Genomic DNA, 123783 nt, shown 5'->3' with positions numbered 1-123783 from the left:
CAGAAAGGGGCGGTTTAGACCATGTCATTTCTGAGCTTGGAGCCAAACCCCACGGTCAGCTCTTGGCAGCCACTACCCTGGTGGGGAGAGCTGTAGGCAAGGGCAGGGTGTGTGCAGGCTGCTGCAGGAGGACACAGACAGGGCCTGGCGGGCTTGAGAGAGGGAGAGGCGGGGGCTCCAAGGGTGTTTGTGTGTGTGCTGGGGAGGAGAGGCGAGGGCGGAGGGAGAACGCAGAGGAGCTGCTGGACTAGAACAGAAGAACCCCTTAGCCTGTATATTTAGCTCATCGAGGTATATAAACAGAAACCTGGAGCGGACTCAATGCTCCCCCCCAAGCGTGAGTCATCAGTGCTGCTGCAGCTAAAGTTAGGCTCTCCAATCACAGGCTCCCTCCCCTCTCCCCTCTCCCCCTTCCCCTCTTCTCTCCCACTCCCCTCTCCCTCCCCCTCCTCACACCATCCCCTTAATGCCTCCTTATCTCCTAATCTCTCCTCCCCATCTCTTCCCTCCCACCCTTCTCCCTAAATCTCTCCTGGCTGATGCTTTAAACTCCCTCCCTCCCAGATCTGCCCTTCCCCTTGCATGCTCTCGATCTTTTCCTTGATACTCCCTCCCCATTTTTATTCTTCTCTTTTTCTTTTTCCTCTCTCTCTCACACGTTTCAATACATCTTTCCCTCTCTCCAAGTGCATTTGGGAAAGGGTATTTTTACACTTGCATTTGTATTTGTTTGAACCTAGTAATAATAACATGCATGTGTCTGTGTGTACTTGAGAGGGGGTGTGCATGTGTCTGTGTGAATTTGTCTCTTGGTGTGAGGGTGTATTTAACGAAAATGATATCTGTTTGGGTGTACGTGTGAGGGTGTCTGCGGTGTTTGTGAGCCTGTGTGAATGTGTCAATGTGTGTGTCTGTGTGAGTGCACACATGGGAGTATGAGGATTGTGTGTGTGTCAGTGTCTCTGTGTGTTTCATCCCGTTTGGGGGAAGGGTAGCTCTGTGCCCCCAGAAGTAAATGTTCAGGGTTTAGTAGTAGAGAACTCCTTCCCCAGTTTCCAGTGGGGGTTTGCGGTGCAGAAGAATCTCTGGCCCTAATAGATTGCGGGCAAGGCAGCTATGGGTTCCAGGCTGTCTAGAGAATGGACCCAGGCATGACTTTTGGGCCCTGCCACTTGTTGCTGTGTGACCTTGGGCCAGTCTCTTGGCCTCTCTGGGTCTTGCTGAGGTGATGAACCTGATGACCCTGCTCACCTTGCCAGGCTGGGGGAAAGGTAGCAAGGGAATTCATGGGTGCAGAGGTGCAGGAGGAGGGTGATGAGGACAGGCTGGGCACTGGGATATCCAAGGCCTCTGTGTTAGGTGTATGCTTTTCTGCCTCAGTGGGGCTCTTGCTGCTTCCCCCACTGTGTATTTATAATATTTGCCAATGTTCACAATATTTGTCCAGTTCCACAGAACTGGAGGCTGGATACCCTCACTGGAGGTGTGCCCCCTCTCTTCATCAGTGGATTCCACTCCCACCTTTGAGATACATCTTGAAAGCTGCTCTCTGCAGGAAACCTCCCAAATATCTGTCAAGGTGCACCCCTTCCTCCTCCATTGCTCCACAGGCCTCTCTAATACCTTCACCACGGTCCATGTCTCTGCCTTCAATATGGGGGAATCCTGGAAAGGATTTACCAAAGGGAATAGTGGGCATCTGTGTGAGTGGGTGTGCCCCGGGGACGGTGTAGGAGAGGAAAGGGGAGAGACTGACAGCAGGGGTGAGCCAGGCCGAGGGGCTGGGCATGCCATTTTAGCTCAGGCTCTGCTCACCCAGAATGGAGAAGTGTCTGGGCCTTCAGCTGGGTGGCTTCGCTCAGACTTTACATCAGGGACTAAGGAATTGCCTGAGAAAGCATTACTCCTCTGGCCCCTGGGTGGGTGGTGACTGATGAACAGGGCGCCTTCTCTACCAGGCAGCCCGGGAGATCTGTTACCACTTCAAATGACCCCACCATCCTTATTCTCCACCAGTTTCCCTTGTTTTATTTTTCTTAACAGGTTGATCATCATCTGATGTCCTATATATTTCATGTATTTATCTTAAAAAAAAAACTCTGGTTTTTTTCTTTCTTTTTTTTCAGGCTTTATTTATTTATTTGAGAGAGAGAGAGAGAGAGAAAGCACCAGCAGAGGGAGGGGCAGAGGGAGAGGGAGAATTGAGCAGGGAGCCTGATTTGGGGCTTGAACCCAGAACCCAGGGATCATGACCTGAGCCCAAGGTAGATGCTTAACTGACGGAGCCACACAGGTGCCTCTCATGTATTTATCTCACGTATTTTCTGACTCACCTACTCCAATATAAGCTCCATGCAGGCAAGGACTTCATTTTATTCACTGCTGTACCCCTAGGGCCTGAAACTGTGTCTGACACACACAGTTGGGGCTCAGAATGAGTTGCTGAAAGAGTGCCTGGCTGGCTCAGTTGGTTAAGTGTCTGACTCTTGATTTTGGCTCAGGTCATGATCTCCGGGTCATGAAATTGAACCCTGTGTTGGGCTCCCCGCACTCAGAGCAGAGTCTGCTTGAGATTCTCTCTCCCCCTGCTTGTGCACATACTCTGTCTCAATAAATAAATACTCAAAAAAAAAAAAAAAGGAGCTGCTAAAGAGACAAAGATGCCCTGCCATATCCTCCTGTGTGATCATCATTCATTCACTTGACCTCTGGTACCTGCACTATGCCCATTCTTTGCAAGTCTCCCAGCCTAGCAAGAGCAGAGCAGAGAGGTAGGCCATCAAGACTAGACGGGGCGGGGGAGTGGAGTGAGGAACCCCTGACTTGGCCTGGTGTGATCCCAGAGGAGGAGATGTCTGAGCTGGGCTTGAGGATTCCAAGGCACTCTCTAGGTGGAGACATTTGATTATGGCTTTTTCTTTCTTTCTTTTTTTTTTTTTTAAATATTTTTTTATTTATTTATCCATAAAGACACACACACACACAGAATGAGAGAGAGAGAGAGAGAGAGAGAGAGAGAGAGAGAGAGAGAGAAGGCAGAGACACAGGCAGAGGGAGAAGCAGGTCCCATGCAGGGAGCCCGATGTGGTACTCCATCCTGGGTCTCTAGGACCACACCCTGGGCTGCAGGCGGCGCTAAACCACTGCACCACCACCGGGGATGCCCCGATTATGGCTTTTTCTATCCACCCCCCCCACCCCAAGACATCACCAAAGAGAGGTCAGGGCTGGGGATTATTCTCTAAAACTCAGAGTTGGCATGGACACAGAGCAGGCCCTCTCAGCTGGGGAACTATCTCCGCGATCCTTAGCTCTGTGATCCTTCCTGGGGGGTACAGTGGGGTGGGGTTTTCCAGTTTTAAAAAAGATCAAAACCTTAAAAGGACCACAGCCCTGATGGTGGAATTTCAGGCCCTCTAGGAGGCTGAGGAGGTGCCCACCCTGCCTCTGGGCAAAGCCAGCCTGCTCCCTAAAATGCCCATCCTGAGCCATCCGGAGTCAGAAGGTTGCAGGGCAGGGGCCAAGGCCAACCTGGGCCAGCCTCTCCAGCCCCGAGCCAGCTCGCACCCGCACAAACCCACACTCATCTCTCCTTGATGGTGACATTGAAGGTGGCTTCCTGAGGCTGGACTGCCAGGGTGCCGGCCTTTGTCCAGCCAAGGATAAAAGGAAGAGTTGCCTGCTCTATAATTCTTTCTCCAAGCAGCAGGAGGAGCAGAGAGAGAGAGGGCGTGAGAGCACGCGCACATGCGTGAGAGACACATGCATGCACAGAGCATGGGGACAGGGAGCGGGATAGACAGACAGGGAGCTATAGACGCCCAGGAGACAGGGTTGCAGAGAAGGAGAAGTGAGAGAGAGAAGGGAGATGGAGGAAGAAAGACAGAGTCAGAGGAAGAGGAAGGCAGAGAAACAGCCCAGAAGGAAGGGAGTGGCCTGGAGGAACAGAAGAAGGAGAAAGACACCCCCTGGGGCAGAGGGAATAAAGCTGAGGTCGGGCGGGGGTGCCCACAACTGTGCTGAATTCTCTCCCTCCTTCCCTCCCTCTCACCCCTTGGGCTCCACCGTGCCTGAGCTCGGCTCCTTTCACCTCTCTCGTCCCCTGAAACCAGGGTCCTCCTTGAGTTTCCGAGTCCTGTTCCTCTGCCCTCTGAAACTTCCCTCCAATCTGCCTCAGCCATCCTGCCAGCAGTGCAGCCCAGGCTAGTGCGGCCTCTCACCTGGCCTCTGCAATAAGCTCACTCAGCACCGGGGCAGGGCCCCTCCCCACTCACACTTCCCTCAGCCTGGCATTCAGACACTTGGCCTGACCACAGCAGGACTTCCTCTTGTTCCCACAGCAAGCCTTGCTCCTTCCTACCCCTGGGCCTTTGCACCTGCTGTAATGACTGCCCAGAACCACCCTCCTCCAATGCTTTGGGGTAAAACTCTTATCTGCGCAGCCCCTGCCCTCCCTCCAAGCCTTTATGTGGTCACTGGTCACACTACTGTGGGAAGCCTTCTCCGACTCTCCCACACCAGAAACAATGGTTTTCTCTTCTACTCCACTTACCCTGGGTTGTCTAAACATGGCTGTTCCCCACTGGGCTGGGTTTTGTCATCACTGTATGTCCAACACCTTGCACATAGTAGGTGGTCAATAAATGTCACTGAGCACTCATCGGGCGTGACTGATGGATAGCATGCTGCATTACCTTGCATGACCTCAAGTTCTGCATCAGTAAAATAGACCTGGAAATGACTGCTCAGAGTACTGGCACTCAAGAAATGCACTCAGCAAATATTGAGCACTTATTGCATGCCAGGTAGTGCATGGTGGATATGGTGAGGCACCTAGGAGATGATGTGCCACTGGTCAAACAGCAGTCATATGTGCAGGGGGCAGTGGTGGAGGGTGGGGGGCTTCTGGTGTCTCTGCCTGGGGTGGGGGTTTGGACAGTCCCCTGCTGCAGTTCCTCTGTCTGACATTCACACTGGAATAAACCCACTGTTGCTCCGTCCCCACCCTTGCTGGTGGTAGACTGCTGGGGTACTGGCAGCCCTTTCCAGATGTGCCCAGACTGGATTCTTCAAGCTCCATCCAGAAGCTTCTAGGTCAGGGATGCCTGGGTGGCTCAGAGGTTAAGCGTCTACCTTCAGCTCAGGATGTGATCCTGAAGTCCCGGGATTAAGTCCCACATCGGGCTCCCTGCATGGAGCCTGCTTCTCCCTCTGCCTGTGTCTCTGCCGCCCTCTCTGTGTCTCTCATGAATAAATACATAAAATCTTAAAAAAAAAAACAACAACAAACCAGAAGCTTCTAGGGCATCAATGGCCTTCTCTGGATGAGAGTCAGGGACCTCCCGCCTGGCAACAACCTGAGGATCCTGTGATCTGTCCCCTTTCCCTCTCTCTGACTCCAGCTTCCTTCCTGGGCAGGTGGGAGAAGGATAGAAGGATCTGTCTCCGTCTCTCTCTCTCTCTCTCTCTCTCTCTCTCTCTCTCACACACACACACACACACACACACACGCTGGCATGGCATTCTGCCTCTGCTCATTAGCTGAGTGACCCTGGATAATTTACTTAATTTCTCTGGATGCTGGTTCTCCCGTCTATAAAATGAGCTTCATGGTACCTCTCACCCAGAACTGCTGCCAGGATCAAATGGGCTAACGGTGTAAATTAGGTACCTGTGGGTGGGGAAGGAGGGTGCCCTTGCTCCTTACTTGGGTAAGACATCACCTGTCCTGACTGGTTAGGATTTCTGTGGCCACAGCGCCCCTGGGGGGATGCTAACGTCCTCCTGGGCCTCTCTGACTTTGACCTTTGCTCCTGCCAGCTTAGTCCAGTTGGGGGGATGGATTGGCTGGTCCCAGGGCTGGTTGTCCCTGTCAGCAACTTTCTTGACATCCACACACAGGACACTCACTTGCGCCAGGCACATGTGTGTGTGTGTGTGTGTGTGTGTGTGTGTATGTGTGTGTGTGGTATATGTGTCTAGTTGACTTTCCAGGGGCTTCCAGGGAGAGGGGAACCAGTGGTACAGCCATGCAAGCTACTCCAGAGTCCTTCACCCCTCTCTGGGGTGCTCCCCCAGGACTCCCCCTTCGTGTGACCCCCGCCTCCATCCATTTTGCAGTCTCTCCTCCCCTCTCCCTTCACTGTCCACACTTCCCCTCTGAAACTCCCATTCTTCTTCCTCGGCCCATCCAGCCACGACCCCTAGATTGGGCTCTTGGGCTCTTAGAACCCAATCCCCTCTGCAACCCCTCGGCCCACCCTCCAAGTCCCCTCCCTGTTTCACCCATAGTCAGCATTTCCAAAGCTTTCATCTCATAACATCCTCCAGCCCTGGCACAGGCCCAGTACCCAGTGGGTGCTTAATAAAGGCTTTCGGGATGTTGAGGCTCATTTTCTGCCATTGGTTTTCTCCTATCACGGTGGGCTGCTCCTGGCGCCTGGTCCTTAGGTGTCCAGGTTGCTGCTTGGCCTCTGAGAGCGGTCCCTTCCATGCCCTAGGGGTCGAACCATGCTCTAAAGGGGTACAGGGTGGCCTATGTGAGGGTACCACTGGTCGGATCCCTTTCTACTCTGATAGGTGAGGCCACTCTACTGGTTTGGAATCCTGGACACTTCCACTCTTAGAATTTTTGAATCTTAGAATTCAGAATCCTAGTTAAGAGCACAGATTCTGGAGGCAGATGCCCTGATTTCAAATACCAGCTCTCCTGTGTATCAGCTGTGTGATCTTGAGCAAGTTACCTGACTTCTCTGTGCTGATGCTCCTCATCTGTAAAACAGCAGTGACGATTAAAAAGATTGTGGAAAGGATTAAATTCGTCAAAATTTGTCAAGGCCTTAAACCAGGACCTGGTGCAGATCAATGCTTTGTGTTTGGGAAACAAATCAGTGTGGATTTTGAGGATTGGCATCTTTGTGTGTTTAGGATCTTTATCCTGGAAGGGACCTCATCTCGTGTCCTGCAGCAGGAATTCTGCACCAGTTTTCTTCTGCCCCAGCTTGCTTATCCCCCTTAATAGATTCGTCCTACCCTTCTAGCCACTCCAATTGCTGGAAAGTTCTCCCAGGGACGGAAGGGAGCCCGGGCTGCTCTGGGAGTAGCGAGTGAGGGCCTGGTTGTGTTTGGGTGCTTGCGAGAGGGGACAGGGAGCCTGGCCCAGCTGTCAGCTCAGGTGGGTGCACTAAGGACTCCAGGCCAGGGTCCAGCCCACTGTCCTCCTGGCAGGCCGCTGCTCCCAGGGCACAGCGGGACCTAATGAGTGAGTGAGGCTGCTGCAGCCTTCTGCAAATACCAGACACAATATAAATAGCAATAATGAATAAATGAAGCTCTTGCCGCCAGCGAGGGCCTCTGGGATGGACTGCCACAGCCTGGCCTTTGGCCCGGGCCTGGAGTTGCAAGCCTATCTGCCAACAGGATTGAGGGTCGCCTCTTTGTCCCCACTTCTTCTATGACCTTTAATCTGTCTGCAGCCTCCCATGCATGGAACCCACCACCATGCTGAGGGCAGAAGGATGAAGGAATGGACAATGAAGGCAGAAAGTATTTAGGGTAGACATTAAGCAGAACTTCTCGCCAGTGTGTGGATGCTTGAGGGTGGCTGGGGAGGGGGTGTGAGTCCTCCAAGGACGAGCAGCGCACTAGAATCATGGAGGGAGTCAGTTTCTCCTTAAATATGAAAAAGAACTTTGAAGGATCAGAGGTGCTCGGAGAGCAAAGCAGCTGCCCAGGGAAGTGGTGAGATCAGTGTCACCCCAGGCATGCGAGCAGGGGCTGGGCGGCCGCTTTGGTAGGTGGAGCTGAAAAGACTCAGTCCTGGGAATTCACTATCTGGCGCCTTACTCAAGGTCCTGTCCAGTCTTTTGAACTTTAGGAAAATGCTGCCAGAGGACAATGGAGAGAAAGCGAGCACTGTTCGGGAGCTTCTCCCTGACCTGCTGTCTGACTGCTGTCACTGTCCCGGGCCTAGGACTTTCCAGCTGAGCACTCGGTGGGTCAGGGCCAGAGTGCCTGCCCCGGCCACCTGATTTCTCACCTCTGTGCCTTTGCTTGTGTCCTTTCCTCCTCCTTGAAGCCGTTTCTCTGCCCATCACCTCTCTTATCTCAGTCCCATGTGAGCACTCGAGGCACAGTGTGAGCCTCCTGCCTTTGGTGAGGTTGTTGCTTGAAGACTCCTGATCTGAAGGCCACTCCGTTCTGACATAAATCCACCTCACAAGGGGCCACCCTCTGGCCCGCTTACTCCATGCCTACAACACCTTTCATTGTGGTCTGGTGACAAAGTTTTGTCTTGTCTCCCTGGATGGATGAAAGGGTAGGAAGGGATGAATGTTTGTGAAGCACCTACTAGATGCCAGGGATGGTGCTAAGCCCTTTAGGGACTGTTCACATTCTGCTAAGTGTGAACTTTTAGCTCCATTTCACAGATGAGGAACCTGAGGCTCAGAGATTTTAAGGGGCTTTCTCAGTCAGGAAGCCACAGAGCTGGGATCAAACCTGAGTGCCTCTTCGTCCACAGCTCTGCCCACCTGCCAGGCCAGGTGGCCCCAAGGCAGGCCTCAATATCCTCAGGATTAGCTTCCCCCAACCGCAGCCACCCCCCCCCCCCCAATTTTTGAAGGAGATGAGGTTGGGATGGAGAGGGCTGAGCTGAGTGCGTCTTATCCATCAGGCTCCTGTGGCCCAGGCTGCCCAGGGGAAGTGGAGAGGCTAGGGGCATTTGAAGCTGGAGAAAGAAGCATCAGTTTTACTTGGGAGGCCTCCTGGAAGCCTTCCTGGAGGAGGTGGCCTTTCAGTCAAGCCCTAAAGGTTGGGAAGCAGCACAGATGCGGGGCGGGGGTGGGGGGGTGGGGGGGAGAAGCGAGAGGAGAGGCGAGAAGCTGCCCGAAGCTGCCCGGGCCCAAGAGCCGCCTCTGGAGCCCAGTGGCAGCCTGCTCCACCATTTCCGAGCTGTGGCCTCAGCTGGGCAGCGCCTCTCCTGGGCAGTGGAGCCCCCCGCCCCCATCTCACAGTACCTGGGTGAGAATCCAAAGTGTTCCGTGCCGAGCAGGCACCTGGGACCCGAGGGTGGTCGGTCATGGGGTCCCTCCCCCCCTCCCTGCGCATGACGCAGCCCCTGGAGAGGACCCTCCCCCGGCGCGCCCCTGGACTGCGCGGGGAGGCGGCGGGGCCGGGGCTTCCTGCCCTCGGGGGCGGCGTGGGGGCTCGGCCGCCGCCGAGCCTGTCTGTCGCCTCCCGCCTCCCCCCGGCGTCCCGCGCCTGCAGCTTTCCCCGAAGACATTTGGTGTCAGTATAAGGACGGCTTTGCCTCGCACGCGGCGCGGCTCGGTCTCGCCGCCGCCGCACGTCCCCGCACCGCCGGGCGCTCGGGCTCCTCCGCAGCCCCCGCCGCGCGCAGACCCCGCGCCTCGAGCCCGCGGCCGGAGGCGCGAGCCCAGCCGAGCCGGGACCGGCCGCGACCCCGCCCCGCCCCGCCCGCCCCGCCCCGCCCCGCGGGGTCCCGGCGCCCCCCCCGCCCCCCCCGGCCCGGCCCCGGCCCCCGAGCGCCGCGCTCCCGCCGCCCGCCGCCCGCCGCCCGCCGCCCGCCGCCCGCCGCCCGCCGCGCTCCAACTCCCGCGCCGGCCGCCGCTCGTCCGCGCCGCCGGCTCCTCGCCGCTGCCCCAGGCTCGCCGCCCTCCCGCCATGGCCCGGGCCCCGGGGCCCGCCGCCCCCCGCCCGCCGCCCCGCGCGCCCCAGGGGCTCAGCTGATCCTGAACCGGCGGGGGGCGGCGGCTGGCGGGCCCGGGGTCCCCCGATCTCCGGCTGCGGGGCACGCGGCGACCCGCGCCTCCACCCGGACGACCCCTGCTGCGCTGCCGGGTCCATGCGCAGGTAGGTGGGGGCGGGGGCTCCGCTCCGAGGCCAATTTCCTAGCGCGTCGGGTCTGTGGTTCTGAGGCGTTTGTTTGCGTGTTTCTGGGGCCGATTCCCCACCCCCGCCCCCCGCGGCCCCGACACACGCGAGCCCAGCGGGTCGGCCCATCCCGCGCGGTCGGGCAGGTGCCTGGGGAGGAAGGACGGGAAACTTTGACCGGTCCCTCTCCAAGGCCACGAAAGTTCTCTCGGTGCCAACGCTGAAGCCGCGAGCCGGCGCCGCAGAAATTCATTCAACAAGTCAGGCTGGCGGCCGGGGGCCCGGGCTGGGTCCGGCCGTCCCGCTCCCGCGCCCGCGCCCCGCGCCCCGCGCCCCGCGCCCCGCGCCCCGCGCCCGCGCCCCGCGCCCCGCGCCCGCGCCCCGCCGCTGCTGCGGCTCTGCGGCCACCGGCCCAGGGCTGGTGTCAGCGTCCAGAGGGCTGAGCCGGGCGGACTGGCGGAGGGACAGTAGCCGCAGGGGGATTGGACGGGGGAACCCCGGCGGCTCAACTTTCCTGGAGGCAGAGGTGGTGGTGGGCCGCGGTCAGCCCCTGGGGGGACTCAAGGCTTCGCGGCGTGAAGCCAGGCCGGGGCTGGAGCGGGACTCTAGGGGGTAAAAGAAATCCTCGGCAGGTTGGGGCTGGTTATATAATGAGTGTCTGTGATGATTGGGTTTTAATTGTCTGCTGGGTGGTGTGCAGGGGGATGTGGGGGGCAAGAGGCTTTGGCAGGGGGTGGGCAGGCCTCTTGGGGGGGAGCATATGCCTGGGGGAGGGGGCTTTTGGATGGGCCCAGGCTGAGGTATCAGTGAGCCGCTCTGCTTGTGTCTTTCTCCTCCTTTCGGGGTCCTGGGGGGCTCTAAGCCGGGCATGAGGCTGGCATGTGGGGAGACCTCTGAGCTATATCCTGGCTGAGTGAGTCTGTGTTCTGGGTCCAGGTGTGTGTGTGTGTGTGTGTGTGTGTGTGTGAGAGAGAGAGAGAGAGAGAGAGAGAGAGAGAGGATGAGAGGGACAGAGAGAAAGCTTGCTTGCGTCTGTGCCTGTATGGTGTGATGGGGTCTGACATGCCATGTGAGGAATGTCCTAGGGCTGGAGTGCTCAGGTTGGCCTGAGCAGGGAGCGGGGCTGTCCTGTCTGTCTGTCAGTCTCTCACCGTCCTGAGGATTCACCCAGCAGATACTGGCACCACCTGGGAGCCGGGATGCTGTGCAGATAGGGATGTGGGGCCATGGGCTGGGCCTGCGGGAAAGGGTCTGGCCCAGGAGTTCAGGCCTGCTTCCCGAGGCTGCAATCCTCAGGCCCTGCCCACACTGTCAAGTCACCTCTTGGATCAATATTTCCCCTCAGCCCCAAGGACTGGCTTTGGAAATTCATCCACCCTTCAGGATAAACTTTTTGTTCAGACTACAGGACCTGGGCTGGGCTGGGGACAGGGTGGGGAGTCCGGCTACCTTCCTGTCCCCTTCCTGCCTCCACCATCCAGGCTGAGCCAGAGGGAGGGGATGCCAGTGGGTGACAGGGTAGGGCGACACAGAGTAGGGACCAATTCTGAGGCTGCAGTCGGGGGAGGAAGAGGAAGAGGGAGGATCACATCCTGGGGGGGTGGCGCTGAGCCGTCTGGCACCAAATTCATGAGGACCCGGGCACACATGCCCCAGAGAGCCTGAGCCCCACACTGAGTCCCTGCACTCTCTTCCTGGCTGCTCAGCGCCTGCCCCTGGGCACCCCAAGGGGCAGCTTTGGGGAGGGGCTAGAGGGTTGGCAGGAGGCCCCTCCTGGGTCCTTCCCACCCATTCTAGGTGCTTCTGAGAGGGCATCTTCTAGGCCCACCAGGGCGCACCAGGCAGCAGTTCCCCAGTCCCGGTGCCCTGACTCCCCTTGACCTTGGGTGGGGATGTGGGGGCAGAGGTGGCTGTGAGAACTGCTCCTCTCTCAGCCTCCATCATGGGCTCCAGACGGACTCCTCCAGGGAGCCCACAGCCAAGCGGGGAGCAGTTTGGGGACAGCTGTGACTGCAGCTCCTCTGCCTCCTGTACCGGATCCACACCCTGAGTGCAGGGCGTCACCACCTGTGACTCCCCCAGGCCCCTTCATCATGCCGCCTCCACTGCCATCTCTGCCACCCTCACCCCGTGCCCTGCACCCCAAGTGGGACTCCCCTGGGGCTCAGCTCTCCCGGGAAAGTCTGTTTCTGGACACCACTTGGGTTCTCCCCCACCCTGGAAGAGCTCCCGCCCCCAGGCAGCTTCTGAGTGCTTGCCAAGGTGACAAAGCAGGCTCTCGTGGGGCTCCTGGATTCCCGGCCGCCTCCCCCTCTGCCCGCTTGTTCTCCGAGTGCCCAGCCCCCAGCTCAGGGTGCTCAGACACTACGATGGCATCTGGAAGGAGGGGATGCCAGGCTGGGTGTGGGGGTCCAGGGAGCCGCCGGCAGGCTGTAGGGAGAGCAGGGTCCTCCTGCCCTCTTCTCCATCTCCTTTCCTCCTCCCTGCTTCCTTTCTTGTCCTTCCTTTGCCGCTGCTCCTTTCTGATCCCTCTCCTCCCTCCAGTTCTTTTCTGCAGAATGTTTTCTTCAAGCACATTCCCAGGATCTGCTCCTGCCTTGTTCCCTCAACCCTGTGTCCATCTTCCAGGGCGCCCTGGGTGTGCGGTCGGTGTGTTCATGTCCCGGGATCCACCGTCTGTGGCTCTCGGTAGAGAGTGTGTGTGGGGGGGGGTGTGTGTGCATCTGTAGGTCCGTGGGTCCGAAGATCTGCGGATCTGTGGGTGTACATGTCTGTGCATCTGTGATGTGTGGAGCCTTGGATCCATGGGTCTGTAGGTCCGTGGGCCTGTGGATGCTGATATCCAGGAAGATGTGGGCTCAGTCTCTCCCCCTCATGGCTGCCAGTCTGAGGAAGGAAGAAAACAAAGCCGATTCCCTTTTCTCTCTCTCCTGTGTTTATGAAGCACCTACTATGTGCTGAGCCCTGTTCTGGTTGCTGGGGGACACAGCGGCAAACAACAGGGGGCAGATAACATCTGCCCCAGTGCCCCTAGGGTGGGGGGCCCAGGGCCTCCTCTGGGCCAGGTGCTGTGTGGGCACATGGCTGCAGGGCCTGGTTTTCTCTTGTGCCCTTGGCCGGGAGACTGGGACTCTGCTTGGTGTGTAGGCGGCGCAGCCTGGGGAGGGCTTGAAGGCACAAGGTGTTTGGATGTCCTTGAACGGGAGTGAGGGGCTTTGGGGGCTCGTTGAGCAGGACCGGATAACAGGGGGGTGGTTTCTCCAGGATGGAGGCCAGGGTCTTTCGGGGCTGGAAGTCAGCGCCGACCTAGCCCTGCCTCACAGACCTCTCCCTTCATGTCAGAGCCCTACCTCTGCCAGTTGCCCCCTTTTCTGTACTCTGGCCATGGTGGTCTCACCGGTGATGCATTTTGAGAAGAGTGTCAGGCTTTCCTCTCTCCTCATCATTGACTGCTGGTCCTGATGAGCAGGGCGGGCCACAGGCAGCTGTCGGTCCAGGGACGGAGGCCTTCTCCCCAGATCCCTCAGCTCTTGTCCTAGTGGGGAGGAGAGACAAGAGCAAGTTCACGATCATGGGCATGGCCCAGAGGGGCAAGGCCTGGGGGAGAGTCAGCTTCTTGTACAAGTGGGACCGTTCCTTTCACCTTAAAGGATTTCTGTGAGGCTTAGAAGCGTCTCTGAAGAGCCTAGCATGGGGCCTGGTACAGAGAACTGAAACTGTTTTGCCTTCATGAAGGTACTTTCCAGTTCTCTCCCCCCATTTGCTATCCCGTTAGTGAGGTAGACAAGGAATCCTCTTCTGCATTTTATACACGAGGATGTGAAACTTGGTGAGGCGGTGTGGTGCAGCGAGAGTGGCGCTGGGCCCCGAGCCCGGGCACTGAGACTCCTGATCCAGTGCTCTTCCTTCTAGAACGACCTCCCTCCCTCCAGGGACCCCATTCACTCTCATTTTTTAGCTGAAGTAAGACCCAAGGCCCTCATTACTGCAGAATGAGTAAAAATGATCAGCAGAGTCACCTGCTGGGAAATGTTCAAACACACTGATGGAGACTCTAATACAGTCTCGCTGGCTGGCACTAGTCATAAGGCTGAGAGCTGACAGTGACAATGTCTAGTGACAGACATGTGGACAGGTGCTGGGAGTGGGTGTGCTGCGGTGGCCTGTCTACCGCCCGGTCTAGATGACCCTTTAACTGGCAACAAGGATGTGGGTCTTCCAGATCCAACGCTTAGCTCTTTCACTAAGTAGCTCTTGACCCTGGGAAAATCCCTTAACCTTTCTGGGCCTCAGTTTACCTACCTATAAAGTGGAGAGAGCAAAAACACTTTGCTGGATTGTTTTTTTTTTTTTTTTTTTTTAAAGATTTTATTTATTAATTCATGAGAGGCACACAGAGAGGCAGAGATGCAGGCAGAGGGAGAAGCAGGCTCCCTGCGGGGAGCCCGATGTGGGACCCCAGGATCACGCCCTGAGCCAAATGCAGACACGCTTAACCGCTAGGCCACCCGGGCATCCCTGCTTCGCTGGATTGTAAAGAGCTGCCTGGCACGTAGTAAGTGCTCAACTAATAATAATGTTGTCTCTGACTCTTGTTACCCACCACGGGAGGGGGTTCCGAGCCAATTCATTGAACACTGTGAAGCTGGGAGGGGGGGGTTGGCTGTTGATTTTGGTGACAGGCCTAAGATGACTGCAGTGTGTGCAGGCAGAGAGGGCAAGTTCTGTGTCAGGTCATGCATCCAGGGCCATCTTTGAGCCATTCATCTTTAGGCTACAGGAGCCTTTGAAGAGGATCTGAGGGGGCCAGTAGACCACATGCACTGTAGATGCTGCAGTCTGACTGGGTTGGCAGCCAGGCTCTGGGGCTCCCCGGCTGCAACAAAAGACGACTCCATTGCAGAATCAGGCAGGTGACCTCTCTGCTCTTCTCTGGGCTATTTGGTGCCAATCTGGTCCTGCCCTTGTGCAGGAAAGTAAGCAAACTTGAGTGTGACTGGGGACAGGTCCCAAGGAGTAGATGATCTGGAAATGTCGCCCAAGGAGTGGTTGAGGGAGCTGGTGACAAGAGGCCCTGGGGCAGATGAGGCTCCGGGGTGGGCGGGCTGTCGTCATGCATCTGCAGGGCTGTCATGCAGAAGAGGGAGCAGACAGAGGGTTCCAGGGGCTCTGGGATGCCGGCTGAAAGATTCTGGGAGGCGCATTTCCCACAGCCCCACAAAGACCTTTCTACAGGCCGCCAGATGCCGGCTCTGCACTGGCGAGCATGAGTGTGTGTGAGGTGCATGTTTGGGTCTGTGTGAGTACACGCGGTGTGTGTGAGTGTGAGAATACATGCCTGGTTGTGTACATCTGTGAGTGCACGAGTGGATGTGTGTGTGTGAGTACGCGTGTGTGTGTGTGTGTGTGTGTGATCTTTGTGCTGATGAGCATGTGGTGACCAACTACGCCCCTTTGGGGATCCCATTCTTTTCAGAGACTCCTATGTGGAGCTCTGGGGTCGTAGGAGTCTAAAACCAGCCGCTGTGTTTCTGGGGCTTCTGAGTTCCGGGATTCTGGAATTCCACGGCTGACCCACTGACAAGCACAGGAGACCGTCACAGGGCCCACCGCGTGCTGGCTCGGTGTCTGGTGGTGCAGCCAGGTGCTCACAGTGTCACCCCAGCTCATCCTCCCAGTGGTCCCGCCGTGGAAGAGTTGTCACCATCACTTTGTAATCAGGATCACTGAGGGCCACTGCCGGGCTGAGTGGTGTGCCAAGGTGGATTGGTGTCAGAGCTGGGACTCTGGCACAGTCTTGGCTTCTGGCGTGTGCTCTGAAATACCATGCTATAGAATCTGAGGTTATTGTAGCTAATATTGTGAGCTTCTAAGGTTCTGGATGATTCTAAGATACTCTGATTCTGAGATTCCTAGAATCTGGTATTCCCAGAATGAATTTGTTGCTTATTGTCCTAGCTACGACATTAGCTGATGTGTTGATGTGTGGTCATTGATAAAGGAATAAACAAGTTGTCTGCCTGTGTGTGCCCGTGAACACACAAACACACACGCACACAAGTGCATGCATATGCGTGTATACACACGTGCGCACACGTGTGCACGTGCACACATCACCTGGGGTGACCAGGCTAAGCCTCCTGTCTTTCTCCACCAGCGCTCTGAGCTCTGCAGACAAAAGGCCTCTCCTCACCATACTCCAAGGGCTCTGGAAGATACTGGGAGGCAGATTTCCCCACAGACTTGGGAAGACTTGCAGGGTCTTCGTCCACACTGGGGCTCTTGGCTGCACAACAGCCACATGGGTACTGTCTGCCGACTTAGCTTGGGAAGGAAGGCCTGGTTCCAGGACACCTTTTCCTGTCCCAGAGTGGTGTCTGTTAACGTTCAGTGCTTAGGTTCGGGAGTGGGAGTTGACTCTGCTCTATACCAGCTGAGTGAGAATGGGCCTTGCTGAACTTCTCTGGGTCCCAGTTTCTTTCTTCATAAAGTAGAAATAAGGATGGTTTGTACCTTAGGGTTCTGGGGTAGAAATGGACATAAATGATGCATGGTGGTGAGGGTGGTGATGGTGGTGATGATGGTGATAAAGGTGATGGTAGTCATGATGGTGATGGTGGTGGTGATGGTGATGATGATGATGATGATGATGGTGGTGGTGGTGGTGATGATGGTGATACGGGTGATGGTGATGGTGGTGATGATGGTGGTGGTGATGGTGGTGGTGGTGGTGATGATGGTGATAAGGGTGATGGTGGTGATGGTGGTGAGGGTGGTGAGGGTGGTGGTGGTGATGGTGATGGTGATGATGATGATGGTGGTGATGGTGGTGGTGTTGATGGTGATAATGGTGATAGTTATGATGATGAGGGTGATGGTGGTGATGATGGTGATAGTGGTGATGGTGGTGATGGTGATGATGGTGATAATGGTGATGGTGATAATGGAGATGGTGATGGTGGTAGTTGTGATGGTAGTGATGGTAGTTATGGCAGAGAGAGGTCTGGGATGGCAGCCCCTGGGGATGTCACAGCTGGCCTCATGTATGCTTGGACATCTACCTTCGTGGGTCTTAGAGAGCCTTCCCATCCACATCATGTGGGACCTGCTGATACAGCAGGAAGAGGGCTGAACTTTATGAAGAGAAAGGCTGAGGCTCCAAGAGGCTGGTGGAGTCAGGGGTGCAGAGTGTGTGTTCCAGTCACAGTGGGGTTCTGCTCCTGCCTCTGCACTTGCTCATGGAGACCAGTCCAGTTACCACACCGTAGCCTGGTGACCCCACTCTTGGAATACTTACAAGGAGGAGGCTCAGGATGTGGAGGCTGCTCAGACTCTGGGGCCAGAGGGACCTGAGTTTGAGTCCATCAATGCTGTCACCTAAAGCCAGTCTTCTCATCCCCATGAGGCTCCATTTTCAGACAGGTTGGAGCCCCGGGGAGCCCAGCTGCCAACCTCTCAAGAGCTTCCTGCCATAGGCAACTGGGCAGCTGGGGACCGGAACAGGGCTTCAGGGCACAGGCCGGAGGGAATTGGGACTAAAGGAAGCAGAGAGAGTGGCACCCTGAGTGGGCCCTGGGGAGCAGGTCAGAGGGTGGAGGTTGGGTGGGCACTGGGGAACAGGTCAGAGAGTGGAGGCTGGGTGGGCACTGGGGGTCAGGTCAGAGGGTGGAGGTTGGGTGGGCATTGGGGAGCTGGTCAGAGGGTGGAGGCTGAGTGGGCACTGGGAGCAGGTCAGAGGGTGAAGGCTGGTGGGCACTGGGAGCAGGTCAGAGGGTGGAGGCTGAGTGAGAACTGGGAGCAGGTTGGAAGGTGAAGGCTGGTGGGCACTGGGAAGCAGGTCAGAGGGTGGAGGCTGAGTGGGCACTGGGAAGCAGGTCAGAGGGTGGAGGCTGGTGGGCACTGGGAAGCAGGTCAGAGGGTGGAGGCTGGTGGGCACTGGGGAATGGGTTGGGGTGGTGGCCTGGGCAGTAGTGGCCTCTAGGAGTCCTGCAGTGAGGCAGGAGAGGTGTGAGGACAGAAGACCACACAGTGTGACAGCCTTCCACAAGGCCAAGTGAGGCAAAAAGCAAGTTAGGACTGAGTGGACATGGCTGAGAGCAAGGGGGGGGGGGCATGTGCGGTTCTAGAGGCCGCGGTGCTCCTTGAACTGATGTGGCTGTGGAAAGGGGTTTGGAGGTGCCAGGTGGGGTGGCATCGGGACCAACCCAGGGCCAGGCTTTTTTCCTCTAAAATATGTCTCCAATCCACCCCATTCTTCCCACCTCCTTTTGGCCCTCCCTGCCCTACCCCTGCCCCTCCACTCACTCTCCCTTCCACCCCCACAGGAGGGATGGCTTAAAGGCACAGACCAGAGCACACCCCTCCCTGCCTAAAACCCTCCTGTGGCTTCCCGTTGCTCTTGGGGAATACACTGCGAGCTCCTTCCGTGCACTCACCGCGGGCCCTGCCAAACACTCATTTCATCCCCTCCCAGGCTCTGGGCTTGGCACACTGGCCTCATTCCTCTTCCCTAAACGCACCGAGCTCATTCCAGCCTCCATCTCTGCACATGCTGTTCCTTCTACCTGGAGTGCTCGTCCTACAGATCACACGTGGCCGGTGCCTTCTGGTTCCTGTTTTGATCTTCGGTGTCTCTCTCCTTCCACGAGATGCTTTCCCCACTCCCACCTTTCTCCCTTGTTTGTTTACTTCCCAGCACGTTTTATTAACTTATTCAGTGAATATTGGTTGAGCACCTAGTGTGTTCCAGGCACTGTTCTAGGCACTGGGGGGGCTGCAACGGTGAACGAGGTGGCCCGCAGTCCCCCGGCTCTCTTACAGCCTTCTTTCAGATTGGGCAGGCAGCCACTAAGTCATAAAGATATAAATACATAAATTAAACGGCATGTTTGGTGGTGATAAGGGCTCTGGAACCCAGAGGGAGAGAAATTAATTGACTCGTGTGTCTCTCTCCCTTGCTGGGACGTCAGCTGAATGGGGGCTGCTGCCAAGCTGCTGTCTTATTCACTGGCGTAGCTGCAGAGCCAGTGCAGCGCCTGCACGTAGTAGGTGCTCAGGAAATATTTCCTGGACAAATGAATCGTCAGGGCCTGGGGGAGCAGGGCGTGGGAGCTGGAGGAGAGAGTGTCCCAGGGAACGGGGTGAGCGGAGGTGGAGGAAGTGGCTGGTCCTCTGGGGCCCCAGGACATCCAGCGCTGCCGAAGCAAGGGCCCGGCAGAGGGACAGTGGGCTCCGAGGAGGGCACGGCGGTGGGCAGACCCAGAGCCACCCCGGGGAGGAGGTTTTGCATCCCAGGGGTTGACACATGGCAGGCTGAGTCGCCTGAAAGCTTATGTAAGGCCCATGGCCATTTTTCTGGAACTGGATGGAGCTTGGGAGGAAAACTCTGCGTCCCTGACCAGCCGGGTAAAGTGGCAGGAGGTGCCAACTCCCGCCTGTCGCCCCCGGGAGCCAGAGAAATGTCCAAACGCATCAGCTCTGGGCAGCTCAGCAGCCGCGGGCGGCAGCCCTCCGGATGAGCACCAGGAGTGTAGTTTCCATCTCTAGCTCCCATCGCCCAGCCTGGCACGGTCGGGGTCCCAGGGCCCGGGCACCCTGGCACGTGACGATTCAGGGACCGGTGGCCTCTCGGATGAGGTGGTGAGGGGGCAGGCCCTGAGGAGCGGCTGTCTCCCTACCTGTCCGTGGGCCAGCTGTGTCGGGGCGCCAGGCTAGGGCATGGTCAGCTGTCGGTGAATCGGGGGTGCCAGCGCCGGGACTGTGGCATCTAAGCGTGCCCTAGTTCTACGCTTGGGGCAGTGTGAGGCCACGAGGTGCCACTTCCTTCTCTGGGTCTGTTTCTCCATCTGCGCAGCAGCGTTCCTGGGGTTGTTGGAAGGCTCAGGCAAGACCAGGATGCGCAAGTAACCTCTGAGCTGAAGTCGGGAGCAGCTACGTGGTTTGCAGGGCTCACTGCCCAGTGAAACGGGGCGGGGGGGTGGGGCTGATCAAACAGTTATTAAGAATTTCAGGTTGGTGACAACAGGGCATTAAACCCAGAGCGGGGCCCTTCTGAGCATGGAGTCCTGGGTGGCCGCCCAAGTCACATCCCAGGAAGCCAGCCCTGGGGGCGCTGTTGTCCCTCTGCTGTGACCCGGCTGTGTGTCTGTGCCGTCCCTTCTCTGGGCCTCAGTTTCTCCAGCTGTAAGGCAAAGAGCTTGGTGCGCAAGGTCTCTGCGTTGTCACTTTTGTGAGGTGGTGGGTGGGATCCTTGGGCTCCACTGTAGGTCCCAGCTCAGGTGTCACTGCCTCAGGGAAGCCTGCCTTGGTTCCCTCCAGGCTTGCCCAGCTGCCTTGGTGTCTGGCTCTGCAGCATGCCAACCTCTCGGTTGTTAACGCGTGTCATCCTGGCAGTGACGTCTGATGTACAATAACTTCTCCTTTCTTCCTACAAATTTTCTTGCCTTCGGTGATGCAGTAAATTTACAACCGTAGCCTCATTTAAAACAACAACAACAACTCAACTAATGTCACAACTCCATTCTAAGCGGGTCTTATTCTCACTCTTCATCTCTGCAAACTGTGGCTGAGCAGAGTTGACCAGACTTGCCCCAGGACCACTCTCTGGAAGTGGATTCTGACCCAGGTGCATCCGGGCCCTCAGCTGTTTCCTAATCCTCTTGGCAGAGTGACCCTGGGACCTGAGGCCACACTGTCTGGGCTGCGTTCCCTTGTGGGAGAAGGCGGGTTGCCAAGCCCCCCCTGCCATGCGCCCCCATCTTCCCCCCCAGGGCTCCCTGCTCAGCGCCGACATGGCTGAGAGCTCCCCGCCGCCCTCCTCCTCGTCTGCCACCGCCCCAGCAGCTGAGCCCGGAGTCACGGAGCAGCCGGGGCCCCAGAGCCCCCCTCCCTCCCCTCCAGGCCCGGAGGAGCCCCTGGATGGAGCCGATCCTGAAGTCCCTCACCCGGACCTGGCACCGGTTGCCTTCTTCTGTCTGCGACAGACCACCAGCCCCCGGAACTGGTGCATCAAGATGGTGTGTAACCCATATCCTTTGTGTGGCGGGGCCAAGCTCTTCCCTGTTGGAGACCTGCTTGTCACACCTGCCTTTGGTTGGGAGCGAGCTCAGGTTGGTGGGTCTCGGGGGACATCAGGGCATGGAGGGCGTCCTGCCGATGTGAACATTCTGGAAGTCTTGATGACTGCAGGGCTTGGTCCAGTGCCCGGCTGGCTCAGAAAGTCCTTGTGTGTGAGCCCCAGGTCTCTTCCCCAGGGACCGGCAATGCAGAGTGAAGTCAGACCCTGGCCCATGACTCAGCTCCCAGCTCCCGTTTGACTGACGGTGGCCTCTGGGTTGATGAGAGCCTGATGGGTCCCCGTGAGCGTGGTCCCAGAGGCAGCGGCAAGCAGCCTCCTCACAGATCTTCCAGCCTCCACTTGCTGCTCCTGGACAGCTCGTGCTGGCTCCTGCTAAAGTCCCTTTGCTGTTTCCCACTGTCCTGGAGGAGCAGAGCCAAGTCCTAACCCAGCCCCTCAGGCCACCTTACTTCTTACCCCTCTGCTTCCCCTGCCTTCTCCCGGGCCTCAGGGCCTTCTCACAGACTCTTCCTTTTGAAATGCTTTTCCTTTCCCTCTCCACCTGGCAAAATTCTTCACTACAACCTTCAGGTCACAGCGTATCACCTCCTCAGGGCTGCCTGCCGTGATTTCCCCCTCGGCCTCCCCACTTGTCACTCCCTAGCTGTGCCATTCTGAAGGTAACATTTGCCTCCTCCAGGGTCCTGTCAGGGGAGCAGGATGAGGACTGAGCCTGTCTCGTTCCCTGCTGGACCCCAGCACCCCAGCATGGTGCCTCGCACACCGCGGGTGCTCCTTCTGGGTCGCTGGGTGCACATTGGCGAGGTCCGGGCCGAGTCTCCAGGAGTAAGCGGTGTTAGGTAGAGAGGGCGGTGGGGAGGAGGCTACATCGGGACCGAAGGCCTGGAGATGAGGGGAACCAGGGCGGTTTGTTGTGCTCGGAGTGGAGGACTGAGGGACAGTGTGGAGGGAGGAGGGGCGAGGGGAAAGGGCTGCTTGCAGGGCTGAGTGAGGAGCTGGCCTGAGTTCTCCGGGCAGCGGGAGCAGGCGAAGGTCACAGCACAGTTGTATGTGGAGCCATCAGTGTTGTAGAAGGACTGACTCCTCCGTGCAGTGTAGAAATAGATTGAGGGGTGAGCTGGGGGTTGGGGGCGGGGAGGAGGAGGTTCTGGGACCCGGACATGGTGGCCTCTGGGTTTTGGGCTCCCTCCAAGCAGAACAGAGGCTCTACTGGTGCTTGAGGCCACGCAGGGTGGCGTCTGAGTCCAACTCTGGCCACCCGGGCCACCCGGGATGCAGGCCGGGGTAGGGAGGTGGCCCCCCAGGAAGGCTGCTGACCTTCCTGCTGTGGAGGGGGCTGGGTGATGACCTTGGAAACCGGAGGGTATCTGCTGGAGCAGGTGGAGTGTGGGTCCCGGTGCCCCTAGGTGGGTGGAGGGCCACAAGCCAGATGTTCCTTCTGTAGGATGGCTCAGGTGGTTTCAGGTATGTTAGAGGGTCCGCTCAATAACTCTGCTCCCCCAGTGCTCACTGACGTCAGCCCTGGGATCATAGCTGACAGCTAGCTGGTCTCCCCTGGGGAGCTCCCAGGAGTGGGGGATGCAGGCACCATCCATGGGGATAGTTTTAGTACAGTATGTTGGGGAAACCTTAGGGGCCTGTAGCATGGGGGCTGGGGGGTGGTCAGGCCAGGAAAAGAGAGACCACAGGAGCTTTGGGCCTCTGAGGGAGAGAAAGGCTTACTGGAGGACCAGGGAGATGATAGGACCATGTCACAGACACCTTGCCTGGGTGGTACAAGGGCTGATTCTGGCTCTGCCATTTGGGTGCTGTGTGACCTTGGGAAAGTTACTTTACCTCTCTGAGCCGCATATGGATTTAGACAGTCAAGACTGGGACTGGGCTGGAGGTAGAGGCATGGCTCAGATGACCTTGATCCAGGAGTGTGACCCATCTCACCGTCTGACACATCTGGCACATCTGGCTGGGCCAAAGCAGCACAAAGCTGGCCCAAATATCTTAGAAGCCCCTGGATGGAAAACACATCTGAGTCCTGTCTGCCATAAACTAGGTGTGTGACTTTGGGCAGTTCCTTCTCTCTGAGCCTCCGTGTCTCTACTGAAAAAGAAGGGTGTGGGTGAGATGGCCTCTTCTAACCTTGGGAGCCTGGGGTGCCAGCCACACTTGCCCTCACCCATGACCTCAGGCACTCTGGGCCCTGGGCACCGAGCAGCCCACGGAGACCCTTCCAGGTTGCCACATTTCTGGTGTGTTGGGTAAACAGAGTCCCCGGGGCCCTCTGGCATCTGTGTCCTCACCATCCCTCTGGGCTCCACCCTCAGCGCAGGTGGGAGCCTGGGCTTGGGAGCCGCAGTGAGGCTGGCCCCAGGAGGGGAGGGGAGGAGTCCTGCTCCTGGGCAGAGCTGGACTTGGTCCTGTGTCTCGGGGAGAGCCCTGGGTCCAAGTGTGTGGGAGCCGCCTGGGGGAGGAGTGCTGCCTCCTTCAGGAGGGACTCCCCAACACTGGGAGCCGCTCAGAGCATATTGGGCTCCCCAGGCCCTGTGGCAGAGGCTGCCAAGGCTGGGGTGAAGGACGCAGGTGGTTCAGGTCTCTGCCTCCTGGACCAAAGCTCTGATGACTCCAGAGTGGAGCAGCTTCAGAAGTGTCAACTTCTGGGAGCCTCAGACTTGAAGCTTCTGTGATTGAGTCGAAGGGTTTGGAGTGAGATTGAAGGCTCATTGACAATGAAATTCCAAGCCTCTGTGATTCAAAGCTTGTAAAGTTCTGTGTCTTTTTAATTTTTTTTTAGTTCTGTGTTTTAAAGAGGGCGTGAGTCTAAGATTTGGTGGCCGTGGTGGTATGTGTTTGGAAGTCCAAGGACCTGAGATTCTAGGCTTTGTGAATAGGATTGTTCAGCTGAGTCGGCTGATGGGAGAGAGGCCAAGGCAGGTTTCTGCAAATGCAGGCCCAGGAGACCTTGGCAACAGCAGGGAGGGGCCCTGGAACACAGACTTGACCGTGGGTATGTTCAGGATGGGCTTTAGGGTCTTGGTGTGTGTGTTGGGGAAGGCGTCTTTTTTTTTTTAATATTTTATTTATTTATTCATCACACACACACACACACACACACACACACACACACACACACAGAGGGTGGAGACACAGGCAGAGGGAGAAGCAGGTTCCCTGCAAGGAGCCTGATGGGGACTCGATCCCAGGACTTCAGGATCATGGCCTCAGCCAAAAGCATATGCTCAACTGCTAAGACACCCAGGTGCCCCTGGGGGTGTCTTTGATCAGGCACTGAGGGCTCTAGGACTCGCTCCTGGCTGGAATCCTCCCTTCCTCCCCTCTTTCTTGGGGAGGAGCTCTGGGAAGGGGCCGTGCTTAACCAGGTGCTCCTTGGTGGGGGGCACTATTGGCATATTGGCTGTGACAGTATTTTGTGATCCAGACTGTCTTGCATATTATAGGGTATTTGGTGTTCTTGGTCCCTAAATATTAGTAGGTAGTGGCCCCTAATCATTGTGACAACCACAAATGACCTTTCACATCTCCAGACTCTGCACCATTCTGCTTCCCAACAAGAACCCAAAGGAATGATGGACATGTAGGCGTCAGGGTCAGGCTAGCAGGAACAGCTATCAGGACCGGCAGGCCTGGGACTGGGGCAGGGCAGGGTGGCAGGGTCTGCTCAGAAAGACTGTCCAGAGCATTAGTGTTCCTGGTGCTTGAGGGGCGCTGGCTCAGAGCCACCGTCCTTTGAAACCTGGTGTTCCCTGACTCAGCTCCTCACCCAGCCCAGAGCCCGACCCTGAGTCGCCTCCTGACTCACTGGAGAGCCAGAAGAGGCCGCTCGGTCTGAGCCCGGCGGGAAGGGGCGCTCACCCACATGTCAGCACCGCTCCCTGCCAGGCTGGGCCTTGAGCATGCATCGTAGGCCAGGGTTTCAGCTGGGAAGTCTCCGCATCTGAAATGTCAAGGGGTTGGCTGTGCTGTTCAACTCATGGGTAGGTGGCATGTGGCGTGTGGAAACTGCTGGGGACCTGAGTCAGACAGACCCAGGAGCTCATTCTGCCTTTTATTTGCTCTGTGAAGATGGGCCAGCTTTTTTTTTTTTTTTTTTTTTAAGATTTTATTTGTCTGTTTATTTGAGAGAGTGAGAGAGAGCTGGTGAGCACAAGCAGGGCCAAAGGGCAGAGGGAGAGGGAGAGGGAGAAGCAGACTCCCCGTTGAGCGTGACACAGGGCTCATGCTTGATCCCAGGACTCCGGGATCATGGCCTGAGCTGAAGGCAAATACCCGGGTGCCCCCATGGGCCAGTTTTTTAAACCTTTCTAAGCTCCATTTTCCCTGCTGTCAAATGGGGGTGGTCGCACCTCCTTCCTAGAAGTGTGCTGAAGACCAAAGGAGTCCACAAGGCGTATGTGAAAATGGAGTTCTGGGGACTCCTGGGTGGCTCAGAGGTTGAGCATCTGCCTTCAGCTCAGGGCATGATCCCAGGGTCCTGTGATCGAGTCCTGCATCGGGCTCCCAACACAGGGAGCCTGCTTCTCCCTCCGCCTCTGCCTCTGCTTCTGGGTGTGTGTCTCTCATGAATAAATAAATAAAATCTTAGAAAAAAAAAAAGAAAAAGAAAATAGAGTTCCGAAGACTAAGAACACCGCCGTGCATGTGGTCATCACTCCTGTTAACTGTGCTCAAAGGTGACCGGGGCCCTCACGTAGAAGGGAGCAAAGCCTTCGCTCTGGATAGAGCCAGTGAGACGTCAGGCATCAAGCCTTTAGATAGAACGTCACGCCTTCAGAGGATATTGTTTTTAGGGAAAATCAGACTCGATCTGTGTTACTTTGGGAAATCTGTGCCGGTTCCGCCGCTAGTACTCCCGGCCCCATCCGTGCAGGCACCGGTCACCGGTGGGCCACGCGGACTGCAGCCCGGCACCCCTGGTGGCGTGACCCACCAGCCGGACACCTCCCTATTTAGGAGGCTGCCCGGCTGCATGTGGGAGGAGGGCCAGTGGTGGGTGTCCTGCTCTAGTTTGCCCTCCCAGCTCTGGGTTTCCCAGCCCTATCATGGATGGTTACAGATGATTCGAGAAGACCCTTTTTTTTTTTTTTTTTTTTTTTGAGAAGACTCCTTTGAAGCACCCAGTACTGTGCCCAGCACAGAGGAGGTGCTTGGGGTGAGGGTAAGGACTGGTGCTCCCGGTGCTCAACTGCATTCGCTTTGCTGCATTGACACCTGTGGCCGCCCCCAGACGTGCCGTCACGGCCCCATTTCGCACACGGGGAAGGCGAGGCTCAGAGAGGTCGAGAAACTTATTGGGAGTCGCACAGCCAGGAGGTAGTAGAGCTGGGAGGAAAACCTCGATTTCTCTGAATCCCCAGCCTCAGCTTTTATCCAGGACACCGCGGCCACCTGCCGAGTCTGGAGGAGCGCCCCAGCTCTCCATGCTCCACCCAGGGCTCAGGGCGGGGAGATTTGCTATCGCAGTTGCAGGTGGCAGCGGGGAGGGTCTCCCCCGGTTTGGGCAGCCGCCTCTGTGGTGCCCTGGGGCCGTCCCCTGAGGGGTGTGCAGCCCCCCCCCCAGAGCTGCCTCCCCCGCACCTGCCAGCGCTGAGCCAGCGCCTGTGCTGCGCAGAGCAGCCATGCGTGGTGGGAAGCCAGTGGGCTGTGGAGGCGCCTGTGCTGGGCGGCGGGCCTGGGCGGGAGGAGGGGCCGCCCGACCTTGGATGCGTCACTGTCCCCGCCCTGCCCGGACCCTCAGTCTCCCTGTCTGCAGGATGGGAGAGCTGGACAGTGAGGCTGGGAAAGGGCTGGTGGGGGACCCGCCTCCTCGGGAAGCATCTCGGTGTCTGCAGGGAGCCCCTGGGCGCTGCGTTCCTTGTGGGTGGGCTCCCTCCCTCTGTGCTTGTGGCCGTGGTCCTGGCTCTCACCTGTCCCCCGGGGCCCCCTTCTGTCTGCTTCTGGTCCCCTGCCTGGCTCCCGCCCTCTGCTTGCTCTTGCTAAGTCCACCTGGCGGAGACCCTCGCTGTGCAGACTCTCACCCTTGCCTGTCACTGGGCGAGAGGAGGGCAGGGCCCGTAGTCTCATCATAGCTCAGGCCTTGTGCTGTGCATTCTGGGGGTTCAGCATGTTTGTTGGAGGAACCCCTTCATGAGATCACTCGACAAGCCTCTACTGAGACGGTGCCACGCACCAGCCATGCACCGAGGACAGCTGTGACCATTTTGTGCAAGGGAAGGTGACTCTGGCTCCCTGGGACAGGCGTCAATCGGAAGCCCATCCAGAGAAGGCACCTGTGGGGTGGTGATGAGGAATGATGGTGACCCAGGGTGCTGGCGGAGCTTGAAGAGGGGGAGTCCAGGTGCCAGTGTCTCTGCCTTGGGGTTGGTGTTGGGAGAGGGCTCAGATGACCCCAGGGACTGTGGCTTGCGTGAGTGTGGATGAAGACCTGCTCTTGGCTTCTTGGCCAAGAGGCCTTTGCCTTTGCCAGGCCTCTGTTTGCTCATCTGTGAGGTGGGGCCACAGCAACTCCGGGTTGGGAATGTCAGGGAGTCAAGTGACAATTCCAGGGCAAGTGCTGGCTGGTCTCCTACGGTGGTTAGGAGCAGCAGCTGTGGGCACACTGGGGCCAGTTGGGGAGCTGTGGGGACCTTCCTGGGGTGGCTCAGGACAAGGGTCCTGAAGGTGGCGGCACCTGGACCCCAAGTCTTTGATGATGGTCTGAGAAGCTTGTGGGCCTGGCTGCCAGGCAGAGAGGCTGTCGATGGCCGGTGAGGGCTGGCTTCTGGGAGGGGGAGGGCAGGAAGGATGGGCAGTGGGAGGAGGAGAAAACCTGGGGAGCCCCAAATGTGAAGGAGAGAAGGGGGTGTCACCTGCAGGAAGACCCCCTCTCATCACCCTGCTACGCCCAATCCAATAATCTGGGCCACCCTCCTGTCTCTGGGCATGCTCCCTCTCAGTCTTGTGGCACCAGACGGGGCCTCTGGCCCCCCAGATAAAGGCCTCTAGGACCCTTCTGTGGGTTTTTAACTATCAGGAAGTTCTGCTTTAATCTAACCTCCATCCTCCTGCCCTGAGCCCTTTCCCTGTGGCTGGGCTGTTGGGAATGTGTGAGTTTTTCTGTCTCCTTCTATCTAAACAGACGGCTCCTGGGATCGCACCCCAAATGCCCACTGACAAGGCGGCATGCCCTCCCTCCCCTCCCCTGCCCAGCGAAGAGAGCACCAGCCGGGAGCCCGGAGTTGTGCGACGTGGGCAGTCACCTGTGCCCTGGACCCAGTCTCTCCTCCCCACCTGGCCTTCCTCCTCAGGGGCTCCTGGGGCTCCCTGTGTGGAAGGGGTCCGCCACCCACAGAGTGCCTCGTGCCCAGGAGGGGCTGTTGTCTCCCTCCTTGCCTCCTTTCATTTGTTTACTCATTCTTTCCTCATTCAGAAACCTTCTGGCTCCCTGTGGTCCCCAGAATAGTCTCACTTAGCCTGGTTGTGGGTCCTTCCACGGTCTGCCCGGCTGTCCTCCAGCCACTGTCCCGTTCTTTCTCTTCATGCTCTCTGTTCTTTTTTTTTTTTTCCCTAAAGATCTTATTTATTTATTCATAAGACACACTGAGAGAGGCAGAGACACAGGCAGAGGGAGAAGCAGGCGCCATGCAGGGAGCCTGATGCGGGACTCCATCCCAGGACCCTGGGATCACGCCCTGAGCGGAAGGCAGGCGCTCAACCACTGAGCCACCCAGGGCCCCCTGGGGAAGGGGTTCTTTAGGGGAGGGTGCCCCCCTCCTCAGCCCTGGGCTAATGAGAATGCCCAGATGGGTGGCCAGTGTTGCTGGAAGAAACAACACATGTCTTGGAAATTGTCCGCTTCCCTCCATCTGGTGTAGAGAAGGTTTGTTTTTCTCAGAAGTAAGGTCAGCATCGAGCTGTGCCCTCCGGGTGCTTCTGGTGGCCGGAGTGGATGTCGCAGTGTCCGTTGGTCAGCAGGGTGGGTTGGACAGCCAGGACTCTGGCTGGGCCAATGGGAGCCTGAACCCCAGGCAACCTCTGGCACCATCGCTTGGAGATTTCTGTGCAAAGAGAGCTATAGGTGGAGACGCTGCCCATGACCCAACCTGAGGGCATTGGTGAGGCCTGCTGGGAGGGGGGCATTTGGCCTGGGTCTTGCTGCATGAGGAGGAGTTTTCCAAAAGCACAGTTGAAGGACAGGGTTCCAGGCAGAGAGACTAGTAGGGAGAGCAGTGAGGAGTGTAGTGCGGCTGGCACAGGGTGAGGCGTGTGCTGGGTAGCAGGTGTCACGTGCCAGTCTAGAGCTTGTTCTTGATCTTGGGGGACACTGGGGAACCATTGATGGGTGTCCAGCAGGGATGGGATATGGTTAAATTCGTTTGGTAGAATCGTCACTCCCGGAGCTGAATGGAGGATGCTTGAGGGAAAGAGAGACCTGGAGACCAAACCGTAGACTCCTGAAACAAATATTGATTGATGGTTGATTGATTGAGCGAGCGTTTCCTGAAGCCCAGCTCTGTGTTGGCCCCTCTTCTACACTTGAGTGGAGGTGCCCTCGGGCTGTTTAGCCATGTTGGGTGGAGCCTCGGAATTCCAGGCTGGGATCCTCTGTGGTGACCCTGAGGAGTCCCTAGCCTGATGGGCGAGGCAGAGCCAGCCCCACATCATACTCCTGTGAAGCCAAGAGGGGTGAAGGCTGGGCAGAGGGACCTGCAGGGTGGCTGTGACCACCAGGAGGATGGAGTGGTCCATCTTTTCTGACTGGGGATGCTTCTGGAACCTTCTGATGAAGAAGGAGGCCTCAAAGCCAGAGCAGGAGAGTCTCTGATCCGGGAGAGGTGGAGGGAGGTGGGGATGGCATGCCACTGAGGAAAATGCCTCGTCAAGGGCTCTGGGGTCACCCAGGATGCTGGTAACATCTGGTGTGTGGGCTGGGAGAGGAATGGGGTGGATGCTGAGCAGGGAAGGACATTTGGGGTCCAGATTTGGGGGACAAACGGGGAGGTTGCACCAGGAGGCCCACCTGCGTGGGGTAAGTGTCTCATCTTCTCAGCAGCTCAGGTGGCTCTCGAGGGGCCCAGAGTCTTGTTCAGGGCCGAGGTGGCCCGTGGAGGGGGAGGCTGGGGCAGGAGCCCAGGGCATGTGCCACCCCAGAGACCTGACCGCAAGGCTAGTTGTAATTGATAGTGAGCAGGAGAATTACAAAGAGTCCTGGCTGGCTAATGAAGTGTCAGCCCCCTCCTGGGGCATTTAAAACATGATTGGATTTTCATTCATTCATCCTGCCCGGGCTTCGGAGTCTGTGTCAGAAGCCAGCTTTGACCTGTCACCTCCCTCAGACCGCCTCGCCATCCTGTTGGGAGACAAACGGCCCCATTGGTTTCTCTACCAGAGAAATCGATCCGTCTTTTTAATCAGCCGGAATGTCTCCCTGCTAATCTCGCCCCAGCTCTCCTGTGGGGCTGCCTTCCGCATTTCTGGCATTTCTGGCCCCGTCTGCCCTGTGGAACTGTGCTCTGGTCTCCCTCTTGTCTCCCCAAGTTCAAATCCCGATGCTGGCGCTTCCTGCTGTGTGATACTGCACAGACAGCTCGACCTCTCTGGGTGACAGTTTCTATCTGAGAAAGCAGGAGGAGGCGGCTTGGCTGACCGTGAGGTGCTGTGGGTGCTGGCGGGGAAAGGGCCAGGGTGGAGGGGGGAAGAACAGGGTGCCCAAGGTCTGCACCTGGCTTCCCCTAGACAGTGGTGGGGGCGACTGTCAGCTGCACCTCCACATCGAGTGAGGAGATGCTTGGGGATCGACTGTCCCCCAAGGTCTAGTCTGGGCTCCACCAATTGCAAGCTCTGTGACCTCAGGCAGGTCACTTCTCCCCTCTGTCAGTTTCTTCATCCATAAAATTGTGGGGTGGGGAGGTGAGGCTACATCAGTGATGTTCAGTCGGGGATCATTTTGCCCCCAGGGGACATCTGGTAATGTCTGGAGGCATTCTTGGTTGTCACAACTTGGGGAGGGTGTGCTGTTGGTTTCTAGCGGATAAAGACCAAATATTCTACAAGGCACAGGACAGCTTCTCATGGCAAAGAATTATCAGGTCCTAAATGTCTATGGTGCCAAGGCCAAGAAACCCTGGGATCTCCTGAAGCTCTGAAGGTATGGGCACAGTATGGAGCCTGGGGCTTTGGGTGAGGAGGGTGGAAACTGAGATGGGGAATCTCTGAAGGAGGAAGAGAGGACAGTGCGGAGTCCCAACCTGAAAGTTTCCTGTGATCGTATACACCTGGGTTTGGATCCTAGAGCTGCCATTTACTAGAGTGTCACATTTCCAACCGCCTTCCCGTACACCCACCCGTCCATCCCCCCACTCACCTGTCCATCTCCCTAATCCATCCATGCATCCATCCCTCTTTCCATCTCTCCATCCATCCATCTTTCCATCTCTCTCTCTCTCTCTGTGTTTTTAAAGATTTTAATTTGTTTATTCATGAGAGACACAGAGAGAAAGAGAGGCAGAGACACAAGCAGAGGGAGTAGCAGGCTCCCTGCAGGGAGCCCGACGTGGGACTCGATCCTGGGTCTCCAGGGTCACACCCTGGGCAGAAGGCAGCACTAAACCGCTGAGCCACCCGGGCTGCCCCTTTCCATCTCTTCATCCATTCATCTGCTCATTGACCCATCTACCTGACTGTTGCATTCAAGCATTCATTCCCCTGCTTCTTGACCATTCACCCATTCAATCATCCATAGACCCAAGGCCCCATCCCCATGCTCCTATCTATCCATCTATCAACCGATCCGCTCATCCATCCTTTTGCTTGTTTGGCAGATACTTGTTGGTCAACACACCTGCCCCAATCTCTCATCCACCCTGCTGCATGTTCAATGCCCAGTTAAGCCCTCTTCTTGTACTATCTACAGGGCTTTTTGTACTTTACTTATTCTCCTCACCTAGACTGTGAGATCCTTGAGGACAGGCTCCATGTTCCATTAATGGAAACTCTTCCAGGCCTTGGCCATCATCCCCGCACGTAGTAGGTGTGCAGCAAAACTTTCAATGACATGCATCCTAGCAAGCAAGGTCGGAAGTGGAGGTTGTGTGGACAGAGATGAGGCTGACCAAGAGCGCTTACACAAAGGACCTTCAATATCAAGCTGAGGAGTTTGGAAACTCTCTGGAAGGTAGTGAGGGGCCATGGAAGACTTTTGGTTCTGGAGGAACCCTCTGGCTGTGTGTGGAGAATTTATCAGAGTAAGCAAGGCTGGAGGAGGAGGCTGTTCAGAGTCAGGAGTGAGGGAGTGCAGACTGCCTGGGGCAGTGGAGGTGCAGATTTGTTGATGGAGGGGAGAGATTGAGGTTGTGAAAAGGATAGGTCTCTGCAAGGGACAGGGGGATGAAGGGGGAGGGAACCTCTGGAGGGTTCTCATCTGGACAACTTCCAGCATTGGTGGTGTATGGGGGACATCATTCACTGGGGATGGAAAATACAGAGAACTTGGTGGTCTGGGGAGAATATGACCTACCCCATTATGATGAATTTGAGATTCCCAGAGACATCCTAGGGAGTGTCTGTGTTGCTCGGCAGTGAGTGGGCCTGGGGCTGGGATGGATTCTGGACCTGTTCAGCCTGGCAGAGCTGGGGCCGTGGGAGTGGGTACAGGGTCAAGGAGAAGAGAGGGGAGACCAGAGGGTTGCGAGCCTGAGAAAGGCCAACATTTGAGGGACAGAGCCCAAGAAGGAGGAGGAGGAGGACCAGCCAGGGCCTGTGGTGTCCCTGGGACCCTGGGGGAAAGAGTTTCTAGAATAACGATCTTCATCTGGGGTTCTTGAACTTGGATGGGGACAAGTTGCGCATTTATTTTAACTAATGTCTGAGTGAAATTGAGCATTTCTCTCTATTGTGAACGGAGGGAACAAATCACGGTGTGATTATTGGCAGTGCCTGTGACTAGTAGCAATCACCTGTCACACCGTGGTGGTTGTGGACCTCATCACTGCTTTCCAGTTGCACAGTATCAGACCTGCTACTGGCTCTGGCTCTTCATCATGTTGATAATGAATCTCGTGTGGTTCTCTACCCCAAGTATGTTTTTTAAAAAAACGTTTTGGCAACTATTTTAATCTAACTGGCTTCTTTCCTTTCTAATTCTAAGCATTAAAAAAATGTATGCATTAAAAACATTATTCTGAGAAGGGGCTTATGAGCTTCCCCAGGGGGTCCAGAGATGCCTTAGAAACTGCTTTTGTAGGAGAGTGGCTGGCCGTGCCCAGGGCTGCTGGCCAGATGGGTGAGGAGGAGGGTGTGCATGCATGTTAGGGGGTGCAGGAGCCCGAAGGGCTGTGGAGCTCCATGGGAGTGCAGACATGGACGTGTCTGCGGGTTTGTGGTGGAGGACAGGCCTCCAGGAGGCCTAGGGACAATGTCATCACCCTCTGTCCGTGTCTCCACCAAGTGTCTGCTTGTGAGTTCTGGAGGGCAGAGCCTGTAGCCTCTTCATGCGGGGTTTCTAGAGCCACCGTGGGCCAGACAGAGGGAGTCTCAGCAAAAGGGTGCTGAATAAGAGGGTTCAGGGTGGGAAGAGAGGCTGCATATCCCTCCAGCACAGAAATCCCTTCTTAGGCTATTTGATGCCTCCAGGTGATGGGGACCTCGTTCTTTTCTGAGGCTGCTGTGCCTCTGAGCAGATGCTCTAGGTGGGGCTCCGGGCACAGAGAGGGATGGATACCCTGGTTGGTGGTGAGAAGCCAGGATAGACCACGTTCAGTTAGACAGCTGATATAAGCGGGGGGACATTAAGATATTGTGAGGGCTTGGGGGAGGCATCTGTATCCCCTGCCCAGGAGTCCAGGAGGCTTCCCTGCAGGTACACCTTCATAGTGGGTGGGCTCTGGAGGCTGGTCATCCCAGAGATAGTGGGACCCTGGTCCCCAGCAGCCCTGTCCTCCCCTTTTCTTCGGCAGGGGCTGAAGCCTCCTTGGCTGGTGTTCCTATCCCATGGACCATCCGCCCTGGGTTTTCTTCCAAGCTGGCAGCCCCTGTTCCCTCACCTCCCCCACTCCGGCTGTCTGTACTGGGCACCGAGGCCTGCTGGGCATCTGGGAATCAGAGACTTTGGCCAAATTCAATGAGTTCTCAAATTATGGGGCAACTAAGAGGTGGCACTGGGGGCAGGGACAAGGAAAGAAGGGGGCGCTCACTCCCTCATCTCATCCTTGTAAGGGTTCTCAGCCCCCCAAGACTCTGTAACATATAAGGAGAATCAGTCCAGCCCCGGCAGGGCTGCGTGTCATGTGGGGAGCTCCTCACTGCTTGAGGCATGTAAGCAGAGAGGTCTAGAACCATCTGCCCAGCAGCTCTGACCACTTTAGGGAGCCGCTTTCTATCCCAGGTCAGCCACCGTGTGATCTTGGGTAAGTATCTGGACCTTCATTTTTGTATCTGAAAAGTGGGTGTAATAACATCTGCTGTGTCTATCTCCCGAGGCTGCTGTGGGCATGGGAGGAACGGATCCTTTTTTTTTTAGAGATGGGGAAAGAGAGGTGAGGGGAGGGGCAAAGGGAGAGAGAGAATCTTAAGCAAGCTCCATGCCCAGTGTGGAGCCCAATGCGGGGCTCCATCTCACGGCCCTGAGATCACGACCTGAGCTGACATCGAGTTGGATGCTTAACTTCCAGAGCCCCCCCAGGCGCCCTGGGAGGAATGACTCCTTAAACAAACAGGAGACAGGTTGGTGTGAGGTTCAAATCCCTCACTAGCTGTGGCCTCAGCAAATCAGTGACATCCTCCCTTGCAGGGCTGTGGTGAAGGTTGACAGGGGGTGGGAGGGTGGGGATCTATGACAGTGGCTATCCCAGCAGTTGCTTGTGTGGGTTTAACTGTTGCATTTTATTTTTCTTTATAGTAGTTTCCCTTTACCATTTTTTGTTGCCCCTCCCTTTTATAAAGTAGGCCCCACTCCAGCGTGGAGCCCAGTGTGAGCCTTGAACTCACGACCCTGAGATCAAGACCTGAGATGAGATCAAGAGTTGGGCGCTTAACTGACTGAGCCACCCAGGGCCCCTTTGTATTGAGGTAAGAGGTACATGGAGTAGAGCTCACAAATCTTTTTGTCTGGCTCAAGGCATTTTTCCATATAAATATACAACAGTGACCTTACGCAGGCCAACAAGAACATCTCCAAAAGATGGAGAGAGTCCCAGAAACTCCCTCATCCCCCACCCCCAATGGGTGCTCACCCAGTCACTGCTGTTCTGAGCTCCTTCCCTGTAGGGTTAGCTTTGCCTGATTTTTCACTTTATAAAATTGGATTCATGTGCTCTTTTGCTCTTAGGATGTCCAGCCTCTGTTACCTAGCGTTATGCCTGTGAGCTCTGTCTCTTTTGCTGTGTGCATCAGTAGTTTGCTCTTTTTCATTGCTGCGGAGTATTCCATTGAATGGATGTGCCACCGGGTTTCTCAGCCTTGAGACATGTGGGGTGACATGTCATGTCATGTGTGCTGACATGTGGGGCCAGATAATTCTTCACAGTGGGGCCGTCCTGTGCATTGTAGGATGTTTAGCGGCATCCCTGGTCTCTATATTAGATGCCAGTGCCCTGCCTCGCCATATTGTGGCAATCAAAAATGTCTCTAGACATGGCCACATGTCCCTTGGAGGTCAAAATCATCCTAGTTGAAATCTGCTGCCTGACTCATTCTCCCGATGCTGCACACTTGAGTTGTTCCCAGGTTGGGGCCGTTATGAATAACACGGCTCTGAACGTTCTGGCACATGCCCTTTTGTGGACTTCTATCTGACTTTCTCTGGGATATGCACCCGGGGGTGTCCCTTCCCGATCCTAACAGGGGTCTCTGTTTCACTTTAATAGATGCCAAGCCGCTTTCCAGAGTGCGTTTTGCTCATAAAGAGAAGTCAAATGAATACATTGATGAATTAGTGGATGGGTGTCTTTTTGAAGCCCGAGTCTAGAGCATAGTTGATGTTTGAAATGGTAGCCACGCATCACAGCTGGGTCCTAGAACAAGGACGTGCTCTAGGTAGCTCCAGGGCAGGAGTAAGTCTGGTTCATCTCAGAGCACTGATGCACAGGCCAGGTATTCAGTAGGTGCTTCATAGATGCCTGTGGACCTGGCCTTGGAGAAGCCGTCCTAAGAACTGGGATGTGGAACATCAGGCCCCATCCAGCCTTTGGAGACTGGAGGCCTGAGCCTCCAGTCCTATCTTGGGACTCACTGAGGACCAGTAGGGGTTGGACCCCCACACAGGGCCTGGGTCACCCTCCCTGCCTCTCTGGTCCAGGAGGGCACAGCTGCCAGCCCTTTCCTCCTCTTGATTTATTCAGACAACTGAGGTGCACCCTGGGAGACGGATCAGATTTCAGATTTGACAAAAATAAAAACAAATGTGGCTGCCTCAGCCAAACCCAGCACTCCTGCACACACACCCCTACCCCCCAGAGCCCTCCGAATTACAGAAACTGTGACTGTCATCTGGGCCTACAGGATGGAGGGTGGTGGTCACCATGGTAACCATGCTGGCCTCTGGCTCCTGGAGAGGAGGCTGCCCCAAGGGGCCTGCTGGGGCGTCAGGCACTGTCCCTCCACCCGGTCACTCTTCTCTCTGGAAGTGGCAGGTTTGAGGAGGCCCTCGGCCTGGTGGCTTCCCCAGTGACCCTGTCCCTCCAGTTTTCAAGACAGCAGCTGGGATGTGGGATGGAGTTACAACTCTGGTTCAGCTTGACTTCTTACTGACTGAGGGCCTTGAGACCAGCACCCTCCCCTTGATGGCTTTCCTTCCCTTCCCAGGGCCCAGTGTCGGAATGTTGTCCTTCCTGACTTCATGGCCGGCTGTAACCCAGGCCCAATTGGGAGGAGACAATGTGGGTGAGAAGGAAAAAGCAAATATTCCAGTGAGCACATGCCAGCGGAGGGCCTCTGGTGTTCCAGGCCCTGTGCCTGGGGTGGTGGAGCACGTGGCTGGGAACATGGGCTTGGGAGGCAGCAGGGGGCTGATTCAAATCCTGCTGCTGTCACATAACAGCTGTGTGACCTCGATGGCTGGGGCTGGAGCCCGTGCAGCCAAGTACCCCATGCTTCAGTGTCCTTATCTGTAAGATGGTGAGAACAACAGTACCTGCCAGTTTTAGGGAACTTTGCTATAGTTCTGGGGCAGCCCTACATTGCCAGGCCTGAACTGCTTGATTGTTTTTACAAAGGTTATTTCAGGGCACCTGGGTGGGTCAATGGTTGACCATCTGCCTTCAGCTCAGGTCGTGATCCTGGGGTCCTGAGATCGAGTCCCCCATCAGGCTCCCCACAAGGAGCCTGCTTCTCTATATATATCTCTGCCTCTCTCTGTGTGTCTCTCATGAATAAATAAATAAATAAAATGTTAAAAAAATTTTTTTTCTAAGTAAAAAGGCTTTTAGTGAAGATGCAGACATGGGTCCGAAAGGCTGTGTGATAGCATCCCTTCTTCTCTACTCGAGGTAATACTAGGTAGTCAGCAGGTAAAGCGAGCAGGGGGCTTCAGTCCTCTGCTGGTGAGGTGGCTTTTTGCCCCCCCAAAGCCAAAGAACGGGAGACCCTGGACCCAGTTACATGACCGGCTGTCAAAGAGAGGGCTTTCCCTGCTGCACACCACCGACGGACCCTGGTCTCGAGTCGACAGCCCCACAGGCTCTGTGTTCTGCGGCTCTGGGCTCCCTGCCCTGTGTGCTTGCTGGAGGGTTTCAATGAGATTGTATGTGCCGTTTGGTTGGAAAGCTCCTTGGCAAACAGACATTCAGGAGCACTTGAGAAATGTTTGCCAGTGTTACCATTGTCACTGCAGCTTACTCGGGGCCCGGCACACAGCAGACACTCAGTATGTGCTCATGAATTTGCTGCTGGGCTGTGAGGTCCCAGTTCTGAGGACCGTGGGAGGCCCCGCCAGCAGAGCAGGGGAAGCAGGGTGGGGGCCGGCTGTAGGTGGGGCCGAGTCTCCACAGGGGCCGGGGGTGGGCTGATGGGATGGTGGTGGGGGGCTCTTCTTTCTCCCCCAGCTGAGTGTGTGTCTGGGAAAGTTTTGTCTGCCAAGGAGGCTCTCTTGGGTCACCACTGATCTCTATCCCCATTCCTGTCCTCAGAGATACCTCAGAGACTGCCCATCTTGGGTCTAATCAGGTGCTACACATGCAGAGCCTGGACCTTTGGGGAAAATGAGTGTTTTTGTTTTTAAGATTTTAAATTATTTGAGAGAGAGCGAGAGAGAAAGAGAGCAGGGGGAGAGGGAGAAGCAGCCTCCCCTCTGGACGCAGGGCTCCATCCCAGGACGCTGGGATCATGACCTGAGCTGAAGGCAGATGCTTAACCGGCTGAGTCACCCAGGTGGCCCGAAACACGGGGTTTTGGTGTTTGTCTGAAATCCAGCCATGGCTCAGGGACCCCGTGGGTGGGGAGTCTCTTGTCAGAGGGTCCCTTCTGTCCCAGGCTGGCTGTGTGGCAAGGATGACTCTGTCCCTGTTTCCCATCTGTGCAGTGGGGGATTGGATAAGTTGCTCCGGGGGACCTCGGTGGGATTTCTCTGTGTCAGAGATCACTCTGACAGGAGTGAGGGTCTGGGCAATGAAGCAGGCAAGATGACAGGGTCCCCACGGCAGTCTCAGGTGCCAGGCAGGTGGCTTTGAGCCACCTTCTGTGAAAGGCAGTGGGAACCACTGAAGACTCTTTGCCTTTGTCAAGCCAGCACTCAAATCTCTGCCTGCCCCATTACCTAGAAATCCTTACCATCCCCTTGGGGCTCCGTCCTCCCTCAAACTGTCCCAGAACCCTGGAGTTACGCCTGACTGTGCTCTCAGAGTTCCTCACTGCTTATGACTAATGGTGGAAGCATTAGGCCTTGGGCCAGGCATGGGCTCGCACAGCCTGGAGACCTTGACTCCCTCTGACGATCTCCTTCCCCACGTTGCGTGTCTGGTTCAGCTTCAAGGAGGGCTGGTGCCTTTGATCCCTGAGCCAGTGGGGAGCATGTCAGGAGCTGTGGGCAGCAATGCCAGCTCTGGCCTGACTTCTGAGCCTCACGGGCTCCTCCTGGAAAGGGCCCAGGCTCTGCCATCTGGGATTTCCCTGAGTGCCTCGGGGCAGGGCTGAGACTGTCCACCTCTGAATGTCTGAAGCTGAGCGATCTAAAGGTGAAAGCCACTCCATCTGCCTCCTTGAGCGACTCAATGCAGCCAGTGACATCAGAAGCACCACCACACAGTGGCTCTGGGTACCACTGAGTCAGGTCTTTTGGGTTGCTTAACTGGCTGTGTGACCTTGGGGAAGTCACTCCAGCTCTCCAGGCCTGTTTCCGCATCTGTCCCCAGTGAGCTGTGTTGAGAGCCAGGGCTGTGTCCCCAGGGACTTGGCACACAGTAGTCATGGCTCCTGCCAAGTTCATTACTGTGGTAGCTAGACCAAGTGGATAGGGAGCCCTTCCAGAGAGGAGGCTGAGCCACCACCTTGTGAATGGGGAAAGGTGCTTCAAGGGAAGTTTCAAGAAGGGACAAATGAACTGAGCTGTGGAGGATGAGTTGGAGTTTGCCTGGTAGAGACAGCAGAAGGAAGTGCATGCAGCGGGTATGCTTGGGGCCAGCAAGAAATTCAGTGCATGCTGAGGCCGATGGGTGGGAGATAAGGCCAGAAGAATTCAATGAATTCAGAGAGTGTAGGCAGCCTTGGATGTCAGGCTAAGGAGGGTGATGGAGCCAAGGAAGGTTTCTGAACAGGAGAAAAGCCTCAGCAGAGCTGCGCTTCCGGCAGATTAATCTGGTGGTGGCCAAATGGCTGGAGGTGGGGGGCAAGCAGAGCAGGCTCTGGTTTTGTATCTCAGCTCTGTCCTTTTCCAGCTGGTGACCTTGGGCAAATCATGTTCCTCTTTGTGTCTCAGTCTCCTCATTGCTCAGTGGGCTCTGAGAATTAACTGAGGTGATGCTTGCAAAGTGCTTGGATAGTACTGGGCACACAGCACTTGTCTGGTGATTGTGGGGGCAGAGACCAGTGCCAGAGCCTGGGGGTGCTGTGCAGAGTCCAGGTGAGAGACACTAGGGATGGTCGGAGGCCCCAGGGGAGGGGGAGGAGGTCACAGGCAGAGACAGGCCATGCATCACAGAGGAGAGCACTGGCTTTGGAGTCCAGCAGGCCTGCTGTGGATCTCAGCTCTGGTACTTCCCAGCTGTGTGACTTGGGTGAGGCCCCTAGTTTCTCTGAGCCTCATTTTCCTCATCTGTACAATGGGCCTGCTGGCCTCCATTACTCAGGGAAGGAAGAAGTGGGGGTTCTGGGCTCCTGGGAGATGGCTGCTTGAGTGCCCTTTGAATTTCATGTGGGCAGAGAGGGCAGAGGGAGCAGAGGAGGCTGCTGGGAGGAGAGAAGTGTGGCAGGCAAGGGGAAAGGCGAGTGGGGGGGGGGGGAGTTCACTGGTAATTAGAACGTTTGAACTTCAAAAAAGTTAATTAATGACGAAGCTGCTGCTTGGAGCAGTGCTCAGGCTAGAAGGGGGCCCTGGCAGGGACTGCAGGTAATTACAGGCTGTGGCGGGAGAGTGGTGGCGGGGTAGGAGGGATAGGAAGGAGCAGGGCTGGGCGAGGAGGGTCTGAAGGAGAGGGAGGAAGGAAGGCAGCATCCCAAGGTGAGCAAGGGGACCAGGGATGGGAGGGAGGCCATGGCCAGGAAAGCCAGGTCCGTCTCCCATCTGGCGAGAAGAGGTGTTCACCCCCACTGGGTAGGGTCTGGCTAGCGTGGCTGCGTCCCAGCTTAGCGCAAGGGGCCAGGGTTTACCATTGGAGACACTCAGGCATCACTGGATGTCAGAATGGGCAGGCCCATAGAGCTTTACTGATTCCTGCAGCAGACCGAGCTCCTACGAGATGCCCATCACTGTTAGAGGTGTGAATGCAGAAGCCCTGTCCCCTTAGAAAGAAGGTTCTAGCTGTGGATAAAGGCAATGAGCATGCCAACAAGGCTTGAGGACATGAAAGTGCCTCAGAGGCCCTCCTTGCCTACAGCTGGTGGCTGCAGCAGACTTTCTACCTGGGCAGGCCTGTGGAGGCTGGATCACATCCCTCTTGTTGCAGAGGCTGGGGAGGGCCTAGGCTCAGATAGTCTGCAACCCGGTGATGAGTTCTAACCCCTGTCATGGGAGAGGAGGGAAGGACAGGGGTGTCCAGCGCACTTCAGCCACACCAGATGGACCCTCTGCAGGCTCCAGCTCCAGGCCCGGGGCAGATATGGAGGGGCAGAGGTCAGGGGATGGGAGAGGTGGTCAGAGAAGCGAGGCAATGACAGTCAGAGGGAGGTGGTCCGAGGTGGACAGGAAGGGATGATCCAGAGATGGCCTGCCAGCTGGGCCTCTGTGGGCTTCTCCCTTCCTGGCACTGAAGAAAACACTCAGGCCGGGCAAGGAAATGGGGAGGAGTTCTCCCAAGCAGTGGCTTGTAGGGTTTGGGTTCTCTGGTGGGTTTGGCACCTACAGCCATGTCTATTGTGAGGTGGGTGGTAGGCTAGCTTTTGGTCTCCAAGGTCTTTGAAAACTTGGGCATTGGCCCACTCAGTGGGGCGTCTGGAGGGGAATGGGGTGTATGCCTGTGTCTGTGGAGGGTGGGGTGTTCTTATTCCAGCTGCATTCATCTCTCCCATGGCTACAGTCTTCCTGACTGTTTTGTCCTTGACTCTGTGTGTACATGGTTTGAATGTGTCAGCATGCTGGTGATCCTGCTGAACTGCGTGACACTTGGCATGTACCAGCCCTGCGACGACATGGACTGCCTCTCCGACCGCTGCAAGATCCTGCAGGTGAGGCGGCCAGCCCGGCCTGGCTTATAGGCCCCGCCCACCAGCCCCGCCCCCACACGCCCCGCCCACCAGCACGCCCCGCCCATCCGCCCAGCCTTCGCTGCTCATGCCCGCCGCTTGGCCTGTCCTGGTTCCACTGGCTATCCTCTTCATCAGTCCTAGCTGGTCTTCCCCATTCGCTCCCCGCCCTCGCTCCCCGCCCCTGCCCCCCGCGCCCCCCGCTTTTTTTTTTTTTTTTTTTAAGATTTTGTTTATTTATTCATGAGAGGCACAGAGAAAGAGAGAGAGAGAGAGAGAGAGAGAGAGGCAGAGGCACAGGCAGAGGGAGAAGCAGGCCCCATGCAGGGAGCCCGATGCCGGACTCTATCCTGGGTCTCCAGGATCACACCCTGGGCTGAAGGCAGCGCTAACCCGCTGAGCCAGCCGGGCTGCCCCCCATTCTCTTTCTTGATCCTCTCCCCCCTCCATCCTCTCTGTATTTTGGAGCCTCTGTCCTGGTCTAGGCCCCGTTTTTCCCTCACCAATTGCCTCCCCAAACCTTCTGCTCTCCCCAGCCCCAGACTAACCATACTGCCCCATGTCAGCAGACTGTAAGTGACCCTGACACTCATCTGCCCAAAGCCTGCCCTTAGCTCCGGGTGCTCCTGGAATAAAGGCCAAGCTTGCTGACTTACTCTCAGTTCCCATCAGGAGCTGGCCTCCTGTATCTCTCCTGTTTTCATCTTGGAGGTCCAGATGGGGGCCTAACCTTGGGTACCTGCCATGACCCCATGCAGCACTTGTCTACCTGTAGTGCAGGCTGCTAGGGTTATACCCATTTCACAGATGTCTATAAACATCATGTCATGTCCTCTCCCTGGGAAAGCCAGGGAGGAGTTGCCTTCTGCCTTCTGTATTTCCACAGGACTCAGCAGTTCTGAGCAGCCCCTGAGCAGCCCAGGGTCTCAGAATCCCCTGAGGCACTTGTTAAAGACCCAGACCTGGCCCATCTCAAACCTGTAGAATCAGAATCTCCGGGGTGGTGGGTCTTGGGTTCAGGAGGGTGAAAAGCTCCCCATCCAGCCTCAGGCCCCTGGGTGGAGTTAGCCTCAGTGGGTACCAGGCTGGCTTCCCATCCAGATGGTGGGTTCATCAAGGACTCCTTTCTATGTTGATGACACCCAGCTTCTGTCCCCAAACACAGGAAGTGGGTCTGTTTCTTGAACTAAATTGACTACAGCCCTCATTGATCCTGGAAAGAGGAATTCACCCAGGCCCTGTCCTCAGGAGCTATCTACTCGCCTGAGCCCATGCTTAGGGACACATTTGGGGCCTCCTTTCTGAACAGAGGAAGGCAGGGATGAAACCTGTGTGGTGAGGTTGCGGGGGGAGTATCAGGTCTGTTTTGAGAAAGATCCTTCCATGTGGGCTTTGGAATCAGATAGACCTGAATGTCAGTCCTGGTTCTGCCACTTACCTTCTGTGTGACCTGGGGCAAGTCACTTGACTTCTCTGAATCTGTTTCCTCACCTAAAATGGGGCTATCCAGGGGATTGTGGGGACAATTAGAAAAGAGAATGCAGGTCAAATATCTTGCCTAGTGCTTGGCACTTGTTATTAGTGAGAGCCCTTAGCCCTGCCCCCATCTGGGTCCCTTGTCAGTACGCCTGACTTTTGGGAACAAAAGCATGGGCTGTATGACCTTGGGCAGGTTCATTCTCTCTCTGGGCCTCTGTCTCCTCATTTGTGAAATGACTTCATTGGACCAGGATCTCAGAGGTTGTCTTCCTGACCAAGAGGAGACATTTCCAGGTCTTTCCCAGGCCATTTGTGTCCTTACCTGTGTCCCTATCTCACACTACAGCTCCAACCTGGTGGTCCTGTCCCCGAGCCTCATACTGTCCTTGCTTCTTGCCTTCTTCCTGCCCCTGCAGGTATTTGATGACTTCATCTTTGTCTTCTTTGCCATGGAGATGGTGCTCAAGATGGTGGCCCTGGGCATTTTTGGCAAGAAATGCTACCTTGGGGACACATGGAACCGACTGGATTTCTTCATCGTCATGGCAGGGTAGGTATTGTACACCTGACAGTGTACATCTGGTGCACACCAGACGTAATTTAAATAATCTGTGGGGCTTCTGGGTGATAATGATGAGGCTGCATTGCATAGGACCTCCCTGGGCCCCTGGGGTGGGAGGAATGATGGCCCTTTGCTAAATGACCCGGACAGACAGATACTCCTTCCTCCCTTCTCTGGTAAGACATGTGTCCTTCTGTGCTGTAGCTGATACTGGGCCTGTTTCACACTAACTGTATAACCTTGAGAAAGCTACTTAACCGAAGCCTCAGTTTCTTCATCTGTAAAATGGGGATAAGTATGACTTTGTCAAAACAAGCACCCAATCAATATTAGCTATCATTTTATTATCCTAGATTGCTCAGCAAGTCAGAGCTAGAGCACAGACTCAGGCACTCTGTGACTCCAAACTGGTTATTTCTTTCAAAACACAAGCTATGGCCAGAGAAGAGCCAAGTTACAACTTAGCCCATTTGGAGCATCTGGGGCCCTGCTTGGTGCCTTGTTCTTGCTTTTCTGGGTCAGACCGGGCTGGTGGCTATTCATGCATTCATCTAACAGCCAGGGGTTGAATGGGTTCCTACTAAGTGTCAGCTGTGTATTAGGTATGGGGGACGAAGGACAGCAAACACAGAGCAGGCTTTGTCTTTCCCAACTACTGCGTGGGGAGAGGCATCCAACAGCTGTGGAGGTGAAATGTGTGCCCCACACAGAGACAGGGACTCTGGGAAAAGCACTGTGGTTTTCTGAGAGCATCTCTGAGCCGGGGTGGTGGCTTGGAGGCTTGAGGATGTTCCCGAGGAGGTGACACACACAAGAGCTGAAGGACAAGCAGGTGCTAAGTGTGCCCACTAATGGGTCAATAGAGCAGAACTGACAACAGGGAGAGATGGAGGGAGAGAGGTAAAGGCTGGAGGCCTGCAGGTGCACGTGTCTGTGACAGGATGTGTCGTCATGTATGTGCGTGTGTCAGCATGCACGCATGTGTGCAAGATGCCACCGAGAAGGGGCAACGAGGGAGGACAGGCACATGGCCAAGATGGGGAGTCGGTACCACCAAGTATACACTGACCTCCGCAGGGATGTTCTAAAATGAAATGATTTGTCCACCAGTGTTTTTTTTTTTAAAAGATTTTATTTATTTTTTTAAAAAATATTTTATTTATTTATTTCTACCAGTGTTTTAAAAAGATGTTACACTTCCTCTGAGCACCCTTCCCTAAGAGCAGGGTTCAATTTCACAGCCACCCTGTCTGTTATGTAGAGCTTGCTGGAAGTTATGCTGGGTGCGTAGGGTGTCTTATGCACCGTGCCATTCCCTTTGTCAAAGCCCTTCATTCTCCTTCTCATTTTGGTTTGGCTGGAGGCCATCCTTAAGTCATTTTTTCTTTTTTTTTAGAGACAAGGTGTTTGGATAGTGTCATTTCCAGTCTTGCCCGTCCAAACCTGTGTTCCTTTGATCTCCTTGTGTGAAGGACAGTTTTTGTCTGCAGCGCTCTGGAGTCATAATTTCCCTCCTCAGGGCCCTGCATGTGGTCCCATTCAGATCCACAAGCTAGAATTACGGGTGAGTCCAGGATAGGGCCGATGACTCTTCTTGGCTTTTTCCCTGTCAGAGGCTTCTAGGGTTTTCTCCTTACCTTCAGAATTCAAACAGTTCACTAGGGCAAATCTAGGTATAGGATTGCTCCCTGTGGGGCCTTTCAGAACTGGTATTTTCCTTACAGTCAGAAAAAAAAAAGTCTTTTATTGCTTTTTTGGTGATTGCCCATTCTTCTCTGCTCCCTTTTGGTAGTCCCGTGAAGTGGATATTTCCCTCCTGTATCTATTCTCTGCATTTCACATCTTTTCCCTCAAACGTTTCATCTGTACTAACAGAGAATTCTTTGACTTGTTTTGTGAATCACCAAATGATGTCCTTTCCTCCAATTACTGCCCCTTCTGGAATCATTCGTCTCCTCTGCGTCTTTTTAATTCCCAAGATCGTTTGCTGTTCCTGGGTTTCTTATTTTTCAGAGCCGCTTGGACCCGTTCTTGTTTTATGGATGCAATATTCACTCGACCCTCCTTATGGATACTAAGTAGGCTTCTTCACAGTCCTTTCCCGACCTTGACATCAAAGTATAATTGCCAAAAAACAAAAACAAAAACAAAAACAAAAAACAAAGTATAATTGCCAAAGAGTTAAAAAAAAAAAATGACCCTCTCGCAAATCTTAAAAGGCACGTGATTTATTCACCTCATTAATGAGGACCCAGCAGGATGGTAATCAGGAGAATTAGGAAAATAGGCACTGGAGAGAAAATGTGGGGATGAGAGAGTTAGGTGGGAATCAAAGCTGGTTAACGACCCACAGGGTCATAAAATCATAACTTTGGGGGTTATTTCTGTTGCGTAGAAATCACTTACAAAACTCTGCAGGTTAACATGTGATTTCACAGCAGCTAGACCTTTAATTAACAGTAAACAGTGAATGAAACAAAGGTATATTTCCCTAGATAGTGAAATGATCCTTGGCTGGGTCTGTTAAGTAATGCTCCACACTGACATTGTGAGGAAACCTGCTCTCTGCCTTAATCTCACGTTTTTAGGAGAATTTTTCTTGACTCCTGGTTGGAGGTCAGCGTTTGTTTTGCTGGTTTCACTCACTGCCTCCTATGAGCACCTCCGCCTTGCCCTTTGGACTTGAAGAGTCTCTGCTGCTTACTGGATTCCCCTGTCTGCTCATATTTAGAAATTAAGACAATGGAGGGACGCCTGGGTGGCTCAGTGGTTGAGTGTCCACCTTCAGCTCAGGGTGTGATCCCGGGGTCCTGGGTTCGAGTCTCACATCGGGCTCCCTGCATGGAGCCTGCTTCTCCCTCTGCCTGTGTCTCTCCTCTCTCTCTCTGTGTGTCTCATGATAAATAAATAAAATCTTAAAAAAAAAAAAAGAAATTAAGACAATGAAGATTCAAGCTGAGCAGAGTAAGCAGTGAGTGGTGAGGTCTCTGGTATCTTCTATTGGTCCTTGGTGGGGTCCACCGGCCAGCATCCCCCTGGGGGTGAGGAAGGGCCGTGCGCATGTGCAGCCACAAAGGGCCCCTGTGCCTGGTTTAATGCTCGGTTATCACCATTTTGAAATTTTAATAGGGGATCCCTGGGTGGCTTAGTGGTTTGGCGCCTGCCTTTGGCCCAGGGCATGATCCTGGAGTCCCAGCATCGAGTCCCGCGTCGGGCTCCCGGCGTGGAGCCTGCTTCTCCCTCCTCCTGTGTCTCTGCCTCTCTCTCTCTCTATGTCTATTATAAATAAATAAATAAATCTTATATAAAAAAAAGAAATTCTTAATAAATTTTGAGGGAAGGCCGTGCATTTACATTTAGCACTGAGACCCACAAATGATGTAGCTGATTGTGGGGGCGAGTTCAATGGAGATTTTTTTGCTGGAGGGACTCAGACCTGTCTTATTCTCAAGGTCCTCCCTGTCCTTTCTGCCTAGGGATGTGTGGGTGTGGAGGGCAGGATGGAAAGCCACAACCCGAGGCGCCAGAGCCCAGCCCCCCAGTCCCAGCCCTGCTTGGTGCTATAAATGTTCTGTTTCCCGAGTAACGGGCCTGACATCCCAAGGACGATTTCTTCCTTTCTGCTCCTCCCCTTCCCCAAATTACTGGCTCCTTTTTCAAGCTGTGGAGGAGACAATCTCCACACTGAAAGGTTCCTTCGAGGTCAGAGCCTTCATCTCCACATCCAGCCAGCTCCTGCTTGCATGCTGCCGCTGTGGGGAACTTACATGGCAGCTGATCCCAAAGGAGGACTGCCTGATGTGCTAGAAAATTCTTTCTTTCACTGAGCTGAATTTGTCTTCCCACAGCGCCCATCTGATAGGAATATTCATTCACTTATTCATTTACAAAATCAGCATTTATTGAGCACCTACTACATGCCACGCCTTGTGCTGGATGGCGGCGGCGGTGGGGGGCAGGTTTGAACAAGACAGATGCCATTGAGATCTCACAGCTTAGAAAACATATAAAACAGAGGATACAATTCTCAGTAAATTCTAAATTGGGATCAGTGTAGTCTTGAAGTCTCCACACTTCGAGGAAGTGTAGAGGACCGTGGGGTTGTGGGACAGGGACCTGATTTACACAGGGGGTTGGTGGTGTAAAGTAGAGAGACCTGGGCAGTGAGTAAGGGCTGAACAGGAGAGGATGGGGGTAGGGTGTCTCCGGTAGAAGGGACAGCACGTGGAGGGCCTCAGGGGGGGTTTGGAGAAGGGGCATGAGGGGGATGTTAGAGCCTAGAGATCCCAGGGGTGGCCAGATGCTGAAAGATGAGGATGGAGGGGGGTGGTGCCTGACTGCAGAGGGGGCTCAGAGCCTGAGGTGTGGGCATCTCTGACAGATTCATGACAGTCCCTCACATTTTCTTTTTAAGTTTTTATTTATTTATTTGAGAGAGAGAGAGTGCACACACATGAGTGAGAGGCTGGGGAGGGGCAGAGGGAAAAGCAGACTCCCCAGTGAGCAAGGAGGCCGATGCGGGGCTCCATCCCAGGACCCTGGGATCATGACCTGAGCCGAAGGCAGATGCTTAACCTACAGGGCCACCCAGACGCCCTTATTCCCTTATTCACTTGAGATGTCCCCAACACTCACCACCATTTGTCAAAGGGTCGGTGAGGCAGCCTCACCTTATGGACTCACTTTAGGTTGCCGTGGTCCTGGGTGGGGGTACCACCCACTGATGTGATGACTCACGGGGCAGAGAGAATGGGCTATCCGTATCCCAGTGCCACGTGGTGACCTGTTGAGTGGCTGTGCTCCCTGCTACCCCCTGGTTGTGTTCACTTTCCAGGCCCCATCTCTCCCACCCTGAAACTAAACACAGTTGACCTTTTTTTTTTTTAATTTATAACCCAAGTATCAAACTGCATTTTTTGTTCTTAATTTTATCTTACAGCAATCTCTTGGAGTCCTGCTTCAGTCACTCGTTATATTTACTTCCTGTGCTTGGTCAACTCAGGATGGCGAGTCCTGTGGCACTCCACTAGAGACTCCCTTCCAGTGTGAGACAGACCTTCAGCAATCATTGGGTTATAGTTGAACCCGCCTCACCCTCTTATTTAAACTACACTTTTCTGCTTTTGTCCATTAGGAGGTCATGAAATATTCAATGGTGTTATTGTTGAACTTGAGATATTTTTTATTTATGTATCTCCCTTGGTGCATTATGCTGGTAACTTACCTCCTCCCCTAACCAAAGACATGAATGGCCATTGCCGTCTGTGGGGAGGGGACTGGGCACTTCTGTTAAAAGCTTCCCCAAGAATTCCGGTGATGATTCTCTTAGGTGAAGCAGAGCTGGAGGATCCTTGGGGAACTGTGGGGACTTCTCCAGAATGAGGCCAAGCCAGAGTCTTGCCAAGGGCATGGCTGGTGTGGGCTCTGCCTAGGTGCTGCCTTGAGTCAGAAAGCCCTTGAAAGCTCCCAGCCGTGATGCCATCCCGGGGGGCAGGGGGGCTCTGTGTAGGAAAGTGGAGCAGCTAAGGGATGAGCCTGAGCAGACCAGGAATGGGCCACCAATCTCTCCACTCCTCAAACACATGCACCTCCTTGCACCCCTTCTCAGTGCTCCTCAAAATTTAAGGAGGAACAGGATCTCTGGGGCACACATTAAAATGCAGGTTCCTGGGCCTCACCTCAAGGATCCAGACCCAGGGCATACTGAGGACCTAGGACTTTGCATTTTAACGAAATGCCCAGGTGGCCCTGAATCAGATGCTCTCATTCATTTGACCCTTGAGATGCCCTTGACTGGGAGCACTTCAAGCGGAGATGATGAATCCTGGTTCTGGGAACCCCAGGTAGGGCAAGAAGCACGAGGAGGGCCCCCTCTCTGATCTGGGGCCAGGATCTGAGTTAATTCTCATAACAGGTAGACGTACTTTGTCATTAAAAATATTAACACGAGTAGCATTGATGTCAGTAATTCAGCTCCTCAGCCAAGGATCGAGAAGGAGAGGCTGGTGAGAGTCCATCAGACCCTGGGAACGTCTTCTTCCTAGTGAGCGCGTGCGCACAGGGAACAGCTTCCCCACCCCGACTTTTACAGGCTCTTGAGAAACAAAATGTCAATAAGAATTGTTCCTCAACCCGGGACTAGAGCTTTCTAAAAGGAACTCCTCTGCAGGCGCTTGCTGGGAGTACCTTTTGTCCGAAGTGCCTGTCAGTGGTTCTTTAGAAAGCAAAGGGAATTGAATCTTCCCAGGCTCCATCCAGGGAGGTGATAAAAAGTAAGAGCATCTACTGTTTGCTGAGTATTCACGGTGGGCCCAAGCTGTGCATTATCTGGTTTAATCTTCAGACTGGCTCTGTGAGGGATGGACCTTGGTCGTTTCCATTTCACAGATGAGGCACAGTAATGGGAAGAGAGCTGCCCAGGGTCACCAGCTGGTAGGGGGAAGGGCCAGGAGGGGAACCCAGGGAGCTTGGCTCCAGAGGCTGCGATTAAGTCCGGTTCTGTGAAACTTGCTGGGATGCATTCGGCTGCAGGTAACTGGAAACACAACGAGTGGCGGCTCAAGCAAATCCTGGGGTGTTTTTTTCAACTAACATGAAGTTTATCGGTGGATGCAGGTGATGGCTCTGTGACCTGGGGGCTAATGTCTGTGATTTTCCAGGCCTTTCTTTCATGGTCACAAAGTAGTTGCTGAAGCTGTTGGCCTCGTGTCTGCATCAAAAGAGGGAAGGATGAAGGAAAACAAGGCTATGCCGTTCACGCCTGTCCACTTGGGTCAGGAAGACATTTTCTTATCTAGATCCTTCCTCTGTGCTAGCACACTTGGCCAGAATTGGGTCTTATGGCCATCTTTAGCTGCAGGGGAAGCTAGGAAAATAGAAAAACATCATTGAATTTGGTCCAGTCAACCAAGAATTGTTCCCTGGGGCCAGGCAGGATTGGAAGAAGAGGGAGTGCACCTTATGTGGGCAACTCTCAGAGTGTGCCACATTCCTCTCCTAGCGCTTGAGTTTGTCTGCCCTTGGCCAAAGCTGTGGCCCTACCACGTTAACAAGCCTAGTTGGAGCCTCCAGAGCTCTGCCTGGGCTGACTGGTGTGATGTGTTGAGAAGTCTAAAGTCAAACCCAACCCATGCAGGCTGTGCAGAGGCTTGTCCCTGCTCACAGACCGAGCTGCGGTCATGGGTGTCAGTGTGTCATCACTGTGGCTGTTTCCAGAGCCTTTAGAGCTGGCCTCCCTCTGCCATGACTCTATGTGCATCATCTGTGAGTCAGGGAAGCACTCCAGGTGTCAGCAAGCCAGGGCACCCTCCTGGTCTTCACGTCTTTATATCCTGATTTATCCTGGGCTCTACACGTCTGTCTGCTCCAAGCACTGGGTGCTCTGAGGGCAGGGCTGAGGCTGACTCATCATCCCGGAGTCCCTAGAGCTTGGCTCTGGGCCAGCAAGGAGGGGGTGGCTCCGTGACATGTTTGTTTGGAATCTGTTGCCCAGGCACTGTGGAACTGGGGGAGGGGGTATCTGGGGCCATTTTCTTTCTTTCTTGAAATCTTTCTTTCTTCATTTTTTAAAAATATTTTATTTATTCATGAGAGAGAGAGAGAGAGAGAGAGAAACAGGCAGAGGGAGAAGCAGGCTCCAGGCAGGGAGCCCGCGTGGGACTCGATCCCAGGACTCCAAGATCACACCCTGGGCCGAAGGCAGGTGCCAAACTGCTGAGCCACCCAGGGATTCCCATCTTTTTTTTTTTTTTTTTTTTTTTGTAAGATTTTTAATTTATTCATTTGAGAGAGAGAGTGCATGAGAGCACGAGCAGAGGGGAGCATCAGAGGCAGAGGGAGAAGCAGACTCCCCACTGATCAGGGAGCCCGGCTTGGGGCTCAGTTCCAGGACCCAGGGATCATGACCTGAGCCAAAAAGGCAGACACTTAACCAACTGAGCCACCCAGGCATGGGGCCACTTTCTTTAAGTTCAACTGGCGCTGGGTGGGTGTGGACCTGGGAAGATTCCAGGGGGAACCTTGGGGTGGATGGTTTTCTCATCTGCTTGTGGAGTAGAGTGGATCAGAGGGATGGTAACCACTCAGGTTCGTTTCCATGGAAACAGGATGCTACAGGCTATGAGGGCTGAGGGGTAAGTCACCAGAGAGACTCAGGCCACAGGCTGACAAGCCAGACCCCAGCCAGGTATGAATCAGGAATGCCTCTCTCGGTTTCACGGGACTGGAACCCACCGATCCTGGTTTAGGGGAGCTTATCCGCATCTGTCGTGGTACTACTACTCTGGTGTGACCATGCTAAATTTCACGGAGCAGACATCATGAGGCATATTTGGGACCTATACTTAAAAATGATGCATTATTGTTTATCTGAAGTTCAAACTTCACTGGGGATCCTGTATTTGTGTGGCAACCCTACCCAGAGATAAAGTCACTGGAGTATTGTCACCTGAGTGGAGCCTTGTCTAGAGGAGATCGGGGATCGCCTGCTGCTGCGGTGCCCAGAGCTTCCCTGTATCCCACCTGCTTGGGGTCCTTGGACTTTGTGGCATCATATCTTTCCTTGATTCTGAACTTGGCCAGAGTTAGTTTCACAGCATCAGTTTCTTTGGGCTTAAGAACCCTGTTCTAAAAAAAAAAAAAAAAAAAAAAAGAACCCTGTTCTTCTGGTTTCATAGGATTTGTGTGAGGATGTAGGGGCAAAAGTGACCCATAAATCAGAAGGTGCTGGTCAAGGTCACGGGTTAATGTTACTGCTCTCTAATTCCCACTTTCTATTATTTCCTCCTTCTCACTCTCCCTGGACTGAACACCTACTATGTGCTAAGTGTCGGGGTAACGGTGTAGGCTGGTGGTCTAGTTATCCACCAGAGCAAGCCTGAATCATCACAGAGCTGCCTCCTGACAGATGATCTGCCATTTCCAGCATCTCAGCTTCCTTCCATTAGCTAAATCTTAAATTACATTTTAAGAAAGCCCCCGTAGGCCCCTTGCAAAGATCGAGGAAACACCCTATTTTTATCAGCCACACATAGAAATCATCTGGGAAGGGTATTTCCTGGAAAGATATAATATCTCAGTCATTTTATGTTGCTTCTTGTCAGCTACAAGTTTTTTTTTTTTTTTTTTTTTGATCGTGTGTCCCTCAAGTTCTGTGTTTGACAAGCTGGTGTGGAGAGCCTGCCTCTAAGCCAGACCCTGGGCTGGACTCTGGAGACCCAGCTGGGACTCTGAGCCAGCCCCTGCCCCGAGGAGCCGGGACACAACAGAACATACCTCAAGCCAGAGGTGCCCTCGTAGAGGACAGTGGGACCCAAGGCAGGCGAGCTCAGTTCCGGAGTAGGATCTGGAAAGCACAGAGAGGCACGCCAGGTAGAAGGGCCGGCAGTTGCAAAGGCAGACAGTCTGGAAGAAGCACGGGGCATATGGGAACATGAGATGTTCGGGTGTTCTTGGGGGGCAGGGCCCGTGGCAGGCAGCGCTGGGGTCATATCAGAGGTTCCAGAAGCCCTTCCTGCCTGGGCTTTCTCAGGCACGAGATGGGACTCAGGGAGGGCTTGAGGCAGGCACGTGTGATTTGTGGGCAAGTGTGAGCTGAGGTTGGGAATGAGGCTGTGCCAGAGGAACTGCTGGCGCTTCTTTGGCTCCTACTTGGGCCAGGCTCTGTTCTTTTATTTATTTTTTAAAGATTTATTTATTTATTAGAGAGAGCGAGCAAGAGAGAGAATGCGTGTAAGCAGTAGGAGATGCAGTGGGGATGGACAAAACCTCAAATAGACTCCTTGGCTGAGTGCCGAGCCTGACTCGGGGCTCAGGGCTTGATCTTACAACCCTGAGATTATGACTTGAGCCAAAATCAAGAGCAAGATGCTTAGCCGACTGAGCCACCCAGGCGCTTGGGGGTCAGGCCCGGTTCTAAGCCCTTATTCCATATAGGAACACATTTCATTCTCCCCATATTCTGGGGAGGTCAGTTCAGTGACTTGCCCAGGGTCACACGGTGCCCTAGCAGCAGAGCTGGGGTTGGGATCTGGCCTCCACGCTCTAACCACTGGGTGAAACTGTCCCCAGGGGTGCAGCCCTATTCTATGCACCGCCATGTGTTTGTGCTTACCGGGTGCCTGAGCAGCTGAGGGGGTGCTTGGGAGCCAGAAGGCGACTGGCACGATGCCTGATGAGGTGGGGTGGGCTGTGCAGAGCTCCTGGAGCCCCCCTCTGTGGTCTGGGCTCTTTCTGAGCCTCAGCTTCCAAATTTGCAGCGAGGGCCATCACCCCACCATGGGAAGGTGTGCAAAGCGCTTGGCACAGAGTGAGCACTCAGAAAGCTCTTGCGAATCATCCAGGACTCTGGGTTGTCCGTGAGAGAAACCCAAGGCAAATGGGGCCCAAGCCCCCAAAGGGAATGCATTGGCTCACAGAACTGGAAGAAGCGGAGGGCAGATCTGGGATTGGGAGAGAGGGAATGCTCAAACCATATGGTCAGGATCCTGCCTCTCTCCAGCTCTGGCCTCGGCCTTCGTTTGAGTTGGCAGATGTCTTAGGCCACCATGGAGGCAAGATGGCCTTAGCGCCTTAGGGTTTCCAGGTGGTGGCTTAGCCAAGGAGAGCCCTCTTGCCTGTGGTCCGAGCTCGAGGGCTGGCCCATCTGGGGTCCCCTGCCTGTCCTGAACTAGTCACGGGAGCTGGGGGCTGGTGTCCACTGGTTGGCCGGGCTGGGTCTCTGGGCTTCTCTTGGGAGTGGGGGTGGGGGATCTGGGGGTGGGGAGGGAGGCTCCTCAGCAGGAACAGGTCAGGTTGTGCCCCAAAGAGCAGGTGTCTGCTCTCTCAGCTCGCTCTGGCATGGCCGCACCCGAGCCCCCCCTCCTCAAGGATGCCCCCAAACTGGGTTCAGCCTCTCTCCTCCTGGGGTGATGTCAGGATGAAAGTGTTCGCTTTAAAGCAAAATTCCTTGCCTAATTAGGCACTTGGGAGCTGGCAGGAGGTAGTGGGGGTTTTTGTTGATTTTTCTTTTTCTTTTTCTTTTTTTTAGACTTTTAGCACTGAAGCTGGGTGATAAAGTAACTGTGTAATTAGGAATTAATTTCTCACTCCCGTAAGCGAGGTCTTACTTGGGGCCGGAGGGAAGTCAGCCCAGTGGTTATTCACTCATACAGTGACCCCCTCTTCACCTTCTCTTTTTTGGAGCAGGCGGGGGGTGGTGAGAGGGTCTCCCACAGGTGTCATCCAGGGTAGGAGGAGGAGGAAGGAGGTAGCTTCTTCTGTCACAGGTTTCATTCATGCTAAGTGGATCCCTGAGTGCCTACTGTGTGCTGTGTGGGGCTGGTGTGTGTGTGTATGTGTGTGTGGGGGTGCATGGCCAGCCCTGCCCCCTCTCTTGCCCCATTCTGAGGCTTACTCCACACAGTCTCTCGGGGGTCCCCATTATGTCCCCATTGTTCACAGCTCATGAATAGCCCCTCATTGGCTTTTCTCTATCTCCCCTCCTCCTTCACCACACTCCCTGGGATCACCTCCCGAGTTCTTGGCTCAGGGTCCACTTGAGGGGAACCCATACTACATGGCAGGTGTGAACAGAGTGTGGAATCAGCCAGAGCAAGAGGGGTGGATTCAGCCTGTGGTGTACAGAGGGGATGAGCAGGGGCTTCATGGAGGAGATGGTCCTGAAGGAAGGCTGAGAGCATAGGGAAGGGGGCAAGACAGGTTGTGTTTGGGGAGCTTGACAGGCTTGGGGTGATGATGTCTCAGACATGTGGAATAGGAGCAAGGCTTGGGGGAGGGGATGGCCAGACTGGAGGGCCCTGTAGACCATGGTCAAGGGGCCTAGACTTTGTTCTGAGGGCAGTGGGGAGCCATGGAAGGTTTAGGTCAGGGAGTGATATAGCTAGATTTGAATTTTAGGAAGTTTTAGCTGACTGAGAAAGGGGTGTGGGGGGAGGAAGCAGGAGACAGGAGAATAGTCAGGAGGTTGCTGTGGCTGTCAGGAGAGAGGGATGGTGGTGACCAGTGACTGAACTAGGGCAGACTAGGGAGCTGTGAGCAGACTCTGCCAAGTTGGTGCACAGAGTCACCATTAGGACAGTGGGGTTCCTAGGGGGTAGATTTAAACCCATAGTTCCACCCTCCTGGCTATGTGATCTGCCCATCTCTCTCCATCCCTGTCCAGTGTACCCCTTTCTATCCTCTTCCCCTCAGAGAAGAATGAGAGCTACTGGATTCTTCACTGTGCACTTACTATGTGTTCTTTATTACTGAATTCATTTACACCCTGTCTTGTTCCCACAGACAGGAGATGGAGGTGCAATATAACACCCCCAAGTAGAAATATAGAAGAGAGAGTTAGAACCTGGGAGAAACGTTTAGGCAAATAGATCTTCTGGAAATATCTTTCTTGCTGCTAAGAACTCAGTAACTCATCCCACCTTTCCCCTTTTGACTTGATTGCCAGGAAGCTCAGAGCTTCCAAGAAATTTCTCCAAGAAATTTCCAAGAAATTCTCCAAGAGATTTCTCACGGGAGCTTTTGAGTGGACACCATGAGGGCTGCAAGTGATGAGGTCTTGGGGGCATTTTTTAAAAAAGATTTTATCTATTCATGAGAGATGCAGAGAGAGAGAGAGAGAGAGAGAGAGAGAGAGAGAGAGAGAGGCAGAGACACAGGTAGAGGGAGAAGCAGGGAGCTTGACACGGGGACTCCATCCCAGGTCTCCAGGATCAGGCCTTGGGCTGAAGGTGGCTGAGCCACCTGGACTGCCCTTGGGGGCATTTTTGCAGTAGACTGCAGAAGGTGTGTTCCCACACTGAAGACCTGGAGGGTCGGGTCAGGGGGAAGGGCAAGGGCTGGGTCAATGCATCTCTGAGTTTGCCAGGCATTGACTGCTTCAGTTTACCTCAGAGATGGGCACGAGCCTGATCAGCCTCCCATGAACTGGTTGGGGTCTGAGTGGTGCTCAGATCCTAAAGCTTCCTAACTCTGGGTAGTCATGGGCCTCGGTGACATTCACTTACACCCTGGGTCTCCTTGTCTTAGGGGAACGCAAAGGGAAATCTTGAGCGTGATTTCTTTTTCTTTTTTTTTTTTAAAGATTTATTTATTTATTCATGAGAGACACACAGAGAGAGAGAGAGAGAGAGGCAGAGATAGGCAGAGGGAGAAGCAGGCTCCCCGCAGGGACCGTGGTGTGGGACTTGATCCCGGATCCCGGGATCATGACCTGAGCCAAAGGCAGGTGCCCAACTGCTGAGCCACCCAGGCGTACTTGAGCCTGATTTCTCACCACAAGGCCTGTCTGTAGATATTTTTCATTCTTGCTCCTGGCCAACCCCGGGGCAAGGTTGCAGTGGGCAGCTTCACTTAAGGACCAGTGGCTCCAGTCCCCCACAGGTTCTGCGTGGGGGGACATGGAGCCAGTGAGGTGGTGTGAAGTAGGGCCAGGGGCCAGGGCAGGGTGGGTCTGAGGGTGTCCAGAATGGGGAGCCCTGGTCCAGGGGAGTGTGGGGAAGGGTGCAGGGGGATCCAGGTAATGGGGGGCTCAAATGGGTTAACATAGGTAAGGCATGAGAACTGCCTGGCAGGCAGTAGGCCCTCAAAACCCATGTGCTTTTCTCTGTCTAGCCATCCGTCTGGAAAGCATCTATTTATTTTTATTGCGAGACTTTGTGGGGATGGGAACAAATCCTGGGCTGTCACCTGCCAGAGCTCAGCAGGTGTGCCCCGGGGCTCCTGAAACAAAGGATCTGAGTGGGTTCAGTCTGGCAGAGGCTGGGAACCGCCACCCCAGCACCCCCAGCAAAGCAAAAGTCAGCCTTGGGGCCCAGCTGTGCCCAGGGTGCGGCGCTGCCCCTGTTGGCAGGATGGAGGGAGGCAGGGCGGAAGGAGGAGGGCGGGCGCGGGAGGGGCTGGCTGGAGCTGGGGTGGCTCCCCTAGGCCTGGGGTGCGTGTGTGCCCGCGCCAGAGAGCGTGCATGCCCGAGCCAGTGTGAGCGCCTGTTTGTGTGCCTGTGTGCCGCCCCCACAATGCCTTCATCACACACGTCTCCCTGGCTGCCTGGAGAGCTCTTTCTACAAAATATGAAAATGACAGTTGGCTCACCCACGCACGGAATCCTCATACAGCTCCGCTCCCTGGTCCCTTCACACACCGCCCTCTGCACACCCACTGCCCTGGGCCGGCCTCCACCTGCAGCCCCCCCACCCCCACCCCGGGCTGCTCTCTTCTCCTCCTCCCCCTCTTCCTCCTCCCACTTCTGCTTCTTCCCCCTCCCTCCTTCCCCCTCCTTTCCTCCCCCTCCTCCCCTCCCACCCCTCCTCCTCCTCCTCTTGCCTCCTCAGGTCCCCCAGGTCTCCATCTCTGTCCCTTTTTTTGTCATGCCCCTTAGCTCTTCTGAATTTGGGCTCTGGTAGGAGTGTGTGTGGATGAGGGTGTCCAAGGAGTGAGTGTGTGTGTGCCCTGATGGCTGTGTGCAGGTGTGTGACTGAGAGAGAGAGAGCATGGGAACCGGAGCCTGTGCCCCAGAAAGCTGGGGGATGGATGGAGGCATTTCAGGCAAAGAAGCTTTCACTCAATTATTCTTCAAGCAGCGGGAGGAGGCGGTGGCTTCACAACACTTGGACAGGTTTGCATGGTGTGTAGGAAAAGCCTTCGTTTCCCTGCTGATGCTAGTGACAGGTGGAACTGGCAGTGGTGCTGGAGCCCTGGGGTGGAGGGTGGGGGAAGCGAGGAGGAAGGGTCTGGTGAGCAGCACCCGGGGTCAGGCTGAGGCTTTAGGCCCTGGGGGGCCTGTCTTTCAGGGAGGGGAAGGCAGGGAGAGGTAGCAACTGAGCAGGGAGGATCTGGTGGGAAGCCAAGAAAGCACAGAGGGGACCCCAGAGATCTGCTTCCAGTGGAGACCTGGGAAGACTTCCTGGAGGAGGCAAACCACCTCCAAGGAGTTTCAGGGCTGGTTGAATGTGGAGAGGAAGAGTGGACGGTTTGATGAGAGGAGAGAACTCAGGCAGTGGTGAGGGCTCTAGTGTTATCTTTGCCTCTGGGTCTCTCCCTGGCTCAAGTGGGCACTCCTGAGCACTGGGGGCAGCTCTGGGTCATTCTTGTGTCTGGATTACCTAGACTGGCCTGTTCATCGTGGTCTCTGGTGTGGAAAAGCTTCCAGGACTCTAGGGGCATCTGCCCGGATCCTAAAACCTGAGTGAGGTTTCAGTGGACGGAGATGAGAGGTAGCATACGGGCAGCAGGGGCAGCGGGCGCAGAGGCCTGGCGTGGCAAGTGCCAGGAGCCCGTGGGGCCGGAGCCTGGATGCCTGCAGGGAGCATGCCGAGAACAGTGAGGACAGCGTGCATTTTCCCTGCAAGGAAAATACAGTGTGACTGTCACACTCCTGGAGATGTGGCCTGTGACACCAAGACTGGTGTGGTGTGAACCTGGCTGGGTGACCTGGGACATGCGATGTCACTTCTCTCCAGCTCCTCCCCTCACCTGTAAACCTGGCCAGCTCAGCCAGGCTTGTTGGGGGCTTGGGGGCTCCTGGAGACATAAGGCCTGGGGGCTCTAGCCCTCTGCCCACAGCGAGGACTTCACGCACGCAGCTGCACCTGTGGTTTTGCCGTCTGGTCACCCCCTGGGGTCACCCAGGGGTCCCCCCCGTTCCTTGGTTCCCCCCACTAGCCTTCCCTGGTTCAGAGGCTGCTGGAAGCAAGGGCAAGAGCCACCTGGCCCAGTGCTGAGCACTCAGTGGAGACCCAAGGTCTCTGCTCCCGTGTTCCCTCTGGCCGCCTCACTGCATCTACTGGAATCCCCAGGACGGTGGGAGGCAGATGCCACCAGTTCCACTTATGGAGGTGGGGACAGCCCAGGCCACACCGCTGATGGGGCCGCAGCCGGGACTCTGACCCTGCTGCTCACTTCTCCCCTCCAGGCAGCCGGAGGCATGGAGGGGCATGCATGGGTGACTAGGTGGCCATGGCCTGGTCCGTGGCCTGAGTGTCCCTCCTGCCCTGTCCCTCACTCTCTGCCCTTTCTCTGCAGGATGGTCGAGTACTCCCTGGACCTTCAGAACATCAACCTGTCGGCCATCCGCACCGTGCGTGTCCTGAGGCCCCTCAAAGCCATCAACCGTGTGCCCAGTGAGTTGTCCCCCACCAGACCCTCCTTCGCTTAGACTGAGCAGCACCTTCCAGGGCCTGTGCTGGGCATGGGGATCCCCCCATGACCGGACAGATGGGGGTTTTGCTCCCACCAGGCTCACAGGCCTGAATGTGGGCCTGAAGATGCTGGAGGGTGGTCCTGGCACCTCTGAGTCCCGAAAGAACTTGAATGGCAGCATTCTGGGGAGTCTGGCTTTTCAGGGACACAGCTCCTCGTGGGGGTGGCTGGCAAGGGGGACACACGTGTGAAAAGAGGCTGCTTAGTTTGAGGGAGAGCCTCATGCCGGGTTTCACTGGGGAGGGGATCCCCAGGCCCCTCAGGGGTGCTGATTTAGAACTCAAGCTCCATAACCAGACCATGCGCCCACCCACCCACATAAGGACCCACCCATCCGTCTGTCTGTCCACATGCCTAGTGTTGAAAGGTTATAACAACAAGCTCTGACATCTGCCCAGATTCATAGTTTCTTTTTAAAGTTTTTTTATTTATTCATGAGAGACAAAGAGAGAGAGGCAGACACAGGCAGAGGGAGAAGCAGCCTCCCTGCAGGGGAGCCTTATGCGGGACTCGATCCCAGGACCCTGGGATCACGCCCTGAGCCAAAGGCAGACACTCAACCGCGGAGCCACCCAGGTGCCCCAGATTCATAGCTTTCAAAGCTTTTCCATCCCCATGATTTCTCATGAGCCATATAATCCCTCCACGAGGGAGGTGGGCTGTTCTCATGGACAACCAAGGTGAAAAAACCGAGACTTGGAAATGGGAAGTAACTTGCTGGAGAGGCCTTCTGACTCCTGGGCAGTGTCCTTCTAGCACCGAGTTAGGAATAGGATGGGGTGAGGAGGGAGAGGAGGAAGGAGCGCTGCCTGCAAGGGTTTCAGCCCTGTTTGGGAGGGACAGGAACTTTGATGAGCACCTGCCCATCTCGTGTGTGGCGTTGGACATACTGACGGCTGACTTAACCCTCTCGACGACCTGTGTGAAGCTCAGAGAGGTAACGCGGTTGGCAGGATGTCACACAGCAATTCAGTGGCAGGACAGGGCTCTGTGCGGAGTTCCATCTGTCCTGAGCCCAGCTCTTTCCCTGGCTCTATCGGAACCCTTGCTTCTCTTCCTTGCCAGAGCCTCAGTTTCCCTGTCTGCAGAAGAGGGGAGGTCCCCTGGCTCGTCTTCCTCCTCCACAGTCAGAGTGGTCCTCACTCCCCCAATTCTTAGCCCTGGGGCTTTGGGGCTTTGTCACTGGTGCTTTCACCCAGCCAGCCTCCCCACAGCCCATCCCCTGTGAGTGCCCCGTGGGGCTGGCCTGAATCCGGGTAGGCCTGGTGGGACCGGAGGCCATGCTGCAGGGTATTTGTGGAGTGAGAGGACCAGGTGGGTGGCTTCATTCTGAGATGGGCAGGCCGGGCAAAGGGCAGAGGGGGTCCTGGGGGCACAGGGGTCTCAAGGCCACACAGAAAAGGTCACCTCCCACACGAGAATGTTGACATGATGGGAACAGGCCCCCGAGGGGCCCTGAGTGCTATCCTGAAGGTCCTGAGGGAAGCATTGGGAGGCTCGGGGGTCGGGGGGTGGGGTGAGTGATGAGAAGCAAAGCGGTGGGGGCAGTGGGGAGGAGCAGTTGAGCACTACCACCTTGGTCCCCTCCCACTGCTCTGGGGAGACTCCCTTGGGGGCAGGGTGGGAGGTGCCAGCTTCTGTCTATCCTTCCCACCCCCACCAATCCTACACGGCTCCTTCAAGTCCACCTAGTTCAAAACCATCCCATTGAATGGATGAAGACGTGAGGCCCAGGGAGGGCCATGACCTGTCCAAGGTCACACAGCAGGCGACCTGGAGCCCAGGTGTCTACCCAGCACACCTGCCATGGTGTGTGTTCCCCTCCCTCATGCCCCACCAACCTTTACTGGGAAACTGGTCACACAGTGGGCTTCCTTCACAGAGCGCCCACTGCTATGCCTGGTACGTGAAAGTCGCTCGATGAATACGTGTTAAGTGGACATGCTGGGCTAGTGCATCGAGCAGCTGTCCCCTGATAGGGCCACAGTACTGTCCGCGCTCAGAAAGAGTGGCGCCCAGGGATCGTGGAGCGCGTGGGGCACGAGGTGGGGAGGGAGGGGGGCTGGTGGTCAAACACGCTGTCTGAACTGAGACCCAGTGTGGTCCGGGGATTAACTGGGCAAGAGAGTGTTCTGGAAATGCCGGGCAGGAGCGCAGAGCATGGGTGGGGATGAGCTGGGCTCAGGGCTGTGGGTGAGTGGTGGTGGCTGGGACCAGGTGGGGCGGGACAGAGAGAGTGGATACATGGAAGGCCCAGGCTTCACCTTGGGGAGTTATGGAGGAAGCCCAGCGTCTGGCAGGAGCAACCTCAGGGGGAGGGCACGGGCAGGGCCACATGTCTCCAGCCGTCCCCACTGCCGTCCCAGGGCAAGCAGAGGTGGCTCTCAGGAGGCAGCCACCATATGGTCACTGTCACTCCACTGGCCACAGAGCCCACAGGCCAGTTCCCCTTCCCAGACGTATGTGTGCACCTGCTGGGGGTCACACACAGGCGTTTGTACATGATCCTAGGGGTGGGGTGGGGGGACAGGATGTGGGTCTCTCTCTATGGGGGGTTCTGTACATCGATGTGTGGGGTGCCTGTGGGTGTGAGGGTCCCTGTGACCACAGGAGACCACGTGTGTGTACATGTGTGTGCACATGAGGGCATGTGTGCACGTGTGGGATGCGTGGCACCCGTGTCTCCCCTGGTCCCCCTTCCTCCCTCTCCCGCAGCACTGAGTGAGGAGCTCATTAGGCAGCTCCTGGCTGTGGAGGTCACTTCCAGGTCCCCAGCACCAGCCTGCCCAGTTCCCTGGAGAAGGGTATCGATGGGCCCTGCGTTCCCGAAGGCTCCAATTTGGGAGGCTGCATGGCCCAGAGTGCCCAGAGAAGGGTTGGGGTCCTTCCTCAGGGGCCTCCCGCCTGGGAGGCCCAGGCAGCCAGGGTTGGGAATAACCTCCTGCTTGGAGCTGCCTGCACCTCTCAGCTGACAGGAAGAACTTGGCCTGGGGGAGTGTTGGGAGCACAGACACCCCCTGGGAGCCAAAATATACCCGGTGCGTCCCCTCCCCCAACTCAGAAACCACCCTGCGCCCTCGCCTTGGAGGGAGACCTCAAGATCAATTCATATTCATGAGGAATTTAGTTACCAGGAGCCCCTGGTTAGAGCAGGTTGGTCGGTCCATCCCCTCCCTTACCGGAGGGGCAGCTTTGCTCCCCGGTGCCACGTCCTCTGCCCAGAGTTGCCAGGGAATGGGTGGAATGTAGGGGGGATGCACAAGTTCCTAGAAATGCTCCTAGAGAGATTTGGTTGGTTGCTCCCTTTGTTTTCTAGATGTTTCCCTGAAACATTCCAAGTCCTCCGGTTGGTCTTCTTTAGTTTCCTAGGCCCCTGGACTCATGCTTTTCAACAATAGCCTGTGGCTTTCAATGTTGCCACTAGATGGCAGGCTGGAGAGCTGGGAATTGTGAAATTATGGGTTATTAATTGTAAAACGGGGGAGCGCGGGTAGCTCCCCATGATTGGAAAAAGTATAGGAACGGCACGATCAGCCAGGAAGACTTAGTTGGGTTGTCAGGGAATGCAAGTTCTGGTTGTTGGCTCTGCCAGGAGCTTGCTGTGTGACCTGGGACGTCCCTTGGTGTCTCTGGACCTCAGTTTCTCTACTTGCACAAAGCAAGAGGAGGACTGGATTAGATGTGTGGTTCTCGACTTTGTCCGGAGTGGACGGGGCATCTGGGAGTCATGGAGCTGTTTGCAGACCTCCACCCTACCCCACAGGTCTCTGTCCTGGCCACTCAACCTCTGATGGGCAGTGGGAAGCAGAGCATGGAGAAGGTTGGGGAGGGAGGAAGGGAGGGGGAGGGAGGGAGGAAACACCAGATTGGGAGTCAGGAGGCTGGGTTCTGGCTCCTTGCTGTGGCCTTCAAAGTCACTGTCCCTTGCTGGGCCTCAGCGATGGGGGCTGGACCATCCCTAAAAGCGTCCCAGCTGGCCCCACTCAACTCCAGGCCTGCACACCCTGTAAGCCTGTTGCAGTGCCTCCCAAAGCCCATTGGCCATACCATTGAAATATGAAAAGTGCCTTTTTTTCCTCCAGCTAGAAACCAGGGCAGGCCCAGCTAGGCCCTGAGCCAGCCGAGTCTGTGCTGCTGGCCCACATCTGTACCTGACTGACCATCTCAGAGACCCATCCAGCTCCCAGGCCCTGGTTTGGCTGTAACCCCCCTCTGCAAAGGGGCCTTGGGACTGGGCCGGGGTGGGGCTGATGCAGAGGGTGGAGGACATGCTCCCAGGGCAGGGCCCACGAATAGGGAGGCGAAGCTGACCATCAGGTCCCAGCGACTGAAGCTGTGCTCTACTCGGACAGGCTTAGGTTCTAGTCCCGGGGCCTCCACTTGCTGGGTGTGGGACCTTGGGCATCCACACTCCTCTCCCCACCCTCATTTCTCCAACAGTAAGACCAGGTTAATAATACCAATTTCCATACAGTTTGGCGAGAATGAAATGCCATAATGTGTGTCAAGAGCTTAGCACAGAGCTCAGTATGCAGAGAGTGGTCAGTAGGTGTTTACTATTGTGAAGAAGGTGCTGGAACATTGAGGACAGAGGGCTGGGGCATCAGGGCATCTTTGCAGAGGCTGATTTGGGGGACAGTCACCAAGCACACAGAGGGTTGGGGACGGACCTGTGTGTGTAGAGGTGGAGGGGAAGAGCCGTCTGGAAGTGTTGGCTGGGGAGGGTACTGCACATCAGGGGCAGGTGGGAGGTGAACTTTCCATATCTCCTGGGGATTTACGAAGAAGATAAGTGGCTGAACTCCATCAAGTGCTTTATGTGGCTGCTTTGTTTTGTTTCATAACAACCCTAGGATGATGGTACCATTGTGATGCCCACTTTACAGATGGAGAAACTGAGGCACAGAGAGGTTGAGTAAACTGCCCAAGGCCTCACAGCTGGCTGGGGACAGAGGCAGGGTTTGAACCTGTGTTTGCACGACCCCGGGACTTTTTGCTCCTTTCCACAACCCCCTTCCTCTCCGTGTAACTTGGACGTGCCCTAGGCAGCCACTCCATCTGCAGGGCTTCAGGAAGTCCCTGCTCACATCCAGGGTCAAAGCAGAAGTGATGCCCTCAAGGACCCTTCCTGAACACCTTTCATTGTCAGAGCACGGAGCTGTGCGGCCTGATGAGGACCTGTCACGGCAGGAGGCAGGGATGCATGGTGGCTAGTACAGAGCATTGCTGCCAGTAGTCAAAGCTTGGCCCTGCATTAATCAGCTTACGGGCTCTGGGAAAGGTTCCTCTCTTGCTTCCTTTTCCCATCTGCACAATGAGGATGGCACGTAGTGCCCTCCACAGGAGTCTGTCTGCATGCCAACTATAGAACAGGTGCCCAACGACCAGCCCCACCCCTGCTTCTCTCACGGAAGCATCCACAGCAGTTAGACCAGTGGCTCCACACCTCTCAGGCCTCAGTTTCCCCATCCCTAAAATGGAGTCCCAGCCCTCCCTGGCTAGACTGGGGGGGCAGCAAAATGTCTGCACAACACCTGCTCCTGCAAGGTGCCCGCACCATACATTGATTGCATGGGTTTCTTATACTCTTGGGATCTTGGAATTAGCGTTGCTGAAAGTCACGAAGACTCTTAGCCTCATCAAGCCTCAGAATCCTAGACTCTTGGTTTCAGAGATCCTCAGAGCCCTGGTTTCAGGATGAGAAGGCTTTGAATGATCTGGTCTTCGGTTGCCAGTCAGGCTAAGGGACTCTGGACTCGTGGCTACCACCTTACCCCGCACCTCAGGCCTGCTCTGGCCCTTTCTGCCCAGGTTCGCGGGTAGCTGGCTCGTGGTTCGGCCTGCTGAGGACAGATGCAGAAGGCCCCAGGGTTCCTTCTGGGTTTCTGCCTTGTGGGCATCTGTTGGACAGGAAGCTGGAGACTCCCTCTGAAACAGAGTTTGCAGGAAAATCTTAGCAGTTTCACTTAAAGTGTGTGTTTACTTGGGCCTTGGGCACAGCTGAAGGAGTCCAGGCCATACCTTGGACTTCAGGGCTCTCCGTCCTTGGCACCCACAGGGCCTCCCGAGGCACCCTGCAGAGGAAGGACTGGCAGTCCCCAGGGGAAGGGAGGGAGGGGAGGAGAGTGGGGGCAGGGTGAGGAGGGAAGATGGGTGGAGGGGCCCGACTTCCCAGGGCTGCTGCCTCTGCAGAAGGGCTGGAGGTGGGTGGGCAAACATCTGGCCTGAACAGCTAGCGCTAGCCAGAACCTGACTTGGGAACAGGAAGAGGAAGCCGCTGTGTGAAGGGAGAAACAGAGAAATGCCTGCGGGTGGGGGGAGGACCAGAGCTATCCTCCCCCTCCCCCACCAGCCAGATCTAGGTCTGCTCTACAGATTAGGAGGGGGCGATTCCTGGGTGGGATATCAGGTCAAGGGAGTGGGCCACTATGCATTCATTCATTCATTCATTCATCCATCCGAAGTAGCATCCACTAAGGGGCCACAGCTCCTTCTCTGCGGGCAGATACTCAAGTCAGGATCTACGGGCAATGGGGACAGGTGCTCTAATGGAGGCAGCAGGGGGCCGAGGGGAAGGGTCACTACCGTGTACTTTGAGGGGGTTTAACAGAGGAGGGGGAACAGGGCATTTGAAGCATGAGTGGGCATTCTTTGGGCCACAGTGGGTTGGGACAGGGGCTAGGACCACCCCCCGCGGCCTGAGCACTCTCCCGGGATGGAGGGTGTAGGGGTGCACTCTCCTTGGCTAGCATTTGTTTCCAGCTCGGGGGTGGCACTGAGGCCCCCTCCCTGCTGGGCTGGGGCCAGCAGCTGTGTCCGCGGCAGCACGGCCTTATGCTGCCCGGCCGGGCCTCCCCGGCGCCCACTGTGCGCCTGATTAGTTGGCCTTGGCAGCGGCAGGGACAGCAGACGGCCTCTCCCGGCCGCTCAGCACCCTCCGCTGCCCCAGCCAGACCGAAGAGGGGGAGCCCCTGGGCCGGCACAGCCTGGGCCCTCTTGCCCTCTGCCCGGCATCCTTTCCGCTGGCTGCGGGCTGCGGGCTGCGCCCCCGGCCGAGGCTGGCGCGGGTCCGGCTCTTTCCGCTTGAGCTGGCCTGGCACAGTGGCTGCGCTAATCTGGGCTGACAGCTCCTGTCTGCAGAGCACCCCGGCCCTACGGGGGAGATGCCCATCAGGAGGTGCGCCCCCCTTCCTACCCCTCCAGCCCCCCCCCACAGTCACCAAGGGCCTCCTGCAGCAGGGGGCCTGGGCTAGGAGTGCCGGGGAAGAGGGGTGAAAAGGTTGAGTGGCTCCATCCGTTTGCCCCCCTGCCACCTGTCTCCTTCCAGCTATGCCACCCGCCTGATAGTCCCAGGCCACACTCCTCTCCCCTGAATCCCAGACCCCACCGAGCTTATGAAATGACTTCACATCCATGTACACCAGGCACTCCCAACTCCACGTGTCCAAACACAGTCCCGTGTCCCTGTGATGGCTGCTCTGTGGCTCTGGCCTCAGGCCCCGGACCTTGGAGATGCCCTGACTGCTCTATTCCCCCACCCCCCACCTCCCATCACTAATCGCTTTGACCTTCAGAAAGCTCTAGAATTTAGCCACGTCCCCAGCCTCCACTGTCACTGTCATCTGGACCCTGCCAGATGTGGATTATCGTAATGGCAGGTGAGCGATGGCTGGGAGGGGCGAGGCAGGACAGAGAGGGACAGATGGACCGGAGACTCAGTCCCCCTGAGAGTTACACAGGAAGCCTGGCATCTGGCAGAGAGGATGTGTGGAGGGCACGAGCCGGGCCACATCTCTCTTGGGTGCCCCTCAGCGCTCCCCATTTCTGTCCCAGGGGAGGGCAGGACTGTGCCCAGGAGGCAGCCACCATATGGCCGCTGTCACCCTGGCCTTGGAGTCCACAGTCCTGGCCCCCCATCCCGAGATGTGTGTGCATGAGGGTCACAGCCAGGTGACTGTATGCTGTCCCGCAGGCTGTCTGCCTATAGGTGTCCTTCTACCCTGGCCCAGCAGAGTCCCTTCTGCCCCCACAGCTGGGGTGATCTCTCAGACCCTCCTCAGACCACGTCTCCCTTCGCCCATGACACTCAGTGGAACAGAGGCCAGAGTTCTCACACCTGCAGGGCAGCCCTGTTTCCACGCCCCCTTGCTCACTTCCCTCCAGCCACACTGGCCTCCTGGCTGTTCCCTGAGTGCCTGCCTCATCCCTGCCCCTGGGCCTTTGCTGGGGCTGCTCCACCGGCCTGGAGAGCTCTTCCCCAGATGCTTGCGCCGCTGATGCCCTCACCTCCTGTGGGTCTGTGCCATGTATCGTCTTGCCAGTTTATACGTACCCTATCCCTGGCCTGGCCTGGCCTCCCCATCCTCTCCTCCTCCACCTGCTGTTTTCATAACACCTGCCACCCAACAAATGAGGAAATGAACTTATTTATTATGTTTATGGTTTTCTCTCTCCCCCTACCCCTATGTGGAATGTCCACCTTCTGAAGGCAGGGGGCTTGGTCTGTTTATTCATTGTTTTAACTGATGCACCCTTGAGCCTAGAACAGTGCCTGGCACATAGTAGGTCTTCACTAAATATTAGTTGAATGGCTCCATCCATCCATCCATCCATCCATCCATCCATCCATCCATCACTTCTTCATGGCCATCTTTGCAGGGAGTGGGGGAAGGCACTCTGTGCCAGGCCCTGGGCTGGATTGGAGGATGCAGAACCCTCCTCAGGGGCCTCACGTTCAGGACACTGTCAATTTGGGAGGCCAAGGTAGAGCCATGAACCGATGAGGGCCAAAAGCACAAGAAGTGCTGTGATGGAGGGAGGGCAGGGTGGGGGCAGCTCATTGTAGGGGTACCAGCCCAGCCCGGGGACCAGAAGAGACTGGCTGAGGGCTAAGAGAGGAGGAGAGATGGCTTTGTGAGTGTGTGAGGGCTTTCCAGGGCTGGCAGGGGAGCGGCCTGGCTGTGTCCCACCGGCATGGAGCCCTGCCGCCCTGGGGAGTGGACCCGGCACTACTGCCCAATAGGAACAGGACCCCGTGTGGCAGAGGTGGGGTAGGGCCATGTAGGTGGGGGCAGAATGTGTGTGAAGGTGAAGAGTAGGGCTGTGGGGGGCATGTGCCAGCCTGGCTGGAGAGCAGGTGCAGGTGTGGCACAGTGGATGGAGGGAGGTGTAGCTGGGGGGATAGGCTGGGTTGAGTAGGGGCTGTAGGGGCTGGCAGGTGGGATGAGTTTGTATTTTCCCCATGGGGGTAGATGGACTGCTGGAAGCTTCTGCCTTTGGGCAGATACCCCTCTGAGGTATCCTGACCCTGTGTTTTTCTTGAGAGGCTGGCTGGACAGGAACCCTTGTCTTCTGTACGTGAGGCTGCTGGGACCCAGAGAGGGCAGGCTCTGTCTCAAGGCCGCCCAGCCAGGACTGGCACCCACATTTCCTGCCCTGTGTTGTTGCTCCGGACACTCACCAAAGTAGAGACTGTACTAGATGTCCTGGAGACTCTGGGGTCCTCTTTCTCTTCTTGGCTTGGGAAGCACGGCCTTCAGCCACACTCGTTGGGTTGCCTGGAGCATATCCTTGGCCTCTGCCCTAGGCTGAAGGCCCAAAAATCACACTACAAAGGCAGAACCAGATAAGCTCATCCTGAGAGATGGGGAATGAGATCCTGGGGAAAGTAGAGGCAGGAAGGCTTCTTGGCTAACTGGGGGTGGAAATCAGAGAAGACTTCCTGTCAGAGGAGGGCCGGGCTGGGGATAGGTACAGAGGGACATGAGTAGGAAGGATGGTCTGAGGCAGATGTCTCTCTTGGTCTCTCTTTCTTTCCAACTCTGACCTCTATCTCCATTTCTCCTCCCTCACCTCTCTGCCTCCACCTCCTATGCCCGGTGCCAAGGGGAGCTGAGGGCAGAGAGGAACTGGCCAACTTGCCTTAGCTAATTACTTGACTGCAGGCATAAAAGGAGGATTAGCTGGGGTCTTACAGGGTCCTCCCTGACTCCCTAATCCTGTGGCCCCTTTCCCCTGGCATGGAAACGATGGATTGGTTTTGAGTCCCTAATTAGCTAATTATGCCTTGGCTCAGTGGCCCTGGGACTCCCCGGGCCCCAGGGAGGGCTGTGGAGTGAGCTGGGGCCTGGCTCTGCAGATGGGAGGAGGGGTGGGGGGAACAGGCTGCCATTCAGGGAAGCCAGCTGAGCAGGTTTCGAGGAGCCTTTCAGAATTTCAATATCCTGGAGAACAAGGGAAATGTAATTAATTGAGCAACAAAGGCTGGGCTCAGGGGAGCAGCCACGGAGCAGCCGGGCTGGGATTGTGCAGAGCCACCTGCCTCCTCCCACCCAGCCTCTTCAAATGTGGCCGCTGGCCGCCAGTGCTGGCATCCTGCCTCTGTCCCTGTCCCCTAGGACAGCCCCGTCCGGGGCTCGGCCTGCTCAGAATCTGCCCCTGGGCCTCCCTGACCAGGCACCTAGCATTGAAGCCCCACAAGCCCTGACTCCGATTTGCAGCCACCACCCCCCACCCCCAGCGTGGCCCCTATGCCCTTTCTGAATGGTCATCCCCCTGTGCCTCTGCCACAAGCCCCCATCATCCTTCAGGATCCAGGTCAAGTCAGTCCCTCCAGGAAGGGGCCCAGAGCTGCCACCACTCCCCAGGCTTGGTTGTGTTTCCCAGCACTGTGGTCCCCTGTCCCCCTGCTGCTAGACTGCAAGCCCTTGAGGGGCTGTGATGCCGAATGGATGATGGCGCACCAGAAAGGCCTGCAACTGGCTAATGTCACATTTGGGTGGATTTGGATGCATGGCAAGGGTGCTTGCTTGGTCTGTTTCTTTGCTTCCTTCCCCCCAACCCTTGGCTACCCCATTGGGGGTGGGGGGTGGGGTACTGAGCCCCACTCACCCTGGCCTGCTCTCAACCAGAGGCAGCAGCCTGCAAGGGAGCCCCACTGCTTTCTCAGGAGGAGGGTGACCTAGTTTTGTGTGTGGGGGGGAGGATGGGGTAGGCATTAATTATTGATCGGAAATCAAGCCACACAGAGCTCATGATGCAGATCTGCAATAATTACCCTCATTAACAACCACCTTAGCATCACCTCTGGAATGAATCAAAATCTGGATAGGACCCCTGTTCTCCTTGTTGCCATTTTTTCATCCTTCCCTCTCAAGTCTTCCATTCTTTCCTCATGACTTAGCATGTCATTCAACAAATGCTGGCCGAGCCTTTGTTCTGGGCTAGGACCCGCTGGGTTCTGAGAATACTGATGCAGACACAGGCCCTGCTCCCGGGAGCTTACAGCCCAATGGAAGAGGTAGGAGGGTAAACAGATAATTACACACTAGGGCTAGAAGACTATCTCGTAAATGGGGCCTCTAAGGTTGTGCAGTATGCAGCTTATACAACTGTACAAGGCAGTCTAGGCTAGGTCAGAATTGCTGAGGTTGCCCAGAGCAGAAGAGAGAGGGATGAACTCTACCTGGGGTGAACTAAGGAAGGGTAGGGGAAAGCTTTATAGAGAGAAAGTAGAGCTTCAACTGGGTTGTGGTGGCCGAATAGGGATTTGCCAGGTGTGAGAGATGGAAGGGTGTTCCAGAAAGAATAGCATGAGTAAAAGCACGGAGTTGTGAAATCCAGGGGTATATTGGTATATTTACGGAACTTCAAATAATTTGGTATTGAGAGAAAAATAGGCGTAGAGGAGAGAGAGAGAGAGAGATATTGAGAGAGATGAACCTAGAGAGGTAGGTGGAGTCAGACCTCACAGGACCTTGGAAGTTATGCACTCAAGAGTGATCCACTAGCTCCTGACCCACTTTGGGGCCACAGACACTTGTGTGGACCTTCTCCCAAGAAAAACTGATGATGTCATACCTGCACATTTTATAGCAGTGTCGTAAGGTTCGCGGACCTCCTGCAGCACTTCTAGGCGGTTGTCCGGCATTGCCCTCGTTCTGTCCTAGGCTCTGTTTTCCCTGGGCTGGCTTCAATCGCAGGAAGCGCTGCCCTGCAAAGGCAAGACAGTCCCAGCAGCTCCAGGCGTTCACCCTCCCCGGCTCCCCAGCTCTGCAGAAGAGGGTTTCCCTCCCCCTACAGTTCCCACACAAGTCTCAGGGCTGACCCTCATTGGTCCTGGCTGGGGTCACATGCCCATTCCGGACCAATCCCTGGGGCTGGGGGAACAGAATGCATTGATTGGCCAGGCCCCGTCACGTGATCTCTAGGCAGCCCAGCCAAACCACGGGTCGGCAGCGGGGGAGTGGGGCTGTTTTCACAGGACTGTGAAGTGTGTTGGGGCCAAAGCACGGAGGTGGCCCGTCAGCCGGGGGTTTGTACTCCTGTGGATTCTCTAGTTACTGGGGTGGCTGGATCATCCTGCGTGGAGCCAAGCGGGATTGGGCGGCATACAGAGGGGTAATGAGGTCGTGATGGTGGGTGACATCACCCAGACTTGGGAGAGCAGGTGAGTGTCACAGGTGGGGGCCGGGATTGAGCCTGTGGAAAGGGAGAGGGGTGGATGGTGCGGATGGTGGTGTGGGTCAGCCCAGAGCAGGAGAGGCAGAAGGGAAGGATGGGGAGGTAGATATGAAGGGTGGTAAGTGTATGGGGGGGAAGGCCAGAAGCTGTAGGGTGGGAAGCCTTGGGGTTTGCTGAGATTGGGGTGTGGCCCAGAGGCTGGGGAGGTTTTGTAGGGTGGCTGCCGTCTAATCCCATCCCTTTGCTGAGAGGCCTCGTTTTCCAAGAGGGGAAGGGACTGGCTCAGGGTCTCATGGCAAATAAGGCAGGATTTGAATCTGGATCTCTCTAAATCAGAGGCCGTATGTCTTCCCTACCTGCAGGGTTTTAGGATGTCAGGCCGCTGCAGGATGTAACTGGCACATTCTTCTCCCCTTTCCATACCCAGCTGGAAAGCCCCCTTGGTCACCCTGACCCCCCCCCCCCCCCCAAGGGACTCCTGTCTCCATTGCCATTTTCTCATTTCTTCTTTTCTTGCCTCTGGCGTGGCTGATTCTTTATAGCTATTCCTCAGGAAGGAAAAGCCTGTGCTGCCATCGGGCCAGATCGGAGTCTGCTGCTGGCAATGGCTCTTCTGTGTGCTGACCCAGAGCCGGGTCTGGTTCTATCATGCGGTGGGGTGGGTCAGGCCAGTAGCTCCGGCTGGCTGCACTGCTGTATCCTGACATGCTCGGGGAACCAGCGGCTGCCCCAGCAATGAAGGACATTTGGGACACATTCATTAGGCACCTACTGTGTTCATCTGGGTGGATTCTGGGCAGAGTGAGATGAGCCAGCCTCGGTCTCAGGCTGCCAGGTAACTGGGGGTTGTGGAGGGAATGCCAGACATGGTGTCAGGACACCTGTTTTAAATCCAGACCCTGCTGCTTCCCAGCTGTGTGACTTTGGGCAAGTTGTTTTAGTTCTATGAACTTCCAGTTACTTCTTCTATGAAATAGGGATAACATCACCACCCTTACAGAGTTGTGAATTCTGAAGGAGATCATCTTGGTGCATTACCCAGAAGAGAGTTTGGCATGTAAATGGTGTTCCATAAATATCTGCTAATTCATCCAGAAGCTGGTGGAAGTGTGGTAGGGCCCAGAGCCATTTCCATGGCCTCTGGATGGAGGGGCAGACACCAAGGAGAATGGCCGCTGATGGCCGCTGAGCAGGCTGGGAGCAGTTAGGAGCCTCTACCTGTGTGTCCCCCCCTCTCCTCCCAGTGCCTCTCCTTCTTTTCCTGAGCCTACTCTCCCTCTCTCCTCTTGGGACCTCTGCTCCCAAGTCCTACAATCTCTCCACTCTCCCCCACTCACAGGTATGCGGATCCTGGTGAACCTCCTCCTGGACACACTGCCCATGCTGGGGAATGTCCTCCTCCTCTGCTTCTTTGTCTTCTTCATCTTCGGCATCATCGGCGTCCAGCTCTGGGCGGGCCTGCTGCGTAACCGCTGCTTCCTGGAGGAGAACTTCACCATGTGAGTGTAGGCTTCGCCACCCAGGGGGCTGCCAGCCAGCTTCCCCTGGGGTGGCAGTGGTGCCGGATGTTTTAGGGCTGGGTTTCCCTGTCAAACACCTGGTCCCAGTCCTTATTCCCACTGGTGCAGAGAAGTCAAGCAATGTGCACAGGTGAGTTGGTGATGGGTCTCCCGTGAATGGCTGGACGCGAAGAGGAGCACCGTAGGCCACTGAGGGTCTCAAAATGGGTATCACAGAGTCTCAGTCTAACATAGGCCCTTAGATGCTAATTCAGCTCCCAGTGACTCTTACTTAATACACAGTTTTAACTTACTGGTGATTGGGAATGGGGCCAGCAGAGTGGAAGCAGCCAACTAGGAGGTCCCACGGGAGGGGAATGGACACTTAGGACCCAAGCAGACATGATGCCAACAGGGAAAAAGAAGACAGAAAACCTCAAAAGCAGACACAGAACCTGGCCCCATTACAGCACAGTCATTCCTCTCGGTGACTGAGTCATCAAGAAAAGGTCAGTGCTCAGTTGGCCCATTTGCGTGGATGAGCGGGAGGGCGGGCTACTCCTCAGGGAGGCGATTGGCAGAGCCGTCTAAACAAGTCAAGCTTTGGCTCTTGGAGGAGTTGGGTGGAGTCCTCTGAGAGATTTGACAACTGTGGAATCTCCACCGTCTTTGAGTGCGCGGACCTGCACAGATGCGTTGGGACAGGAGCATACTACTATTTTACCGTGCGTTAGCACGCTCCTGCCCTGGGCCAGGCCCAGGGAGACAGAAATAGGGGAGTGTGTTCATTCAGCCTCTCACTCCACAAAAGCCCTCAAGTGGCTGCTCTTGCCAAGCCTGTGCTTAGTGCTGAGGACACAGCAGAAGATGGAGTTCCTGCCCTTGGGGAACTGGTCACAGATGCCTCCACGGAGTGGCTCCTGTGGACTGAGGACGACTGCAGGAGGCATGGGGACGCTGCAGGGGTTGGGCTGAGCTTTCTCCCCACTGGCCTGTCACTACCACAGAGCTGGGGTGAGGATGGGGGAGGGGCCTGGCTCACCTGCCCATCGCTGCGGGGACCCGTGGGGTACCTGGGTAGACCAGAGAAGGGGCAACATTGTGGGAAGGACCCTGTGGTGGTGGTGGTGGGGTCTACCCTTGGGTCAATCACTTGGAAGAGGTGGGCCGTGAGGCAGCAGGAGATGGGGGGGGGCACCTGCTTCTCCTGGTCTAGTCTTAGCGGATGGAGATGCACAGGTGTGAACTCTCAGCTTTGAGGGTTCAGGACCCATCCAGAACCCTCTGTCCCACATAGATGTTTCCCTAGGTTGTTCCGTGGCCACCCCCTTCTCATTATCCCACCGCAGCTCTGTGTTACCACCCCCTCACACCCTCCCACTGCCCCCCCCCCCCACTCCCAGACACTCTTGCATCATCCTGCTTGATTTCCTCTTGGCACCATCTCTGTCTGAAAGTACCTCACTTGGGAGTCTATTTAGTTCATTTTACTTGGTTGTTGAGTGTCTCTAGACTGGTTTATTTACTTGGTTAGCAGTGACGAAGGGCTCGGGGGTAACAGGTGTGATTGAAATAATCCTGCAATCTGGCTCCACGTGGAGGCCCGGTGACAGAGGCTCGAGCAGAGTATTGAGCTCCAGGGCAAGCATGTCCTCTGTCAAGTGTCTGGTCCCTTCTTCCCGATTCTGTCTAAGCATTCATGTGCACGCACACGACCGTTCACATCCCAGACAGGTTTTAAAGATGCGAATTGCTCTGACAGTGTGGCTTGAGGGTGTTTTCACACCAGTGTTTCTTGTTCCATGGATAAACAGCAGTTCTTCTAGCGGGCCCCTGCGGATGGGCCTCACATGGTGTCCAAGGTTCTGTTTTTGCATCATGCACGTGTGTGATCTGTGTAGACACCCATGATCGATGGGTAGACTCGTAACTGCTAGTCAAAGTGTATGTATATTTTTATCCCTTTTTTGGTTAAGATAACAAATTGTGCTCAGTAGCGGGCACAAGTGTTAAGTGTATGGCTTAATGAAGTTTTAGGTGGACTTAACGAAGTCTACGCCAGTGTTAGGCTACCCAGAGAAACTTATGGGGCCCAGGGAGGCTCCCCCCTGCGCCTGGCCAGTTCCTATCCCCCACACCCCAAAGTAGCCACCATCCTGACCTCTATTTGTGTTGCCTGTTTTTGAGATTTCTTACACTGGAATCCTACAGGAAGCTATCTTTTGTGTCAGCTTTTTTGGCTCAGTGTAACGTGTCTTTGAGATTCACCCACATTCTTGCGGGTGGCAGTAGTTTTTTTGTTTTTCATTGCTGTGGGTAGATATTGAGCAAATATACAAGTACTTATTTTTTTCATTCCACTGTTGATTTGAGTTGTTTCTGGTTTTTTTTTTTTTTAATTCTTTTTGGCTTTTATGACTCATGCATATTCTTGTACATGTCTTTGGTGGCTAGAGCCGTCCTTTCTTTTGGGTGAATACCCAGGAATGGAACTGTGAAGGGTGCAAGTGTGTTCAGCTTTAGGAGATTTTGTCGAATGGTTTTCCAAAATGGTTGCATTAAATGTCTATTCGCAAAGTCTGAGAGTTCCAGGGGCCTGGCATCCTTATCAACGTTTGGTGTTGTCAGTCCTTTTAATTTTAACTATTCCAGTGAGAGGGCTGTGGTATCTTATTGTGGTTTTAATTTGTACTGCCCCGATGTCAAGTGATAATTAGCACTTTTCACGTTCATATGGCCCATCCGTCCATCATCTTATGACGTGTCTGTTACAGTCTTTTGCCATTTTTAGATTGGGTTGTCCTTTTATTACACATTTGTAGTGGTTCTTTATATTCTGGATTTCTTCCCTTTGGTTGGAGATATACATGTATATGTATATGTAATTGCAGATGTTTTATATATGTAAATTATGTATTTGCATCCTTTGGTGGATATGTGTGTGTGTGTATATATATATATATATATATATATACACATATCTCAAATATTTTATTCCAGCCTGTTCCATTTTTACTCTCTTAATGGTGCTATTTGATGAACAGAAGCTCTTAGTTATAATGAAGTTCAAATTACCAATCATTTTTTTAGTATTGCTTTTTGTGTCCAGTTTAATCTTTTCTTAACCCAAGGCAATGAAAATATCCTCCAATGTTTTCTTTTAGAAGCTTTCCCAGTTTATCTTTCACATTTAGTCTTGTATTCCATCTCAAATAATTTTTAGTATGGTATGTGGTTGGGTTGAGATTCCCTTCCTATAGGTGAATTTCATTGTCCCATCACCATTGATTGAGAAGTCCATCCTTTCTCTGTGGAGCTGCAGTGGTGTCTTTGTGGCCGTCAGGTGGCCATTGTATTTGGTTTGGATGTGTACATGTTAATTGATGATGGATGTTGCCAAATTCCCTTGTTAAAAAGGTTGTATCAATATACACTCCTGCCAACAGCGTGTGCGCATGTCTGCTTGCACTCATTCTTTTCCGCACTCAGTACTATATCACCCTGAAACATTTCCATTTGGATGGGTGTAAAATGACCTTGATATTATTTTTGTTTGTATTTTCCTGTTGTTAGTTAATTGAGTATCTCTTCCTATATATGGTTATATTGTTCTCTTTTTTCTTTTTTTAAAGATTTTATTTATTTATTTATAAGAGACACAGAGAGAGAGAGACAGAGACAGAGACATAGGCAGAGGAGAAGCAGGCTCTACGCAGGGGAGCCTGATGTGGGACTCAGTCCGGGGACTCCAGGATCACTTGCTGAGCCGTAGGCAGATGCTTAACCACTGAGCCACCTAGGCATCCTGGCCTCTTTTTTTTTCAAGTACATTGGCCATTTTTATTTCTTTCGTGAATTTATTTTCTTTGTTATGTTCTTTTCCCCCCTGTGGTTATTTTTCTTTTTCTTACTGAGTTACAGGTGATCTTAATATACTGTAGATGGTTATTGTTTTTTTTTTTTTTTAAGTTTATTTATTTATTTTTTAGTAACTTCTACATCCAACGTGGGGCTTGAACTCACAATTCCGGAATTGAGAATCACATGCCCTTCTGATTAAGCCAGCCAGGCGCCCCTCTTTTATTTGTGTTATATGTTACCAGTACTCATCCCAGGGGAGTGGCAATCCCTGGCCCGGTTTTGTAAATAAAGTTTTATCGGAACACAGCCATGCCCACTTGGTTACCTGTTTTTTATGATTGTCTCACATTACAATGATGCAGATGAGCAACTGGCACAGAGACTATATGGTCTGCAAAAAATATTTTCTATCTGGCCCTTTACAGAGAAAGCTTGCCTACCTCTGCTTTCTATCAGTTTGTTCTTTTTTTTTTTTTTAAATTTTATTTATTTATTCATGAGAGACACACACAGGCAGAGACATAGGCAGAGAGAGAAGCAGGCTCCATGCAGGGAGCCTGATGTGGGACTCGATCCCAGGTCTCCAGGATCATGCCCTGGGCCAAAGGCAGGCGCTCAATCGCTGAGCCACCCAGGCATCCCTATCAGTTTGTTCTTATCTTAGTACTTAGTATGCTCTCTTTTATCTTATAGAGATTTTACATTTGGGGTGCTTGGATGGCTTAGTTGGTTAAGTGACACTTGATTTTGGCTCAGATTATAATCTCAGGATTGTGAGATTGAGCCCCATGTCGGATTCCATGCTGGGCATGGAGCCTGCTTCAGATTCTCTCTCTCTCTCCCTCTGCCCACCACCCCACCTTCTAAACAAAAAAAGAAAAAGAAAGAAAGAAAATTTACATTTGTTTATAGTCAATCTTGACATTTTCCTTTGTAGAATTTGGATTTGGTGTATTTTATCCAGAACGCCTTATATATCTTGAGTTAACAAAAATATTCTCTTTCTCTTATAATATTTTTTTGTAATGTTTGTTGCATTTATGATTTTTAATCCACCAGAAGTTTATTATTTTAAATTCTGTAATATATTTTACTTAACCTAATATATCCAAAAGATTATTATTTTTTCTTTTTTTTTAAGGATTTATTTATTTATTTTAGAGAGAGAGTGAGAGAGAGCACGCACAAGTGGGAGGGGCAGAGGGAGAGGGAGAGAAAATCACAAGCAGACTCTGTGCTGAGTGCAGAGTCTGACATGGGGCTTGATTTCATAACCCTGAGATCATGAACTGAGCCAAAACCAAGAGTCAAACACTTAATGGACTGTGCCACCCAAGTGCCCCCAAAGATTATTTTCAATGAGCAATCAATATCAATTGATAATCAATATTATCAATATTACAACTAATGAGGTAACTTACATTCTATTTTTCTTTTGATACCAACTCTTCAAGAAGTTTATTTTTGTATAGAGTGTGAGGTAGGGATCTAGCTTTATTATTTTCCAAACAGATAGCTATTATCTCAATGCCATTTATTGTGTAGTTCTTCCATTCTCTATGGATCTGAAAAGGTTTTTTTTTATAATAGACTATGTTCCATTTTATGAATGGGTTTGCCTTCTGTGCCCTGTGGTGTTCCACGAATCTTTCTGTTCCTGTTGCAATATTACAATATTACAACTAATGAGGTAACTTACATTCTATTTTTCTTTTGATACCAACTCTTCAAGAAGTTTATTTTTGTATAGAGTGTGAGGTAGGGATCTAGCTTTATTATTTTCCAAACAGATAGCTATTATCTCAATGCCATTTATTGTGTAGTTCTTCCATTCTCTATGGATCTGAAAAGGTTTTTTTTTATAATAGACTATGTTCCATTTTATGAATGGGTTTGCCTTCTGTGCCCTGTGGTGTTCCACGAATCTTTCTGTTCCTGTTGCAATATCGCACTCTAGTAATAATTGTAGTTGTATTTTACTCTCTTGTAGGGTTGGACTCCACTCATCTTTCTCCTTTTAAAAAATTGTCTTGACTGTTCTCCCATCCAGATAAATCCTAGAACCATCTGGCCAGGTTCCACAGACAGAAACACGTTGGGATTTTGATTGGATTGCATTGAATCATTCTTTAACCCCACAGGATGGGTAGGGCAGTGATTGTCATCTCTGTTTTGCAGATGAGGAAATTGAGGTCTGGAGAGAGGAAGTGAACAGTCCAAGGTCACCTAGATGGGAAGGGGTGGGGCAGGCAGAGGATCAACTCCTCATCTGTTGGATCAGTAAAATTCAGTGTTTGTTGATTAAACATGTACTCTGGGCTGACCAAGCAGTGTGTGGGAACGGGGGAGGCTGAGACCCCCCATCCCTTGCCCTAGCAGAGCTTCAGCCTCCCAGGGAAGTTGGGTGCATATTCCCCAGGAGCCATATAGGGACCAAGGACTAGCCCTTAGGGAAGGCCCCTCAGTGGGGGGACCCTGGAACTGACCACAGTGAGTTGGTCAGCGGGAGATTTTTCGACCGCGGGGAAGGGTGTCCCCAGTGGGGGGACAACACAGACAAAGGCCCAAAGGCAATGACAAGACCTGTGGGACAGATTTGCCACACTGCATCGCCTCCCCCACTCTGCTCCTCCTGGTGATAACCTCTCCCCTTCTCTTTTACCCACTGTCATCACCTGTGGACAGACAAGGGGATGTAGCCCTGCCCCCCTACTACCAGCCAGAGGAGGACGATGAGATGCCTTTCATCTGCTCCCTTTCGGGGGACAATGGCATCATGGGTTGCCACGAGATCCCCCCACTCAAGGAGCAGGGCCGCGAGTGCTGCCTGTCCAAGGATGATGTCTACGACTTCGGGGCAGGGCGCCAGGACCTCAATGCCAGTGGGCTGTGTGTCAACTGGAACCGCTACTACAATGTGTGCCGCACAGGCAGTGCCAACCCCCACAAGGGTGCCATCAACTTTGACAATATCGGTTACGCCTGGATCGTCATCTTCCAGGTGAGGCCACTCAGGCCTGGCGCCAGCGCGCGTGCCAGCGCCTGGGAGACCAGAGCTGGCTGGGGTGAGGGGTGGAGTGAACAGCTTCTTCTGGCAGCTAGGGCTTTGTGCTAGGTGTTCCGCTGAAATCTGCCCAACTTGCTGGCATAGTGGGCGTTATCATGCCCCTGTGACAGGCAGAGTGCCTGAGGTTTGAAAGAAAGGAGGCAAGCTATTTGAGGATCACATGCTATTTAATGGAGAATCAGGATTTTAATCCAGGTCTGGGGGACCCCAAAGTTTGTGCTCTGTGGAATCTCAAGTTGCCTGGGGGCATATGGATCCCAGCAGGGAGGTCTGTTTATAGAGGAGAGAGCCCAGCCTCAGGCCTGGTTGGGGCCAGGGGCTTTCCTGGTGGCGGTGACCACTTGAGCAAAGGCCTGGGTGTAGGGAAGCCCCGGGGGGTGTGCAGAGAGCACTAAGGAGCTGTTTGTTTGGGCAGGGTCTCTCGGATCGTGTTTTTGATCAGTCAGTAAGAAACATTTTATTCAGTGCCCATATTTATATACACTCACAAAGCACTGTTAACTTTACTGGGTGCAAAGGGCTTCATTGCCTTGCATGACCCCAGTGCTCTGCGGAGGACAGGGATGGGGTACGTTGAGGGAACCAGGGCTGTGGGACCTACTGCTCGATGTCTCCGCACCTCAGTTTTTCACCTTGAATGCTGGGTAATAACAGCTTTCTCTTACCATGAGTGGCTGAGGAGAAGAAACTGGATGATGCGAGTGGAGCTGTCAGCCCAGTGTGGAATGAGGGCTAGAGGCCACCTTCCTGCTGCCCTCGGAAGGAAGGATGGGGCTGGGGCGGAGAGTGGTGGCTGAGAAGCCCCAAGGAGATGGGAAGGCCTTACCCAGGTGGCTCTGTGCTCTCTGCCCTGGGGGGCAGTGAGATCGCAGAATTCAGAGCGGCAAGGTGTGATGTGATGTGGTCACAGCCCAGGGGCTCCTGCTCCAGAAGCATGCAAGAGGGTGGTGCTGGGGAGAGCCCGCCACTGGTTGTGCCTAAGGCTGCTCTGCCTCGCACCAGCCTGGGTGTGGGAGACTGGTGGGCGGGGACTCTGGAGCTGGAAGGGCAGGCTGAAGTCTGGGTCCCCACCTTCCTGGCTGTGTGACGGTGGGCAAGTACTCTAACCTCTCCAAACTTCAGTGTCCTCACCCGTGTGCTGAGGGTGAGGCTGGCCCGCCCGTGGAGCCTTGCGGAGTAGGAGAGAGAATGCGGGTAAAGCAGCCTGGCACACGGCAGGGCCTCTGGCTGGGGCTGCATCTGCTGCCTGCCCTGCCTCAGGGTCCTGCCTTCCCTGTCTCAGGCTCACTCCTCCTCTGCTCTGTTGCGGCTGCAGGTGATTACTCTGGAAGGCTGGGTGGAGATCATGTACTATGTGATGGATGCTCACTCCTTCTACAACTTCATCTATTTTATCCTGCTTATCATAGTAAGTGTCAGGGAAACTGGGGCTTTCTGGGCAAGCTCAAGGACCCAGGGACCAGGAAGAGGGTCGGGGGGGGGGGGGGCTCCTCAAAGAACCCCGCAGAGCCAGGAGAGCTGAGTGGGAGGGAGCAGGGGGGAGAAGTTTTTTTAGATTTTATTTTTATGTAATCTCGACACCCAGGGCGGGGTTTAAACTCACAACCCAGAAATCAGGAGTCTAGTGCTCCACTGAGCCAGCCAGGCTCCCCAGGAGGGGCAATTTTTAAATGCCTCCGAGCAGCGGGTGATTGAAGGGACTCGTCAGGGCAGCGGTGGGAAGCATCCATCACTTTCTATTGCTTTCATTTCTCATTTCTGGGCATTTAAGTCCATCTCGTCACTCCCGCTCGTGTTTCTCTGCCTCGTGGTCTCTGGGAGTACGTTCTCCTGACTGCAGCCAGGTGCAGCCCCCAGGATGGAAGCTTCTCTAGGGCCCCAGCTTGCTCCTCTTTTCCGGGAGTGGGAAGAGGAGATGCTCTGAGGCAGAAGTGGGGGGCTGCTTCCCCACGGGGCTCCCTGAAATTCTCAGAGGGATTCGCACCTCTCAGGCAGCTCTGCCTTGTGGGGGTGGCTTGGGGGTGCAGGCAGGGTTCATCTGCCTCACGGAGTAGGGCCCTTCCCCCGCCCAGGCAGCCCTTCCTGCCTTCCCCCACAGTCTGCCCAGAGCGAGCTCATCCACCTTGTCATGCCTGACTGCAGCTTCAGCCACAGCACAATCCCCCAAATGTCAAGGTGATTCACTCCTGGGACAGTCGGTGCTGGCTGGCTCCCTACTGCTGTGAGGCTGGGTTCTCTGGCACCTCGGTGGTAGGAGAGGGCATGCTTGGCTCTCTGGGGCAGCACCCCATTCCGAGCTGGTGGGACCTTGGCCTTGGGGGTTCAGCACAGGCTGGCAGGTGGTGACCTGGGACATACTCGCTGTTGGCTTTGCTCTGATGGCCTTCCTGGGGAAGCTGGGGCCTTGGGCCCCTGAGGAGACACCCAGATGAAAGGAGAGGAGGTCCAGGCTTCGTTCAGCATTGACATTCACCCACTGGTTTGTTCATCTCCCCAGCACAGCCAGGGAAGCCCGCGCTGCATCGGGCCCTGAGCCAAGCATGGGGAACTGAGCAGTGAGGTGGGCCCACCTCTGCTCTTCAGGAGTCAGTTGGGGGGTGGGGGTGGGAATGGGCTACAGCTGGCAGTGACCCGACAGCACCTTAGGAGCTGTGACAGAGGCTGAGGGAGCCCAAAGGAATTCTCTGATCTAGCCAGGAGGAGGGATTCGGGAGTGGGAGGCTTCCTGGAGGAGGTGATACCAGAATTGAGCTTTTAAAGGGCTCAGGGCAGGCAGCTGGGGGAGGGCCTCCTGGGCAGGGGCTGCTTGCAGAGATCTTGAAATGGACAGAATTCTGAGACAGGGGGCCTCAAACCACTGGGGTTGCTAGAGGAGCCTCGAACTTCAGAGCGGGGCTGGAGAATGTGATCTCCTCCTGATAGAGTTGAGGTGGGAATGTGGGGTTGGTAACTCCCAGGGTGACCCAAGACAGGCCCCTTAGCCCCCCGGATCCACAATAAAGTGGGGAATAGTGATGGCACCAAGGCTGATGGGCTCTCAGGAAGATTCGACGAGACAGCCTAAGGCCTGCATGGCCCCTGGCACATAGGAAGTGCTCAATAAATGTGCCCTGCTACTGTTACTGCCGCTGTTATTGGGTCCTAGGTGGCCCCATCACAAGAGAAAGGGCACTGACAGGGGCTGAGGATGCTGAGTTTTTCCAGGCGCTGGGAAGGGTCCAGAGAGCAGAGCCTGAGTGATCATGCTGTCATTTTGCCCTCACGGCCCTGGCCCTGCAGGGCCACCTGCCCATTCTGTTCCTCAGGTGAGGCCCCTGAGCCCCAGTGAGGTGAGAGGTCCTCAGCCCCCAGACTCAGATCTCCAGTACCTCCCCTCCCCTGCACCCCTATAGGAAGAGCTTTAAGCTTGTCTTGCTTGAGCCTTCAGCTTTACAAGGAAGTGGAGTTCCAGAAGGGCTGGGGGAGCTGCTGCCTGGGCTCTGGGGAAGCAGCCGTGGAGGAGGCAGGCTGAATGGAAGCCTGACAGGGGTGAGCGCCCAGAGGGAAGGGTCTGTGGCCTCTCCTTCCTGGTGACCCCTCACACAGGCCTGCATGGAGCAGGGCCCCAGGAGATGCTTGGGGGAAGACATGACCAAGAGAGCCAAGGAGGGGCATCTTCTTACCTGGGGATTTTTCCAGAGTCTTCCAGCCAGGAATTGCCCTCTGCCTGATAACTGCAGAAGCCTAGCTCTCTATTTGTGGCATGGGGGACGGGGCAGGGTTGGGGGGATGGGGGGAGGGGTGAATCCGTGTCTGGGGCCTGGAGGAGAATGAAAAGCCACTCCCCTTGCTGGCAGGGCCTGCTGATCCCATTCAAAGGCTTGGCAAATGCCAGACCCCAGGAGAGGGGTCTGCCCTCTGGAAAGCAGGGCAGGAAGGGCTCTGCTCCCTGTGGTGGCCACTGCAACTGGGCCCCGAGTCCTGAGGTGGCAGGATTCCCAGTACTCACTGGGTAGCCTCTCCCACCTGCTCCCTCCAAGCACGGATACAGCCATACAAGGAAACACTTTCTGAAGGAAGCTTCTCTTGAGTCTGGATGCCCAACTGGATGCCCAAAGCCAAGCCAGAAAGAGGGCAGGGCTTGGGTGGGACTCAGGGCCTGGATGGCCTGAGTGGGGCTGGGCCTTCCTCCCCAGCCTCTGCGCTGGTGAGGCCCTGGCCTGAGGGCCCAGGGGGAGAAGGCTTGGAAGCAGGTGCCGGTGGGGCCCGGGGAGCTGCCTGGGCCCCCACCGTCCTGGGGTCCCGGCCTCCTGCCGGAGCAGGGCCTCAGCAATCTTTTCCTGTCCCTATCTGTGCCCCGTGCCTCTCCGTCTCTCTGGGCCCTCCACCCTCTGCTCCTCTCTCTCCCTGCCTCCTCGTGCCCTCCGCTCCTGTACTCTCTGAGCCTGTGTCACTCCCTCTCCGTGTTTCTCCTGTTGTCTCTCTGCGTTCCTGGCTGTCTGCCTCCTGCCTCTGTCCCGTCCCTCTTTGGTGTCTCGGATCTGTCCCTGCTTCTCCTCTGGTCTTCCTTTCTGCCTCTGTCCCTCTGCTTCTCGCCCCACCTCTGTCCCTCCGGCTCCATCTCTGTACCCCCCTCCCCCACCATTTCTCTTTCTCCTCGTTTCGCTCCCCCCACCAATCTGTCCCCTCTGTTCCTGTCCCTGTCCTCTCCTCCCGTTGGTCACAGGTGGGCTCCTTCTTCATGATCAACCTGTGCCTCGTTGTCATAGCGACCCAGTTCTCGGAGACCAAGCAGCGGGAGCACCGGCTGATGCTGGAGCAGCGGCAGCGCTACCTGTCCTCCAGCACGGTGGCCAGCTACGCGGAGCCCGGCGACTGTTACGAGGAGATCTTCCAGTACATCTGCCACATCCTGCGCAAGGCCAGGCGCCGCGCCCTGGGTCTCTACCAGGCCCTGCAGAGCCGCCGACAGGCCTCGGCCCCGGGGGCACCCACATCCACCAAACCCGGGCCCCACACCAAGGAGCCCAGGCACTACAGTAAGTGGCCGCAACCCCTCCAGGGTGCCCCCCTCCGGCCTCGTGCGTGCCTGTCTCCTCCTTGTGGGCAGAGCCGTCCAGCAGGTGGGGAACCCAGGTCTTCCCTCAGGGGCTCTAGTCACTGCCCTGGTTCCTTCCCCACTTTCCTGACCAACTGCCAGTGAGTGTCTGGCCTGGACTGGCCTCCGGCTGGGGGGACTCGACACCCAGGCCCCTGCAGGAATTCCCTTCCCATCCCAGCGTGTGGTCTTGTGCACTCAGGCTCCACCCTGGGATTCACACTCGAGAGAAGTAAACGCATGTCCATCCCGTCTGGTAAAATCCTAAAACGTCCCCCCACTCAGCCTGCCTACCCCACCACCCACGTGGGCTCCTGCTGCCACCACATGCTTGCCAGCACACCAGAGCAGTGACCACCGGCCACCTGGAATAAAGGGGCTGCGGCCCCCACCCTGCGAAGACATGATGTGTCAGGGACACCTGTGCCATTTTGTGATCTTCTGTCTCCAGACACTCAGGCTCAGAAAGGGCTCTCTGTTCATTTTCTCATCTGTTCTAGAAAACAGTCCCGAGAAGGGGGCACGATCTCTTCGTAACATCCCGTTTTCAAATGGGAAAACTAAGGTCCAGAGAGATGAAGGGAGTCACTTAAGGTCACACAGTGTGTCAGTGACAAAAACAGTATCAGGGACGTCAGAGTTGGGTTTGCTGAGCCGCCTCCAGGGGGAAATGAAGGCTTGGCTCCCACCGGAGGCGCAGCCCCAGCAGGCCCCGCCCCAGCCACTGGGGCTGCAGGCAGCGGGGACTGTACCTCGGACAGCCGGGCCCCTCGGTGGGCCTCGGGCTCCTGCCCTGTGAAGTTGAGGCTGAGGCTCACTTGCAGTGGGAGTCAGCCACCCCCAGGCCCTGCTCCTGCAGCTCTTGCGTCCTGGGAATCTGAGATTCTTGGGAGGCGAGCCGGGGAACTGGTGCTCGGAGCTGCCGCCTACCCATCCTTGGGTGCCAGCCGTCCAGGCGTGGTCTTGGAGGAGGCTCCAGGTGGCCCGTGGGCTGGCCCAGCACGTGGACGGGGGAGCCGGGGTCTGGGCAAGGCTGGCGTGCAGCGTTCCTGGATGACGCAGGGCGGAGCTGCCTGCTGCTGCCCCCAACCCTGTCCAGGGAACCTGTGTGGAGGGAAGCCCAGGGGGCCATCTGGAGGGAGAACTTACTCCCCCCCCCCCCCCCCCCCGCACCCTGGGGACTCCATGCCTTTCTTCTTCCCTGGGAGGCACATTTTAGGGACCCCAACCCCATGAGTGGGTCTGAGCTGGGCTTTGCTGAGATGGTACTGACCCCTGGGCTTCTGGCTGCCTCACCCTGGCTCAGCTCCAGGGGATGAATGAGTCCGAGGGCCTTCTCCGAGGCATTGGGAGATAATTGGAGGCAAGTCTGGAAAGGGATGTTAGGCATTACATATTTTTCTTTCCCTTTAATGTTTTTATTATTATAATTTTCTTGGCTCACACAAGCAAAACACGTTTATTCTAGGAAAATAAAGGCAAACATAAAGAAGAAACCAAACCACCCAGAAAGAATCTTCCTGACACCTCTTCGAAATGGTTCACAGATCACAGAACTCTGGTCCAAGACTGGCCCAAGCTTCTCAAACTCTCCCTGGGGCAGCAAAGGGAATGAAAGCTTCTGCCCCCCACTCCCTGCTGTCCCTCCTGTCAGCACCTCCTGCCTGCTCCCCCAGGACCCAGCCCCAACTCTCAGCTTGTGAGGAGGGCACTCTCAGGGGGCTTCTAGAGCAAGGGTTTGCCCCTGCCCAGGGCTCTGGCCTCCCTCCCTCCCTGGGACACAAGGCCCACATACAGGTGGGAGAATTGGAGATGGAGAGGCCACCTTGCCTCCTTCTGGGGGAGACCATCCTCCCTACCAGCCTGGTTCTTTGAGAGGCTCTTCCTCCGCCATTGTCATCAGCAGGATCGTGGGAGGGCTGGGCCTTGGGCCAGGAAGTGATGGAGCAAGGGCAGATGACAGGCATGTGTGCCCCAGGCATGGCTCCAGGCACCCCACATGCATCCACAGTAGATCCCTCCCCACAGCCCTGCGGGGAGGTGCTCCCAGTCCTGACTTTACAGGGGCAGACAGAGCCCAGAGCCGTAAAGCCAATCCCCTGGGAACCACAGGCCACTGGGCCTCCTGGTGGGGCTGGCGAATCCCAGGCAGAGCCCGAGCCTAGGAGCCTGAAGCTCACACGGGCCTGGGTCTCAGGGTGAGGTGGGCAGGGACTGCCACCTCTGAGACCCCCGAGCCTGTGTAACTGGGGGCGTCACCCCTGCCTTGTGTTTGCTTTGCAGAGCTATGCCCTCAACACAGTCCCCTGGACCCGACGCCCCACACGCTGGTGCAGCCCATCTCTGCCATGCTGGCCTCCGACCCTGCCAGCTGCCCCCGCTGCCAGCATGAGGAGAGCCGGCGGCCCTCGGGCCCGGATAGCACCGACTCGGGCCAGGAGGGCTCGGGCTCTGGTGGCTCAGGTGGCGGCTCGGAGGAGGCCGATGGGGACGGGGCCCGGAGCAGCGAGGATGGGGCCTCCTCAGGGCTGGGGAAGGAGGACGAGGAGGAGAAGGCAGACGGGGCCACCCGGCTGTGTGGGGATGTGTGGCGGGAGACTCGAGCCAAGCTTCGAGGCATCGTGGACAGCAAATACTTCAACCGGGGCATCATGATGGCCATCCTGGTCAACACCGTCAGCATGGGCATCGAGCACCACGAGCAGGCCAGTGGGGGCCGGGCACGGGTGTGGAGGGGGAGGGCTGGGTGCCAAGGCCCAAGCTGGCCCATGCAGCCTGGGCTGTTGAACACTCAGTGTGTCCATCTCCCACCTGCTGGGGACTAGGTCCCATTCATCCCCGGGCCCAGCCCAGGGGAGCGAGGAGCTCTGCGGTCTGCCCGTGGGTGAACGAGTGGGCCAGGGAAGCCACACTAATCCTGGGGCTGCAGGGGTGCAGGTCCCACTCCTTTCTCCTGAGCAGCTCAGCCTGGACACAGGCACCCACAGCTCCTCCCTGTCAATCCCTGCCAGACCTCACTTCCAGGTGTCACTTGTCCCTTCTCCCCCAGACAGCTGGAGTGATCTTTCCTAAGGTGGGGCTCTCCCCGCCCCAGCCTGCCCCAGCCTGCCCCAGCTCCCCATTGCCCTTGGCACAAAATGCAGAGCTTTCTTCTGACAGCCAAGGCTTCTTTGTGGGCAGTGCCTTCAGTGGTGTGTCCTCCTGTCCCCGAGGCCCTCCACACAGCACTGAGGCACTGAGAGTGGCCTCAGGGTTGCCCTGCAAAGACTGTCCCCTGTCTGCCTCCTCTGCCAACCCTGTAGTGTCTTCTGTCCTCAGTGCTGGGCATGTAGATGCAGAGTGGGTGTTGGCTGAGTTGAATGGTGTGTCCCAGGCCCCCTGGGCCATCCACAGAGATACTGCTAGGGCTTTGGGGGTGAGAGGAGTTCAGAGACAGAGTCCCAAGGGGATAGACACGTGGGTGAGGTGGCAGGAGCACAGGGAGGGTGCTATTTATAGGGACACAGGATGGAGGGCCACGGGGGGTTAGCACACACATCCCTAGTACACAGGTCATAGCCTGGGCTGCCAGCCTGCATGACAAGTCCAGTCCTGGCTCTAATTGAAGCAACACTGTTTTCTGGGTCCCCCAGCCCTGGGGTGGGTTCCCTCCCTTGACCTGTACCCCAGCCCTGTGAGGGCACCCCATTTGGCCCTTAGTGACCCTGAAGCCTAGGGAGGGTGTCCCACAGCCAGTGAGGGGTCAGATCTGCACCCACATCTCTCTGTGGCAAGACTGACCCCCCCCCGTAGGGTTTATAACATGGCCCCCCTTTGCATCCCTGCCGCTGTCTCTCGGCACCCGTCCCTGCGCCCTGCGGTGGGCCACACTCTCATTTCCCTCTTCATTAGCTTGCCAAGCGCTGGCTCCATTCAATTTACTTAAATGCGGCCCCTGGGGCTGCGGCGACACTCTGTTCGGAGCTGCTGGTTTGCCAGCCATTCTGGCTTAATTAAAAAGGTCTCTGGGGAGGCCTGGGGGGGAGGGCTCTCTGCAGGGTAAAGCTGGGGAGACAGGCAGCCCAGGACCCCCTTACCCAGGGTTCAGACTTCAGGCCTTTCCTAGCCAGGCCAGCGGTCCTGGAGGGGGGCCCATAGGGGAAGCAGGTGATGTTGGGGTGCTGGCTCTGATTTCTGAGTGGGTGGCACCAAGGGGGCTTGTCACGGTGCTGCTGCAGTAGAGACTGGGCACCGTTCCTGCCAGGGCTTGTGGGAACCAGCTGGCGAGAGCCAATTTTCTAACACTCAGGAGTTTCGAAAGCCTGTTTTTAAACAGTTGGTAGCTTGAAATTGGCTGTGGTGGGAGTATTTACACCATGGAAATTGGCGTACGCTGCAGATCAGGGCTATTTTTCGGAGGCCTGTTTGTCGGGGTTCTCGGGGTCCCAGCCTCTCCCGCTGCCCTGCAGCCTGGCCTCCACCCCACACGCTTCTACCGCTCCTGCATGGGCTCCTTCCCTGGTTCTTCGATGGGCATGCAGGGGGCCTTGGCCTCCCTCAGCCAGCACCTCCATCTGTGAAAGGGGCACCCACACCCTGGGACCCCCAGACCTTTGTCACAGAGTGGCTGGGTGGGTTAATTAGGAAGCCTGGAACATAGTGGGTGCTCACTAGTTTGCAACTCTTTATGAATTTTCTGTTTGAGCCTCACATCACCACCCTAGGACTGAGTTTACCCTCTGCTGTCTGGAGCCTCGAAAAATTAATTAATTAAAGAAAAAGTGAGGAGGAGGGAAAATTTTTTAAAATGTTCTTTTTAAAGCAGCCCCGAGTGGCAGCCATTGTTCTGTAGAGCTCCGTGCAGGGCCTGCTGTGGGCCTGCTGGCATGTTTGCGCCACTCCCCTCGGCTCCCAGACGTGGCTTGGCGGGGAAAGGATCCACCCCCGGGTTTATTCTGAGCAGCCCTGTCTGAGGTGGTGCCTGCAGAGGGAGGTGGCCCAGGGAGAGTGGGGGAAGAACAGGAGAGGAAGGTGGGTGAACATGCACAGCCCCTTTTCTGCAGGGGTGGTGACCATAGAGGGGAGGCATTGTAGGGGCTTGGCAGGGAGCCTGGCATGGCCCTGGGGGTTAGATGGTGCTGAAGTCTGCTCCTCTGAGTAGCCCCAGAGAGGAGGGGGAGGCCCAGGATGGTCTGTGACTGAGGCTATGCGACAAGCAGGTGGGTGGGGTCGGCTTGGGGAGGGTACAGATTCCTCCATCATCACCTGCTGTCATGTGTTAGCACAGTTCTTTCCCTTGTGATCCCTATGGCAACCCAATGGGGCAGGCAAGGCGAGTGTCTTAAAGCCACTGAGCAGGTGGGGAGACTGAGGCTTGCTCCAGTGACACGGTGAGCAATTGTCCAAGCAGGGCTCCAGGATGCTGAGGTGGAGGTTCCACAAAGCCGACAGGAGGCAGTGGGGAGGCCTGGGTGGGGAGGCATTGCTCCTGTGGCAGCCTTTCCATCTCTCGACACTCCCCTGTCTGGGAGCACGACTCCTCCCAAGCTGGGCAAGGCTGCTCTCAGCCCCAGCCTGTCCTGGAAATGGAGGATGGTCACCGGGTGGGATGACAAGAAACAGAGTTGGGCTGAATGGGCAGCAGGGTAGGGCTGCAGGCAGCCTCCTAGGGCAGGCTGGGGCATGTCCACAGGCCCCTGTTCCCCGGGGACTGCATTCAAGGCCTCCAGATCAGTGATTGACTCAAAGCAACTTTATTTTCCCTTCTGCAGCCAGTCTGGGATGACTCTGGGAAGAGGAGGATGGACTAGTGTAGTGCCCAACATTCCAGCTCTGGGGGGCTTAGCGGGGAGAGCCAACATGGGCTGCAGTCCCAGAAGGCTTCCCAGAGGCAGTGGCACTGGAGATGGATCCTGAAGGGTGACTAGGAGTTCCTCAGTGAGACAGAGGAGGGACAGGTACAGTGCCCAGGAGCAATCCCCCAAAGGAATGAGCCCTCAGGAAGGATGTGCACAGAGGGCAGAAGGTAGCCCAGGAGGCTGGGGGTGCTGTCCTTCCACAAAGTGTCTTAAGGCAGGCTTTGTCCTCAAGGCAGCAGGGGGCCACAGAACACTTGCAAGCAGGGCAGAGACAGGTCTGGATTGACCTGGAGCCTCAAGCTGAAGCTGTCAGGGGAGTGGAACAGGCCAGAGGGAATATTCTTCTGATTCAGATTGAGATCTGATTCCACCACTGCCGGGCCTTGGCCTTGGGCAGTCATTTCCCTCTGAGCCTCAGTGTCCACATCTATAAAATGGGGATGCCATAGGGTGACGTTTGAGGTCTAAATGAGATAATTCATGGAAAGTGCTTGGCACTGACTGATGCATGAGAGACACTTAACACCAGCTGCCTTCATTGCCATGGGGTAGTCCCAGGCTCCAGAGCTTCCCGCTGGGGACCCCTGCCCGGTGGGAACCTCATATCCCTGCAGAAATGGCCAGAGGCTGGGCAGCCTGGTGCCACCATGCCTGGTGGGCCAGGAGGAGCGGGCCTCTGTCTCCCTCCACTTGGGCCTCCAGATGGCAGCCCCTCCCTACCCACCCTCCACCCTCCTGCCTCTAGTGGTTTTCTGTCCCTTGTCACCCCCTCTTCCACCGGGTGGGTCTCTGCAGCCTCTGCCTGGTGGTCTGTCTGCCTGCTGCCTCTCACGTTCCTGGCTCCCTCACGCACTCCCACAAGGTCATGATCTTGGTCCTTCCTTACATTTTCACGTGTTTATCTTCCTCTGTCTCATCTCTCCACACCCTGTCTTTGCCTCTCATTCCCCGCGCCCATATTTGTCTGTCTGTCCATCTTCCTCATGGCCTCCCTGTGCATCTTCACATACCCTCCCACCTCCAGTCTCACGGTACAGAATAGTCCATGTTCTCCTGTCTCCTGCTCGCTGTCTCTCTCTCCCAGAAAATTGCTTGCAGGAGTGATGGATGGTCCATTAGAGAAAGATTAACAGGTGTGCGCTCGACTAGAGAAACAGCTGCTGGGAGTGGGGGGGCACCGGGGGCCAGCGGGTGACCTTTCCAGAGAGTGGTGGCTCCGCATCAGTTGCGGGCGGGAGCGTTGTGTGGCCCGGAGCGGGTGATCGTCATTAAGGACTGTCAGCAGCCACGTTTTCCATCTCTGCTGTCATCATTTTGGCGGGCTGGGAAATTGGTGGCTCCGAGCTGCATCTGGGCCCTGCCTCAGCCGGGGATGCAGGGCCCCGGCCGCTCCCCACCAAGGGCCCCTCTCAGGGTCCCACTCCTCTTTCGGCCCATTTTGTGAGTCAAATGTGATTACGATGGAAATGGGGCCTCCTCCTTTTATCTGGGCTTGAGAGGAGCTGGCAGTTTTATTAGGTTTCCCAGGCACTGGTCGGAAGTGGGCGGTTGGATTATTATTATGTTCCGCCCTTTTTTCCTTTTAACCCAAATGGAATCACACTCAGGCCCCTGCGGTGCCCTGTCACCTGGTGGAGGGGCTGGGGTGGGGGCGAGGCCAATGGCTGGCATCTCTCCCCCCTCTCCACTCTTGCTCTGGCTGGTCCCTCTGCCTAGACACCTTCTCTTCTCCTCCCTGTCGCTGGGCTCCCCCTCTCAGCTTTGAGGTCTCTGCTGAGATGTCACTTCCTCCAGGCAGCTGCTCCTGACTGAAGGATCACTGTTCCTTAAAGCACCCTCAACTTTTCTCTGTGTTTAGCACGAACCGACTGTTGGTCAGCTTGGGTGTTGGGCTTTGCCAGCAGAGCCCGCGCTTCCTGGGGACAGGGGCAATGTCCTGATGCTTTCACCACCGGCCGCCCTGGGTACACACGCCCAGCCCGTGGTGAACACTCTGCAGGCCGTGGAATGCGTGAACTATGGGAACGGAGGGAGGTGCGGGTGGATGAGTTCTGGTGGGCTTTCCATGTGTCGCCGCAGAGCAGTTAGGGGTCTGATTCTGTGGCTCTGTGGCATCCTGACCGGGTGGCTCAGAGCAAGGCAGCTCACTTCTCTGAGCCTCAGGGTCCTTATCTGTGAAACAGAGACTCCAGCAGCGGCCTCGCAGATGGTGGGAGGTGTCGGCAATTGTGGGGTGTCGAGCTCAGCACGGGCATGTGGTCAGGCCTCCCCTTCTCCGTGACTCGGGTGGGAGCAACCTGACTCCTTGGTGGGCAGAAACCAGACACCTCACAGTCCCCGAGGGCTCACGGAGGAGAGGAGCTGGAGCCCTCCCTGTATGGTGCTCAGTGGAGAAGTCCGGAATGAATATCATCTTATTGCACCTCCTTGTTTTATGAATGAAGACACTGCTGTGGGGAAGGGGTGGCCCTGGAACCCTGTCTCCTAGTCATGGCCCATAATGTGGCCTGTTTTATATACCAGTGTCACTCAGATGGTTCCATTTGTAGAGGTGTCACCTGCTGGCTAAAAACTAGGAGGTAATCAGTTCTGGGGTCAGAGTGTGGCTGTCTGGCCAGAGGTACCAGTCTCCATCTGACCAGCTGGTGACTTTAACCCTTGACCACTCTGGGCTCTAGTGTCTTCCACTGAGAAGTGTGTGAAGGAAGTCCCATTGACCGCAGTGATCTCCAGCCACCCACAGTCCTGAGATAACCATTGCTGGGGAATGAGAGCGTGGGGAGGGCTCAGTAGGGGGGTCTGCATAGCCAGGGGTTAAGGGGAGAAGCCTTGGAGCCAGGCTGCCTGAGTTCAGATCCTGGCTCTGCCCCTTCCCTGCTCCACAGCCGAAGGCAGAGGGCTGGCTTTCCCTGAACCTGCTTCCTCATCTGCAAAATGGGCTCTTGTGTGGGATTAAGGGACATGATGCTTGTAAAGTTCAGAGAACAGGTCCTGCATGTGGTAAGTGCAGGGGAAAACAGGAGGTTTCCCGCAACGACTAGCCTGTTTTCTTGCCTTGCTCTGCATCTAGCCATGTGACCATAAGTCAGCTTCTCACATTGTATCCTGATCTGTAAAGTGGGTGTCACGATAGCTCCCTCAGTGCATAGTACCAGCATCATTTCCAACTGTGTGGAAGGTCAGCCCGGTGGGTCCCACCAGCTCAGTGGACTCTTAGGACAGCAGAGATGCAGCAGAGCTATACGGTTCTTGTGCGCTGTTGTGTTCCAGCAAGGACTCTGACTGCCAGGTCACGCAGCCAGGGTGACAGAGCCAGGCCTCCCTGCCTCCCTGGGAGGCCTGGAGCCCATGGGCATCCAAAGAGGATCCATGGATGTGCTCTGGTCTGACAGGGTCCCTGTCCCCTGTCCCAATGCCTCCATAGCCCGAGGAGCTGACCAACATCCTAGAGATCTGCAACGTGGTCTTCACCAGCATGTTCGCCCTAGAGATGCTCCTGAAGCTGGCTGCCTTTGGGCTCTTCGACTACCTGCGCAACCCTTACAACATTTTTGACAGCATCATCGTTATCATCAGGTGCTGCCTCTGCCCCCAGCAGGCTGCGGGCCCAGAAGCTGAGTGGGGGAGGAGGGGAATCTAATGCACTGACCCCGGCAGTAAACAATGTGTGTAAAAGCACAAAGGAATTCAATTATATCCAAACACAGTTACCAAATATTTAAAAATTTGTCATTCGGTACTATACTGGCTTCTAGATTAATGCATTAAATAGCAAGACGTAACAGCAGGTCTTGTGACTACCATCACTCCAAAGAAAGGATGGGTATAAATAATATTTGGAAATATGTACATCGACGGTTATAGAAACACATTCGCAATTTTGACTGGTCAAAAAGTCATAGGGACTGCTAATTCTCTGTGGCTTGTTTGCGTTCCTAACCAAAAAAAATTTAAATCTCAAAAAGAGGTCAGTGGGTAGACCCTCCTGAATTTAAGCCATAGACTTCTTGTGTGGGGGGGTGCCCGTGGACTCACAGCATGCCCTGCAGCAGCAACGCCCCGTGAAACATGTTATTCATGGGATGAATGAATGAAGCTCTCCGTCTCTCCATCCTCCCTGACCCCCCTTTGCTCCTCTCCTCCCCGCCCTCTGCTGAACCCTCCTGCCTCTCTCCTCCCTGCCCCCACTTGCCCCCTCCCAGCATCTGGGAGATCGTGGGGCAGGCGGACGGCGGCCTGTCGGTGCTGCGGACCTTCCGGCTGCTGCGGGTGCTGAAGCTGGTGCGCTTCATGCCCGCGCTGCGGCGCCAGCTGGTGGTGCTCATGAAGACCATGGACAACGTGGCCACCTTCTGCATGCTGCTCATGCTCTTCATTTTCATCTTCAGGTGAGCCCTGCTCACCCTGGGGACCACATGTGTGAGGGGGCCTGGGGGCGCATGGCTGGTCCAGCTTCTCCAGGCAACACTCTGGATGTGGGTGTGAATCCCTGATGGCTCCGGGCGAGTACTGCCCTCTGAGCTTCAGGGTTCGTTTCTGTAAAATGGAACCAGTGCGGCCCCTGCCACCTTACTGGGTGGTTCTGAGGATGAAACAAGGCGGGCAGGCCCCTTGAGCCACCTCCATTCCTCCCTCAGCATCCTTGGGATGCACATCTTTGGCTGCAAATTCAGCCTCCGTACGGACACAGGAGACACTGTCCCCGACAGGAAGAACTTTGACTCCTTGCTGTGGGCCATCGTCACGGTGTTCCAGGTGAGCGACAGCACATGTTCATGTGTGTCAGGAGAAGGGGTTTCTCCCAGGACCGCTGCTTGGATTGCCTTTCAGAGGTGGCCCCTTGGGGAGTCCAGAGAAGAGGGATGGCCTGCCAGGGAGGCCCCTCCACTCCAGCCTCCAGCAGACAGGTCCAGGTCCAGGGTCAAGCTGACATTGCACTTGCTCTGGGAGCTGGAGTGACCGCATGGTGCCCATCCCTGCCCCTCCACTTCCACCCCAAGACTTGGGCACCTTGGGATTCTCCTCCAAGACTATTTATTCACATATAACCTAGACTTGGTTGAATGAGTGTGCACGCCAAGGGCTGTCACATGGTGCGGGGTTGGGGGGCAGGAGGAGGAAGGGTGGGCTCGAGGAAGGGTGGGGGCGAGGGGAGGGACAAGCAGAAAGTGTATGGAGAGGTTGGGGCTGAGGGAACAGCCAGGAAGGAGCACCCAGCGGTGCAGAGAGAGTCAGAGCAGGAGTGTGGGTTGTGCCCGGGCCGGGACCAGCGGGCAGAGCCATGTGTGTGAGCGAGGGGCGGAGGCTGTGCCAGGTGGGTCAGTGTAGTACAAGGTCCCTGGGTGTCCCCAAACATGTGTAAGGAGATGCTATAGGTGTGCATGGGCTGCAGCATGCCTGTAGCTCTGCCACTCAGTGGATTCCATCTGCCTTGGGCCGGGCTGGGGCCTAGGGATACTCCAGGATTGAACTCTGTTCCCCCTTCCCTCACAGATTCTCACCCAGGAGGACTGGAACGTTGTCCTCTACAATGGCATGGCCTCCACCTCCCCCTGGGCCTCCCTCTATTTTGTCGCCCTCATGACCTTCGGCAACTACGTGCTCTTCAACCTCTTGGTGGCCATCCTGGTGGAGGGCTTCCAGGCCGAGGTGACTGCAGCCCAGGCAGAGGAAGCACCCCCGTGGGGCCTGTACCAGACTGGGGGAGGGGACTGGGTGGAGGAGGATTTCAACTCAAACGTCTAGCAGGTCACAAGTTCCCAAGGAAGGGTTGCCAATTAGGTGGTGAGCTTCCTATCGCAGGAAGCATGCAAATAAAGACTGCATCTCCAATCCCTGCCTCTCCCCCAGGAGTGTAGGACTAGATCTCTCCATTTCTGAAATTCTAAAGCCCCTAAGATCTAGATCCTGCATCCTCCATTCTCTGAGGCTTAGGGGATCCTTGCAGTCAGGCAGATGTGGGTTTATGGCCAAGGTCCTCGTTAGCTTCTCGCTTTCCTTTTCTGAGCCTCAGTTTCCCTACCTGTAAAATGGGGGTGAAACACCCATTTAACAATTCGGGAGGGAGGGAAGGGCTGAGCCAACCTGCATTCCAACAAGAGGAATGGTCTCCCAGGGTGACGCCAATCGCTCCTACTCGGACGAGGACCAGAGCTCATCCAACATGGAAGATTTTGACAAGCTTCAGGAGGGCCTGGATGGCAGTGGAGGTAAAGAGGTCCCTACTGTCATCAGGACCAGGGCCAGGACCCTTCCCCAGAGATCCAGGTGGGCAGAGGGCACAGCATCGGGCTTCCCCTCGAGCCCAGGCTCCGTGACTGCTAACTCTCTGTGGTCGGTTTACAATGGAAGGAAATAGGCAAAGGCCCCAAAGAGGTCAGTGACTTTCCAGCCCTCTGAATTCTAGCCACAGAGGGAGCTGCAGTTCACACCCCTCCAACTGTGTGGCCTGTTGGGAAGAGCCTCGGACCTCAGGACACCTGGGTTCTGGTCCTATTGGCACCATGCGGCAGCTTGGAACAGGTCTGCCCTGCCCAGGGCCAGTGTCCACCTTGGTAACTGGGCCGGACCATCTTCGCCTTGCTTTCTGAAGTGGGCCCAGGAGTGAGGTTCCCATGCTGGGTGAAGCTAGGGGCTGGCTCTGAACGCAGCAGGCAGGGGATCCACTCATCCAAAGAGAAGTAACGATGTATAGGATTGTGGGGTCACCGTACTGTACACCTGAAACTAATACACGCTTGTATGTTAACTAAACTGAACTAAAGTAAAGAATTTAATTTAAAAAAAAAATAGGCAAGCTGAGAGCTCTCCAGGAAGGGTGGAGAGGCATGTGATGTGGAGGTCTAATGGGAAGGTGGAGGAAGACCTATTTCTCCCAGAAAGACTATTTCTGTTCCCATCCTTGTTTCTTTGTCTTATGAATTCTTTTGCTCTAGTTGTTTTTGTTTGCCCCTCCTTCTGTCTCCATCTCACCCCTCCAGATCCCAAGCTCTGCCCAATCCCCATGACCCCCAATGGGCACCTGGACCCCAATCTCCCGCTGGGTGGACATCTGGGCCCTGCCGGAGCTGCAGCACCTGCCCCCCGCCTCTCACTGCAGCCAGACCCCGTCCTGGTGGCCCTGGGCTCCCGCAAGAGCAGTGTCATGTCACTGGGCAGGATGAGTTATGACCAGCGCTCCCTGGTGAGTCCTTGTGGGGTGCTCTGGATGGGTGCTCCCTGCTGGGATGTATGGTGAGGGCCCTTGGAGAGAAGTGCCTGTCAGTTCAGCCTCAGACTGATACCCTGGTTTGGGGAACCAGACTCTCTAGCTAGTACCGGGCAGGGACCATGTCTGTTATACTCCTGGGTTCCCAGTGCCAGAGTAGTACCTGGCAACAAAGAATGAATGAGTGTATGTATGTGTAGTGCAAGTAAGTCTGGTATGAAGAATTAAAAAATGTTTTTTTAAATTTATCTCTATGAGAGAGAGAGCACATGGGCCAGTGAAATCACAAGCAGGGGGAGGGGCAGAGGGAGAGGGAGAAGCAGACTCCCTCTTGAGCAGGGAGCCCAAGGTGGGGCTTGGAGAATTGGGTTTTTATCTTGGCCCCAATGCATAGGGTAAAGAGCCGTACTTTGGGGTCAGGCATACCAGAGCTCAAATCTGGCCTCTGCCACCTTCAAGCTGTGTGATCACGCGCAAGTGACAGTCCTCTCTGAACCGTTTTTGCTTACCTGTAAAATGGGAAGAGCACCCTAACCTGCTGCAGCTTCCGCAAGGGAAGTGAGGCGGCAGGAGGAGATGTAAGCACACCCTCGAGGCTGTGCATGGAGGAGAGCTGGGCGGGAGGAGCCCTGGAGCCCAGCCTCCTGGGCACCCCCTAGGCAGGCGGGTGGCCGTGCAGCGGGTGTGCAGGCTAGGCTGCCTCCGTCACAGCAGGGGCTGCGTGTGCGGTGGCTTCCTTCCAGTCCAGCTCCCGGAGCTCCTACTACGGACCGTGGGGCCGCAGCGGGGCCTGGGCCAGCCGCCGCTCCAGCTGGAACAGCCTCAAGCACAAGCCGCTGTCGGCCGAGCACGAGTCCCTGCTGTCGGCGGAGCGCGGTGGCGGCCCCCGGGCCTGCGAGGGCGCCAGGGACGAGGGGCCGCCGCGGGCCGCGCCGCCGCATGCGCCGCACGCCCACCACGTGCACCACGGCCCCCACGCGGCGCACCGGCACCGCCACCACCGCCGGACACTGTCCCTCGACACCAGAGACTCGATGGACCTGGCCGAGCTGGTGCCCGCCGTGGGCGCCCACCCCCGGGCGGCCTGGAGGGCGGTGGGCCCGGCCCCCGGGCACGAGGACTGCAATGGCAGGATGCCCAGCATCGCCAAGGACGTCTTTACCAAGATGGATGACCGTCGGGATCGCGGGGAGGACGAGGAGGAGATCGACTACGTGAGTGGGGGCGGGCCCGGGGGGGGGGGGGCCGGGGGCCCGGGGGCGGGGCTAGCGCGGGACCGAGCAGGGGCGGGGCTGGCACAACCCGCCCAGGCCGACTTCCCCCCAGCCCTGGGTGAGGGTTCTGGTCTCGCTGGAGAGTTCACAGGTCGTCCAGTGACCCCAGTCTGGTATACGGCTGGGGTGGGCGGCGATGGGCAGCCCTGCGCAGCGCTGACCCCGCCGCACTCCATCCTCACCCTGCCAGACCCTGTGCTTCCGCGTCCGCAAGATGATCGACGTCTACAAGCCTGACTGGTGCGAGGTCCGCGAGGACTGGTCTGTCTACCTCTTCTCCCCCGAGAACAGGTGGGCAAGGCCGGGCTTGGTGTGAGGTTAGAGCAGGGGGTTAGAGCAGGGGGTTGGCATGTCTGGGAGGGAGAGATTCCTGCCAAGCCAGGCAAGACTATTGGTGGCAGCTCTGCAGGGGAGGGGGAGGATCTAGGTGTTCACTGGCGGGCTCTTGCTGGGCCCTTCCCTTCGCTAGTCTAGGCCATTCCTGTGCTGGCGCCAGGTTGGACAAATCCGCAAGTAGCCTGGGGTGCTCACAACTGGAGGGGGCTTCAGTTGGCCTCCTGGAGGAGGAGGTCTTTGTACTGGGTTTGGGAGGCAGATGGCATTCCAATAGGTGAGGCAGGGTTGTGAAGAGGTGGAGACTGGTCCAACCTGAGGGAAGGCCCCGGGGGGCAGAAGCTGAGGGTATTGGGCAGTGTGTCTGAGTGGCTGGAGGTTAGGGCTCAGAGATCTATCTGAACCAGTGTTTGGAAGGCCTTGAGTGCTAGGGCAAGGTCGATGCCCTTTATCCTGTGGTGCCAATTTCTGCCGTGAGCTCAGGGGAGGCAGCTCCACAAGCAGATACGAAGCCACCACCTGTAGTGTGGCCAGAGAAGAGAGATGTCAGCTCCTTTAGGCCATCCTAGTCTCCATGTGTGCCTGGGCCCTGTGCCTTTTTCTTGGCCGGGGAACAGGGCAAACTGACACTCAGGTGGTGCCCTGCCCACCCCGCGCAGGTTCCGAGTCCTGTGTCAGACCATCATCGCCCACAAGCTCTTCGACTATGTGGTCCTGGCCTTCATCTTTCTCAACTGCATCACCATCGCCCTGGAGAGGCCCCAGATCGAGGCTGGCAGCACTGTGAGTGGCTGCAGCCTTTGGGCAGGGCAAGGGACGGGGCAGCAGGCAGGCCACCAGGGCCTGCACTGGGACATTTGTGCCGGGCTCCAGGGTTGAGAGAGCTCCGCCAGGCTCAACACCAAGCATCACGGAAGGAGGTGGGGTAGGAGCTTGCTTCTGGAAAGGGGGATGCCACCTGAGACTGTGCAGTAGCAGCAGGGTCCTCCTTGGCTGAAGGCAAGAGGCTGACCAGGTGGCAGGGCAGCTCTGGGAGCCCCTGGACCCATGGTAGCTCTCTTTTTTCAGGAACGCATCTTCCTCACTGTGTCGAACTACATCTTCACAGCCATCTTTGTAGGCGAGATGACGCTGAAGGTAGCTCCAGGCTTCACCTGGGACCCTCTCCCAACCCCCGCTTGGGGCTTCTGGCTCTGGGCCAGCCTCTCCAAAAGTTTGTCACTCACCTGCCCATCAGCCACATTCCACAGGAGCCGGGAGGCCCACCCCTTCAGGTCCCAGCCCCCAGGTTGGGCTGGAGGGACCCAGAGGGGGTCAGCCATGTCCTCACCCTCCAGGAGCTCAGGTCCCTCGAGAAAGGCTAATGCAGGGAAACATTTACAGTGTAACGGAAGCACCTGCTGGAGGTGTTGGGGGCCGGGGGAAGCATTCCTTCCCGGGTGCTTCCCAGAGTCCTTGGCTTTGAGTTGGGCTTGCCAGACGTGCGGGGAGCAGGGAACAGGGAGGCCTGCTGGGCCTGTGTTTCTGGGAGCGGTGGGGCACGTGTCCCCTGCCAGACCGCCCAGCCCTCTACCCGCTGCTCCCCACCAGCCCCTCCGGGCCTTGCCCCGCCCCCTCGCTGAGGCTGCCCACACACCGCCCCGCCCACATCGCCAGGTGCGCGGCTGACTCCGCCCATCGCCCCGCCCCCAGGTGGTCTCGCTGGGCCTGTACTTCGGGGAGCAGGCCTACCTGCGCAGTAGCTGGAATGTGCTGGACGGCTTCCTCGTCTTCGTGTCCATCATCGACATCGTGGTTTCCGTGGCCTCAGCGGGGGGAGCCAAGATCCTAGGGGTCCTTCGGGTCCTGCGGCTCCTGCGCACCCTACGCCCCCTGCGGTGAGGACTTCTCCCCTTCATATGGGGGGGACTCTGCTCAGTCTAGTGAAGCTCCCAGGGTCTACGTGGACCCCTCACTCTGGCTCTCCGTGTGCACTCAGTCCTCTGATAGCACATGTTAGATTAGTGGGGACAGGAACCAGGCTGTTGATGCTGCTTCTGGAGGAGGAGCCTGGAGACCCTGGGGGGAGAGGGGGTGCTGGAAAGGTGAGGCTGAAGGTGGCCCCCAGGACTCTACCCACTTTCTGTGTGGCCTTGGCTGACTCACTGCCATCTCTGGCTTTCTGTCTTTAGATGATGGTGTGGTGTGGACCCCAAGGGAACAAGGTTAGGGCATAGTGCACTGCTGTGCATGTGGATCTGGGGTCTGGGGTTCTCTGCCCTGGTGACTCTAGGCAAAGTGGGTGCTATCTCCAGACATGGCTGTGGGCTCACGGTGCCTCTGGCCCTTGTCTGCCTCCAGTGTCATCAGCCGAGCTCCTGGTCTGAAGCTGGTGGTGGAGACACTTATCTCTTCCCTCAAGCCCATTGGCAACATCGTCCTCATCTGCTGTGCCTTCTTCATCATCTTCGGCATTCTGGGTGTGCAGGTGAGGGATGCTCAGGCTGGGCAGGCACTGGGGTGAGTTTCGTAGTCAGGGAAGAGGCTCCACATTTCTTTTCAATCTGGGGGCTCAGGTGACCCTGGCAGAGCATGCATGTCCCTGCCTGTGGTGAGCTCCAAGTCCAGGGAGAGGGGGACACAGACTTAAATGTCTGAGCACAAAGAAGGGTAAGTGGGATCCCAGGGGTCCAAGCTACACAGAAATGCAGGGCAGGGCTGGGGGCAAGAGGAAAGGCATCCTGAAGGACGTGAGTGGCCTTGGCACTGGCCTTGAAAGAGAAGCAATTCCACAGGTCGTGGTGGGTGGAAGGTGTTTCAGGGGAGGGTGGGCACAGGTGGGGAGGTGAGCTCAGGAGCTACGGCTGGCATAGAGCCATCAGCCAGATAGTGGGCTGGGCCAAGGTGGGAAAGGCCTGGAATGGCAGCTAAGAAGCTGGGGCCAGTTTCTCTGGAGTGGGGACAATGGAGAGTCTCTGACATAGACAGGGCCTTGAGCTAACTCGGAGTTTGGCTTGGAGCCCAGGAGTAGGATGGGGCCTGAGGGCTCCTGGGAGGAGAAGTGAGGCAGATCATAAAAGTGTGTGACAGGGGGATGGCCAGAATGACCCGGGCCCTCTGGGGTCTGAGCTGGTATGGAAACCTTCCTCTTTCTTGTCTAAGTCCTGAGCTGAGGCCCCCCCAGGCTCCTCACCTGGTCCTGTGTTTGAGGCTGGAGCTGCAGAGGAGTTCTGGGCACAGGTGTTCTTCAGGGCTCCTGAGAGATCCGTAACAGCCACCTGGGCAGGAGGGGCTTGGTGCGGACTCCATGTGGACAGTGGCCCTGCCCCTTCCAGGCAGAATGCTTGGGCCCCTGGAGAGGGTCCCTTTACTTCTCTTTCACCCTTGGGGCTATGTAGGCAACTTTGTCCTGTGGAGTCCCCACCCACATCCCAGGACTGAGGTCTGAGGAAGAACCCAGAAATCAGAGCAGCATGTGAACCTTGACTCTGGCCTTTCCTAAACCTCATATGACTTTGGGAAAATCACCTAACACCATTGGGCCTCAGTCTCCTCATCTGTGTGATAGGACTGGGTGAGGTGGTGTGGTCGAGTGCTTGGTCCAGGCTGTGCACAGAGGAAGTGCCCCCTGCGGGGCGGGGCCCTCTTCTGATTTGCATCCCCCACCCCCACCCCAGGAGCGTTGGCAGATGGTCACTAACCCTGTGGTCCTTTCCCCCCTGCCCAGCTCTTTAAGGGCAAGTTCTACCACTGTTTGGGCGTGGACACCCGCAACATCACCAACCGCTCTGACTGTGTGGCTGCCAACTACCGCTGGGTCCACCACAAGTACAACTTTGACAATCTGGGCCAGGTGAGCGTCCCCTGCCTACCCCTACCCTGACCCACCCCCTTCAGTGCCAACAGCCCTGGATCACAGCTCAGGCTCTGGTCCTGCTCTGCCAGGACTGACCCTGTGACTTCTCCTTTCTAGGCCTCAGTTTTCTCTTCTGCAAAATGGGTAGGTAGGGGTGGACCACACCTCACAGGTGTCGTGAGGCTGAGAGATCCTGAGTGCAGTGTCTCAGGAGTACAACGTGGTGCTTAGTAGGTGCTTCAGTGAACATTGGTTCTTGGCCTCCGCCCCCACCCCGGGGACCCTGACAGGAGTTTCAGAGACAGCCAGACCTGAGTGTGAATCCTGGCACTGTGCCACTTACTATAGGCGTGGGCTCTCTGAACCTCAGTTTCCTCATCTGTAAAATGGGAACGTGACAGCTTACTAGGTAGGCAGTGGTAACAAAGTATAGCAAGCCCCCGGTGCGAGGAGGGTTTCCTCTCCCAGCACCCATCTACTCTACTCTCCACCTCAGTGGGTGGGCAGGCCCCCTGCCCAGTTCCTGCCTTGCCCTTGGTCCCTTCTCCTGGGGACCTGCCAGTCTTGACTCACTGGTGGTGCCCCAGATGAGAGCCTCCAGTGTGGTTCTCTATAAGGCTTCATACTACCGCCTCCCCCCACCCCCCACCGCCAACTACTATTTCTTGAGGGCGGCTAGGTATGATCAGATGGGGAGTGGCTTCCCCAGGTCACACAAGTATGGAAGAGGAGCCAGGTCTGTGTGGCCCAGGGCCTGTGCCCTATTCCTCTGCCAGGGACCCCCTGGCTGGATGCCATTGAAACTCTCACTTTGGGGCAGCCCGGGTGGCTCAGCAATTTAGCGCCGCCTTCAGTCCAGGGCCTGATCCTGGAGACCTGGGATCGAGTCCCACGTTGGGCTCCCTGTGTGGAGCCTGCCTCTCCCTCTGCGTGTGTCTCTGTCTCTCTCTGTGTGTCTCTCATGAATAAATAAATAAAATATTTTAAAAAAAGAAACTCTCACCTAACACGACCAGGGATCCCATTCCTCTTGCCCCCTGGAAGAGGAGCCATGGGCCATAGAAAAGCAGTGAGTGGAGGAGGGAGAAGCAGCAGGAACTGGGACACAGGAGCTCCCCCAGCCCTTCCAGATTTTCCAGAAGCAGTACCTTTCAAGTTGTTAGCAACTCGATGGTTGATAAAACAGAGGTTTTAAAAAAGATATTCCAGGAAGCTGAGGGAAAGCCTGTGGGGGCATCTTATGAGTTTGTGCCCAACTCCCTAAACTCAGCGCCAGGCCCAGGGCCCTGCTCCCATGGAGCACCCCTAGCTCTTTCCCATTCTGGGCATGCTTGTTGCCAGGCCGATGGCCCTCTTCTCAGCATGCATATGGGGGAGCCCAGAGCCTTGGACTCCTTGGTGGGCTCCTTAGCTGCTGTGTGTCCTCAGGCAGGTGCCAGTGTCTGGTTCAGTGCCCTCATCTGTAAATGGGGAAGTGATAGCAGGTGTGTGCTTCCCAGACCCAGGCTGGGCATTTTGGGCCTCTGTCATCCGAGGGCTCATAGGAACATTTGCCCCTGGCCTGTGAGGGCTTCACCTGCCTCCCTGGCCACAAGGACTCACTGTGTGTCCCTTGCTCTGACCTCCTCCTGAGCCTGAGCCCTTTCCAGGCAGACCTCAGTGCTTTTCCCCTCTGGAAGGGAAGAGGAGGAGTCTGTGCCCTGGAACATGGGAAGGAGGGGCGAGTGTGGGGCAGGAGACCCATCCTAGGACCCCGTTTCCCAGCTCAGGGCCCTGGCCACAACAAATGAACAAGTGTGGTGGAAGCACGGGGAAGCTTCCGGAGTAGGGTGTGTGACCTCTGGTCAACCGCTGGTGGTGCGGATATCTGCACACTTGGGCTCTGCAAGAACGGCACTGGTGCCGTCCAGCTCAGAAAACCTTTGTTGAGCACCTACTGCATGCGGGGCACTGTGCTTTTGCTGTAGGACCAGCCCGTAGCCCTGTTGAGGGGACACGAGCGTGCTCTGGCCTGCCATCTGCGTAGAAGCCTTGGCTGGTGTCTTCTGGGCAGTCCTTCCATTTAAAGTCTTGGATTAATGAGGGTGCTTATTGCCATTTACGGACAAGAAAGGTGGGGCCCAGAGAAGTTGAGGAAGTTGCCCCACGTCAACTAGCCAGCACGTGGCAGAGCTTGTGTGGTGCCCAGGGCTCCTGGCTTCTCTCACAAGCTCCTGCTTTCAGGTGCTAGAGGCAAGCTTGGGGTGGCAGGGCCCCTTATCATTTTTGTCAGGGACCTAGTTTAAAGTCACAGCAGACCTGGCAGTTAGCATTAGCTACATTCTGTGGGCGAGGAGACAAGAGCCCATGAATTCTCTTGAATTAATTTCAGAGCTGAACCAGGACTCCTGGTCTAGTGCTCACTGACTCCAGCAGTGTCTGTGGGGTATATGACAAGCACATAGTAGGTCCTCAGGAACCATTTGTTGTCATCCTCAGGGAAGGCCTCTTTGATGCTCTGCCTCCTGAAGGCAGAAAACTAGAGAGCTGAGGAGGGGACAGGAGCAGCCTGAGCTGTCTGCACCACCACCCCACACCCTCCCCTTCCTGTGTCTTCCAGGCCCTAATGTCCCTCTTTGTCCTGGCCTCCAAGGATGGCTGGGTGAACATCATGTACAACGGACTGGACGCTGTCGCTGTGGACCAGCAGGTGGGGGTGGGCTGGGGCCAGGGCAGAGGGCAGCAGGGGAGGGACACGGTATCTTTGGGGGCCCAGTTGTCTAAAATGGCATCAGCAGGACCTACAGCCCCAGTGTCTCCCGCCATCAGCCGTGGCCCACCCCTCATCATCCCAGCCTGAATCTTCCACCAGGGAGGGCACTCCAAGCGGGCTTCTGCATGGAGGGTCAGAGCCTCATGAGTACAGAAGCAAGAGGAGGAGGAGAGGGGCTGAGCCAGTTGGGACAGAGGGACAGCAGGGGCAGGCCTGTGGTGGGAGAGTGCTGTGCTCGGGGAGTTGTGAGTCGAGGGCAGGAGGTGGTGGAGGGGCTAGGCAGGGCTGGAGGGTCCGGAGGCCCCGTGTGGGCCGGGGCAAGGGCCGAGTTTAGCCAAGGGCAGTCGGAGCCCGTGAGGGTGTGGTTCCGGCGGGGCTTGCGGAGCTTCCCGAGGCTCAGCACGGTGGCCCCGTCGGCCTGCCTCAGCCCCATCTGCTCCCCGCAGCCCGTGCCCAACCACAACCCCTGGATGCTGCTCTACTTCATCTCCTTCCTGCTCATCGTCAGCTTCTTTGTGCTTAACATGTTCGTGGGCGTCGTGGTGGAGAACTTCCACAAGTGCCGGCAGCACCAGGAGGCCGAGGAGGCGCGGCGGCGCGAGGAGAAGCGGCTGCGGCGTCTGGAGAAGAAGCGCCGGAGTGAGTGGGTGGCCTGCTCTGCGTGCGCCCCGATCCTCCGGGTGCGGTGGCTGAGGCCTGGGTGTCACCACAGCCTCTGGGCCTTGGGGGCTGGAAGGGAACACAGGGCAGACTCTGTGCCCTTGGCCCTGCCCCTTCCTGTGGCATCTGCCTGTTAGGTGACCTGACCCCCCCCGTTGCTGGGCACCCAGAGTCCACTGGTGACCCCCTGGTGACTCAGTTCACCCAAGGGCAAAGGCCTGGACGCCCAGCCCTGAGCTGAGGGACCCCTATCTTCCTGAGCAGACCTAAAGCCCCCGCCATGGGTGTGTTTGGGGTCTCTGAGTCACAGTCATCGTCCTGCCCTCCCCCACCTCTTATCCCTTTTCCTTGTGTCCCCCTGGCTGGGTGGAGGAGACTTGAGTCTGACTCTCAGGGCCTGGGGTGTGCTGACATCTCTCCCTTTGCTTCCTCCCTCTCCTGTGGTGGTCCCTCCATATGCTCTGTTCCCCCACCTGGCTCCAACTCTCTGTGGCCTGTGCCACCCCCCGCCACATCCTCCTGCAGAGGCCCAGCGGCTGCCCTACTATGCCACCTATTGTCCCACCCGGCTGCTCATCCATTCCATGTGTACCAGCCACTACCTGGACATCTTCATCACCTTTATTATCTGCCTCAATGTGGTCACCATGTCCCTGGAGCACTACAATCAGCCCACGGTGAGCCCCAGCCCCAGCCTCAACCTGAGGTCACATGGTAGGGTGGGGTCCTCAACAGGACCCAGGGACAGGGTCAGGCAGGAGGGTCTGAGTAGCACCCTCAGTTGGGGCCCTGTGCCCAGGAAGCTCATGGCCTGGTAGGACAAATGAGAGAAAGGGAAATGTCACTTGTTCCTGATGAGTGGGGAGGTGACATTTGGGCCCACTCTTGCAGATGAGTACCAGTGGCAGTGTTGTGTGCAGTGTGACTCTGCAAGACACACTACAGATATTAACTCTGATGCTCACAGCAACCAAAGGTGGGGGAGGAGCCTTTCTACAAATTTTGTAGAGGAATAAACAGGCTTAGAGAAAACATGTTGCCTAAATTACTCAGCCTATACATAGTGGCCAGTCAGGACTGGAACTCAGATATGCATTCAAGACCTACCACATGGCCTCCACTGCTGCCTGGGCATATGGAGCCTGGGGGAGGGGCATTCCTGGTCACAGAATCTTTGGAGGTAAATACTGTCATGGGGGAGAATGACCAGTGCCCGAGTTGCTAGCAGTGGTCGTGAGGGCCATGTGAGGAGCATGTAGGGACAAGTGCATTCTAAAAGTCTCAACATATTGGAGCTGAGAGGATGAAGGGTGAAGCAGGTGAGGAATTGGTGTCTTATAGATACTGGGAGAGGCATATTATAAATGCAGGGTAAAGGAAGGCAACCATTGGCAGAACAAACAGTAGTTCTTCCAAATGAACGTGAGGAAGTAGAATAACAATACCAAGTATTTCTTGTGTGCCCAGCACTGGATTATTACCTCACTTAATTTGTACAGCAGCTCTTTAACAGTAGGTACTGTTATCTATCTAACAGGTACTGTTATCATTCCCTATTTATGGATTTGGGAACTAAATCCCAGAGAGATTAAGTGACTTGCCCAAGGTCATGTAGCAAATAGAAAGTATGTGCCAGGCCAGGATTCAGATCTAAGCAGTCTGGTTCTTTCTCCTCCTCCTCCTCCTCCTCCTTCTTCTTCTTCTTTTTTTTTTTTTTTTTTTAAAGATTTTATTTATTTATTCATGAGAGACACAGAAAAAGAGAGAGAGGCAGAGACACAGGCAGAGGGAGAAGCAGGCTCCATGCAGGGAGCCCGATGTGGGACTCGATCCCTGGACTCCAGGATCACGCCCTGGGCTGAAGGCAGGTGCTAAACCGCTGAGCCACCCAGGTATCCCCAGCAGTCTGGTTCTTAACCATGACCCTTAAACATTACATCATCTTGCCTCCAGAAAGAGGTAACTGGACCAAATCAACAGAAATAAGGAAGAAGAAACCGCAGTGTAAAACAAATAGTGCACAGTAATTTAAATGGAGGGAATGAAAGGAGATATATAAACCATTGCACTAAACATGAATGGACTAAATTTTCCCCTTAAAAGGCAGAGACTTTTTGAGTGGAGGAAGGTGGGGGCAGGTCATGGGGTCTGGATCATGCTTTTCTTTGTCCTCCATAGTCCCTGGAGACAGCCCTCAAATACTGCAACTACATGTTCACCACTGTATTTGTGCTGGAGGCTGTGCTGAAGCTGGTGGCATTTGGGCTAAGGCGCTTCTTCAAGGACCGGTGAGCAGCTTGGCTGGGCTAGGGCAGCGTGGAGTGGTTTTCAGGATGGGGAAGCAGTGCTGACCCCTTGGGAAGCCTGGAGCAGCCAGAGGTGGGCACTGATGGCAGGGGCCCCCAAGACTTGCCTACAACTCTGAACATCCAGCTGATGGATGCAGGACATTCTCTCACGTCTCTTCAGCTTCTCTCTTGTGGGTCCTCCATAACCCACAGGCAGAACAGGGCATACCTCATGCTAGTTCTTATTTTCAGAGGGAACAAGTGAGGTTCAGAGAAGTTGATGGACTAGCCCAGGGTCACACAGAGGGAGCAGAGGGCTCAAGATTCCGATCTAGAAGTCTTAGCTCATTTTTCCTTCCCTGCAGGTGGCCAGAGATGTTTATTTAGCCTGGTCAGGCTCTTGCTGGAGGGATTGGAGGCTGTGGGGGGCAGGGAGGGAGCCAGACCCAGTGGAGTCTGGTGGGGCTAGTAGGGAGGGGTGGCCACACATCCCCGAGGGTCGTAGTAGGAGAGTGGAGAGCTGGGAATCTCCTCCTAACCTAGGCATTTCTAAATCAGAGTGCCCTTCACCCTACCTCCCACTCCTGCCCTCCTCTGCCCGGCTGAGCAGGTGGAACCAGCTGGACCTGGCCATTGTGCTGCTGTCAGTCATGGGCATCACGCTGGAGGAGATTGAGATCAACGCAGCACTGCCCATCAACCCCACCATCATCCGAATCATGCGGGTTTTGCGCATCGCCCGGGGTGAGGGGCAAAGGTGATGGGGTGGGGACAGGTAGGGGCAGGATGGGACTCCCAGGAGTGGGGTGGGACAGGCAGGGGGAGGGGCACATGGACATGATGGGCTTCCTGCTGAGCAGGGGAACAGCCAGGAGGAGCATACACCCAACACACACACTTACTCCCTGTGTGTACACACTCACGAGCCCTTGTCTACAGACCGCTCTGTACCCCACACTGCACCCCCACCTCTGTGGAACACCACGACCCATGTGGACCAGTCTCAGGTTGGGATAAAAGGAACCCAGGGCAGCTGGGAAGACACTGGGAAGTAACTCTAGTTCCTCACGGGCATGCGTCCAACGCTGGCTGGGACTCTCTGTCCTCAATGCTTCTTAAAACCTTTGCTTCCCCCAAAAGCTCCCCCCTTACCCCAAAGCTGTGCCTACACTTCTTTAAAAAACCTCTTGAAGAAAAAAAAAAAAAAAAAAAAACCTCTTGCCTTAGTGCTGGCCAGGCCCCTCTTGCTCTTTTGCTCTCCACCTGCAACAGCTTGTCGACACCTCCGGGTTGTGATGTGGGGAGGGTGCAGAGCAATTCAGCACAGGACACTGGAGGGAAGGGAGAGATGTGGGCACTTGGTCACTTTTGCTCTATCTCGGGGAATTATGTGCTCACAGACACACTTTGCTCCCACTGTGTGTGCCTCCTTCTCTTGGACACGTTCACACCGACATCCACACCTTGTGCATGCGTGTCTTCATGCACACCCCCGTCGTGCAGCGGCACCGATGTTCTTATGGTGTGGCCTCACCAAGTTGCCTCCCTTTGCTCGTACACTCCTCCACCTTCTCCCTTGTGCTCACTTCTGCATGTACATGCATGCACACGGCCATCCCCAGGGGCCCGGGCTGAGTGGGCCGGGCTGGGTGTCACCCGCAGTGCTGAAGCTGTTGAAGATGGCCACGGGGATGCGGGCCCTGCTGGACACGGTGGTGCAAGCTCTGCCCCAGGTAAGAGCCCCTCCTCCCGGCAGCCTGCCTGGCTGTCACTGGTGTCTCACAGGTCCTGACTTCCCTTCTCCAACCTGCCCAGAGCCAGGACAAAATGCTGCCTCCTAAGAAGCAGCTTGAGCCAGGGGCTGTGACAGCTGGAAAGGGCCCCCTGTGCCTCCTGGGAATCCCACAGTCCAGTCCTCCCCTCCCCCACCATCCTGACTCCTTTGCAGGGGGGTGGGGCGCCCCTCCCTCCCCTCAGGATGGCCTTTGCTCTGAGGTGAGCCTCATGCACATTCATTTATTCATTATGACTCATCTAGTCTTCAGGAATTTTAGGTGTCTTAAAATAAAGGGGATGAATACAGCACGATAAAAATGAGGATAAAAGATGAACAGCCCTGGGAAGGTGGAAGCAAAGCTGACGCTCTCAGGGACATGGAACTCGGGGATGCTAGTGAGCTCCATTCTGTGAGTGTCCCAACAGCCCACTTACAAAGGGAAAGCCACGCGGCTCTCATCAGGTCTGGATGGAAAGCAAGTAGGTGTTCATTCACAAAGACTGGGTTTTCCCTAAAATGAAATCCCTTCAGAGGAATTTGTCACATGGGAGATGCCCAGGAGGTCCCAGCTTCGAGTAGGAAACACGACAGTAATTACAATGACATCAGCACTTTAAGAGATGTGCCTGCCAAGTATCATGTAGCATGGGGGACTTACCCTCAAAATCTATTAGCTGTCATGGGGACATTGGACATTTTCTCCGTTCTGTGTAAAGCGCTATGCAAATGACACTTCTGGGGCGCCTGGGTGGCTCAGTTGGTTAAGCGTCTGCCTTTGGCTCAGGGCATGATCCTGGGTCCTGGGATCCAGCCCTGTATCTGGTCCCCTGCTCAGTAGGGGGTCTGCTCCCTTTCCCTCTCCCTTTGGGCATACTCTCTCTCTCTCTCAAATCTAAAAAAAGAAAGAAAGAAAGAGAGAGAGAAAGAGAGAGAGAGAAAGAAAGAAAGAAAGAAAGAAAGAAAGAAAGAAAAAAAGAAAAAGAAAATGATACTTCCCACCAGCCTCTGCTCCGTGCAGAGGGAGGAGGCAACGAGGAAAGCTTCTCAGAGGAGGTGATGCATGACTTGGGCTTTGAAGGGTAGGGCAGAGGTGTTTACCAGGCAAAGACAGAGAAAGGGTCTTCTTCCCTGCAGGGGGAACAGAATACACAAATGGAGTCTGGTTTCTGTGTGGCCAGAGTTTGGGGTGGGATTAGGCAGGGAGGGAGTCCACGGGACTAGGTCACAAAGGGCTTCGATGCTGGGACAGTGAACTCGGGCTTTGTCCTGGGGGCAGTAGGCATCATGAGAGGTTCTGGACAAGGCAGGCCTCAAGCAGAGAGCTGCTTTTTAGGAGAGGCTGGAGGTAGGGAGGCCAAAGTGAGGAGGCTGCTGCAGCCATGCAGGCTCTGGGAGATGCTGAGGGTGGAGGGAGGGACTGATGGGGACGGTGAGGCCCCCCTCCCTCCCCCCCCAGTTAAAGAGCCCTGCTCACCTGGGCCTGCAGAGGCTGGGAGGCTGACGTGAGGGCCTGGGCCACGCTTGCTGCCTTGCCTTGCGGGTGTTTGGTGAGCGCTTATACCGTTAACAAGCAGAGCATCTTTTAATTAGTCAGACGCTCTGGGTATGATTGTAGGACAGCTCAGAAGGAGAATCCTCCTCTGGAGCAGAGAAACACGGGGAGCTTGTGGTTAACATGGTTTACTTCTCAACAATTAATGCAAACCCTCTTCTGATTCTGTTCATGCAGGCCTTCTGAGGGTTCCAGAACATACTCCATTTCTAGGGCAAGAATATGTTTGAGCCTTATCTTGTCCACAGCATGAGTTACAGGCAGTCTCCAGTGAATGGATGGATTTGGAATAGGTTTATAATCTGGGACATTTTGTTCCCACAGGAGCTGTAGGACAGGGGTGGCTGGGTTTGCAGGAAGCTTCTGGGGCTCACAATCCTGCGTGATTCCTCTGCTCACCTGTCTCCATGGCCAGGCCCCGGGGAGATCCTACTTAACCCGGCCATGTCCCTCCCTGCCCTCAAGGGCTCTCAGACCAGCAAGGCACAGTGACAGGGACACACTGTCTTACACAGTGTGCCTTACTGCTTCCTGGAGAGATCCAGGCCGGCTTTGTGGAGGAGGCAGCACTATCGCTGAGACCGCCTCCCTCTCTCGCTGGGACATTACCTACCACACGTGTGTGGAGTAGTGACTGTGTGCATGGAGTCAGGCTGCTGGGTTTGAATCCCAGTGCTACCACTTAAGTAGCTGTGTGACCTCGGGTAAGTCACTTCACCACTCAGTACACGTCTCTCTCATCTGAAGAATGGGGTAACATGTAGTTCAGAGATCGTTGTGCCGAACGAGCGAGCTAATGAGTCTGAAGTGCTTGAAACTGGCGGCTCCCAGGGTAGGATCTCCACATATTTTGTCATTCTGTGTCCTGTGCTGGGCCTGCCTCCCCCACCACACACACCCTGGGGTCTGGGGAGGTCACTGCAAGGTGGCAGCCATGGGCACAGAGCTGCCCTTCAGGCTGCCCCACCCCCGCCCCCTGCTCTCCCTACAGGTGGGCAACCTGGGCCTTCTCTTCATGCTGCTCTTCTTTATCTATGCCGCCCTGGGCGTGGAGCTCTTTGGGAAACTAGGTGAGTGACTCCTGAAGCAGGCCTGGGCTTGGGGCAGGGTGGTGGGTGCTGGGGGAGGGCCTTGACGGAGTGGGGAGGCTTGACCCCAGCAGAGTGTCACATCAGGGTCTTTGTACTGGGGAGATGCCCCTGCTGCAGGCCCGTGAGGGGATAGGGGGTGACCCTCAGCCATCTACACCCTCCCCTGGGATGGGCAGTAGCTCTAGAGAGACACTCACCTGGAGCCACCTGCATACCCTAGGCCTGATCCCCAGCTGTCGGACCTCCCGAGATGGCCCCTCTGCTGGCGCCCGTCCCGAGGCAGCACCAGCCCAATGAGCAGAGGGGGCAGGGCACAGGCCGAGGGCAGCAGCCCAGGCTGAGCCAGCCCTGCACAGGGTTGGCTTCAGAAAGTGAGCGACCTTGAGGCCTGGCCCTCACCCCTGAGTCCTCTCTCTCAGAACCTGATACATCAGTGACTGATACACCAGCTCATGTGTCCCTCCCTGAGCCTCAGTTTCTCTATCTGTGGGCTGGGCGCCTCCAAGGATTGGGGATCCTAAGATGAGGCCTGGAGGCTCCGGGGCAGGGTGGGCGGGGCAGGGGACTCTGCAGTGGGACAGGGCTGACCTCTTCTCTCCTCTTAGTCTGCAATGACGAGAACCCATGCGAAGGCATGAGCCGGCATGCCACCTTCGAGAACTTTGGCATGGCCTTCCTCACGCTCTTCCAGGTCTCCACTGGCGACAACTGGAATGGGATCATGAAGGTACCCGTGGGCAGGCTGGGGAGGGAGCAGTTGGTCTGGGTTCTGGGGGTGAGGGTCCTGACAGCTAGGGCTCTTGGGCCCCCTGCCTGCCCGGCGCCCTGCTGCACACGGGAGGGGACTACAGGGCACCTGCCTGGGGCTCCGCAGCGCAGCGAGGCGGAGAGGAGCCCAGAAAGCGTTCTCTGCCAACCCCTGTCTGCTGCTCTGCAATCAGTGCTCCGATCTAGGGGACACGACTCGCCCGGGGCCAGAGGGAACTGGGAGCCCACAGCCCAAGGCGGGGGGCTGCAGGCGGCGCCCCTCCTCGCTGTGGCCCACGCCCTGGGCCTGGGCTGGGCAGAGCAGCGGGGCTCACGGAGGGTGGACATGAGCCCCCCACCGCGGCCCTCACGGACCCTCACCCCCGGGGCAGGACACGTTGCGGGACTGCACCCATGACGAGCGCAGCTGCCTGAGCAGCCTGCAGTTCGTGTCGCCACTGTACTTCGTCAGCTTCGTGCTCACGGCCCAGTTCGTGCTCATCAACGTGGTGGTGGCCGTGCTCATGAAGCACCTGGACGACAGCAACAAGGAGGCCCAGGAGGACGCCGAGATGGATGCCGAGCTGGAGCTCGAGATGGCCCACGGCCTGGGGCCCAGCCCGCGGCCCCCCAGCAGCTCCCCGGGGGCACCTGGCCGAGGCCCGGGCGGGGCGGGCGGCAGTGGCGGTGGCGATCCCGAGGGCCGTCTGTGCCGGCGCTGCTACTCTCCGGCCCAGGTGGGCAGGGGTGCAGAGGGCGGCACCACGGGGCTGCAGGGGCGCTGGGCCTCCGAGGCCTCGGGCAGAGACCTTGGTGGTTTGGGGCCCTGCCCTGCTCAGCTCCGTTGAAGGGGTGACCCCTGTGCCAAGGGGGTTGGGCCCCGCCCACCCCGCAGTCCCCGGACCCGGCCGATAATCCCGCCTGTCCCCACCCCGTCCCCGTCCGCCTAGGAGAACCTGTGGCTGGACAGCGTCTCTTTAATCATCAAGGACTCCTTGGAGGGGGAGCTGACCATCATTGACAACCTGTCTGGCTCCATCTTCCATCACTACTCCTCGCCGGCTGGGTGTGAGAAGTGTCACCACGACAAGCAAGAGGTAGGGGCAGCCTCGGCGGGAGTTGGTACCTCGTTTGGGGTGGGGGGGCAGCCTGAGGGAAGAGCCTGGGCCTATGTGACCATCACTGTTCAGCTTCGAGGAGACTCTGCATCTGGGGGCCAGTGGGCCAGCTTTGGAGCTCATAGCCCCCGGCCATCCAACACGGGCCTGGCACTGTGCCGACTGTGACACCCTCGTGTTGTCCTCTCCCCCTGCCCCCCCTGGGCCCCCTGTGCATGGTGGCATGGTGTCCGTACTGGCAGATCTCTGCACCTCTGACCACCAGTCTGTGTCTTTCTGGAGGACAAGGCTGGCCCCATCCCAGCCTCAGGGGTGACATGAAGTGGCCACCTCTCCCTGCAGGTGCAGCTGGCCGAGACGGAGGCCTTCTCCCTGAACTCAGACAAGTCCTCCTCCATCCTGCTCGGTGATGACCTGAGTCTCGAGGATCCCACAGCCTGCCCAGTCGGCCCCAAAGACAGCAGGGTGAGCGGTCCCAGTGGGCGGCTGGGGCTGTCCCTGCAAGCTGACACTGCTTCTTGCAAGTGTGCCGAAATCTGAGCGGCACTTGCTGTGTGGCAGGCCCTCATCTCTTGTTGGTTGGATGAGGGCAGTGGGGCTCAGAGAGGTGGAGTGATTTACCTGAAGTCACACAGCAACAGGCCCAGCCAGGGCCCCCAGGCATGGCATTCTGTGGCCTCAGCCGCTCCCTGTTTCTTTGGATATTTTTTATTCATTTAATGGGGGTTGTCCCAGGCAGGACAAAGTTACCAGTGGTTGGGGTACGGGGGTCAGGTGTGAGGCTGAAAAGAACTGAGAAGAGTCGCACCAGATGCAAGCACCTATTGTGTGCCAGGCATTTGTACTCTGTCTCCCAGCCCTCCCACCCCCCTTTTTAAAGATTTTTAAAAAAATTATTTATGAAAGACACACAAAGAGAGGCAGAGATACAGGTAGAGGGAGAAGCAGGCCCCCTCTGGGGATCACGCCCTGAGCCGAAGGCAGACGCTCAACCACTGAGCCACCCAGGTGTCCCTCTCAACTCTTGGCATTAGGGATGATCTGGTCCCATTTAGCACTTGAGGAAATGGGGGGGCTCTGAGGAACGGAGCGGCTTCCCACCTCACACAGCTGGAATGGCAGAGCAGGGAGGCCAACCCTGGGGCTGGCCCCCAACCTCTACCCCTGAGGCAGGCTGTCTGGGGAGGCCTGGAGGCCAGGAAGGTGCCACTGTGTTCATCTTGCAGACTCAGGCAGGAGACGTGTGCCGCTGGGCTCGTGAGCTCAAGGCCGAGCTGTAAGAGGAGCTGTGGAGGGGGTGGGCCCTGCCTGGCCTGAGGTAGGGATGTGGTGGCCCTGCGGAGGACAGCCTCTTTCCCCCAGACTCCCAGGACAGCCTGGGTTTGGCACCACTGTCTCCTGGAGCCATGCTCCATCTGCTCTATCTTCCAGTCCACTCCCTGCCCTCTCCAGCACCCCCCAACAGCTGGTAGCTCCTGTACACCCTCCCACCCTGCCCAGCCCCTTCCTGCATCTCCCTGCACCCTTGTGCTGCTCTTCGACACAGGATGTTGGAATGAGCCAGCCACTCCTGGGCCTGGTTGGGCCTCAGCAAGTGTAGTGTGGTATTTATTCTAGACTCGTGGGGGGCGGAGGGGAGGTCCATCTGCCTTGGAAGGGGGCACTGAGGCAGCTTTAGAGGAGCTTGCTGGGTGTAGGGGTCACTGGGCAGCAGGGCTGAGGAAGGGCTGGGCCCAGGGAGTGCCAGAAGGACTGCCAGGCGGCTTCCGGGTGCTAGACCCAGGAAGGAGGGCTTGCTCTCTTCTTCATGGATGCGGAAGGTGGGGCTCGGCAAAGGGAAAGGGCCTGCCCATGCTCACAGGGAGGCCCCTGCAGCCGCTCCACCTGTCTTCTGATGCCTTCACCAGCCTGGACTTGACTTCTGCACTGGGCCCGTGTCTGTACCAGGCACTTGGCTACAGAGACAAGGGAGACCCTTGGGATCTCAGGGCCATGTAAAGAATGAGCAGGAAAACTGTAGCCTGCCTGGGACACCAGAGCGGGCTTCCTGGAGGCGGGGCCCTTTCACCTGGGTTCTGGAAGATGACCATTGTTGGCCAGATGGAAGAGGCCAGGAGAAGGCCATCTCGGGCAATGAGAGTGGCCTGAGCAAAGGGCTGTGGGTTAGGCTCACTTTATGGCAGGCTCGGCCTCTGTCCCCCTGTCACTACTCTAACCCATCCACCTCCCTTTCCTGCAGGGTGAGCCAGACACACCTGAGCCCATGCAGGTAGAAGAGGTGGCCGAATGCTTCTTCCCCTTGTCCAACACGGCTGTCTCGTCAGATCCTGAGAACTTCCTGTGGGAGAAGGAGACGGTCCCATCCAATCCCGTCCGGTCCTGGCTGAAACAGGAGAGCAGCCGAGGTGAGGTGGGGAGCCCCCCGCCAGCTCCCCATGGCCCCACTCTCTGGCTGCTGCTCCAGAGAGCCAGGCTGGCTGGCTGACTGGCTGTTTTCCTTAGTGTCTCTGCCCAAACAATTATATTGAGTCCAGAAAGAACCAGATGGTAACAGACAATAAAAGATGGGGCTCTCAGGTCTGATATAACAATGATGAAAGATCAAGAGCCAGATAATACAGAGAGGTGAGATGATAATCATCTAGCAACCTGGTCTAATGGGAGATTCATGCTGAGCTCCTGGGAGCTGTGGTGAAAAGGGAAACCCGTCACACAAAGCTCTCATTAAGCAGAAGGAAAGCTGCCAAATTATTGTGGTATTTTTCTAGAGCTGAATTTGAGAGGTGTTTAATCCCACAGATCTTCACACAAGGTGATGCTGAACAACAGAAAGCCAGTTGTAAAATGTCCTGAAGTTTATCCTTCGGGCCCATCCTCAGCATCTTGTGTTTGTGCTCTGGGCTTGGCTGGGCTGTGGGCACGAAGACAGAGGACCGAGTTCACTTGTTCCATCCCTCTGGCTCAGCTTCACCTCCAGGCCTCTGAGAGGGTGATGGGAATCCGGTTCCACAGTACTGGTTGGGGAAGAGGGCAGAGAGATGAGTTCAGCAGTAGAGAGATTCCCCCCGCCCCAAGACCCTGAGCTCACCCCAGGTACTTCCTGGGAGGCCTGGCATCGAGCACCTTCCAGGAACTGGAGGTGGAGAGACTTTTCCAAGGACTCTTCCTAAAGCCAAGGGCTTGGTGGCTGAGGTGCCAAGACCCCGGACTTCCTGGACCAGAGTCAGGGTGCAGGACCCAAGAGCCATTCTGATTGAAAGCCATCCCCTTTAGCTAAGCATTCATCTGTGTATTCCTTAAGTAATAAGATGACATAGAATAGGAACCCGTCCTCCTCCCTACCTCCTCACCACCTGCTGGGGACATTCAAGCTATCCAGCCCATTTGGCCCTGTCCCCTCTCTACCCCTAGCAGAGCAGACCAGACAGGTCCAGCAGCCTTCTATCTGCTCTGCCCGTCCAGTGCAGTGCCCACCCTGCCTGCCATCCCGGAGGGGCCCCCAGGTCTGGCTGCACCCTGTGAAGTGTCAGGCCCTGGGGTGGCTAATCATAGCAAGCATCTGCTGTGCCCCTTGTCCTGAGCTGGGAGCCCCACAGCTGCTGCCTGTTCTTATAACCTTCCCTCCACTCTACCCCCTTGAGGTAGGCCTGGGTTCCCTGTTTTGCAGAGGAAGGAACCCAGGGGTCCTTGAGCCTGGGTCCACTGGCTCCAAAAACTTGTCTTTGCCCAGTGGCCAGGAAATCAGAGGGTCTGGCTCAGTATTTCTTTCTGGCTTTTGCAATGGAGACACCAACTCTCAGAGAGGGAGACTGACGCATGGTTTCACAGCCACCAGCCTGAGCCCGCTAGCTGCTCTCTTCTGCCTCCCCAGCTGCACCCCCGAGTCCCTTCTCCCCGGATGCCTCCAGCCCGCTTCTGCCCATGCCTGCGGAGTTCTTCCACCCTGCTGTGTCTGCCAGCCAGAAAGGGCAGGACAAGGGTCCTGGCGCTGGGACTCTCCCCAAGATCGCTCTGCAGGGCTCCTGGGCATCCCTGCGGTCGCCGAGTGTCAACTGCACCCTCCTCCGGCAGGTACGGGCACTTCCCCGTCTCCAGGAGCTTTCCTGGTGGGGGACATCTGAGTGGGGCCTTGAGGTCCAGGTGGAGATGGAGGGGCCAGTCTGGGGGATGGGAGGTCTGGCCTGCAGGGCCAGCTCTACTGCACTGGCCAGGGCTGCCTCCTGGGCATGCAGAAGGCACGGAGCACAGAGCAGAAAGGCCAGCAGAGCCAACAGCCCCCCGCGTGGGTGGGGTTCCCTGGGCTCAGAGAGAAGCAGGAGCTGCCCTGGCTCCCACAGTATGGTGGAAGCAGAGCCGGGCCTAGAGCTAGTCCACCTGCTGACCCCAGCTATGTGCCAGGCTGTGTGCCAGGCTCGGAGGCCACAGCAGGCCACAGAATACGAAATCCCCCTCTCGTGGCTTATACGGTATTATTCAGTGTACGCCTTGCAGGGCTGCGAGAGGAGAGATTGGTAAGGCCGAACACATGCGTGAAAAGCATAGTCTTTGAGAGCGACCCATGCTAGGGAGGACACTGCACCAGGAAGGGCTGTGGGGGAGCAGTTCGAGGCGCTGGGAAGGCCGTGAGGGGTGAGGTACAGGGGCGTCTGGCAGAGATTTCCAGGCAGCAGTGGCGGGTCTGAGGGGTGGGGAGAGTGAGGGGGAGCATGGTGGGAAGAAAGGTCCCGGAGGCTGGAATGGGGTCCTCAGGCCAGTCCACACTGGTGCGCTTGAGTTAGTTGCCCCGGGCTGCGGCGGGAGGCGGGAGGGCGAGGTGGGGCGGGGAGCCCGCCGGCTGCCGGCAACCCCGGGGTGGGGTGGGGTGCGGTGCGGTGCGGTGGGCGAGGAGGGGCCGGGCAGCGCCCCCAGCAGCGGCCTGCAGCCCCCGCCTCCCCCGCCCCCCCCAGGCCACAGGGAGCGACACGTCGCTGGAGGCCAGCCGCAGCAGCTCGGCCGGCAGCCTGCAGACCACGCTGGAGGACAGCCTGACCCTGAGCGACAGCCCCCGGCGCGCCCTGGGGCCGCCCGCCGCCGCCCCCCCGGGCCCCCGGGCCGGCCCGTCGCCCGCCGCCCGCCGCCCCAGCCTGCGGGGCCGCGGCCCGTTCAGCCTGCGGGGCCTGCGCGCGCACCAGCGCAGCCACAGCAGCGGCGGCTCCACCAGCCCGGGCTGCACGCGGCGCGACTCCATGGACGCGTCGGACGAGGAGGGCGCGGGCGGCCGCGGCGGCGCGGGCGGGGAGCCCTCGGAGGCGCTCAGCAGCCTGTCGCTCACCGCCCTGTTCGCGCCGCCGCCGCCGGGGCCCCCGGGCGCGCGCCGCTCCAGCAGCACCAGCAGCCTGGCCGCCGCGCCCGCGCCCCGCGCCCCCGCCCCGCCCCGCGGCCCGGCCCCGAGCCCCTCCTCGTCCTGGGCGCCCGAGCGCAGCAAGGCGGCGGCGGCGGCGGCGGCGGCGGCGGCGGCGGCGGCGGCCCCGACGGCCTCCCCCGAGCCGCAGCCCGGCCCGGAGCAGCGGGCGGGGGCCGCGGCGGGCAAGCGGAAGAGATGAAGGCCGCGGGGCGGGGCGGGGGCGCGCCCCGTCTCACCTTGTCTTACCTCAGGGGCCGGGGGCGCACCCCGGGGTCGCGCAGGGGCCGGGCCGGGCCGCCGAGAGGGGGGCCCTGGCGGGTCCCGGTGCGCCGAGCCCCCGCCGCGGCCCTGCCGTGCACACGCGCGCACACACATATATATATGCATATATAGAGAGAGACAGACATATATATTTATTTATTTTTTTTACCGAGAGCTTATGATTTCCAGAAAGTGCTAAAGTTGGGGGCGGGGGTGCGGGCCGGCCGCCAGGCAGGGCTTTTGCCCGACGCTGAAGGACCGGCCGACCTACCCCAGGGCCGGTGGTCCCGCGGGGGGTCAGCAGCCGAGCTCTTTGGTACGTCCCCCGGGCTGGGAGGAGCGGAGGAGATGCTCTCAGGCCTCTGAAGTTCCTGTGGCTGGGGAGACAGGCTCCCAAGAGGTGAAATTCAGGGTGCGTTCTTTTCTTTTCCTTTAACGAAGAAACGCCGCTAAGATCCTACCCCCCCCCCCCCCCAAGTATCGGGGTGTCTGTCTTGTTCCTGACTGTCTAGTTGTTGTGAGCAGTCTTTTGTAGATGCCCCAGAGCACACTCTTAGTCAACCAGTTAGATGTCTTTCTTTAGAAAAATCAGAGGTGAATAGTCGTAATTTTTTAGGGCAGGGGTGGGGGGTGGAGGGCAGCTCAGAGAGGCTGGACAGGGGGCTCAGCCAGGGGGCAGGGCAGGGCACTTCCAGGGGTGGGGGTCTGCTGTGGCTCTGCCCCCCCAGGAAGACGGAGGGTGGGCACGGAGGCAGCAGGAAAGAGGAGGGGTAGAGGGTACTGAGCAGGGCGGGAGATGCCTGGAAATCAGGAGGGCCAATGGTCTGTGCCGGCCGATGCCCTGTGGGCGCCCTGGGTGGCCATTTCTTACCACCTTTTATCCTCCAGGTGGACCCTGAGCCAGGAGGTCATGCCCCCCCACCCCCCGGGACCCCAGGCATCTCTGCCCCCTCCAGTGGAGTTCAGGGGAAGGAGTTCAGGGAAGGGGAACCTGACAGGATTGTAAGCAGGGGTGGGGGCACCTGCTAGCCCTGAGACCAGCCTCACTCCCCTGCCCCCCATCATTTTCACAGGCTGCAGATCAGGTTTCACTCTAGCTGTGCTTCCCAAGTGGGTGCACAGATGACTCTTTTTTATTTGAATAGTTATGCATCCCCCCCCCCCCCCCCCCCCAGTATTTATTAGGAAATAAACAGTCCATTGAGCCCATGACTTCACAGACATTGCTTAGGTCAAGGGTAAGTTTTCAGAAGTGATTGGATTTAAGGTCACCTTAAAGAAGACGATTGGGAACGTGGTGGTACAGGTGGTCTGCAGACAGGCAGCGCCCTGGGGCAGGAAAGGCTTTGAGTTTGGGAGACGCTACACTTCCAGCAATAACCAGGCCCTTTGCCTTTGTGGGACCTCCTCGGAGATGGCTTCAGCTGGGCCCAGCTGCAGGGACCTGGTCCTCGTTCCCAAACCCTGACCTTACAGAACTTGCCTTCGGGTCAGGCTGGCAAGTGGAACCGGGGGGTTGGCTGCGTGGATGGGCTCCAGGTGTCTTCTGGGTGCTTGGGGCCTGGGCACTGCTGCAGAGGGAGGAGGCAGCGAGGGACGCAGGCTTGGTGGTCTGCTGAGCCCTGCCCTTAGGAGCTGGTGCGGAGGTGGGGAAGGGTGGGCAGGCCCACTTCCCACACGAG

General features: G+C 56.3%; 1 protein-coding gene across 1 annotated transcript; it reads left to right on the top strand.

Moving 5' to 3' along the window:
* Window positions 1-9742: 9742 nt before the first annotated feature.
* Window positions 9743-122576, top strand: CACNA1I (calcium voltage-gated channel subunit alpha1 I). The gene is made up of 37 exons (XM_072742410.1): window positions 9743-9873; window positions 20664-20920; window positions 41659-41770; window positions 43684-43817; window positions 59844-59941; window positions 73822-73981; window positions 80528-80843; window positions 82225-82317; window positions 85615-85927; window positions 88270-88691; window positions 95248-95399; window positions 96026-96211; window positions 96461-96578; window positions 97317-97472; window positions 97939-98032; window positions 98804-99006; window positions 99774-100244; window positions 100495-100595; window positions 101297-101420; window positions 101706-101774; window positions 102330-102514; window positions 102978-103104; window positions 104344-104469; window positions 107072-107161; window positions 107671-107863; window positions 108410-108561; window positions 110063-110172; window positions 110783-110916; window positions 111835-111905; window positions 114493-114571; window positions 115198-115319; window positions 115732-116076; window positions 116290-116436; window positions 116800-116922; window positions 118697-118862; window positions 120329-120528; window positions 121404-122576. The coding sequence occupies exons 2-37, from the start codon at window positions 20685-20687 to the stop codon at window positions 122037-122039; spliced, it is 6564 nt and encodes a 2187-aa protein (XP_072598511.1). The 5' UTR covers window positions 9743-9873; window positions 20664-20684; the 3' UTR covers window positions 122040-122576.
* The last annotated feature ends 1207 nt before the right edge of the window (window positions 122577-123783 follow it).

Source organism: Vulpes vulpes, chromosome 16 (assembly GCF_048418805.1).
Source record: "Vulpes vulpes isolate BD-2025 chromosome 16, VulVul3, whole genome shotgun sequence".
Classification (NCBI taxonomy): Eukaryota; Metazoa; Chordata; class Mammalia; order Carnivora; family Canidae; genus Vulpes; species Vulpes vulpes.
This window is presented reverse-complemented; position numbering and strand designations above follow the sequence as displayed.

Coding starts and splice junctions, on each gene's coding strand:
- CACNA1I (XM_072742410.1), top strand. CDS start 20,685: ATGGCTGAGAGCTCCCCGCCGCCCTCCTCCTCGTCTGCCACCGCCCCA. Junction 41,771..43,683: donor ACCGCTGCAAGATCCTGCAG/GTGAGGCGGCCA, acceptor CTGCCCCTGCAG/GTATTTGATGACTTCATCTT. Junction 99,007..99,773: donor GTTATGACCAGCGCTCCCTG/GTGAGTCCTTGT, acceptor GCTTCCTTCCAG/TCCAGCTCCCGGAGCTCCTA.